The sequence below is a fragment of the Bos grunniens genome, chromosome 2 (genome assembly GCF_055505025.1).
Source record: "Bos grunniens cultivar Pamir isolate PY7600 chromosome 2, Bosgru_T2T1.0, whole genome shotgun sequence".
NCBI lineage: Eukaryota > Metazoa > Chordata > Mammalia > Artiodactyla > Bovidae > Bos > Bos grunniens.
Genome location: NC_141166.1, coordinates 10,956,154 through 11,061,951, shown reverse-complemented (window position 1 = coordinate 11,061,951; position 105,798 = coordinate 10,956,154). Strand labels below are relative to the sequence as shown.

Below are 105,798 nucleotides of genomic sequence, written 5' to 3'. Positions count from 1 at the left end.
CCATCTGGACCCACTTATAGGACTGGCTGGGGGAGGGAAGGATGGCAGAGCTGGAAGCGTCAAGCCGGGAAAGCTTTGAGGGTAAGACACTGCTTGTTTGAAGGGTGAACTCAGGGCACGTCCTCTCTTGGTGTGGGTCAGGACACCCCCTCAATTGGCCCCAGGTAGAAGTCCCCAGAGCTCACATCCTTCCTTCCTTCCCCAGGCCATCTCACTCCTCATTCTGGCATTCAAGGCCCTCATGGTCTGGCCCAACCCTTAACCTTCTTTTTCCACCCTCATCGCTCTCTGTCTCCCTTGGGACTTGCTTGGAGTTAACCTCACTGCGCTGTTTGCCCTTCAGAGAATGAGCCCTGCACTTCATACCTCGTGTCTTTGCTCGAACTGTTCCTTCAGCAGGGTGCCCTTCCCCTGCTCTCCTACACCACTTTCAAGGTTTCCAGCAAATCCTCCCTCTTTGCTCCCAGAGCACGGAGGCTGTTTCTGCCTATTGAATATTCATGTATACTTGCATTAGCATTAGCTGTTTACATGTCTGTCTACCTCAGGAGACTGTGAACTCCTTGAGAAGGGGACTGACTAGATCCATTGGACCTTGGAGTCAGAACGGCAGATAGGAAGCGCTTAGGGATTGTCCCTGGAGCTGTTTGTTGACCATAGATTGGTCTGCTTCAGGGCTCTGACAGAAGAATCACCTCAATCAATAAGCCAGGGAAGCAGAGCTGAGCCTGGGGCAATCTCAGCGCAGGTTGGCGGAGCTGCTAGGGGTGACGCTGTGTGTGTGTGTCCCCTCTCTTCTGCAGCCTTTCTGCCTATGCTCCTTTGGATTCCCTCCATTAAGCCCTAAATGGTCTTCCTGGATGGCTCCAGACCTTTCCGTGGTGGGGAAGGGACCACCGGGGCAGATACAATGCAACAAACCATTTGAGAATACACCCTCTGACCGTTAAGACATTAGAGATTACAAAATGACTTCCTTCTCCATTCCATTTTATAGACGGGTAAACTTCCCTAAGAATATAGAAAGCACAGCCAGGCCCAGCATCTGCTGGGTTCTGCTGCCAGGTGGGCGATAAAGCATGATGGTTGAACATGTGAACGCAGGTGTCAGCCAGCAAGTCCAGTACTGACCCTTAGCTCTGTCAGAGGTTGTCAGACCTTAGGAAAGTAACTGAACCTGTCAGGGCATCAATTTCCTCATCCCTAAAATGGGGGAGGAGAAGGCAATGGCACCCCCCTCCAGTACTCTTGCCTGGAAAATCCCATGGATGGAGGAGCCTGGTAGGCTGCAGTCCATGGGGTCGCTAAGAGTCAGACACGACTGGGCGACTTCACTTTCACTTTTCACTTTCATGCATTGGAGGAGGAAATGGCAACCCACTCCAGTGTTCTTGCCTGGAGAATCCCAGGGACGGTGGAGCCTGGTGGGCTTCCATCTATGGGGTCGCCAGAGTCGGACATGACTGAAGTGACTTAGCAGCAGCAGCAGCAGCAGTAGCAAAATGGGGGGAAAAAAGTTGCAAAGTTCTTGCAAAGCTTATTGGATAAGCTATAGCTGATCAGCTATTGGCCTAATATGAACATTTGGTGTTAACTATTATAGCAATTAAAATCACTCATCACCACTTAACCACTTAAAATGCACTTTGATGTGCATACTCCCCTATGATTTGGTGCCTCCTTACAATGCAGTGAAGTAACCAGAGAGCAGGTATCATGGCATCCATTTTCCCAAAGAGAAAAATAAGCCCAGAAAGGTTCAGGAACTTTTCCAAGGTCTAAACATAAGCCAGGCTTCCCAGGTGGTGCTAGCAGTAAAGAACTCGCCTGCCAATGCAGGTTAGATGTAACAGACAGGGGTGTTACAACCCGAGGGTGGGGAAGATCCCCTGGAGGAAGGCATGGCAACCCACTCCAGTATTCTTGCCTGGAGAATCCCATGGTCAGAGGAGCCTGGCAAGTTGCAGTCCATAGGATCGCACAGTCGGACACAACTGAAGCGACTTAGCATGCATAAACTAGATAGAGTTGGGGTTCTGAACCTCAACCCTGCTTTTTCTCTGCTGGTGACCCCTTTTAGGGCCATTAAAGAGAGAGGAGGAGGAGACCTGAGATTCTGTAAATCATCATAAAATGGTGCAAACTGCAGCCTCACTGGACCAGTGTCACTTAGTTGTGTCCGACTCTTTGCAACCCCATTGACTGTAGCCCACCAGGCTCCTCTGTCCATGGAATTCTCCAGGCAAGAATACTGGAGTGGGTTGGCTGCCATTCCCTTCTCCAGGGTATCTTTCCTGCCCCGGGATCGAACCCCAGTCTTCTGCATTGCAGGCAGATCCTTTACTCTCTGATCCACCAGGGAAACCCTAGGACCTGTTATATGTACAGAAATGGGTCAGATGCAGGAAGCCAACCTGTCCCCATGAATGCCTCACGCCTGCCATCACGTCCATCAGACACACGGCCTACCACTCAGTGGGGAGCTCCATGGCGAAGTCCAACATTCAGGGACAGTGCATGACCCCCGTATTTGCTACCCACGTCTTCCAGATCTTGTGGGGGCTCCAGGAACGCAGGGGCTAACCTGTTGGGTGCATTTTCATTAAGCCAGTGCTGGGCAAATAGGGGCTCAAAAAGTTTCGTGACATTAAATAAGAAAAATGATTCTTAAAGAAGTGGACCAGGAAGCAGAGATTAGTGGTTTTGCCTCTAACTTGGGTTTTAGGCAGCCCATTCCATCTTCCTGCCCCTCTTTGGAACTTGTCTATATCCGTAAATAGGACTCCATAGATGGTCTGGAAATAGGACTAGATTGGTGGTTCTCTGCTCTGGCCCTACATTAGAATGAATCTGGGATGTTTTCAAATAATGGATGGATGCTTGCCTCCCCACCTTCCCCACAGACCAATTAAAACAGAATCTCTGGTTAAAACAGTATCCCAGGTGGTTCTGATGTATAACCAGGGCTGGGAACCTCTGAGCTAGATGATCTCTCATCTCCTTTTCAGTTCTGCAACTACATTTTAGCATGCTCCTTAGCACAGAGACCCACCGCAGGACCCTGGGACCACATCTGCCCACCACAAACACAGGAGTTCCAGTCCTGAAGCCTCTTTTGCTACACATTCACTGTGCACGCTTATCTGACCGAGCCCCAGGCTCCCCATCAGCAGGGTTGAGTAACACATGCGGACGGACGTTAAAAATGGATCACCACGGATCTTTTTACTGTCTCTAGTTTTGCCTTTTCCAGAATGTCATATAGTTGGAATCATATGGTATGGCTTTCAGACTGGCTTCTTTCAAAAGCAATAATGCACTTAAATTTCCTCCCTGGCTTTGGGGCTTGATTGCTCATTTCCATACATTGCACAGCTGTACCTATTTTATCTATTCACATTTTGAAGGACTTGGTTGCTTCCGGTTTTTGGCAATTATTAATGAAGCCGCTGTGAACATTTACATCCACGTTTGTGCATGGACATAACACTTGCAACTCAGGAGAGCAGTTACTGGATCTTACAAAAAGACTATTGAAACTTTGTAAGAAACTGCCAAACTCTTACCATTTTGCATTCTCACCAGCAGTGAATGAGTTCCTGTTGCTTCACATCCTTGTCAGCATTTGATGTTGTCATCCTAATCGGTGTGGTGGGGTATCGCATTGTTGGTTTAATGCGTAATTCCCTCGTGACATAGAAGAACTGTACAAAAAAGATCTTCACGACCCAGATAATCATGATGGTGTGATCACTCACCTAGAGCCAGACATCCTGGAATGTGAAGTCAAGTGGGCCTTAGGAAGCATCACTACGAACAGAGCTGGTGGAGGTGATGGAATTCCAGTTGAGCTATTTCATATCCTAAAAGATGATGTGGTGAAAGTGCTGCACTCAATATGCCAGCAAAGTTGGAAAACTCAGCAGTGGCCTCAGGACTGGAAAAGGTCAGTTTTCATTCCAATCCCAAAGAAAGGCAATGCCAAAGAATGCTCAAACTACCGCACAATTGCACTCATCTCACACGCTAGTAAAGTAATGCTCAAAATTATCCAAGCCAGGCTTCAGCAATATGTGAATTGTGAACTTCCAGATGTCCAAGCTGGTTTTAGAAAAGGCAGAGGAACCAGAGATCAAATTGCCAACATCCGCTGGATCATTGAAAAAGCAAGAGAGTTCCAGAAAAACATCTATTTTTGCTTTATTGACTATGCCAAAGCCTTTGACTGTGTGGATCACAACAAACTGGAAAATTCTGAAAGAGAAGGGCATACCAGACGACCTGACCTGCCTCTTGAGAAATCTGTATGCAGGTCAGGAAGCAACAGTTAGAATTGGACATGGAACAATAGACTGGTCCCAAACAGCAAATGAGGTACGTCAAGGCTGTATATTGTCACCCTGCTTATTTAACTTATATGCGGAGCACATCATGAGAAATGCTGGGCTGGAAGAAGCACAAGCTGGAATCAAGATTGCTGGAAGAAATATCAATAACCTCAGATATGCAGATGATACCACCTTTATGGCAGAAAGTCAAGAAGAACTAAAGAGCCTCTTGATGAAAGTGAAAGTGGAAAGTGAAAAAGTTGGCTTAAAGCTCAACATTCAGAAAACGAAGATCATGGCATCTGGTCCTGTCACTTCATGGCAAATAGGTGGGGAAACAATGGAAAGAGTCTGACTTTATTTTTTAGGGCTCCAAAATTACTGCAGATGGTGACTGCAGCCATGACATTAAAAGACGCTTACTCCTTGGAAGGAAAGTTATGACCAACCTAGATAGCATATTAAAAAGTAGAGACATTATTTTGTCAACAAAGGTCCATCTAGTCAAGGCTATGGTTTTTCCAGTAGTCATGTATGGATGAGAGAGTTGGACTATAAAGAACGCTGAGCCCAGAAGAATTGATGCTTTTGAACTGTGGTGTTGGAGAAGACTCTTGAGAGTCCCTTGGACTGCAAGGAGATCCAACCAGTCCATCCTAAAGGATCAGTCCTGGGTGTTCACTGGAAGGACTGATGTTGAAGCTGAAACTCCAATACTTTGGCCATCTGATGCAAAGAGCTGACTCATTTGAAAAGACCCAGATCCTGGGAAAGGTTGAGGGTGGGAGGAGAAGGGGACGACAGAGGATGAGACAGTTGGATGGCATCACTGACTCAATGGACATGAGTTTGGGTAGACTCTGGGAATTGGTGATGGACAGGGAGGCCTGGCGTGCTGCGGTTCATGGGGTCGCAAAGAGTTGGACACGACTGAGCAACTAAACTGAAGTGACATAACGCTGGACAGCTTTTGTGTGCTTACTAGTCACCTGTATATCCTCCTTGGTGAGGTGTCTATTCAGATATTTTGCCCATTTTTAAATTGGGGTGCTTGTTTCATATTGTTGAGTTGTAAAAATTCGTTTATTTTCTCTTAATTGTTGGCTTGTCTTTTTCATTCTCTTAACAGTGATTTCATAGAACAGGAGTTTTGATGAGGTCCAGTTTATCAATTTTTTCTTTCATGGGTTGTGCTTTCGAGGTTGTGTCTAAATACGTGTTGCCAAACTTAGATTTTCTCCTATGTGTTCTTCTGAGTTTTATTGATATGTTTTACGTTTAGTTCTATGATCAATCTTGAGTTAATTTTTGTGGACAGTGTACTCAGTGCTTAGATCCTTTTTTTGGGGGGTTGGGTGGGGCATGTAGATGTCTGGGCTTCCCAGGTGGCTCTAGTGGTAAAGAACCACCCACCAAAATGCAGGCTACACAAGAGACGTGAGTTTGATCCCTAGGTGGGGGAAGATCCCCTGAGGAGGGCATGGCAACTCACTCCAGTGTTCTTGCCTGGAGAATCCCATGGACAGAGGGCCTGGCGGGCTACAGTCCATGGGGCTGCAGAGTCAGACATGACTGAAGCGACTTAGCATGCACCCACACAAGGAGATACCCAGTTGTTCCAGCACCATTTGTTGAGAAGGTTTCTTTCCTTTCTCCATTGAGTTGATTCTGCTCTTTGGTCAGAGATCAGTTGACTATATTTGTGTGGATCTACTTTTGGGATCCCCAGATCATTCCACTCATTTGTCTTTTCCTTCGCAAATGCCACACTGTCTTGGTTATTGTAGCTTTATGATAAGTCTTGAGGTTGGATAGTGTCAGTCCTCTGACTTTGTTCTTTCTGTTACCTGTGTTGGCTATTCTGGGTCTTTTGTCTCTCCATACAAACATTAGAATAAGCCTGTGGATAGTCATCAACTAATCTGCTGGGATTTTGGTTGAGATTTCACTGCCCAAGTTGGGAAGAAATGACATCTTTATTAATAATAGAGGCTTCCTATGTATGAGCATGGAATATCTCTTCACATATTCTGATTTCCCTTGTTTTCACTCATCATGATTTTGTAGTTTTCCTCATAAATATCTTGTGTATATTTTGCTGGCACATACTTAGTAGGTACTAAGCTGGGAGGGATTGGGGGCAGGAGGAGAAGGGGACGACAGAGGATGAGACGGCTGGATGGCATCACAGACTCGATGGACATGAGTCTGAGTGAACTCCGGGAGTTGGTGATGGACAGGGAGGCCTGGCATGCTGCGATTCATGGGGTCGAGAAGAGTCGGACACGACTGAGCGACTGAACTGAAGCATGTATGTACTTAGTACTTATAGTACTTACTTTTTTTCTTTTTTTTGTGTGTGTGCTGGTAAGGACTGAATAGGTGGAGGGCAGGGGATTTTTATGGCAGTGCAACTGTTTTTCACAGTATGAATACAGGACATTATGTATGTGTCAAAACCCATCAGACTGTACAATACAAAGAGTGAACCTCAATATAAGCTATGGACCTTAGTTATTAATGGTGTATCAACATTGGTTCATTAATTGTAACAAATGTACATTGATGCAAGATGTTAATAAGAGGGGAAATGGAGGCAGGGAGAGAGGGGGGTATATGGGACTTTTGTATTATCTTTTTAATTTTCTGTAAGCTTTAAACTGCTCTAAAAAAAAAAGTCTTTTTTTTTTTTTTAAATGTACCAATTCCAAATGAGATGGAGCTCCTGGTGAAGTCTTCCAATGGCTAATCCCTGCTCGCAGGACCAAGCCTGCAATCCCTGCAGTCAAGCACAGGGAGTCCTCCCCAGTTTGGCTGCCCCTGAAGTCCATGGGTGACTCCATCCTCTACCATGCAGCTGAACTGAGTCACTCAGGCTCCATGAGGGCACCTGGGACTCTGCCCTAGTCCCTCGATCTGGTACATCACCCCTTCCTTGCATAGTCTGGAAACGTGCTAAAGCAGCATCAGTTTGGGAATACAGAGGAATGATAAGCACCTGCTTCATGACATCACCTATTGTGCTTCTGACAGAATCTCTTCCCTGTCTCCTGTACTAAACTGAGTATACCCTGCTGGCCTCAGCCTGGTTCTTTCCAAATGTACAAACAGAATAACCACAAAATCTCACTAGTGAAACTATTGTTCCTACAGTACTGACCCACAGTTCCCAAACTGTGCATAAAGTTACCTTAGGGTGCCACAGTCAAGTCACAGGAGCACAGAAGGATATTTTAAATTTAGAGTTACTTAGCATCTGTTGGCTACTGAGAGAGCTTCAAGCTCAGGGTGGTTCAGTTTTATCCTTAGACTCCACTACATTCCTTTGATTATGCCATCTTTGAGAAGCTGAGTTTTTAGAGGTTGCTGAGATACAAAGTAAATGAAAGTCACTGTGGAACACGAAATGAGGGTGGTGGCGTCCAATCTGATTAGAAAGTCTGACAAGTTTTACAGCACCCAACAAGCACACAGATTCCAGTAGTTACTGTAGTTATTGAGAATGAAATAGAGAGAGGTTCTTCTGATATGGTTTTTTTTTTCAATTTTTTTTTTCTTTTGTGTATTCTTTAATGACTAACTTGGTAGGACAAAATTTTTTTTTTAAGAATATTATTTATTTTTGGTTGCACTGGGTCATCGTTGCTGCATGGGCTTTTTCCAGTTGCAATGCCTGGGGCTACTGCTTAGCCGCAGTGCACGCGTTCCTCATTTTGGTGGCTTCTCTTGCTGTGGAGCACAGGCTTTAGGCACACAGGCTTCAGCAGCTGTGGCTGGCTGCGCTCAGTAGTGGTACACGGGCTTAGCTGCTCTGTGGCATGTGGGATCTTCCCAGAAAAGGGATTGAACCCATGTCCCCTGCTTTGGCAGGCGGATTCCTAACCACCGGACCACCAAGGAAGCCCAGGACATAAATTCTTAAGTGATCTTGGCTTAACTAACATGTTGAAATGTCAGGTATTTCTTTCGGCTTAGGGGGTCCAGGTACAAACTACCGAGGCACTATTGGTTCAGGGAGCTGAGAAAGTTTGGGAACCTCTGGTGTAAGAAAACCCTCTAATCTAGGGCCCATCAAGAAACAACAGATTTTGAAATCAATTTAGTGGGTTATAGACAGCATTTTTTTCCCCTCCTTCATAAAATAGAATGGTAACTAGAACACACTGCATGTAGCAAGGCTTAGTGTTATTATGTAAAACTTATGTTCATTATATGCATACAAATTAGCATGGGTATCTTGGGTCACAATGCAAGATGTGTATTTGTTTGGGTTATGATTTTAAAAGTCTGAAAAACCACTAAGACTTCACCCTCCTTACTTTACAGATGAGAAGACAGCCCACATAATGAAAGCTGATTATTGCAAATCACGGCCATCAGGGCCAGGCTCTGCACTTGGTCCTGCCCTGCTGGTGGCCACGGTCCACAGGGATTCTCCAAGGCGGGCCTCATTCCACCCCTCAGAGGTGTGGTTACTCAAGAGTCACGGAGCTACGGAGATGAAATCCTCTCCCTTTCCCCCAGACCCATGGGCAACCCACAAATGCCACCAGCCACACCTAGAACAAAATGGTTTTAATCAGTTGCGTCACCCTCACTCTCCTGGGAGCGGAGCAACAAAAAGGCTCGGCTCCTGCCCCCAGAGGACAGTAAGGCTTCTGTGTCTCTCCACACGGCAGGGCCCAGGCTGGGCAGGCAGGAGGCAGGGAGGGAGGAAATGGCGGGTGGCTGGAACACAGGAAAGCAAAGGGGCCCCTGCTAGTCCTTGGGCCCCAGGCCCAGCCTCAGCGCTCCGGCTCTCCCCTCCCGGCTGGAGAAAGGTCGTGGAGAAGAGACAGGGGAGCAAGTCCCAGCAGCAGGAGAAGCAGCAGCAGCTGTTTCCTTCACCAATAAATATACTTCATTACCAAGCTAGGAGAGAGGGGTGGGGAGGGTGATGGGGGGGGGGGAGAGGAAGGGGGAGAGGCTGCCACCTGTGTCGCTGGGATTAAAGCAATGACGAGATGGTGCCAGACCCCCCACCACTATCCTTACCACCCCACCCCCACCCCCATCTTCTTAAAACTGTGAAAAAGCTTTTAACATGGCCCTGCTGTCTCCAGGGCTTCTCTGAAGCCTGACTGAGAGGAGGCACCTGGCAGAGACAGGGCGGAGGGAGGGAGCAGGGTGGAGGGAGGCTGCAGCTGGAAGCTGGAGCCCAGGGAGCGCCGAGGGGAGCTGAGAGCCAAGGGGGCCAAGAGCGAGGCCTCGGGGGAGTGGTGGGGTGCTGGGGGAACCGCTGCATCCAGTGTAGAGCTCTGGCTGCTGAGGAGGGGGCCGAGTTAGGGACTTTCCATCCCAGGGCTCAGGAGACCCACCCCCTCCCCCCAGAGCAGCAGGGGACAGAGAAAAGCCATCACTTCTTTGGTCTTTGTGGCGGCTCAGCGTGTGGGGGGTGGGAGGGAGTGCCATCTCAGCGAGAGGAGGCCTGGCTGGGAGCTCTGGCAGAAAGGTCACAGTGAGGCCGAAGAGCGCCCAAGGGAGGAGAGGGGCCCCCCCGAGAGTGCAGAAGGGCTGGCACGGGTGGGCGGGGAATGGTGTGGTGCCCCTGCCCACTGCCAGGGCCCGTGGGAGAGGCTGAGCCCCTAGAGGGCCGGTGAGGGCGTGCGGGCGCAGCAAGGACCCAGCGCCTGTGCTTGGGGGGTCCCGCGGGGGCGGAGGGGGGAGAGGGAAAGGACATCGGGTTGCCAGGAGGAAGTGGCCTGACCGTGCCCACTCCAGGGCTCCCTCCTCACTTCTGTTTCCACCCTGACACAGCGGCTCTGCAGGGATTGGGGGCACCCTGTCCTTTTCTAGAACATTCCCTGAAGACCAGGAGGGAGCCAGCCTCGCCGTCAGGAGCAAGAATGCTAACAGGCCAAGGCCAGCCTGTCCAATTCCACCCCACTCCTGCTGCCAGCTGAAGGGTGGGGCAGTCCCGGGAGACAGCGGCAGCCCTGGCCTCCCCACCTGAGGCAGGCCAGAGCCCTCAGGAACGTGGAGGGGGGAGGTGGTGTTGGGGGAGATGGAGGAGCTTCCCCCCTGCTCTTCTGCTCAGGGCTGGGGCCAGTCAAGGGGCCAGTCAAGGGGCAACTGCCCAAAAGTCCAAAAGCCAGCAAGTTGTAGCAATCCCCACCCACAATGCCAAACTAACAAATGTAACGGGAAAAATGAAAAAAAAAAAAATGGAGGGACAGGGAAGACAAACCAAAACAGAACCCCCTGACCTCCTGCCCAGGGCGGAGGATGCAGCCGATGGCGGGGGCTGGGCCGGGGGCTGGGAGGGCCTAGCTGGGCCGGCACTGCACCTGGCCCTCCGAGCTGTCCTCGTCGTCAGAGGCCCCGGCGCCCCCACTGCTCAGGCCTGTGATCCGGTAGCCCATGTTGAGCAGCATCACCTCCAACGGGTCTGCGTTCATGCGCCGCTGGTTGGCCTGGGAGGCGCCCTCCATGTCCTCCACAACTCGGCCTGTGAGGTCTTCACTCTGCGGGAAGGGAGCCAGGGAAGGCACGCTTACTGCGGGGATCTGTAAGCAGGGCAAGTACACACAGACTGAGCTGTGCGTGTGGAGGGGCATGTACATACCAGGGTGTGTGTGTGGGTGTACCCATGGGTGCCCAGGTGCAGGGGAAATTCGTCCTGGGATGTATGTGGATGGATGGAAGGACAGACAGATGCCAGGATACATGTGAGGGGATGACGCACTACACTGGGGGTGGGGGGCACACGGTCACACAGTGGGATCTATACCAGGGGGTACACACACCAGAGCGTCTTCTGGTGGGCCCCACACTGGAAAGTGAAGAGGACACAGAATATAGCGGGGGGCAGGGTGCATGGACACGGACAAGGGTGGACTTGCCCCAGCATGTGCGGGGCACGCATACCACGCCCTGGGGGGGCACAGATACCACACCCTGGGGGGGCACAGATACCACACCCTGGGGGGGGCACAGATACCACGCCCTGGGGGGGGCACAGATACTACGCCCTGGGGGGGGCACAGATACCACGCCCTGGGGGGGGCACAGATACCATGCCCTGGGGGGGCACAGATACCATGCCCTGGGGGGGGCACGCATACCATGCCCTGGGGGGCACAGATACCATGCCCTGGGGGGGCACGCATACCATGCCCTGGGGGGGCACAGATACCATGCCCTGGGGGCGGGCACAGATACCATATCCTGGGGGGGGGCACAGATACCATACCCTGAGGCGGGGGCACAGATACCATACCCTGGGGGGGGGGTGCAGACACAGCTCCCCCACCCCGTTCTTTTGCTGCCACTCGTCCCTCAAGGAAAGGTCTTAAAATTTATAGGAAATTGCCTCTGGAATTAGATCCACCTCTTGACTTCTGTTTTACCAGCTGGGAAGGGGGAGGAGGTGGGCAGAGAGCTGGGGAGGCCTCAGGCCAGCCCACCTGACTACCCGCACCGTCCCTGTGTCCCCGTGGACCAGACACATCACAGGCATCACTTCTTTAATCCTCAAAGTAGCCTTCTGAGGTGCTGCTGTCATGCCCATTCTGATATACAGATGATAAAAACCTGGGTTGAGTCCCTCAGGCCTAAGTGAAGGGACCAGGATTCAAACTGAGGGCCATCAGACTCCAAAGCCTATGCGCTGCCCGTGTGCCTGAGGCACTGGCCTCTGCAGGGTTTCTGGGGGACATGACGCAGAGGGACACGAGGGACAGGGCACTGAGGGAGGTGCCGATCTGGGAGCTGGTGTTGGGGCGGGGCAGGTGCCCTCCCTGCCCTCCCATACCCGGGCCCAGTTACTGGGCCACTGCCTCCTGGGTGTGAGGCTCACCTTCACACCTGGCTCACGGATATGCCCCTGGACTTGCCTGCTTCATCTGGAGCTTTCAGAACTCGCTGGCTCCCGCCCTGATGCAGCTTGGACCCCTGGGGAGAGAGCTCCTCCCCGGAAGCCCCTTGCTTCCCTGAGGCTGTGACTCCTTTCCCTTCCCGCCCCAGACGAGCTCAGCTGGAGGCCTCGCAGAGCATCCCCCGCTTCTTTCCTCCCGGCTTAGCTGCTGCCACCCTGCCCGCCCCCTCACCTCTGGCCGGGGGTTCCAGAGCCGCACAACAGGGTCGATGCCGCTGGTGGCCAGGAAGCAGTAGCTGGGGTGTGGCTGCAGGCAGTTGACGATGGATTCGTCGCCCTGCAGCACTCGGACCAGGTTGGTGGTCTCCTTTTCCCAGACGAAGAAGGAGCCATCGTCAGAGCCACTGACGATATACTGAGCGTTGCTGGCGGAGGGGCAAAGGGCAGGGAGGTCAGGTGGGGGGATGGCCCGCAGGCTGCATGGCTGAGGGAAAGGGCAGGCAGGGAAGCCTGGAGCCACTCAGCCCCCTGAACTCTGGAGTCTTCACCCGACTCGGAACTCCCACGCACACGAGAATCCTCTCCACACTGGAGAGTTGTGTCACTGTCCAACGGTTCTAAACCTTGGGGTCAAAGACGGCCGAGGTCCCTCTAACTTACTCTCCCTCAAAGTGCGTCATAAGCCTGCTGGGTGCCAGGATCAGATCCTGCCTCTCGGGGGTCTCTGGGAACTCTCCTGCCTCAGCCTTTCCTCAGTAGTCCTAGCCTCTCTGGATCCAGACCCCCAGATCCCACAGCACACCTGCCCCCAACACACTGCTGATATTTAGAAGGGATCTTGCTGGAGATGCTTGATTCATATTTATGGATCTCACCTACCCAAGAAAGTATGTCATCTATAGAGGAGGGCTGGGGGTGATGGTGGCTCACAGAGGTGAAGCCATCTGCCCAAGGGCACAGAGCTGGGATTTGAGACTTCTGAAAGCCTAGGTCCCCATGCCACCCGCAACCTCCTGCCGCGAACCAGGCTAGGCCCTCCCCCTCCTCTTCAGGGCCTCAGACCTGCCAAAGAAATTCGCCTCCTTGATATCCGTGGTGGTGTTGCAGTGGCCACAGTAGCGGAACTGGTAGTCGTAGCTTCGCTCCCGCAGCACCATCTCGTCCTCAGAGATGGAGTCCTTGCGGCTCATGCTGCGGAGGCGGACGGGGCCGCCGCCACCGCCTGCTCCCTTCTTCTCCTCTGGGGCAGAGAACAGGGACCGTGAGAGTCCTGCCCATCTCTCCCTTGGTCCCCGTTTCCTCCCCTTCATCCTGTTCTCCGTCCAAGTAGTAAGCCATGAAGGGTTATCTCTCTCCCACTACCCTGAAAAGCTAGGAACAACTGTGAAAAAGAGGCATCTGTGCATCCTGCCCTTGAGGGTGTTCAAGAGGAGACCGCTGATGCCAGGAGGGCCTTGGCTTAGCTCCCTGAATAATGTCTGGAAGCCCCGAGGATGCACGGCCCCCTAAGGTCTGTTGCTGTGGAGGTGAGCGGCAGGGAGGGGAGGGCAAAGTGCTGCCAAGAGAGCCTTGAGCGGGTGATTTTTCTAGCCCTCCTGCCCTGGAAGACAAGTCAGCCTGGGTCCTGGTGGGCTGCTTACATGCCTCGGTACAGTCACACCAGCTCTCTCAGTGCCTTGTCTCTGCCTGCCTCAGGGCCTTGGCACGTGCTGGCCCCTCTGCCAGACGCTTCACCTCTGGCGACACTCCGTGCCTAGTCACCCCTTCCCCAGCTTCAAGATCTCCGCCTGAACGTCTCCCTCAAGAACCCAAGGCTGCCTTCAAGCCCTCCCCCTGCACTTGCACCCTATCAGGCCCCCGGGGTCTTCTTTGCTTCTCCTTCATCGCTCAGTCCCTTCCCAGGCTATAGATTCATGAAGACAGAAATTCCATCTGACTTGTTCCCAGATGTATTCCCAGGACATAGCACAGTGCCTGGCACTACCCAGACAGATGGATCAATCCGTGGTCCAATACGCTGCACAGCAGAAGAGGAAGCTGCATGTCTGCCCTCAGTGAGCTCCCCTCTCACGTTTACAGACTGCAGTTACTTGGCTCACTCTCCAGCGCTACCCAGAGGAGCAGGGCAGGCCCTTCAACACGCTGTACAAATAAGCCAGCAGGTTCAGAGAGGCTGTGCTCTGCCCAAAGTCTCACGGTTCCACATGGCAGAGCTGAGACTGGAACCGAGGCTCCATACCTGTGCCCGGGGCCTCACCACTGCTCTGTGTGCTGTCTCTTCTGCACCCACGCCATCTGGAGCAAGTGCACTCTAGCCAACTAGCTGGAGCTCAGATCCCAGCAGAACGGCCAAGGCCCTGTCCATGACAGGAGAGGATGGCCTAGCTCAGCCGACTCCTCTCCTGAGGCCGGGGGAACTACACCAGGTGCCTTAAACACGCTATTGCTAATCCTTGTCTCAGAGAGACCAAGTGACTGTCTCAAGGTCACGTGGTTCTCAATCAGCGTGAGCCCAGGCCTCTCCAGTCTCAGAACTTATGTCCTCTCCAGAATGTCACGTAGCATCTCCAACAGACAGAGTGACAGCAACCCCTCCTCAGTGCGCACTCTACTCACCACCATCATTTTTGGAGAAGAGGGCGGCCGTGATGTCACGTCCCAATGCGTCACAGGCACTGCTATGGGCCTGCTCCGGGAACTTCCCTTTGAAATCATCCAGGCACTCTAGGGCCTCAGCCACGTACTTGAGCTCAAAGAGGCATCGGGCCAGGCGGAAGTGTGCCTTCAGGTGGCATGGATTTAAGGAGATGGCCTTGAGGCAGTCCCTCAGGGCGTCGTAGTGGTCACCATCCCTGGGAAGGCAGGGGAGTGTGGTTTGGAGGTGGGGCCCCGTGGCAGGCAGGGAGTCCCCATTCAGTCTCATCGCTTCCTGTGGCCACCCCAGCCCACCTTTGAGCAATCTCAGGGCAAGGGTATTTGGGGATGGAGAGAATCCTGGTTCAGCCCAGGACTTGCTCTCTAGGAGGCAGAGTATGTTTAGGAGGCAAGCCAGGAACCCCGGCGTCTTGGCAGGTAGAGGCTGGGCATGAGGCAAAAACCAGTGTCGGGCTGCCCTCTGCTGGACACAGAGTGCAACTGTGCGCCCGCTCACCCCAGGCACCCGCAGCTCTGCAGCAGAAGGCCTGGCATCTTGCCCGCCTCAGGCTCCCCAGGCCCTCCTTCTCCCTTCCTCCACCCACCTCCTCAGATCCCCCCGGCTGGCCTTCAAAGCCAGGTCTGAGGCAGGGGGCCCTCAAGGACAGTTTCGTGGTCCGGTGAAGCCAGAAGTGTCAGGCTGGGGACTCAGGGTCTGACCGGCAGGCAGCAAGTCCTCAGCCAGGCCCCCCTCTGTCCTGGCTGACTGATCCACAGCAGCTGTGGCCTCTACCTCCAGGGGCTGGAGGATGGGGCCCGACAGTCTGGCAGAGCCACTTCTCTGGAAGCGGATGGCGGGGGTGGGGGTGGGCATAGGCCACAGGAGCTGCAAATCGTCCATGCTAACTTCTCCAAACTCCCGAAGCACGGATGTGGGGAAGTGGGAACGATTTTGGGGGGTGGGGAGGGTCAGAGAAGAAGCCCCTCCTCCTCCCACCCTGTGCAGGAGTATAGAATACACATCTGCCCAGGTCCACAGACAGCCCCACCTCTCAACTGGAGAGCCAGGTGCCCTCACGGGATCCACTTCTCCGTTTTTCCCCTCTGCTGGGGTGAGGCGGGCCTAGGACCCACTTGTGTTAAGAAGCAGGCCCCCCACCCCCCGCCACCTCCCTGGCCCCGAGCTGATGGCCTCCCCACCAAGGCGCAGCTCACAGCCCCTGTGCGAGGGGGCCAGGGCAGGTCCGACACTGGAGCTGTGCTCCTGACCCTCCCTCCTACAGCACCCAGAGGGAGCACCGGTGCTCAGAGCAGCCTGCTCAGACCAGGGACAAGCGGCTTGGCAGTGCGGAGGCGGGCAGGAGACAGAGTGTCCCGACGGCGTGGCTGCGTCAGAACGAGCGGCTGTGACGGAGGAGCAGGCGCGCTTCGGAAACCCAATTACCGCCTGCAAGGTGCCCCTCAGAACTCCCGAGGAGAGCCAGACCAGAAAGCAGCCAGGAGCCAGAGGGCGACAGCTCCCACCGCATCCAGGAGCAGATGGCCGCCCTGGGGAGACTGGCCTGGGACAGAACGTGACATTCTAGGGGTCACTGGCAGGCACGTGGGGATGGGGAGAGAGCAGGCTGGCCCCAGGGCGCACCCATCCGGACTTGCTGCCAGCTCAATCTCCCTGAAAAGACAGCCCTCAACACCTCCCTCTCCTGCTCGAAACTCTTCAGTAGCTGCCCATCATCCACTGAATCGAGGCCAAAACGCCACCGCTCTGCATTCCAAGTCCTTCCCAGGCTGGCCCCAGGCTACCTCACAGACTCATCTCCTGCCAGTCCCTTCCCGAACCCTCTGCTCCAGCCAAATGGATTTGTTGTTCTGCAAACAAGCTCTTCAGTCAGTCCCCCACCCCCACGCCTTTGTTCACACGTTTCATCTCTCTGGGAATGTCCTTCCCCCACAGTCCCCTCCCCCTTCCCTCTCCTGTCTAAGCCTGCCCACACTGAAAGCAGACACTACGTCTTCCCGGTGCTCCCTGATCCCCAGCTACAGTGACCCGACTTTTCCTCTGCCCATGGCACTTCACCTGACCCTGCAAAGACTCACTGCTTCCTGCCTCTTCGGTGATGGACCATGCCCACCTCTTTACCCTCTGTCCAGAGGCTGTGCGCGCCGGAGCACAGGCACTCGGAGGGACAGAACTTTGTGTCTCTAGGTCCCAGTGCACAGTAGGGACTCAAAGAAGACGTTAAGGGTACTGTGGACTGGGAAATCATCAGCCCCTCTCAGCAAAAATGCAGGACAGCGCTCTCAGCCTAGAGCCTGCATGAAGACCACTGCATTCTACCTACCTGCTGGAAGAGGGGCAAAACACCTCAGGAGGGCCCCCCAACTGTCATCTCCTGGGGTTGGCTGCCATCTGAGCCCTTGTTCAACTCCTGATGTCTGAGCTAAGGCCTGTAGGGGCAGCATCTTCCCAAACCCCCATCCACCAGCCTGCTGACTTGGGTGGGTTTCTTAAGCTTCCCTCTCTGGCCTGCCGAGTTGCAGCCAGACGATGGCACACCAGCTGGCCTGTCTGTCTGGGCAGAGCCGACGGATGCCAGACGGAGCAGAAATGGCTGTGGGCCCAGCTTTATCCATCTCCCATCCTGGCCCTGGCTGGGGGATGGGGTCTGCCTGCCTGCTTGCCTGCTGGTGCTGCAGGCGGAAGGGCTGGGGGCCCTGGTGGTCTTCAAAAGTAAAGGGTTCTTCAGGATATGGACCTGCTCCCTTACCACTGGCCACTACCACACAACAAGACCCACAGCCAGCTTCAGATGTCTAGGATCCTACTTGTGCTTGGTCCAAAGGGTCCAAGAGGATAGGACAGCAAACCCCAAGGTCAAGGCACTGCACAATCACTTCAAACAGATAGCAACTGAATTCACCAGGGCCTCATTTCCATCTAGCAAGATTCTACTGCCCCTTTAAGAGTCCGATTCAAGGCCCAATTCTCCAAGGACTGGGATTAACCACTCTCCCAATTCCTACTTCCAGCAACCACAGCACTAACATGCTGAAGCTACTTGTGAACATGTTCCACTTAACTGTGAGCTTTCCTGGTGTTTGAGGCTTCCTGACCAACAGGTCAGGCACCTGCCCACCACCAACCAGGAACTGGTGAGAGGCCTGGGCCTAACACGCCCTGAGGGCCGGCAGGATGCCACTGCTACTGCCCCTGGATGCCTCAGCAACTTGGTTCCATCAGGCCCACTCACCACTTGCGCTTCATGTAGGCAGCAGCTCGGTTCCCGTAGAGCATGGCGTTGTGAGGGGCCCTCTGCACGGCCTTGCTGTAAAGCTGAATGGCCTGGGTCCACTGCTGGCAAGCAAAAGCCTCATTGGCTTGCTGTTTCACCCGCTCCAGATATGGGGGCAGCTCTACCTGGGGGCTACGGGGGAAGCAGAGTGTCAGGCCAACCAAGGAAGGTCAGAGCAGCCCCTCAGGACATCTGTGGCCCTGCCTGGAGGCCTCTCTGGTTTTCTTGGTCCCTGAGATCTGCATTGTCTTCTGAAAGAGGACACCACTCCCACCCTTGGCCTGGGTAACTGTGGCAGGTCAATGGCCACAATTCCAGATGCGTTGTGCCAGTGAAAAAAACAGAGAGGCAGAAATGAAGTTGTCCTAGACAGGTTTAAAGGAATTCTTCATCAAACTAGGTAGGAAAGTAGCTGACACCTCCGGCCTCTATGCTGAGCTGAACTTTGTCACCGTCCAAGTCCCGCCCATGGATCTCTCTATAGAGAGGTTTCTCTCAAGGGCTAGAGGACCTGGGCACCTCTATATCGAAAGCTGAGCTCAGGGCCTGGCAGTGAAAGAGGCGTGAAGATGAATGCAGAAAACACAATGGGGGAGGCCTGTCTGTGCGGGACCCTTTAGGAGGGAGCCCAGGGCTAAAAGCAGCTAGCCCCTGGGTCCTGACCCCAGCTACTGGCACCAAGAGACCAGAGCTTCAGCTGGAGCACGACTGGAGTCCCACCAGGCGGAGGTGGCATGGGGACCACTGCCACATTCCAGAAGCCTCTGTGCCCCAAGTCAGGCTGGCCTTACCTGACATGCCCCCTAGTCTCTGGCAGCCGGAAGCCATTGCTGTGAAGGTGCAGGCCATTGGACACGCCGTTGGACACACCGTTGGTGGACATCTTGCCATTCTGAACTTCTGGCGGGGCGTGGTTAGAAAGGAACAGCAACAACTTAGGAGGCAGTCCTCACTTCTCCTCAGCAGCCCTCCAGCTTCCATCCGGGGATCTGACGGCTCCACGGCAGGGCTATCCCTCCCAGGGTAGATCCACTCCCAGAAAGCAAGTTCTGACAGGCAGATCCACAAGCACATAAAGAAAGCCTATGCGCCCTCTGCTGGCTGGAGAGGGACATAACTTCAACTTGGCATTATCTGGCTGTGGGGATGCCTAAAAGTCGGGGGGTGAGGAGGTGCCTAAATCAACTGCAGGCCCAGGAAGAATCACTGAGGAGACTGGTCTAGGACAGCAGGGGAGGGCACAACTACTTCAGGTCCTCAAGAGCCAAGCCATGGGAAGAACCTGCTTTTTCCGAAAGAAGTGAAAAGGGCTGTGAGGCAAACCCATTTTTACAGAGCTCTCTGACCTGGGGTTCCCTTCCTTCTTACTGTACAGTGCTATTTCAGAGAATCTTCTCCTTCCGGAGGATCACAGCCACAGTGCAAAGTAAGGGGCAGGCTGCCCGGCAGAGGCAGCACACACTCACGATCCCAGCAGAGATGCCCCGAAGGAGCTGGGCAGGGAGAACTTACCCCCTGAGGAGTGGCATTTTCTAGGCAAGAGGAAGGTGTACGGCCGCTGCTTGTAAGTCAGGTCAAACAAATAGACCTAGAGCGCAGGGGTCAAGAGAAGATGGACACTGTGAGGCAAGAACGTGGCCGGGCCAGGAGCGAGGCCTGGGCGGCTGTCAGGAATGCAGCTGAGTGTTGAGCAGGGAACCACCGAGTGACCCAGGATGGGGTGCATCATGGAGCAAACCTCAGGCAGGAAAATCCTCCCAGGGCCTGGCCCTAGGGGTGGACGGCTTGAAATACTGTCATTCCTTAGAATCACATGCGTATTAGGTCAACAAGGGCCTCAGTGATCTTGTGTTATAAATGGGAAAGCTGAAACCTCAGAGAAGAGAAGCAATTTGCCCAAAGTAACATTGCTAGTTACCTCCCTCAGTAAATATTACCTACTATTACTTAACATGTATTGAATCCTTACTTTGCTCCTCTGTTAAGTGTTTTATATGACTTTTCTCATTTCATTTTAGAAATGAGTACCACAAAATGAGTACCATCTTTAGTACCACAAAAAGGTACTATTATCAGCCACCTTTCCAGAAGAAGAAATGTCGGCTCAGAGTTTAATTAATTTATCCAGGGCCATAAAAGTAGCAAGTGGCACAGCCAGCACCTAAAACCAAGTCTATTTGGCTCCGAACCACTCTGCGAGACTGTCTCTCCCACTTATCCTTACACTACCTTTAAGCCAGGGGACGGCTCAGCAATCTGAATCCAGAGGCCTCTTCTGAACTCGGGGGCTCACCCAGTCTCCACATCCCATTTCTCCTGTATCACACCTTGCCTTTAAATGTCATCAATGGTTTGTTTCACTTGCCATGTCTCTCCCGTCAGCCTAGCATGGATCATATTTTGCACCTGTCTCCCTCATGTTTATGATAATGCTACTCCCAGAGTAAGTACTCAGTGAGTGTTTGCAGAGTAATTTATGCAAGGCTTATTAAACAACCTGACTGAGAACAACAGAAGGTTTAGCAACCGACCATTATCAAAGAACACTTCCCAAAACTGGCCCTGAACTGCACCCTGGCTGCAGGCTCTGAGCCGCAGGATTTCCTCCTAGGAAAGCAGCAGATGAGGAAACCAAGGCTCAGGAAAATGAAGAGAGGTGTTCAAAGTTACAGCACACAGCTCATAAATAAAAGGCCAGTGACTAAAGACAGGTCTGTCAGTTCTGAAGCTTACACTCAAGACCAGGGTACTTCTCTGGGAATTCCAACCGTGCCGGGGCATTTCCGTATTTCACGGTAACGTCATTTCCAGTGAGGCTTCTTGTCTGCCTCATGGTAGGGGATGTGGCGGACCCAGCCCTGGCTGCCGGATGTGGGGGCGGGGGGCAGGGGGAGGGGCCACCTCGGGGGGCCAGCCATACCTGCTCTCCCCCCATGTTGACCAGCAGCTCTGTGCCGTTGGGGCTGAAGGCGACATAGGTGGCGACCAGCACCCTCAGACGGTTGTTGTAGTCAGGCAGCTTCACTGGCAGGTGACCTGCAGCGAGCAGAGTTACCCAGGTGGGAGGCTTCCAGTCCCTCCAAAAAGGGGCAAGGAGTTGTGAGAAGTCAGCCTTATCAGTGACCAATCATCTTCCTCAGAAAAGCAGCTCTAAGAGTTGAGCCCTTACTGTATGAACTGGGCCAACGTTAAACACTGTCTCACTGAGTCATCATAATCCCATTTTACAGAAGAGAAACTAAGATTCCTCCAGAGTAAGAAATTTGCCAAAGGTCACGTAAGAGCTGGTGGGTGGTAACCAGGATTAAACCCGGGTCTGTCTGACTCTCAGCACTGCTTCCCTGCACTGCTCTGGAGACAATCAGCACCCCGCCAAGAGTTTAGGGCCAGAGTTGGGGTGAGCCCTACCTGCTACGTAATACTGGGCTGCGCCATCCGGGAGGGGCTTCTGCCGGTCACAGAAGGTGTGCACGCCTGCTGAAGGGCTCTGCTTCATGCTTTTTCTGGTGGCAAGGCAAACGAAATAGGTTATAATACCGATCAGGACTCCTGGCTGGACCACACTTCCTCGGGAAAAAGCCATTTGTGTCAGGAAGAGGTACCTTTCTTCCTTACCTGAGCACCCCCAAAAGTCAACCAACTAGAGAGCTGTGGGCACATCCATCACAGTGGCCCTGCCTACCCGTCTTTGGTTCATGGCCTCCCTGTTACTCCCATTTTATAGATGAGGAAGCTAAAGGTCGTGGCCTACTCTAAGTCATGTAGTGTGTGAAGAGCAACAAGAGTCGCCCAAATCCACAAACGAAAGCAACGCAGGCCAGAAGTCCACACACCTGTCCCAGGAGTCCACTGAAAACCAGACTGGCGGGCCGCGCAGGTCTGGGACTTCTGTGGAGGTTCTGAGTATACTTTTTTTTTTTTAAAAGAATAAAGTAAAATTGTATGTACAAATAAAGGCGTTTACACGTGTAAGATGGTAACTACGTACACTACGTGTGTACAGAAGACATTACACACAGGGATTTCTTTCAGGTAATGGAGTAAAAGTAATTTCTTTAATACACTTCTCATAAAAACAAACACGGATTGAATTATTTAAAAAAAAAATCACAGAATGAAAAAAAAACCACCTCAAAGAGAAGAGGGCCTGGCAACGAGGGTCAGGGTATCAGGCTCCCAGGGACTTGTCGTGTGCTCCTACCTGTGGTTGTGGATCATGCGGATGTCGTAGAGCCTCACAAAGGGCCCGCTGGCCCCCACGGCCAGGCAGTTGTTGTCCTGGGGGTTGACGGTCAGGCACTTGGCCTCCACCAGCTGGCCACAGTACTCTGTCAGGTCGATCAGCACCTCCGAGTGTTTGCTGTTCTCCCGAAGGTCATACTGGCTGTGGGAGAGGACACGGCGGGTTGGGGGTTGCGTCCGTGGGCACAGGGCAGGGGAGAAGCCGAGGCCTGGAGCGCAAGCGAACTGGGAGGGGTTCTGGATCTGTGTGTAAGTAAGAACGTCAAAAACCACTCCCATATCTTGAGTGCCCTGTGTGCCAAGCACCTGTAGCAGGCTTCTCATACATTCTTTTTATTCTAACAGAACTCCCTAAGGCAGATACTACTGAACCCTTTTATTCTTTTAACAGATATCAATATTATTGCCACTAAGTACCATTATTACTGAGTATTAACAGTTCATGAGACATTGCTTGGTGTCCAGTATTGTTCCCAAGTGTTACACAGGTATTATCTAATTAAATTCTCACACTATCCCTAGGTACCACTAGAAGTTCAAAGAAGTTCAATAACTTGCCTGGATGACACCGCAGTTAAGTGCAGTGCTGGGAAGACTGTTTTAACCACTCTGCTCTGCTCCTTGATTCTAATTCTTAATTCTATTCTTTACCTAGTTTATTGTAGGAAACAAAAGAAGTACAGAGGTGACAGAAGGAGAATCTGGAGATCATCTACGAGCTTCCCAGAAACGTCTACTCCCAGAACAAGCCCAAGTCCCATCCAGATGGTAAAGGGAAAGTGAAAGCCGCTCAGTTGTGTCCAACTCTGTGTGACTCCAAGGACTGTAGCCTACCAGGCTCCTCTGTCCATGGAATTCTCCAGGCCAGAATACTGGGGTGGGGAGCCGTTCCCTTCTCCAGGGGATCTTCCTAAAGCAGGGATCGAACCCGGGTCTCCTGCATTGCAGACAGATTCTTCACCATCTGAACCAATGGTAAAGGTGAGGCCAAAACGCCCACCCAGCACAAGCACACTTCTACCGGGACCTGTTTTGCTTCTAGGACGCAGGCACATCCAGAAAACGGCAGGGGCATCACCCCTGCGCTTACCCACCTCCACCTAAACATCTGCCATAATCTCTTTGTCGTTCGCTTATCTTTCTCAGCCATCCTCACCAGACTGCTCTTCCTGAAATGCTGGTTTTGTTACAGATGAGGAAACTGAGGTCTGAGGGTGAAGTGACTTGCCCGGACACGAGTGACAGAGGTAGGACTTGACTTGGTCCGAGTCCTTGTTCCTCCATGACTCAGATACCCCTCGTCCTCTGTGAAAAGGGAGAGGGCACCAAGTCCCGTGGGACCTCAGGGAGGCAGTTAAAGCAGATTGTGGGGATAGGGGGAAAGTTCTCAGGGTATATTTGAAGAAAGGAGTTAGAGAAAGGCAATGAGGCCATGTTAAGAAAAAGGGAAGCAGAGGCAGAGGTGTGATGATGCAGGTCAGCGGAAAGGGGGAGAGGCCACTTAACCATTTCTGGCTGCGATCCCCCTCCCAAGAATATGCCCACTGGCCGACTGTTCAAGGCAAACGGATCATGTGCCTCTATGTGGGGGCACTGTGCTGGGCTCTAGGGACACAACCAAGGGCAGGACAGGCGAAAGTGTTGACAGTTTACTACTCAGTGAGGGGCACAGACAAAAGGGTGAGCCAGCAAATAATAACTCCAGGTGGTGATCAGAGCTATAGAGGATACAGTGAGAGCACAGAGACAAAACACAGTGGTGGAAGGCCTGTGGCAGAGGGTGGCCAGGGAAGATGCTTCCCAGGAGGTGACTCTTTGGCAGTCTCCTTAGGGTGAGAAGAGCTGAGAGAGAGCTGGGGCTGAGAAAACTAGGCAGAGGGGGCAGCAGGGGCAAAAGCCTGAGGAAGCAGACTGTGCGTGCAAGGCGGCGAGAAAGCCAGTGGGCTTGTGTAGCTCAGGAGAGGGCAAGAAGTGAGGAAGGTGAAGAATAGAATCAGCAAGTGTTCCCACTGTATCTGTTCCCTGATAACTGTGCTGGGCAGGCCAATGAGGCTGGACCTCCGTTGGAGGGAAGGAGCCAGGTCTGTGGAAGGAAGCAGGAGGGCAGATGGGAGGGGGGAACCCACATGCAGCGGGAGCAGGGGAGGCCCAGGCCCCGCGCCCCGCCTTAGGGCCTCACCGGATAAGCCCATCCTCAGCAGCGCTCCAGAACGTGTTGGGCCACATGGGTGCCGTGGCGATGCGTTTCACCCGGTTTGTGTGGTCTCCAAACATGTGGATCGTCTCCTTCACTGTCAGGTCGTGGACGTGCACCTTGGAGTCAGCTGCCCCTGTGATCAAGATGCGGTCCCCAGCGTGAGGCAGGAACTGCTTGGGAGAGATTGAAGAAGAGGTTGGCAGGTGGTAGGGGTGGGCCCCGGAAGGAGACTAGCCTGCATCTTAGCATCTTTCCCCCCTCTCCACAGCAGATTAGAAAAGGAGCCCATCCAGGCCAATCAACCAAGAGAACTTTGGATCTTGAGCATCAGCCTGTAGGCCTATCAGTCAAAATCAGGGTGTACACCTTTATTTTCCAGAGTGGTCCTGACCCACGCCAAGCTGGACTATCTAAGGAACTCTCTTCTTCTGATTCTTTCCCAGGCCAAGAGCTGAATGGATGATAATCACAGTTGTTACCATTTATTAAGCATTTACCATGTGCTAGACATTGAGTACGTGATTTATCTTATTAATATAATATAAAAATCTCATTAAAATTGAGGTTTGGCACTAGCATTCAGCAGGACTGGGTTCAAATTCAAGTCTGTCTGACTCCTAGATGCTTCATGATGACTATTTAATAACCTGGGGGTTAAGTAATAAATTAGTCTTAAAACACAAGTCCCTCAGTGTTTTAAGAGAGTGAGTGTTTTACATTGGTTCAAATATTTCTGGAGAACAATCTGGCAACAGGTAACATATAAAAACTATTTCTATCTTTTGACCCAAAGCTACCACTTCTGGGAAGTAATTCTAAAAGAAAAACGGGACCCGTGCAAAGATGCTCCAAGTAGCACTCCTTATAAGGGCAGTGCTGGAAATGGCTCAGAAGTCAGACCTTGGGGAAGGGCTGAGCATCAGAAGGCTCAGCTCTATGTGGCCATCATTCAGAAGGACAACCATCATTCCAATGAAGCTGAGAACAGAACGGTCCAGATCACATATGGCAAGGACAAAACAGCCACAAACATAATTTTGATTAATACTAAAATTTTGTCTAAACATACTAAAGTCCCACCTGGCTTGAGCTAAAAATTCGCTCTTTCCACATCCACTTCTCTAATAGCTCACTAGCATAAGGGCTAGATGAAAGATGGAATTTGATCATTTTTAGGGACAACTAGGGATCTTTAATCCTGTCTGGAAACAACATATACCCCACTCCCAACAGAAACAAGAGCCCTTGGGAAGAGCTTGCGGCTGCTGCCCTACTCGTCCTACATTATAGATGCCACTAGGGGGAGCTCGTGGGTTAAATACATCTGTGGTTTATCACCAGAAGGGAGAGAACCCCTTTTATAATAGAAGAGGAGGCTGAGGGTCTTGCCCAAGGTCTTAGTATTAGGGAATATCAAGGCCACTGCCCAATTCCGGTCTCTGAACTTGGCATTTTGTGTTCTATGATGCCAAAATGATGGCTTAGGTCCCTTCTCCTGATCTGACCCCACAGATTTAAACTAGGCCTAACACTTTTCAGGGGACGAAAGCAGTTTCTGGTCATCGTGCAGGAGGTGAATCAGCATTTTCCTGCCATTAAAAATCACAGAATTAATCTAGGCTTGGTCCTTGGAACAGTAGATGAGAGTCAGAGCTGGGAAAGAAGTTCTGATTAAGGAAATGAGTTGGTTTTGAGCTCTTGAATCTGTCTTCCTCTTCAGGCTTCTTGTAATTGGTCTTGATATTAATCAGGAAAAGATTTCTTGGATGAGTGAGGCTTTCCAAAGGACAGCCTCACTCTCACATACACCATTATAGAATTTCAGGGCTGGAAACATCCTTAAAGGTCATTTCCTTTAAGTTCCCCGTGAGGAATACCTCAGTGCTGGGACACTGATTACATCCTCAGAAGGCCCATTTTGCCTTTTTCAAATACCTCTAAGCATCAGACAGTTCTTTCCTTCATCAGGCCTCCATCTGCTTCTGAAAACTCATAGTCACTAATTCGAGGTCTGTTCTCTGGGACCAAAAGGGACAAGCCTCACGTTACTTCCACATAACAGGCCTCCCGAGGTCTGAAGGGGCCTCACCAGTGGCTCAGACAGTAACGAATCTGCCCGCAAGGTGGAAGACCTGGGTTTGATCCCTAGGTCGGGAAGATCCCCTGGAGATAGGAATGGCTACCCATTCCAGTATCCTTGTTTGGAGAATCCCATGGACAGAAGGGGCTGGTGGACTATACTGTTCACGGGGTTGCAAAGAGTTGGACACTTTCACTTTCAGAGGTCTGAAGGCATTTGTAAGTCCCCTCCCTCCCCTCTCCTCAACCCCCCTCCACCAACAGACTGCAGACTCATTTCCTACAATCACCTGGGCCAGGTGCTTTTTTTAATCAACAATCTCCTTAAACTGTAACATCAACCCTGTGGATTGCTACTTCCCTTTTTAGTTTATTTATTCATGAATCTGAGGGATTGTCCTTAGCTACTTCCTTTTTATAGATGGGTAAACAGGCTCAGAGAGGTCAGGTGATTTGCCCAGCTCACACAGCTTCCAAGAGGCAGATGAGGGAGTCAAATATGGGTCTGCCTGCTATGCTATCAAAGTTCGTACTCAGAACCATACCTTATATCATCACCACTCACATGCGTATACATTCATTTGGAGCTGACCTCTTGGCTCTGAGAGAGGAATTAGCGCATGGAAAAGAGACAGAGAGTTTTAGAAATCACCAGCAGATGCTCAGATCACAAAGAGGTCTGTGACCCCCAGGGTAGGTGGGAGACACACACGCAAACACGACCACACCCGGAGCCCAGTCACACCGTCCGTCTGCTCCGCGGCTCGTCCTGCTCACCTTGACAGAAAAGATGTTTGCAGTGTGTCCTGTGTGCATGGAAAGCAGCTTCTTGTGGTGCAGCGGGTCCCACACAATCGTGTGCTGGTCGTCAGAACCAGAGGCCAGCAAGCTGTAAGCGGAGAGAGGAACAGTTGTGACCTCTCCTCTCCTCAAGTTCCTCTAGCCCATGTTTTCCAGGTGAAAGGACTTAGGCCACACACAACTTTAAGAACAACAGTACGTGTCACAGAATATAAGGTTATCTTGTAAACAGTGACTGAGTCTCATATTTTGTTCTGAGGATTTCTCATTGTTCCTTAAATGCATTAGCTTATCAAAAAAACAGAGTTTGGAAGGTCATCCAACCTTCCATCTATCTGGGATTCATTATTTAACTGTGTGCTGCTGATGAATGAAACTTAAGGACACAGCAGAGAGCAGAGGACCCAACTCCTCTTCTGGGTCCACTCTTTTCCTTCGATCTACAAAGAGGAAGGAAAATCCCCTCCTCCCAACCTCCCCACACCCTCCTCCAGCACCCATAGGTGCCGATTTCATACTTACTCTCCTTTCTCGTTCCACTCCAGGCAGTTGACACATCCTGAGTGACCCTGGGGGACAAGAAGAGAGCCAGTTAGAAGTTCTCCTGGAGAACTCAATGTCAAGAAGTAGAAGTGAACAGATAAAATAGCCTTTCCATCATCAGGGTTTTCTAGGTGTGAGTGAGTGACCAGGACTGAATCAAACCACCATGCAGTTCACAATATATAATACACTTTCATATGCATAATTCCACTTGATACTGAACCCCTCTGAGCCACAAAGGGAAGATTTTATTGACTTTATTTTGCAGAAAAGTAAACCGAAATTCAGGTAATAGTGGAAATGTATCCAAACAAATTTCTGCTCCTACCACCAGAGGGGTATCTATTAACAGTCGCTTCAAGGGACAGCCCCTCAGCCACAGAAAATCTGGACAGAGGAGCCCAACTGACCGAAACGCAGCTAGTTGCCAGAAGCCTGATCTTTCACTCATAGGGCACGTGTTTACCCAGCACGCACTGCACGCCAGGTACTGTTCAGATGCTGGGGGCATAACAAAGTCCCTGGTCTCCTGGAGCTTCGGGTACGTGTAAAGTGAGGTAAATCAAGCACAGGGATGTGAACTGAGAGACATGGAGAAGTGAGGCACTTACTGACGAATGCTGAAGTTGAAAGCATGCACAGAGAGAAGTCATGGCAAAGCCAGAATTACGAGGAAACAGAAACCATGAAAAGCAGAAGGTATGCAGTGGCAGAAACAAGTCTTACACTGGAGAAGAGGAGAACAAGCCACTTCCATTCCTACATTCTGTTCTTTCTTTCCCTCATTCCTAATGGAATCTTGATTTTCATTTCATTATCTGTCCAGCCCAAAATAAGACCATGTATTTCAGGAAGTGTAAGTTCATTGTCCTTTCCACAATGGACATGGCATTCACCCAGACATAGGGACCGGCTCAGAAATGAGCCTGTAACCCCAACTGGATGCAAGGGGGCCAGGAGGTGAGAGCGTGTAGAAAAGAAGTTTTCTCATTTTCAGAAAAGAACCTACAAAAGGGACACCTTTCTTCCTGTGGATGCTGGGTGTCCTGATGTGACTCCTAGAACTGTGACCACGAGGGTAGCCAGCCTGACAGTGAAATAAACATGGAGAGAAAAGCCCAGCCAAAGGAATCACAGAAAGATGGAGCCAGAATGACCAGAGTAACCCACCCTGATGCCTACCCGACTCCTGGGCTCCAGTCAGGAGCCAGTCTGCTCGTTGCTTTAAGGTCACTTGAGCTGGGCTGTTACTTGTGGCTCAGAGCATCCTGATCAACTCACTCTTCAGGTCTCAGTTCGTGGGCACTTTCCTCAAGCAGCTGTTCCCATCCCGTAAACCTGGGAAGGAGGCACACCCTTCCTGTGGGCTCCTATTGTCACGCTGTATCACGGCTCTGCGTTGACACGGCTGTCTGTTCCACCACACTGAGTGGGGAAGGCAGCCCCTGTGACCACGCTCACTGTATCCCCGAGGCCAGGAACAGTGCCTGGCACGTATCTGCTGCACAGTGAACAAGTGGGTCCGGTGGGCCTCGTGGGAAGACTTGAGAGAATGAACAAACCCCTGACTCTCTCGTCAGCAGAGGCTTTTCCTCTGCTTTTTCCTTCCCTCTCACCCATTGTCCTATAAAAATGCTCATGTGGGTTGAACCTCATGTCTTCATAGGTTCTGCACTTCAATACATTATTGACACATTCACTCTGTTTAACTTGCCAGACCACTGGCTCACCTGCGGCCTCTCACTTTCCCATGGCACTGGGTTGAAATCCATACACGATTCTGGTCACTCTTCCTGAATCAGATTCATTTCTTTCCTCACCCCTCTCATTTTCCCTCCAAGCTTTAAATTACTTGCGCCCAGGGGTCACATCTTTAGCGTGCAATTTCCCGGAGTGCTGAGGGCTTTTAATGTTCATCACTTACCAAGGGCTTACAAAGAGCTAGGTGTAGTACCGTGCACCCGTGGTGGGCAGAATAACAGCCCCCTTACAAATGTCCATGTCCTGGTCTTCTGGAACCCATGAACACATTATGGTAGATGGCAAAGGGACTCTGCAGATGTGACTTAAGGCTAAAATCCTTGAGGTAGGGAGATTATCTTTATCCAGGGGAGCCCAATACAATCACAGGAGTCCTTAAAATCAGAGAACCTTTCCTGGCTGCAGACAGTAGAGAGATGTAAGTGTGAAATGGACTTGACCGACGACTGCTAGTTCTGAAGATGGAAGGTTTCTTCTAGCCAAGAAATGCTAGAAACTGGAAAGTGCAAGAAAACGGATTCTGTTCTCCAGCCTCCAGAAGGAACAAAGCCCTGTCAAGACATTAGGCCTGTGAGAGCCAGGTCAGACTTCCGACCTACAGAACTAGAAGATGATCCATTTGTGCTGTTTTAAGCCACTAAGTTTATGGTGATTTGTTACGGCAGCCACAGGAATTTTACAGCATTCCACATCCATTATCTTGTTTTAAGAAACAGGTATCATTACTTATTTCATGGGTAAGAAAAACTTCCCTGGAGGTCCAGTGGTTAAGATTCTGTACTTCCAACACAGGGGGTATGGGTTTGATCCCTGTTCAGGGAACTAAGAATCTGCACGCTGAGCAGTGTGACCGAAAAAAATCAAAACAAAAAGAAACAACTCCCCCCCTCCAAAAAAAAAACCCCAAGAAAACCCAATACTCAGAGAGCTTAGGTAAACTGCTGCAATTCTGTAATTTATATGTATTTATTGTATGTCAGGAAGATATAGTCTTGATATAGTCTGTCTGGCACAGAAGTCCTAAAAACCCTTGGAATTTTCTAAGTAATAAAAGTAATAAAGATGTCGTGATATCCATAACAAACCTCTTTCAACTAACACCTGAGTTTATGTTAATGATGAGATTTTTGGGAAGCACCTAAGGGTGCAGGCTGGTTACCAAGAGAACCAAACATATGATTGGAGGGTTGGAACTTTCATTCCAACCTGACCACCAGGGAGGGGAGAGGGCCTGGCGGCTGAACTGATCACCAATGGACGATGATTTAATCAACCAGCCAAGGTAATGGGATACACAAAAGGACAGGGTTCAGAGAGCTTCTGTGTTGGTACACATGGAGATTTGGGGAGAGTGGCATGCTAGGAGAGGACATGGAAGCTATGCAGCCCATCCCATGTACCTTGCCCTCTTTTATCTGGTTGTTTTCTAAATTATATTGTTTTATAATAAACCAGTAATCTAGTAAGTAAAATGTTTCTCTGAGTTCTGTGAGTCACTTTAGCAAATTAATTGAAACCAAGGAAAAGGGGTTTGGAACTTCTGAAATGTTAGTCGCTCAGTCGTGTCTGACTCTTTGTGACCCTGTGGACTGCCAGGTTCCTCTGTCCACGGAATTCTCTAGGCAAGAATACTGGAGTGGATTGCCATTTCCTTCTCCAAGGGATCTTCCTGACTTAGGGATCGAACCCAGGCCTCCTGCACTGCAGTCAGACTCGTTATTGTCTGAGCCACCAGGGAAGCCCCTTGGAACTTCTAATCTACAATTAGTCGAAAGCACAGGTGACAGCCTGGATTTGCAACTGGTGTCTGAAGTAGCTGCTGGGGCTGAAGGGCAGCAGGGTTGTTTACAGGACTAAGCTTTTGACTTCCTTGGTGGTCTAGTGGTTAAGGACTGAGCTCTTAACCCGAGGGATTTGACACTATCTCCAGGTAGACAGTATCAGAATTGAGTTAAATTGTAGGGAACCAGCTGGTATTGGAGAGTTGCTTGGTGGTATAAACCAAACCAACACATACCCACACGTTGGACATGGCTAATGTAGCACAGCTCGAAGTGGTATCAGGAAGCACTTTTTTTTTTTTTTAATCAGGAAGCATTTTAACTCAAGGGCTCGGGCTCTTAAGCACTGTCTGAAAAGTGCATGAATGCTTCCAGAATTATTATATTTGTCCTCAAATCAGTAGTGCATCCAAAGTACAGAAGACAGGCCACAGAAGACAAACATGTTACTTATGACTCATTTTTACACAGTAAAAAACAGCTCAGAGACAGGTAAGTTGGAGAAAGTGTAGAGAGAAAGTCCAAATCAGATTCTACAAAAATACAAAGTAACTATTGACAAAAGGCATTAATAAAGGGCTCTATAAGTTAGACTATGTGTTTGGGAAGCTAATTTATATAAGGCATGGGGTGTTTAAGAGGATTTGTTTTGGCCTTGATAAATAAGCCTGGCTTAGATGAGGTACGTGATCTAGAATTAAGTTGAAGAATACAACGGAAGAAAATATGCCTATGGCATATCAGAATTAAACAGTGGGTAAAAAAGAAGGGAGAAAACCTCAAACTTTAAAGAAAGAGAGGAGTGGTTGTTTACAGATGGCTCCGAGAGAGGAACAGACCTCTGTGTGGCTGGCTCCCTGGAACCCTGGACACATACCTGCTTATGGTGAGCCTTGCATACCAGGAATAAGGAAGAAACAAACTGCCCAGAGAACGAACCTGCAACAGAAGTCCTAGATCTCACTCAGGTTCCAAATTCCAACCTCTTACTTCCTGCTTAACTTGATTAAAGATTGCTTATAATGACTATTTATTATAAATTCCTATAATTGCTAGGCAGCATAGTATACAGGAGGAAAAGGAGGCAAGGAGAAGCATTTTATCACTGACGCTGCTTCGACCTGCAGGTGCATAATGATGGTAAAAAGCAGACCGACACTTAGGTGGCTTTCTTTTTTTTTTTTTTTTGGTGGTTTTCTTACTGCTTTTAAATTCTTTGCAGACCACACACCCCCTTACAAGCCTGCACTACTGCCCCCAGCTTGGTATGCTGCTGCTGGGTAGAATACTAGATAGTAATATACATGACCTTATTGTCATTCCCTTTTAACAGGTAAGACTAAGTCTCAGAGATATTAAATAAGTCACTCAGACTGTAAACACCAGAGCCCAGATAGGAACCCAGGCCCATATGACTCCAAATATTTCTCTGTGCTGGATTACCTCAAATGCCACCCTTATTCCCACCCGTATTAAAAAGAGATCTCACTGCTACTATCACCTTAGAAAACTGTCAGTTTGATATAAAGTCAAATTCACCTCTACTGTATGACCCAGCAATTCCATTCCTTAGGTATTTACTCAAGGGAAATGAAGACATTTGTCCACCTAAAGACTGGTATAAGAATATCCTTCAGTTCAGTTCAGTTCAGTCCAGTCGCCCAGTCGTGTCCAACTCTTTGCAACCCCATGGACTGCAGCACACCAGGCCTCCCTGTCCATCACCAACTCCCGGAGTTTACTCAAACTCATGTCCATTGAATTGGTGATGCCATCCAACCATCTCATACTCTGTCATCCCCTTCTCCTCCTGCCTTCAATCTTTCCCAGCATCAGGGTCTTTTCCAATGGGTCAGTTCTTTGCATCAGGTGGCCAAAGTTTTGGAGTTTGCTTCAACATTAGTCCTTCCAGTGAACACTCAGGACTGATCTCCTTTAGGATGGAATGGTTGGATCCCCTTGCAGTCCAAGGGACTCTCAAGAGTCTTCTCCAACACCACACTTCAAAAGCATCGTTCTTAGGCCCTCAGCTTTCTTTATAGTTTCATAGCATTCAGTTCAGTTCAGTTCAGTCGCTCAGTCGTGTCCGACTCTTTGCGACCCCATGAATCGCAGCACACCAGGCCTCCCTGTCCATCACCATCTCCCGGAGTTCACTCAAACTCACGCCCATCGAGTCAGTGATGCCATCCAGCTATCTCATCCTCTGTCATCCCCTTCTCCACCTGCCCCCTAGATGCTTTAATTTTCAAAGTCCCACACGAGAAATAACCCAAATGATCATCAACAGAAGAGATACACAAAATGTAGTGTATTCAAACAGTGTAATCCTACTCAGAAATAAAAAGAAACTACCATAGATACATGAAACCACGTGGATGAAACTCAAAACACATGATGCTAAGCAAAAGAAGCCAAACAGAAAAACACGCATACTGTATAATTCCAGTTTCAGAAAGTGTATGAACAGGCAAAACTAACCTATGGGGAGAAATAGAAAACAAACAAACTAATCTACGGAGACAGAAGCCAAAAAGTGGTTGCTCTGAGAGAGGAGTGTTGACTGGAAAGGGCACCATGGGAACTTCTAAGGTGATGGAAGTATTTTCTGTCTTGTCATGAGTAGTAGTTACTTGTCAAAACTCATCCAACCTGAGACCCATGTACTTTATTTTTATGCAAATCATACTTCAATAAAGAGAGGGAAGAAAAAAGGTAATCACAATAATAGTGATAGTAGTAGCTAATATATAGTAAGTGCTATCTCACCATCCTCTAGGGACAACATTATGCCCTTCACTTAATGCTGAGTTAAACTCTACAACTGCCTCATGATGGAAATACCACTACTATTCTCATTTTTTTTAATGAGAAAAAGGTTAATATCCATATTGCATAAACAGTATAGTAAGAATGTGAATCCTTGTCTGACAGACTCCACTGCTTGGCTCTTAACCATGGTGTCATACTGCCTTTTTAAATTCTGGGGTATCTCCCTCAAAACTGAAATGTCTGCTATGTGCCTGTAAGTGCTAAGCTTTCATGTATACGAATTCATTTAAACTTCACAATACATGTTGTTTATTAGCCTTAATGTATTAAGATTACACAGTCACAATATAACAGAATGTAATGAGTCCTGAAGGCAAATAAAACGCAGTTATCCAAACACATGAAAAGATGCTCAACATCACTCATTATCAGAGAAATGCAAATCAAAACCACTATGAGGTACCATTTCACGCCAGTCAGAATGGCTGCGATCCAAAAGTCTACAAGTAATAAATGCTGGAGAGGATGTGGAGAAAAGGGAACCCTCTTACACTGTTGGTGGGAATGCAAACTAGTACAGCCACTATGGAGAACAGTGTGGAGATTCCTTAAAAAACTGGAAATAGCACTGCCTTATGATCCAGCAATCCCACTGCTGGGCATACACACTGAGGAAACCAGAATTCAAAGAGACACATGTACCCCAATGTTCATCGCAGCACTGTTTATTGCAGCCAGGACATGGAAGCAACCTAGATGTCCATCAGCAGATGAATGGATAAGAAAGCTGTGGTACATATACACAATGGAGTATTACTCAGCCATTAAAAAGAATACATTTGAATCAGTTCTAATGAGGTGGATGAAACTGGAGCCTATAATACAGAGTGAAGTAAGCCAGAAAGAAAAACACCAATACAGTATACTAATGCATATATATAGAATTTAGAAAGATGGTAACAATAACCCTATATACGAGACAGCAAAAGAGACACTGATGTATAGAACAGTCTTTTGGACTCTGTGGGAGAGGGAGAGGGTGAGATGATTTGGGAGAATGGCATTGAAATATGTATAATATCATATATGAAACGAGTCGCCAGTCCAGGTTCGATGCACAATACTGGATGCTTGGGGCTGGTGCACTGGGATAACCCAGAGGGATGGTATGGGGAGGGAGGAGGGAGGAGGGTTCAGGATGGGAAACACGTGTATGCCTGTGGCGGATTCATTTCGATATATGGCAGAACCAATACAATATTGTAAAGTTAAAAAAAAAAAAAAAACTCAGTTATCCTAAAGGCAGAATGATGTGAGTAAACAAACATCTTTGTAAAATCCTCTGTTGCTTCTTTAACTGAGTTCAATGCTTTCTCAAATTTTAGTGTGACTGAAAATTGCCTACTAGAGTAGTAAGAGAAACAAGAGTGACCAAAACCCATCATACCACGTGTCAGGCCCTGCCCTAACTGCTTCACATAATTACTCTTCAAAGTTCATTAAACTGTTCATAAAGGACAGTAAATGTGTTTCTGGGTTCACAAGCTGTGTTTCCTTGAGGAAGTCCTATAACTTCTCTGTGTTTCAGGTTTTATATCTCTAAAAAAAACGGTGATAATATACATAACCTCATAGAATTGTTGTGGGGCACAAATCAGTATTTGTAAAACACTGTGATAGCTGAGTAGCAAAATTGGAAATCAAGTCCAAATATGTTCTCTCCCCTGCACCAGGATAATTTAAGACTTACAGTACAGCCTAATGTGAACTATGATTACTGGGGAAGGAAAAATCCTCCTAGAATTTATTAAAAGGAACAATTTAAAACATATTTCTAAAAAAATAAGGTAATATATATTTCAACTGCTATATGTTTAAGCAAAAATCTAAGTATGAATATAGTGGGGTGAGTCAACAACCATATGAGAAACTTTTTCCTTATGCTGACCTATATCTGCTGTCTATCCCAGCAAATTCACTTTATTTGATTGATGGACTGATTTTATTTTTATTTCTTATAAAATAGGCACTCTTACATGTGCAAAAGCTATGGTGGTAAATAAGATAAAGAACTCCAGTGATGAGGGAGACCAAAAAAAAAAAAGCACAGGAATCAGTAAAATGAGCTCTGCTGCTGCTAAGCTGCTTCAGTCATGTCCGACTCTGTGCAACCCCATAGACAGCAGCCCACCAGGCTCTGCCGTCCCTGGGATTCTCCAGGCAAGAACACTGGAGTGGGTTGCCATTTCCTTCTCCATTTCGTGAAAGTGAAAAGTGAAAGTGAAGACGCTCAGTCGCAACTCACTCGTAGCGACCCCATGGAATGCAGCCTACCAGGCTCCTCCATCCATGGGATTTTCTAGGCAAGAGTACTGGAGTGGCTTGCCATTGCCTTCTCCGAAAATGAGCTCAGACAGTGATAAGTGCTATGTAGAAAATAAAACATGGTGGGACTTAGCTGGGGGTGCAATGGATAGGAATCCACCTGCCAACAAAGGGGACACGAGTTCAATCCCAGGTCCAGGAAGATTCCGCATGCCACAGAGCAACTAAGCCCATGTGCCACAGCTATTGAGCCTGTGGGTCACAGCTACTGAGGCTGCAAACTCTCGGGTCTGAGAGCCACAACTACTGAGCCTATGTGCTGCAATTACTGAAGCCCACGTGCCCTAGAACTATATGCCACACCTACTGAGCCCACGTACTGCGACTACTGAAGCCTGTGGGCCTACAGTCTGTGCTCTGCAACATGAGAAGCCACAGCAATAAGAAGCCCAGGCACCACAAAGAGTTAGCTCCCGTTTGCTGCAACTAGAGAAAGCTCCTGCACAGCAATGAAGATCTAGTGCAAACATTCGGGGAGCTGCCCGTGAGAACAGGGTCCTTTATCTAAAGGACACAGCTCTGGGAGCTGCCTCAGTCCTTGAGGGTTTGCTTGCAAACATAGCTCTCTGTCCCGCCACCCCAGAGATTAGACGATTATTTACTGCAGACACCTGGAGTTCTGGACAAACTTCTCACACACAGGGAAATGTTATCTGGTGTAAGAAATAATAACAGGGTGCCATTCCCATGCTCTCAAGATTTTTTGTGACTTTTCGTAAGATGTATAGGTCAGCCAGGAAAAATGTTAACTGTCTTGTTTTTCTCTTGCTCTCCTGTATAAATATAAGATGCTGAATAAAGTCGTGGTCAGACCACTTCCCTTTGTGGAGATGTGTCTGATCCTCTCGACCCCATCTTTGCTGTAGTATTCTTTCTCAGCTGCGTCGTGCACGTTCTTGGGACGTGATTGACTTTGCCAGCTGGCTCCGGCAGGTGGCGCCCGAACAGGGACTGGAGAATTGGAGTGCGACGACGGCTGCTGCCCGTCAGGATTGAGGTTAAGTAACGAGGAATGCCTAATTATTGAAGGGGCAGGGAGTGTTATTGTCGAGAGTAATAAATCATGGGACAAGGCAATAGCAGCCAGTTATTTGTACATATGTTGAAAACTATGTTAAAAGGCAGGGGAATTCATGTAAATAAGTTACAGTTAGAGAAGTTTTTACTTTTTGTAGAAGAAGTTTGTCCTTGGTTCCCAGAGGAAGGAACAGTTAGTCTGGAAACTTGGAAGAAAGTAGGAAAACAATTGCAGACATATTATTCCTTACATGGTCCCAATCGTGTCCCTGTGGATGCTTTTTCTTTGTGGACTCTCATAAGAGACTGTCTGGATCCTGAACATGAGGGACGTAAGATTCAAAAGGCCCTCCGGGATTCCACAGAACCCGAAGTTGCAGAGCCTTCCGCCCCTCCGCCTGAGCCGCTTTATGCCGTGCCTGAGGGAACATCTTGTAAGGCTGGAAGGAATGATGATGTGTTAAGCTCTGATGAACAGGAAGAGTTAAATGAACAAGCGGCTCAGTACCATAGAGAGGATATGCCCTGGGAGGTTTTCAGATAAACATATTATTCCTAATCAAGTTAATTTCTCTTATCATGGAGTGTTTGATCGTTTACCTATTTGTCTGTCTAGATATTTTAATTCAACAGGATGTCTTTTTGTTGGGGAGTCAGGATAGGCTGATTATGACAATGGTTGGAGCCTATATATTCCTGGAGTAACGAAAGAATCTGGAATTCCTCAATGTCGTAATGGAACTGGTCCTTTAGATATCCCTTTCTGTGACCCTGAAGCAAGGAGAAGAGCCACTGCTGCACCATGGAAACTGTGTCGAGATGGAACTGCTATAGTTTATAACATATTTGGGACAAATGAGTCATTGTGGGACTGGTCTCCAGACTCGGCCAGAAACTCCGGAGCACAAGATAATAGAAAGTTTGCATCCCGTATTTGGAACTTGGGCGGCTCTAAAGTGTTCCAAACAGAAATCTGGAAACTAGCTGCCACCCTTGGATGTGAGGGTTCCTACCTTCAGGTGGGATCGAAAGTGAGACACGGTTATTTATGGAATCTCACCATGAGATACCCTCGTGCATGTGTGCCTCACCCTTATGCTTTGCTAGTAGGATCTGTAAATATACAACCTGGGTTACGAAATTATAATGTAACTTGTAACAACTGTACCTTAACTAACTGCGTCAGGGGAATTACTAATCAAACTAGGGTTCTAGTCTTAAGACAGCCTGCTTTTGTTATGATTCCTGTAAAGATTAATGGGTCTTGGTATGATGAAAAAGGACTTGAGCTTTGGAGAGAAGTAGAGGGTGCTTTAATGCGTTATCGCAGGGGAATAGGGTTAATAATTCTGGGATTTGTAGCTTTGGTAACCCTTATTGCCTCCTTGATTACTGCAGCCCTGTCCCTGGCACAATCAGTGCAAACTGCAACTTCTGTTAATAATCTGGCACAAAATGTATCCGTTACCCTGGGGACTCAAGAAGATATTGACAAAAAGCTAGAGGATCGATTGAATGCCCTTTATGATGTTGTAAAATTTTTAGGCAAAGAGGTTCAAGGTATAAAGTTGAGATTACAGGTATAATGTCATGCCGATTTTCGATGGATCTGTGTTACCCCCAAAAAATATAATGGTAGTATAACTGCTTGGGATAAGGTGAAAGCTCATTTAGAAGGTATTTGGCATAATGAAAATATTTCCTTAGATTTACTGTATCTACATCAGGAAACAATGAACATTGAAAATGCGCCCAGACTTGATTTGGATGTTGCAAAAAGAGCTGAGTCTTTTGTTAAAGAACTTTTTTGACATGTACCTACCATCAATAGTATTTGGTACTTGGGAGCAGCCATAGGAGGACTATTCTTAATAATTTTAACTGTTTTATTTCTTGCACCTTGTTTAATTAAAAAACTGATTGATGATCTATGGATGATAAAGGCTTCTATCTATGGAAATTGCGGTTAAAGGAACATAAGCGTGCACCTATATAAAAAGAAAGGAGGAGATGCAGGGAGCTGCCCGTGAGAACGGGGTCCTTTATCTAAAGGACACAGCTCTGGGAGCTGCCTCAGTCCTTGAGGGTTTGCTTGCAAACATAGCTCTCTGTCCCCCCACCCCAGAGATTAGGCGATTATTTACTGCAGACACCTGGAGTTCTGGACAAACTTCTCACACACAGGGAAATGTTATCTTGTGTAAGAAATAATAACAGGGTGCCATTCCCATGCTCTCAAGATTTTTTGTGACTTTTCGTAAGATGTATAGGTCAGCCAGGAAAAATGTTAACTGTCTTGTTTTTCTCTTGCTCTCCTGTATAAATATAAGATGCTGAATAAAGTCGTGGTCAGACCGCTTCCCTTTGTGGAGACGTGTCTGATCCTCTCAACCCCATCTTTGCTGTAGTATTCTTTTGCTGTAGTATTCTTTCTCAGCCGCGTCGTGCACGTTCTCGGGACCTGATTGACTTTGCCGGCTGGCTCCGGCACAAACAGAAAATTAATTAAAGACAAGAAAACATGGTGATGGGTTATACTTTAGATACACTGGCCAGGGAAACCTTATAGATAAGTTTGAGAAGAAATTTGAATGCTGAGAAGGAAAAGCATGCCAGGCATAGAAAAGAACAAGTACAAAGGTAAGAAGAGGCTTGGCATGCTATAGATATAGAATTAAGGCCAGTGGCTAGAATACAGGGATAAAAGGGACAGAGTAAGGCAAGCTAAGTTTCGGAGGTGAGCAGAGGCAAGATCGTACTCTTGCCTGGAGAATCCCAGGGACAGAGGAGCCTGTTGGGCTGCCGTCTACGGGGTCGCACAGAGTCGGACACGACTGACGTGACTTAGCAGCAGCAGCAGCTGATTTCCAACAAGAGTGCCAAGACAATTCAAATGAGAGAAAGAGCAGTCTTTTCAACAGATGCTGCTGTAATAACTGAATGCCACTGCTGCTTAGTCACTTCAGCTGTGTCCAACTCTGTGTGACCCTATGGACAGCAGCCCACCAGGCTCCTCTCTCCATGGGATTCTCTTGGCAAGAGTACCAAAGTGATTTGCCGTGCCCTCCTCCAGGGGATCTTCCCAACCCAGGGATCGAATCCAAGTCTCTTACGTCTACCTGCTGTGGCAGGTGGGTTCTTTACCAATAGCGCCACCTGAGAAGCCCAATAACTGAATGGTGGTAGTGGTTTAGTCGCTAAGTTGTGTCCGACTCCTGCAATCCTGTGGACTGTAGCCCGCCAGGCTCCTCTGTCCATGGGATCCCCCAGGCAAGAATACTGGAGTGGGTTGCCATTTCCTTCTCCAGGAGATCTTCCTGACCCAGGAATCGAACCCAGGTCTCCTGCGTTGTTGGCAGATTCTTTACCAACTGATCTATGAGGGAAGCCCATATACATAACTGAATATGTATATGCAAAAGAATGAAACTGGGCCTCAACATGACACCATATATAAAAATTAACCCAAAATGGATAAAAGACATACACAGAAGACTTAAAACTATAAAACTTTTGGAAGAAAACACAAGTGTATATGTCTTTGTGATCTTGTATTAGGAAATGGCTTCTTAAATGTGACATCAAAAGTGTCACATTTATTATGAAAAAATAAAGAAAATAACTTGGACTTCAAGAAAATTAAAAGTTTTGTGAGTCAAAAGTGCTCTCAAGAAAGTGAAAAAATCCACAGAATGAGAGGAATATTTTCAAATCACATAATCTGATGAAAGTTTATTATCCAGGACATACAAAGAATTCTTATGCCTCAACAATAAATAACAGTTTAAAAATGGTCAAAGTACAAATAGATGGAGAAATATACCGTGTTCATGGATCGGAAGAATATAACAAAAATAAGTATACTACCCAAAGCCATCTATAGATTCAATGCAATCCCTATCAAACTTCCAACGGTATTTTTCAGAGAACTAAAACAAATAATTTTACAATTTGTATGGAAATACAAAAAACCTTGAATAGCCAAAGCAATCTTGAGAAAGAAGAATGGAACTGGAGGAATCAACCTGCCTGACTTCAGATTATACTACAAAGCTACAGTCATCAAGACAGTATGGTACTGGCACAAAGACAGAAATATAGATCAATGGAACAAAACAGAAAGCCCAGAGATAAATTCACGCACCTACGGAGACCTTATTTTTGACAAAGGAGGCAAGAATATACAATGGAGAAAAGACAATCTCTTTAACAAGTGATGCTGGGAAAACTGGTCAACCACTTGTAAAAGAATGAAACTAGAACACTTTCTAACACCATTCACAAAAATAAACTCAAAATGGATTAAAGATCTAAATGTAAGACCAGAAACTATAAAACATAGGCAAGACACTCTCTGACATAAATCACAGCAGGATCCTCTATGACCCACCTCCCAGAGTAATGGAAACAAAAGCAAAAATAAACAAATGGGACCTAATTAAACTTAAAAGCTTTTACACAACGAAGGAAACTATAAGCAAGGTGAAAAGACAGCCTTTAGAATGGGAGAAAATAATAGCAAACGAAGCAACTGACAAAGAATTAATCTCCAAAATATACAAGCAGCTCATGAAGCTCAATTCCAGAAAAATAAACGATTTAATAAAAAATGAGCCAAAGAACTAAACAGACAATTCTCCAAAGAAGGCATACAGATGGCTAATAAACACATGAAAAGATGTTCAACATCACTCATTATCAGAGAAATGTACAACAAAATCACAATGAGGTACCATCTAATGCCAGTCAGAATGGCTGCTATCAAAAAAGTCTACAAACAATAAATGCTGGTGAGGGTGTGGAGAAAAGGGAACCCTCTTACACTGCTGGTGGGAATGCAAACTAGTACAGCCACTATGGAACAGTGTGGAGATTCATTAAAAAACTGGAAATAGAACTGCCATACCACCCAGCAATCCCACTGCTGGGCCTACACACCGAGGAAACCAGAACTGAAAGAGACACACGTACCCCAATGTTCATCACAGCACTGTTTACAATAGCTTGGACATGGAAGCAACCTAGATGTCCACTGGCAGACAAATGGATAAGAAAGCTGTGCTATATAAACACAATGGAATATTACTCAGCTATTACAAAGAATGCATTTGAATCACTTCTAATGAGGTGGATGAAACTGGAGCCTATAATACAGAGTGAAGTAAGTCAGAAAGAAAAACACCAATACAGTATATTAACACATATATATGGAATTTAGAAAGATGGCAATGATGACCTTATATGCGAGACAGTAAGAGACACACAGATGTAAAGAATAGACTTTTGGACTCTGTGGAAGAAGGCAAGGGTAGGATGATTTGAGAGAATAGCACTTAAACATGTTTATTACCATATGTGATATAGATCACCAGTCCCGGTTTGATGCATGAGACAGGGTGCTCAGGGCTGGTGCACTGGGATGACCCTGAGGGATGGAATGGGGAGGGAGGTGGGAGGGGGGGTTCAGGATGGGGGACACATGTGCACCTATGGCTGATTCATATCAATGTATCAAAAAAACCACTACAATATTATAAATAACCTCCAATTAAAATAAATTAATTAAAAAAAAATAAAAATGGTCAAAGGATCTGAATAGACATTCCTCCAAAGAAGAAGACATACAAATGGCCAATAAGCACATGTAAAGAAGTGCAACATCATTAGTCATTAGGGAAGTGCAAATCAAGACCACAATGAAATAGCACATCACCCCCACTAGGAATGACTATAATAAAAAAAAAGACAGTAAGTATTGGGAAGAATATGGAGAAAATGGAACCCTTGTACATTTCTGGTGGACATGTAAAATGGTGGTGCCACTTGGAAAAAAAGTTTGGCAGTTCCTCAAAAAATTAAACATAGAGTTGCCATATGACACAGCAATTCTACTCTTAGGTATATAACTAAAAGAACTGAAAATAAATGTCTGCACAAAATCATCTACACCAATTATTCACAGCAGCATTATTCACAATAGTCAAAAAGTGGAAACAAAACATCCACTAACTGATGACTGGATAAATAAAATGTGGCATATCCATATAATGGAGTGTTGTTTGGGAATAAAAAGGAATGAAGTATGATTCATGCTTCAACATAGATAAATCTTGAAATTATCATATTAAGGAAACGAAAAAGATGTTAGTCACTCAGTCGTGTCTGACTCTTTGCGGCCCCATGGACTATAGCCTGCCAGGCTCCTCGGTCCATGGAATTCTCCAGGAAAGAATACTGGAGTGGGTAGCCATTCCCTTCTCCAGGGGATCTTCCTGACCTAGGGATCAAACTGATGTTTCCCACATTACATTCCCACATTACCTGTCTGAGCCACAAGGGAAGCCCCCATAATGAGGAAGTCAGAAACAAAAAGCTACATAGTATATGATTCCATTCATATGAAGCATCCAGAATAGGAAAATCCATGCTGCTGCTGCTGCTAAGTCACTTCAGTCATGTCCACTCTGTGCAACCCCATAGACAGCAGCCCACCAGGCTCCCCGGTCCCTGGGATTCTCCAGGCAAGAACACTGGAGTGGGCTGCCATTTCCTTCTCCAATGCATGAAAATGAAAAGTGAAAGTGAAGTCGCTCAGTCGTGTTCGACTTTTCGCGACCCCATGGACTGCAGCCCACCAGGCTCCTCTGTCCATGGGATTTTCCAGGCAAGAGTACTGGATTGGGGTGCCATTGCTTTCTCTGAAAATCCATAGAGATAGAAAATAGATGAGTGGTTGCCAGGGGCTGGAGCCAGGGGTAGGGGATGGGGAGTACTATGGGTAAAGAGCTTCTATTTTGGGGTGATAAAATGTATGGAATTAGGTAATGGTGACAGCTGCACAACTTTGTGAATATACTAAAAACAAAACAAAAACCCCACTGAATTGTACACTTACATAAAACACATAAACTTAAAAAAACCCCAAAAACTCAAGTCAACAAAAAGGTGGCAGGCTGGATTTGGCCTGCAAGTAATAATCTGCTGGCTCCTGATATAAAGGACAGTCCTTGAAATCTCTCACAAAGTCAGATCTCTGCTCCATCTCTTTCTTTCAGGGTGACTACTTGATAAAAGTTGTCAAGTTTCCTTCTCTAAACTGATATTGTAAAAAAACTCTGACAAATCTTCATTAGAATCAGGTTACTCTATCAAACTATCCTGGTCTACCATACCAACTATATTCAAAAAGAAAACCTCACTAGTTTGGTATGACTTGTTTCCAGTGAATTTATGCTCAAATTTACAGAAGAAACAAAACAGAAACAAAAAAACATCAAACCAATTGTGAAGTTGGGACATATATAATGTATGCAACTTATAAGGACATTATTAATAAAACTAAAAAGGCAGAAAAATAAATCCACCAAGCTAAGAACTATTTGTTAATAAGGCCTTTAAAAAAGTAGACACATGGGTGAGGTAGGAAAGACTATGAACTTTAAGGCCAGACAGGCCTGATACAAATCTTACTAATCTTATTTCTACCACTCATGTGAACTTGGAAGTGATTTTTTACTCTCATTATTTGTAAAGAGAGGGTACTTTCTTCTCTCTCCCTCTGCCTTTCAGTGTTGATGCCAAACACTGTGGCAAGAAATCCCATGAGTGGAAGGAATAGAATGGATCAAAGTATGATCAGAAGTTTAAGGAAGACCTGGAAAATCCTAGTGATGTTGAAAGCAAACAGCTCCCTGCCTCCACAGTAAGGACTGCAGGTCACAAACTGAAATCCCAGGGTATCTGGCTCCTGTCTGGTTAGGACAAAACTCACTGAGACAAGATGAGCTAGCACATAAAACTAAAGGGGGATGAGGAACGCTCAGCAAAGGTGTTCAAGGAATACAGAGAATTGTTTTAGTCTATATGTAAGAACAACTTACAACTTATCCTAATCAACGTTAAACTTAAATCTTCTAATTTTGACCTCCCTTTGGTCTCTCTTCCTAAGTTGCTGCCACTACAACACTTCTTCATATTTTCTTAATGAGCATTTTAAACTCTGTTTGAAACAATTTCAAACATATAAAAAAGGAACAAGAATAGAACAAAAACACCCACATACATCTTTCCCCTAATTCATAACTGCTAACGTTTGTGTCCCCCTCGCCTCTCTCTCTACACACACACACGTTTTTTTCCCCCTTGAACCATCTGAGAATAAGTTACAGACTTCAGGACCCTTTACATACTTAAATTTCAGTGTCAGGAAATTTGACATGATACTATTATTCAATACAGAGTCTACATTCACATTTCATCAACTGTCCCAATATCACCCCTTTGATTCCGCTGATCCAGGATCCAATCCAGAATCACATGCTGCATTTAGTTGCCATTTTCCTTTTAGTCTCCTTCAGTGTGGAACAGTTCCTCAGTCCTTTATTTTTTCTGACCCTGACATCTCTGAATAATATGTCAGTTGTGCTGGAGAACGTCTCTGGGTTTGGATTTGTCTGATTACCTCCTGAGGATTAGTTTCAGATCACGCATTTTGACAGAACCACCACCCGGGTGATCTTGTGTCCTCAGTGCACACTATCAGGTGGCACCTGATGTTAAGGTGGCATCTACAGGTTGCTCTGGCTTCCCAGCTGGTGCAGTGATAAAGAATCCACCTGCCAATGCGGAAGATGCCCTGGGTCACGAAGATCCCCTGGAGCAGGAAATGGCAACCCATTCCAGTGTTCTTGCCTAGAAAATCCCATGGACAGAGGAGCCTGGCAGCCTACATGCCACAGGGTTGCAAAGAGTTGGACGAGACTGAGTACAGACAGACCAGGGTTTCCACTCCAATATTATTTTCCCTTTTGTTGTCTGCGAGAAAATACTTCTACATTGTGCAAACATCAATTTCCACCCAAAGGTTCGATAACTCACTGATTATTTTTGTCTGAATCAATTACTGATTTGGTATGATGCTTATAAATCTGTGATTTTTCCAACGTTTCATTTCTTCATTTAGGCTTCCCTTGAGGCTCCGCTGGTAAAGAATTCACCTACAATGCGGGAGACCTGGCTTCGATCTCTGGGTTGGGAAGATCCCCTGGAAAAGGGAAAGGCTACCAACTCCAGTATTCTGGCCTGGAGAGTTCCACGGACTGTATAGTCCATGGGGTTGCAAAGAGTCGGACATGACTGAATGACTTTCACTTTGGGCTTCCCTTGTAGCTCAGCTGGTAAACAATCTGCCTACAATGCAAGAGACCTGGGTTTGATTTTTGGATTGGGAGGATCGCCTGGAGAAGGAAATGGCCACCCACTCCAGTATGCTTGCCTGGAGAATCCCATGGACAGAGGAACCTGGCAGATTACAGTCTGTGGGGTCACAAGAGTCAGAAACGACTTAGAGATTAAACCACCACCACAATCTACTAGAATTAAGTGGTTTTTTTCACCCGCTTTCTCTCCTCCCCTTCTCTTTCTCTCTCTCTCACCAGCACAAACTCAGGTATTTTTTATTCAGTGGGTTTTTAATTCAGTATAGTCATTATTCATCCTGATGCTCAAACTACAGCGGGTTTGGCCAGCAGCATGCCTTTCAAGCTGGCTTCCGTGTCCTTATGATAAGCCCCTATCATTTTTACTTCTTCACTTTCTGTTAATGCTCTGCCACAAGATGCTGTAGGCTCACGGCTGTCCCAGACTTGAATCAGTCACTCCTCCAAGAACCCATAGTTCTTTTTAGAAACCAGTAACTCATGGCTATTGAGGTATGATTGCTTCTTGGACCCTCTCAGAAGATAGAGCTAGAAATAATATATAAACGTATGCTAAAATATATGTATTTTTAAACTATGAATTCAGGAATTCCCTGGCAGTCCAGTGGTTAGGATCTGGCGCTTTCACTGCTAGGGCCCACAGTCAATCCCTGGTTGGGGAACTAAGATCCCACAAGCTGTGTGGCCGAAAAAAACCCCAAAACACCTATGAATTCCTACTGATACTAATAATTCCAATTCAATACCTCAGAGTTCTTTTGCCTATTCCATATTTGGAAGGGAATAACACTGATAACATTATATCAATATTATAAATATTATATTTATTATACATTGATAAATTTACCCCAACACCGACATATTTACTAATTTGCTCAGTTCTGCAACATACGCAAAATAGTTACAGAACTGCTGCAGCAATTGCACTACAAATGACAAATTTACTAACTAGAGTTCAATCAAGATTTCTTTAGTTTGTCTTCAAAATATATACAGTCAACTAATATTTATAGTCAAAGTACTATGTCAAAAATTACTTGAGTTAGTTGACATCACTTTCCCCATCTCTGCCAACTTTATTTTACTTTTTGAATGTGTAAAACCTCAATGTGGTTATAAAAGTAAAAATTCTACAAAAAGGTCCAGAAGCATTATTCCCTTTTTTCTACCCCTCCACTCTATGCCTTCTATCCCCTGCTGCTGCTGCTGCTAAGTCGCTTCAGTCGTGTCCGACTCTGTGCGACCCCATAGACGGCAGCCCACCAGGCTCCCCCGTCCCTGGGATTCTCCAGGCAAGAACACTGGAGTGGGTTGCCATTTCCCTCTCCAATGCATGAAAGTGAAAAGTGAAAGTGGAGTCGCTCTGACTCTTAGCAATCCCATGGACTGCAGCCCACCAGGCTCCTCCGTCCATGGGATTTTCCAGGCAAGAGTACTGGAGTGGGGTGCCGTTGCCTTCTCCCTTCTATCCCCTAGAGATGACCAATTGCATTAGTCTCTGCTTATCCAGTCTATACTTATGTTTGTAAAACTATGCAGTTACATATATAAATTCTTACTCTCCTTCATTAAACCAAACTTCGCAAAATTATATTAAAGCAACCCTTGTATGAAAGTGCAAGTCGCTCAGTCATGTCCGACTCTTTGTGACTCCACGGACTAAACAGTCCATGAAATTCTCCAGGCCAGAATACTGGAGTGGGTAGCCATTCCCTTCTCCAGGGGATCTTCCCAACCCAGGGATTGAACCCAGGTCTCCTGCACTGCAGGCGGATTCTTTATCAGCTGAGCCACAAGGGAAGCCCTTACATACATTAAAAAAAAAGATATTCCATTTCACTCTTGTGTGTTAGTCACTTAGTCCTGTCTGACTCTCTAAGACCCCATGGACTATAGCTCTCCAGGCTCCTGTGTCCATGGAATTCTCCAGTAAAGAATATTGGAGTGGGTTGCTAGTCCCTTTTCCAGGGGATCTTCCTGACCCACGGATCCAACCTGGGTCTCCTGTATTGCTGGCAGATTCTTTACCGTTTGATCCACCATGGAAGCCCACTCATAAGAGAAATATAGTCTGAAACTCTATTGAGATATCATGTTTCATCTGCTGCTGCTGCTAAGTCACTTCAGTCGTATCTGACTCTGTGCGACCCCATAGACGGCAGCCCTCCAGGCTCCCCCGTCCCTAGGATTCTCCAGGCAAGAACACTGGAGTGGGTGGCCATTACCTTCTCCAATGCATGAAAGTGAAGTCGCTCAGTTGTGTCTGACTCTTAGCAACCCCATGGACTGCAGCCTACCAGGCTCCTCTGTCCATATGATTTTCCAGGCAAGAGTACTAGAGTGGGTTGCCATTGCCTTCTCCGTGTTTCATCTGCTAGAATGGTAAAATATTCTAAAGCTCAACCCCCCAGTCTGTTGGTAAGTTGTGGAGAAACAGGTGCTGTCATGGCAATAGCTAACAAAACCACATATACATTTACCCTTTGGTCAGCACTCCCACTTCTAGGTTTTTACCCTGAAGATGTATCTCCAGCAATGCTAAAATCCATATACACAAAAAGTTTATTCATTATGGCGTTGTAATTACAAACTATTACAAACAACTGTAAGAGCCCATACATGGGAAATTCACTGACTTAGCCTTGCTTTATCTACATACTATTAATAGACTACCATGCAGCTGTGAAAAAGAGCTCCATGAGGGATTCCCCAGAGGTCTAGTGGCTAGGATTCAGCACTTTCACTGTCATGGGCCTGGCTTTGATCTCTGGTCAGGGAAGTAAGGTTGCACAGATTGCAAGGCGGAGCCAAAAAACAAAAAAAAGAACTCTCTGAACCAACCTGGGTGATTTTCAAGATACATTAGTAAGTGAAAAAAAGAGAATATATATCATTCCTCAATGATTCTTATCCTTAACAAGTCCTCTAAGTCCAATCACTCTATTCTTCCCTCACAAGCTACTCGTATCTTCCCACTTCCCTAAAAATGTATGATTCGTTACCACAATCATTCTCTTCCAACCTTCATCTGACAAAATCCCAACCCTAGATGATCTTTTAACTTTTCTGTATCTTCAACTTTCCCTTTCTCTACTGATTCTTTCCCCTTGGGATTAAGGGTCCTAAAGGTTCTCTAATCTAAAAAGTCCTCCCTTGATGCCAAATTCACATTTAGCTGTGGCCATCCATTTTTCTTCCCCTTCATAACCATACTGAAAGAGCAGTCTATACTGGACATTTTTACTTCCTCATTTTCCAATAATTTCTCAACCCACTTCTATCGATACCACAAAAGTGGCCCTTGCCAAGGTGACCACGAGGCTTCCTCGCCCTAAATCATAGGGACAGTTCTCAGTCCTTATCTTACTGGTCCCTGGCTGTATTTGATGATGCTGACTACACTTCCTTCTCAATGAAACATTCCTCTTTGACCTAGACAGCATATTAAGAAGCAGAGGCATCACTTTGCCAAAAAAGGTCTGTACAGTCAAAGCGATGGTTTTTCCAGTAGTCATGTACAGATGTGAGAGCTGGACCATAAAGAAGGCTGAGCGCTGAAGAACTGATGCTTTCAAATTGTGGTGTTGGAGATGACTCTTGAGAATCCCCTGGACTGCAAGGAGATCAAACCAGTAAATCCTAAAGGAAATCAGTCCTGAATAGTCATTGGAAGGACTGATGCTGAAGTGGAAGTGCCAATACTGTGGCCACCTGATGCAAAGAGCCGACTCACTGGAAAAGACCCTGATGCTGGGAAAGATTGAGGGCAGGGGGAGAAGGGGGCAAGAGAGGATGAGATGGTTTGATGGCATCATTGACTCAACGGACATGAGTTTGAGCAAACTCTGGGAGATAGTAAAGGACAGGGAAGGCTGGAGTGCTGCAGTCCATGGGGTTGCAAAGGGTCAGACACAACTTAGTGGCTGAACAGCAACAATCTAGAAAGCACTAGATGACACATGGCCTATAGCTCCAGAACAGCAATAACCAAGTTATCATCTTTTCCTTCAAAATTATTTCTTCTCCAGTGCTCTTTAACTCTGTGAATGATACTATCATTTACTCTGCTAAAAAGAAATTTAACTTCATCCTTGACTCCTCTCTTTTCCTAACTTTTCACATTTAATCATCAAGAATTCTGTTAATTCTACCTCTTACATGTCTTTCAAATTCACTGACTTCTCTCCACCCAAACTACCATTATCTAGGTTCAAGTAACCAATTACTTCTTCCTGAATCACTACCACTGTCTCTTAAGTGGTCTATTTGTTCACAGTTTAAATGTCAGCAATCTTCATTTTGAAGGCAATTTTAATTAAAAAACAAAAACAACCTTAACTCTGATCATGTTGCTTACATGATACGGACCACTCTATAGCTCTCCACTGCTCTGAGGATAAAATCAACAATCTTCAATACAGCTTACAACACCCTTCATTATGAAACATCATCCACTCACACTCATCTCACCAACCTTATCTATATCCTTTTTCAATTTGTATCTGTAACTATCTGTTCTCGTGAACCAAGTACCCTCTACTCTCTTTTGTATCACTCGAATGCTGTTCTGTCAGTCTAGAACTTTTCTCTTCCTGCTGCTGCTGCTGATGCTAAGTTGCTTCAGTCGTGTCTGACTCTTTGCGACCCCATAGACGGCAGCCCACTAGGCTACCCCGTCCCTGGGATTCTCTAGCCAAGAACACTGGAGTGGGTTGCCATTTCCTTCTCCAATGCATGAAAGTGAAGTTGCTCAGTCTCTTCCTATCTCCCCCAAATCTAGTTAGCTCCTTCCATCCATATTTCAGGTATCAGCCTAGACTACATTTCTCTTAGGAAGCCAACTCTCTGGCCCATTGTATTTCACTTGTATGTGAAATTTCTCAGAATGATGGCTACGTGGGGGAGAAGAGGTTGAGATTGAGAGAACAATTGTTTATTGAATACTATGTTTAAGAGTGAAGAAGTGTGATAAGAGTGTAAATTGATGCTTTGAGTATAAATTGATAAACTGTGCATATTCCATGAAAGGCAATTTTGTTAGTATTTATCAAAATTACAGGTAGATACACTCTCTGGCCTGCTAATTCTATTTGTAGGTATTTATTCTAAAGATAAACACCCACATATGCCAAATGATGTTGCAAGGAATAACACTGTCCATACAAAAGATTGTAAGTAATCTACATCTTCAACAACAGGGACAATTTAAATAATTTATACTACACTCATACAACACAATACTCTGAAGCCATGAAAAATTTAGATATTAGAGACATCTTTATGTACTGATATGGTAAAATCAAGAAAGTATATTTTTAAATTCAAAAGTAAGATACAAAGTAGTAAATACGTTAGGCTAACATTTGTGAGAAAAGGTGAGAATCTACATAAAAATGAATAAAATTTATCTGGAAGGATATTGAAATTGAGTATGCTAGTTGATTCCAGGAGAGTGCATTTGGTGGCTGAGAAAAACAGTGGAAAGGAGATGACCTTTTTAAACTTTTAAGCTAGCTCTAAAATAGAAAAATTTAAAAGCCAATCAAACCAATAGGCTTTTAGTGAACCTCTACTAAATGTTCAGCACTATATCCTAAAAGTTCTCTTGGAATTTCCTTTTGCTTTTTCAAAAAGTATACAAAATAGTAAATTAGCAAATCCAGGAGAAAAAATTCCCCCAGACAGTATGGAAAGCATTATAATCAATAACCACAAAAGGCAGGAGCTTTTACTGTTGATTTTACCTCTTTTATTCCACCCCCAACCCTTATAATATCACCTCTTCTTAATGCCCCAAACCAACTCTGGCTAAATGAAATGGGGTCCATATGTGATAAGGGATTCTGTGGTGGCTTAGATGGTAAAGAATTTGCCTGCAATGCAGGAGACCCGGGTTCAATTCCTGGGTTGGGAAGAGCCCCTGGAGAAGGGAAAGGCTACCCACTCCAGTATTATGGCCTGGAGAATTCCATGGACAGAGGAGCCTGGTGGGCTACAGTCCATGGGGTTGGCAAAGAGTTGGACACAATTGAGCGACCAACACACAAATGTGATAATGGATGGGAAACAAAACAAGGGAAGAAAATGACCAGAAAGCGTTTTTAAAAGTTAGATGCCATCAAATCAGCATCTTAGGAAACTTTAAGAACTTTCTATAAATAACAATAATAATAGCACCTAATATTTGAGTACTATATACGATGAATTTTACAATATACTAAGTGCCATGCTAAATACTTTCTGCTAAGTCACTGCTAAGTCACTTTGGTCGTGTCTGACTCTGTGCGACCCCATAGACAGCAGCCCACCAGGCTCTGCCGTCCCTGGGATTCTCCAGGCAAGAACACTCCAGTTGCCATTTCCTTCTCCAATGCATGAAAGTGAAAAGTGAAAGTGAAGTTGCTCAGTCATGTCCAACTCTTGGCGACCCCATGGACTGCAGCCTACCAGGCTCCTCCATCCATGGGATTTTCCAGGCAAGGAGTGCGGTGCCATTGCCTTCTCCGGCTAAATACTTTACATACACAAATTAACTATTCCTTCTCTTAAACCCAGGAGACAAACAGGATGTTTGCCAGATTATACAGATTATACAGATGAGGAAATGAGCCCTAGAAGTTAAAGGGCTTATCCAAGGTCATATGGCTTATAATAGCATTTTTATTACTATAGTGGGGGGTGAGAGTATCAAAAAACGTTATCCTTTTCAACCTCAAACTAGGAAAGAGGGAAATAGGATAGACTTCTGAGATCAGGATTGTAAGAATCAGTACAGCTGAATATTTTTCCTCCTTGACTTCCAAGATATCATGCTCTTCCACCACTATGCTATTCTTTCTGTCTCCTGTGGGTAGAGAAAGAGAAGAAAGATAGTCTCTAGATGCCGAAAATGCCTTGTTCTTGGTCCTGGGCCTTTATCTGTCTTCTTTCTTTTTTCTCACCAGTGACACAATCCAGTCACTCGGCTTCGTGTCTTTATAGACAACTGGTTTACAAACTTTTTAGTCTCAAGACCTATTGATATAGGTTATCAATATTTACCATATTAGAAATTAAAACTGAAATATTAACTCCATTTAAACTTAACATTATTAATTATAACTTTAATGAAAATAAAGTTATTAATTTCACTTAAAATAGTAATAAATGATAAGTTAACACATTTTAAATAAAAAGTAACTATATTTTCCAAGGCAAAAGAATGTAATGGGAAGAACGGCAGTAGTGCTTTACATTTTGCAAAACTCTTTAATGTCCAGCTTAATGGATTCTCATGTCTGGGTGCTCATATCTACTTTTGTATTTACTTTGGTGCAAGATGCTATTTCAGTTGAAGTATATGAAGAAAATCCAGCCTCATAAAGATAAGTAGTTGGAATAAGGAGCAGTATTTTAATGGCCTTTTCAGATCACTGTAGGTATCCTTCTTTGATACTACACAACAACTGGACAAATAATGGTTTCTTAATGTTACAATGTGGAATCTGAATCCACATAAATGAGCTGTTGGTAACCTGCTACATTAAAAAGTGCTGGTTGATTTTACATTATGCCTGGGTCTTTTACACACGTATGACTTCTGTACATGTATGACTGTTTGGAAAATAGCGACTTATTGAATTTGAAGATCTTCAAATGCTAACATTTATTATACAATAAAATATTGCTGACATTTGTTAAAATCACCACAGATCTCATCAAAAAGTCTTTTAAGAAGTATTAAGAAGGGACTTTCCCGGTGGTCCAGTGGTTATGACTCTGCACTCCCAATGCCGGGGGCCCAGGTTTTATCTCTGGTCAGGAAGCTAGATGCAACACACCACAACTAAGATGCCGCATACCTCAGCTAAGAGCTGGCAGAGCTGAATAATTTTTTTTTTTTAAGTATTGAGAAGCTATCAAGCTCTTGGTGGCAAACACAAGTTTTCCTACATTCTTTTTTTTTTTTCTCTTTAAAGCTAAAATTTTATCCTTGGCAACAAATACTGTCAGTTGTTCTTCTTGAAGTGACAGTTTACTTCATTCATTTTAAAGAAAATGTCTGCCAAATATCCATATTTGAATAACCACAGTTTTCGTCTGCTAGCCATTCTTTCAGATGGTGTTCCATGAAAAAAATGTCCAGTTGAGCTTACAACTCAAAACAACTGAACAAGTGCTTTTCCTCAAGACAACCATCATAATTCAGTATGCAGCAGCAGTACTTCCTACCCCATATACTAAAGAGATCTGTACTTATGAGTTGAAATTTAAAATTAGTAAGTTTTATTGCACTTACATCAAGGGCATTTTAAGTAAGACTGGCTTGTCACTGCAAATGCATAGGGTGAATGATTCAATGAATTTGATGTTACTTGCCTTGATTCACACTAAAATGACAATATTACCACTTTTTCACAAACTTTTAAATGAATTAGTTTAGTTTTGCAAACAATGTCTTAGTATTACTATGAAAGTAGTTTTGACCTCATGGATTCCCTTGAAGAGGTCATGGGGATCCCAGGGGTCTGCACGCCACACTTTGAGAACTGCTACTGTACAGACTATTACAATGATGTTCTGGTTTTTATCCCAGTCTACGCTTCCCTGGTGGCTCAGCGGGTAAACAATCCACGGGCAAGGGGCCACAGCAGATTTGGGTTTGATCGTTGGGTCGGGAAGATCCCCTGGAGACCCACTCCAGGATTTTTGCCTGGAGAATTCAATGGACAGAGGACCCTGGGGGGCTACTCTCCATGGGGTCGCCAAGAGTAGGAAAAGACTGAGCGACTAACACTTTCACTTTTCATGCTTCTTTTGGCCCCAGACCCACCAGACCTTGTAACAATGATAGAAATGTCTTTGCACTTATCAAAGGCTGAGCCCTCTGCTTCAACTCTGAATCCTAAACCCTCCAATCTTCCTTAGGACTTTGCTCCTTCAGTCATTCTGTCCTAATCCTGTATCCTCAATCCCTTTCTCTCTTATCAACATACAAACAAGCTCTAGTATTTCTTCCCATTCTTACAAATCCCTCCTTTGATCCCATATGCCCCTCCATCTACCGTCCCATTTGGTAAACAAAGTCCTTCAAGAATTGTCTACACAGCTCAATAGAGCTGGAAAACAAATACAAAAACAAAAGTGACTTTGAAGGGTGGAAATGAAGGGAAAACAAAACAGATGTCTTCTTCCTCCAATCTCCTGAAAGACTCCCCACTGGTTAAAGTCAAATAGAAGAGAGCAGGACAAGAGAGATTCACATCTGTGAAAGTCAGCTATCCAGGCAGTGAGCTAAGAAAAAACGGTGAAGAGGAGGTGTAGAGACAAGAGAAGGTTATCTTTTACAATTTTGTTAGGGGCACCACTTATCAAAACCTCCCACCACGGCCAGGCACAACACTAAGAGTTTTCTTACAACAGGAGGTCCTGGTGAACAAAATGGAACTAACAAGGTACCACCAGCTGGAAGGGTTTGGGAAAAGTCAGGAGAGAGGGGGCACCAGGCCGTATGTCCCATCAAGTTCTAAAAACCCTTCTCATGGAATTCATCCTGGCTGAGTGATGAGTGTGCCAGCGGGAAGGACCCTGGGTCAGAATGACTGGCCAGGGACAACCCAGGAACTAATCCTATCACCATAAAACCTGAGACTGTAAGCCACGGGGCAGAGCAGCTCTCTTGGGTTCCTTGACCCTGCTGTTCTCTGCCCGGGTGCCCCTTCCCAATGAAGTCTCTTGCTTTGTCAGCGTGTGTGTCTCCTCGGACAATTCGTTTCTGAGTGTTAGACAAGAGCCCACTTTCCGGCCCTGGAAGGGGTCCCCCTTCCTGCCACTGTTTACCCTTTTTACTGCTTACATCCTATCTTTCCTTTCATCTAGGGGAAAAGTTTGTAATAACTAAATAAACAGATAAGTAAAATTTAATCACCCTCTTTAAAATTTTGTGCAGTTGTGGGATCTTAGCTCCTCAACGAGAGGATGAACCCAGGCCCACTGCAGTGAAAGCACCGAGTCTTAACCATGGGACTATGAGAGAATTTCCTAAAAAATTTTTTTTAAAATACAGAGTTGTCTACTTGCTACGGGCTTCCCTTGTAGCTCAGTCGGTAAAGAATCTGCCTGCAATGTAGGAGACCTGGGTTTGATTCCTGGGTTGGGAAGATTCCCTGGAGAAGGAAATGGTAATCCACTCCAGAATTCTTGCCTGGAGAATCCCATGGACAGAGGAGCTTGGCAAACTACAGTCCATGGGGTCGTAAGAGCTGGACAGGACTTAAGTGGCAAAACCACTACCATTACTTGCTTCTGCACTCCTTCATGTCCAACTTACTCCTTCCGTCTAGTGTCTATTCTCACCACTCCAATATAACTGCTTTAGTTTAGGCCACAGTCATTGTTTTGCCCCCACTTACTCAAACTTTCCGAAGCACTGAGTAAAACTGACCACTCCTTTCTTGAAATGCTCTCCTTACACTCTTCTGGTTTTGTTTCTGTTCTACTTCATGGACTCTCTTTGGTGGTTAACTTTTCAATCTCCTTAGGTTGTAATCAATTCTGACAGCTGGAGTATCTCTTAAGAGTTAGAGAGATTTAGGCTTATTCTTTAAGCCTAAATGGATGCTGAAGTCTCTGAATTTCTCCCTATGGTCCATAGCTCTCCCCCAGTTAGCACCATCAACTGCCTACCTGACATCTCCACAAAGCTATCCAAAAGGCTTCCCAACTTTACAGGTCCAACCCCCTGATTCTCTCATAAGTCTATTTTTTCTCCCAGTGTTCTCTCCATCTGCTCTGACTTCTCTAAGCCTCACAAGTGCAAAGCTGGGATGTTTGCTTTACCATCTAAACCTGTGTGCATTCCTTCATATTGTGCACTGCTGCTACAGGTCCCCAACAAGGCTGCCTTCAGCCAGGTGTAAATTCAAACAATTCATCCACCTTAACATATTTTTGTATTTGAGTGCCAAATCTTTGGGAATCATAGAATTCTGTTTTGTGTTCTTGAAGTTTCCAAGTCTATTGTGGACAAAGTTATCAAACTAGGAAGAGATAGTAGAGACAATACAGGTTGGGTGGAGGCACAGTTAAAAGGAGAAGCCCAGCCAGCTAGTGGGAACTGTCTACTCAGCATCCCCCGCCTCCTGAGCGGGGTTTCTCAGCCTTGGCATTATTGGCACTGGGCGCTGCATAATCCTCTGCTGTACTCTGACTGTAGGATGTTTAGCGGCATCCCTACACTCTATTCACTATATGCCCGGAGAGCTCTTCTAGTTTTCACAGCCAAAATTGTTTCTGGACATTACCAATGTCTCCTCGGAGGTAAAACTTTCCATGCACCACGCCCAACTGCACTAAACAGATGCACTTTATATTCTAAAGGAAACACGGAAAGAAACAAACAAAGGACAAATAGTACAATGCATTTACAAACTCATGTGTTCAGAGGCTTTTTAGAGATATGTGCGTTGTGTGCTAAGTCGCTCCAGTCGTGTCTGACTCTGCAACCCTGTGGACTTTAGCCCACCAGGGTCTTCCGTCCATGGGATATGGGGAAATAAAAGTATAAAAGAGTGTAACAAACTGTGTAAATAGTATAAGACCAATTAAGTAGAAAAAAATTTATATAAGCATTAAAAAAACTGGAAGACTTAATAATAATAATTGTTATTTACTGAACTACCTTACTATGATCCAGGTATTGTATTAATCACTTTACAAAATCACCTCATTTAATCATCACCACAGTTCTCAGCTATTGTTCCTTTTCATAGATCAGGAAATGAGGGGTAGCTTGTACATACAGCTGGAGAGAAGATAGATCTTGAAACTAAATTTATCCAACTCTAATGCCCATCTCTTAATGAGCATTCTGCTTCATAATACACAAAAGTAATATTCCAAACAGCAACAATGTTTATCTCTGGATGGAAGAATTAAAAGTGATTTTTGTTTTCTTCTCTATATATTTCTGTCAATTCCATATTTTCTACTATGATATTTACCACTTCTATAATCAGAAAAAAATTTTCAGTGAAAGCTGTGAGGACTACTTGGTAATACAGAGAGAAGGATTATTATAGAAAAAAATATCAAATCAAAGTGTGATTACGATTATGTGAAAATATGCAAGAGATAAAGTATATAAAATGCTAATAGTAACTACATTAGGGAGGTGGGAATAAGATGTAATTTCTAGTTCTCTTTTCCATATTACTATTAATGTAGTCATATTTTATAAGGGATAAAAGTTTATAATGAAAAGAAAACAATAACAATCATCTATAATTTCATTACCTCCAGATAACACTGTTAGTATTCAATAATTTCCTTTCTAATCTTTTTCTAAGATCAACACAATCACTTATAAACACTAATGTGAAGGAACCAAGAATGACACTAAGTTGGACAGGACAGCTAAAAGCTGGATTCAGAACATGATCTTGTGGAAGAAAAGGGAATGAAACTAATATTATGGACTGTTTTTATGTCTGACACAACGAAAAAACTCAACTTCTGGACTCTAGACCTGACTCTCCATGGACTGGACAGGACAACACAACACTGGACAAGGTGCTGAGTTTTTCTAAATCGCTTTTTCAAAAAAATATGTATCTATTTCCTATCTACCTCCCACAGCATTTCTCTGAAGATAAAATGAGAAAACATGTGTGTGTGCGTGTGTGAGCGAGAGAAAACACTTTGTAAATTCTAAATTCATATACAAAGGTAAGAATCTTAACTGTCTAAGCCAATAGTAAAAACAGCAGTATGAAAGAAATTCAATAGTCTTTTTCCAAGCACCAAGGAAATAGTATGACAAAAAACAACTCCTGTGTGACCGTGTCAATCACTAACCTTGATTCAGATTTCTGTGCCTAATAAAGCTGCTATAAACGAGAGGTAACCTTCAGGTATGACCTACAGAGAAAAACTGTTTATGCCTTGAACAGTGCCAAGAAGATTCTCGGCAGGCAGAGAGTGGAGAACCAGTCATCTGCATCTAGGGTGCAAACTGGAGCTCTTACCTGCAGCTCTGCTTCCAGGCCCAGCCGTCTGATAAAGGGATCAGTGACATGGTAGCGCCGCTCAAAGCTCAGGGCTCCCCGCTCCTGCAGACAGAAACAAACTCATGGGTTCAACTGATTGAAATGTAACATGATTTACTACGTTCCTATTACATATACAGCAATGTGCTGGGCTAGAGCTAGAAAAAGAGAACAAGAAACTGGCCTGCAGGAGCTTACACTATACTTCAGCAGGGATTAGAGAATAGAAGAGAGTATGTAATTAAGCACTAAGTCCTAATTGTTAGGTTCAAAAAAACAAACAAACCTGAAACAACAAATAGAATGTTTCCATATTTAGGTTAAAGAAGGTGGGCATCATCTTCAGGACACATATTCCGGGATATATACAAAGGAGAAAAATAACTTGCACAGTCCTCCAATTATGTGACTCTGTGCCTCTAGGAATTAGTCCTGGCCCTTGAGGGCCACCCAGTCTAATGAAATCAAACCAAGAAAATGCCCTGACAAGTGAACAAAGCTGCAAAAGGATGCAGAGCAGAACACATGACACACAGACTGACGCGCACCAAGTGCATGGCTCATGGGGAGGCTGTGCTTGGTCCTTCTAGATGGCAACCACACCTGATGCTGCAGGCCACTTAAGTTTTTAAAGATTTTTGTCACCAAACCTTTACAAAGAACTTTCTCAGGGTCTTTTAGATTTCATCCTCAAGATTAGCCTGCAGGCAGACAGACATTATTATCGTTTAACAGTTGAAAACCGCAGCACAAGGAGGTGAAATGACTAAAGTCATACAGGTAGTTAATTAGGGCAGTGAGATTATAAGCTCCTGACCCCAGCCTGGGGTTCTTATTTCAGAAGCACAACTTGTCTTGGTTGAATCTCCTCCATTACACCCGTGTTCCTTTGCTGAGGGCCTCCCTGACAAAGTTCGGGCTACATAGCTAAATGAGTGTGAATGCCCAGTCATCTATTCATCTCACAGTACTAGAGAGTCTTCCATGTACAAACCGCAGAGAAGAGGTGCAGGCTTTGGTACAGGAGACTCTCGAAGAAGAGAAGAGCAAGCTTAAGCTAAAGTGGGATTAGGACTCTCCCAGGTTCAGCTGAGCAGCCAGAGCAACATGAAGAAGCTCTCCTTACATCTGCTGTACCCCCACCCTCAGAGATGTCCACACTCGTGCTCCCCTCCCTCCCCAGACTCCACCAATCTCAGGAGCCCAGGTACACGTGCTTGGACAGAGGAATCCCCATGCATCCCACGTTCTTGGGTAAAAGAAGATCAGAGTCAAGAGACCTCGGCTCCAGTCCTGGGTCTGTCACTGATTAAATTAGTTGTACGACTTCGGGCAAGTCAGAGACTCTAGTCCTCAGTTTATTCAGCTATAAAAGAAACCTGTGGGGAAAAAAGGACCTCATGTTCTGGATCATGGGCCTGGGTTGCTTACCTTTATCTGCCTACGGATGAGGTCTCTAGTTATGTTGACTTTTGCCATCTTCTCTTAATGGGTTCAACAGAAGGACGCTATAGAAGGATCTTCAGGACCCTTGAGCATTCCAGCCAAGCCCAGGTCCACAAGACACACATTTAATTACCTGGGGGAAGAAAAATCATCAAACCTTGAGGGATGGGGAAAGGTGGCTTTGGAGCCCTGATTCCACCCCTAAAATACCCCACCAGCCCACCCAGTAAACTGGCTATCTCCTGTGATTTACGACATGGTGTGCTGGCCCTGCTCCATAGTGTTGAAGAACCTCTGGAGGGTCAAGGGGGCAGGGGAGAAACAGTGATTCACAGCCACAGGAAACACTGGAACAAACACTGAAGGAGCCATGTATGCTTCTCCAGAAAATGGGTGTGTGTGTGTGTGTGCATGTGTGTGTGTGACTGAGTATGAAGGAAGATGGAAACACATCCTGAAAGGAAGAACAAGGCATACAGCGAGAAAGATGTCAAGTTTTACTTGCTCAGTATGCATCTGTGGCCACCAGTCTGTAACTTTTAATTATGCTTCAAAATCCTTGACCTTCAGCTTGGCTCTCCCCCAAACAAAATCAGTAACACAGACAGAACATTCAACTGTCTGACAGATTCACAGAGTCAAAGAGTGGAAAGGAAATGTAATGGTGACCATGTCCAACTTTAAGAAAACCTTCTTCAGTATCCTGATAGGTAGATTTTCATACTCAGAACCTCTTGAAGCAAACTATTTCTTTGTTATACAACTCTGACAGAGAAACCGTTTCTGATAATTTATCATTAAGAAAGCACAAAATATGAGAAATAAAAAAGTTCCAAACTGAAGCACACTCATCACAGACTTTGGAAGAGCAAAATAAATAAATAAAGCCACCCAAGTTTCCAATGATAGAGGAACAGCTAAATAATGGATAGCCATATGATATAATGCAGCATTAGAAAGGCTACTTGTGAAAGAAAAATGCTTATATCAGATTGCCTGTATTTTCTTTTGCAATAAACACTATCATCACAGCTATGTTTAAAAAAGGAAATATAAAAAATAACAATTGCCATCTTTAGATAATAAATAGTATGACTGAATTTTTCCTTCTACTTTTTGATGTTTTCAATTTTTTTCTATATAACCACATTAATTTTACAATCAGAAAAAAAAAAACAGCTAGAGAAAATAAACCCACAAAATTTTAAAATAAAGTTCTGTCTGTTGTTATGCCCACTTTTTGGTCCTGTTTCTACCTCTGGAGTCACACAGGAGGTCCGGTCTTTCTTCTCCATGATGGCCCTATGACAATGCCTTGGGGACCCATCAGGCCTCTCTGCTAACCCTCCTGAGTCAGCAGGACCCCCTGAAGCCACTTCTGGATCTCCTGGCCCAGGCTTTCCTCCTGCTGGCCTCCTGCAGATCCCTTGTATACCCTCCTAAAACCAAACATTCCCCACCTGAGCTGTGAGCAGACTCCTTCCCTTCCTTTTGACATTTAACCACAAAAGGAGACTCCATTTACAAACACTATGTTATTGGAGATTGCTTTTTTCCCTTTAGTGCTAGGCACATAGTAGGACAAAAAAACAAAACAAAACTTGCTGCCTGATTAGATGCTCCCATTCGGCTTGAATGCTTTGGGGCTTATGTCTCCATGATCTATTTTGGGATTACAAGCTCTTAAAAGGGCAAAAACCTTCCCTTAGAATGTGGAAGCCAACCAGCACTGCATCTCAGTGAGCATTACTAGGGATATATGGAAGTCATGGGCACTACCTAGGATCACAAGACCTACAAGCACCAAGAACATCCAGGGATGCCATCGTAAGAACTACAATTCTGTGATGGCTTTTCCAGGGGCCCCTGGCTATCAAATTAAAATTATAAATTTGAACAAACTGACATTAAGCACTGGCCTGCAATTGTGTTTATGACTCTGATTTGTGTTATAACAGTCAAAGCCAAAACATTAACAGTAATTGCCCCCACAATCACCATGAATATGAGATGGGGCTTATCACAATGGAAAACACCAAAGTCAGTGAGTATATCTGATATAAAGTAAGACCAGCCATGTGGCCTTGGTCAAGTCTCTTAATCTAAGTAGGCACTCATTCCTGTGACTCACAGGCACAGGAAGCATTGCAGCAAACAGTGACGGGGCCATGCACGCTTCACCAGAAGAAGGCTCACTTTTTCCTCCCAACACCCTTTTCCTTAGAAGGTTACTGGGAAGGTCAAAAAAAATAATGTAAGTATAAAGCCCTTTCCCTAATTTTATTTTGAAAGGAACATAAATACTTGTATCTGCTAAGAAATAGTAAGTTGCCAAATATTATGTACTTACTATGTGCCAAGAATTATGCTAAGTGCTTTATATTTATTCACCCATTCATTTATTCACTCAACAAGTAAGCACAAGAAGCTTCTACTATATGCCAGGTACTATTCCAGACCTAGGAGACATAGCAGTGAACAGACAGATAAATTCCTTATTCTCAGGGTACCTATATTCTAGCAAGAGGGGATAGATAACAAATAATAATACAAATAAAATAAGACTATATCCAGTAGTGAAAAGTGCTATGATGAAAATAAAACAAGCTGATCAGAGAGTGACTGATGAGCTACTTTTAGACTTGAGGTTAAAAAAGATATAGTGCATTTTGGAGTTTGTCTGGCTGCTCAGCATGTGAACTTCCTTCCTGCATTTTGGGAATTTCCCATCTCATGAGTCTGGTGGGAAGTAGAGAGCCCTCTCACTATGAAGTGAGAATGGTGGAGACAAGATTCTCTTTCTGAGGCTCTCCTATACCTAGTGTGCGTGCATATGGCCCAGGCTATGTCAACAGACACATGAGCCCCAGACCTTAATTGAGATATGCTGTCAAAGAATCAGAGGACCATGGAGAGTCCATGCTGGCAGGAAGGGGTGCTACAGTTGCCATTAGGGTCCAGTCAGCTGGTGGGGTAAGCTACGTAAGTGGCAGCAGTGACCTCACGGACTGGTTCTGTGAATAATTTTGGCTGTGGGTCCTGGCTGCTAACTAATTTCCCTTGTTCCAGCCCATTCTTCAAGTCTGGCTTTGTGGCCTTCCTTGATATTTTGTTGAGTTTCCTTAATATCCTTTTAGGAATCATCTAGAATTGGTTTCTGTTGCTGACAACTACAAATCCAGTCTGATACAGAGGAGTTCTCTGAGAAAATGACATTTAAGCTGAAATGTGAATGGCAAGAAGTCACAAAGATCTAGGGGGATACAATTCTGAGAAGGGAGACAACCAGTGCTAAGATCAGCTCAAAAGCTTGTATGGTAGTGCTGGTTTTATCTTCACTGTACACACGAGGAGACAGTCATAGGTATGAAACAATTCCCACAACGTCACATAGCTGATAAACTGGAGACACAGCAGGGACCCAAACCCAAAACTGTACGTACGCTCTTAACCACTATGTATACATAAATAAACTGCTCCAGTATGCAATTTCCTAGAGTAATGATCACCACAAGAATCCCCAAGTGAAAGTCGCTCAGTCGTGCCCGACTCTTTGCGACCCCGTGGACTATGCAGTCCATGGAATTCTCCAGACCAGAATACTGGAGTAGGAAGTCTTTCCCTTCTCCAGGGGATCTTCCCAACCCAGGGATCAAACCCAGGTCTCCTGCATTGCAGGCAGATTCTCTACCAGCTGAGCCACAAAGGAAGCCCAAGAATACTGAAGTGGGTAGTTTATCCCTTCTCCAGCAGATCTTCGGAGAAGGCAATGGCAAGCCACTCCAGTACTCTTGCCTAGAAAATCCCATGGATGGAGGAGCCTGGTAGGCTGCAGTCCATGAGTTCGCTAAGAGTCAGACACGACTGGGCGACTTCACTTTCACTTTTCACTTTCACACAATGAAGAAGGCAATGGCAACCCACTCCAGTGTTCTTGCCTGGAGAATCCCAGGGACAGCCGAGCCTGGTGGGCTGCCGTCTATGGAGTCGCACAGAGTCGGACACGACTGAAGCGACTTAGCAGCAGCCAGCGGATCTTCCCGGTCCAGGAATAGAACCGGGGTCTCCTGCATTGCAGGCAGATTCTTTACCAACTGAACTATCAGGGAATCCCCAAAAGAGCCAAATAAATTGTCATTATTCATTCACTAATTTTCTTAAAACATAAACTGAATTTTTACCAAGCACCCAGCACTGTGCTAGTCATGAGGGAATAGTGAAGGTGAAAAGATACAGTACCTATGCTAAGATGCAAAGAATCAAAGGCAAGGGATTTAGGGAACTTCCTGGTGGTCCAGCAGTTAGGACTCTGTGTTTTTCACTGCCAAGGGCATGCATTCAGTCCCTGGTGGGGGAACTAAAATCCCACAAGCCACAAGGAACTCTAGCTAATATTGGTGTGTGGCTTGGAAATACTAAAAGGAATAAGAAGAGTAAAAGCAGAGAAACCAGGCAAGCAAAAATCACTGCTATTCAGGTAAATGGTAAAATGGAAACTGGGATTTAAAACAGTATCAGACTGGTAGGCAGAGGTTTAAGACCCAAAATGTCAAATTTAACACAACTACTGCTCAGGTGGTATTTTGGTAAACAGTTCCATTCCCATCCTAAGAAGAAATGATAGCACACTGGCAAATAGCTCATTTTGTAACACAGCCCACCCTCTCCTCTCTTAAGGAAACAGTGCCTCTTCACAAACTTTAAGAGGCAGACAAGCATAACTGGAAACACTTCTAAGTAGAGATCATTTAAAAGGCTCAGCTCAGGAGAGAAATATACTCAAATGTACAGAGGGCATAACTAGTTTCATACTTCTCAAATACATAAATAATCAGAGCAGTAAATAAAAGTTATATGAATGTGAGATTCAATCATGGTCAAATTTTAAAAGCATTATTTTAAGGAAGGTTCAGAAATAGTCAATTCTACAGAGTAAAGAACTCATAGACATGAAATGATATGAATGAAATATTGAAATTGGCAAAAGGAGGTTACATATGCGTGTGTGTGTGTGTGTGTGTGATTAAACACTAGAAAAGTGTTTAATTCAAGAGAATTTCTATCTCTGGTGCAGTATGCGAATTACATAATATTCAGTTCTGTTGAGGGGTAAAAAGACCAAACTAAGTGACTTCAAGAACCCATAAAGTAACAAATTCAGTGTCTACTTTGCCAGGGACTGTGACAGACTAAGAGCACACAATGTAGGCATAGTTACTGGAGCATCAAAGGCACCCAGGCCATAATCGGAGCTCCAAGGAGAGACTGAAGAAGGCTGACTTTAACTTAGATGATCAAAATGAATAGCTAGGACAGTAAATTCAGAAGGAACAACATGGAATAATAAATTAAATCTTATTTATACTCATTTATTCACACATCTAAACATGTAACAGTAGAGCTAGGCAGACTCCTGGGAAATCACTAATGAAGAATGAAGAGTTTAACAATTGACAAGCAACTTTTTTGGGGGCTGCACCACACGGCTTGTGGGAACTTAGCTTCCCAACCAGGGACTGAACTGAGGCCATCACAGTGAAAGGGCTGAGTCCTAACCACCAGGGAACTCCCAGACAACAAGAAACTTTTAATGTATCTTCTTCATCCTAAGGATAGCACAGTTAATAAATAAACTCTGATTTTCACACTTAAAGCTCTCATAACATTGAGGGCTAATTTGCTAGCAGAATATGAAAGTTCAAGAAAACGTTCTCCAGCTAGAATACAAAGGTTTAGGAATGGTATTTACTTGTAATTTAAGATACTACAGGCAAACTCCAGCTGATATTCAATGGAAAAGAGGAAGAAAGAAGCCAGTTTTTGTGAATCAGGAATATGAGAAATACAGAAACACCTAAGGCACAGAGGAAAACATATGACTTAATGTTATAAAGAAAACATGAGCTGCTATGTAGATGTTGTATCTTCCAAAGGGTATTCTGTTCCTGGAGCTCTAAAACACCTAGAACTTAACACCATCACTTCCACAGACTTCTAACTTAGGCTACTGGGAAACTTTCTTCAATGGGCCTATATCTGTTACAGTTAAAGGAAGCTAATAAAATTCAGTTTGGAGGACTTCAACTCATACTTCACAATGCAAGTGTTAGTCACTCAGTCATGTTGGACTCTGTGCAACCCGACTGACTGTAGCCCACCAGGCTCCTCTGTCCATGGGATTCTCCAGGCAAGAATGCTGGAGTGGGCTACCATTTCCTTCTCCAGGGTCATAATGCAAAGGGTACCAGTAATATAACAGCTTAAGGTTAACAAACCTAGAACAAAGTACACCTGGAGAAGATTACTCATCTGGAACCAAGGATTAAATGGCAATATGCAAACATGAGGAACCGCCCATTTTAGGTGTGCCACAGTCCTTGTTTGGGCTCTGGTTAATGTAGCAGAAAGAGGAGCAGACTTAAAATACGTAGGCACCTGGGCCTGAATTTCAGCCTCTGGTTGGGCAAGTTACTTAATCTTTCTGAGTTTCAATTTGCTCACGTGTAAAAGAAGGATGCTAACCTCCTTCAATGGAGCATTGTGAGGAATAAATGGTAAAGTATGTATAAAAGTGCAAAATACATACCTGGATCATAGTAGGGGCTTAATAGATTGTTAATTGAAGGCTTAGTTGGACACGACTCAAGTGACTTAGCAACAGCAGTAGTAGTGAAGTGAAAGTCGCTCAGCTGTGTCCGACTCTGTGACCCCATGGACATTCTTCAGGCTAGAATACTGGAGTGGGTAGCTGTTCCCTTTTCCAGGGGATCTTCCCAAGCCAGGGATCAAACCCAGGTCTCCCACATTGCAGGAAGATTCTTTACCAGCTGAGCCACAAGGGAAGCCCAAGAATACTGGAGTGTGTAGCCTACCCCTTCTCCAGAGGATCTTCCCCACCCAGGAATCGAACCGGGCTCTCCTGCATTGCAGGCAGATTCTTTACCAACTGAGCTATGAGGGAATATATGGTAGCCAAACCTAAATTCTAAGACCGGATAACTCCTGTTATCTATGCTCAGTGGCATGGTTACAACATTTCTTCCACATTTCCTTCCCTACCAGAGAGACAAAGCTGACATTGAGGATTCCATTGTGCGTGGTATGGTGGGGCATAGAGAACAGGATGTCTTTATCACCTCTGCTAGCTTTGAAATACAAGATCAGGAGGAAAAAAGTGACTTTGTTGAAAACAAAGAAATTCTATACAAAACTCGTATAAGAATGCATATAGTAACATTATTCACAATAGCTAAAGACAGAAACAACCAAAATGTCCATCAACTGATGAATGGATAAACAAAATGTGGCTTATTCATACAACGGAATGTTATTTGGTCATAAAAAGGAATGAAGTATTGATTCACACTGTAACATGGATGAAAACTTGAAGACATTATGCTAAGGGAAAGAAGCCAGTCCCAAAATGCCACATATTGTGTGAATTCATTTATGTGAAATCTCAAGAATAGAAAAAGCTAGAGAGACAGAAAGTAGATTAGTGGTTGTCTAGGGTTGAGAGAGAAGATGGGGTGATTGGGGGTGGGCAGTGATAGCTAAATGGTATGGTTTTCTTTGGGGGGGGGGTGACGAAAATGTTCCAGAATTAGATGGTTATAGAACTGTGACTATATCAAAAAGTGAAGAACTGCACACATTAAAAGCATGGGTTTTATGGTAAGTAAATTATATCTCAGCTATAAAGGAGGAAAAGTCCCCAAACCCTTTCTTCGGTTCTCTACCTCAAAATCACAATTTAAGAAAATTTAGTTCTCACCCTTTCCTTCATTTGTCTCCTAACTTGAATAGCAGTTATTTATGTGGCTTCTTTTTCTTAACAGACTGAAAACATCCTGAGGGCCAACTCTATCTATCTGATTCATCTGCTGACCCCTCCTGGGTCTCCCAAGGAGTGATGTGGGCTTAGCAGGAACCAATATATTAAAACTTGCTGAATGAACAACAGCATGACTGCCTTGCATACAAACAGTGTTTCATACCTATCACAATGCTTCTGTTCATGCTTTTATTTGAACTTCACAATAACCTTGAGAAGAAGCTGGAAAGTTCCTACGATCCCCTTTTAACAAGGGGGAACTGAAGCCCACTGCTACGCGGTACTGAGGGAGAGGCACGGAACTGGGATTAGGGTCTTGTGCTCCAAGCCAAGACCTGCCTCTAACTGGCGGCGTGACTCTGAGTATGGCATTTCATTCCCTCAGCCTACTTACCCATCTGTAAAACGAGAGGTAGACTGAGATGCACTGCAAAATTCGTTCCAATACCATTATCCCAGGACACACTGCTAGGAAGCAGTAGAGTGGAGATTGAATCCACATCATCTGTATTCTCTTTCCTCTGGACTTGCTGCCTCCCACTACAGGGAAGTGCCCCCGGCTGAGTGACAACTGACTGACCTCCCTGTCAACATCCTGAATTACGCAAAAGATATATGCAAGTTTCCTCTCTGTTTGCAATGGTTTTCCTACCGGAGCAATCCTATGGGGGAAAAAAATGCACTTCCAATGCATAAAGGTAATTTGAACTAAAATAATAAAATAAAGTTGGCTGCAGAGTCCAACAGACCTCAGGTTCAAATTCCAGTTCTGCCACCTACTTTCTCTGTGAAAGTTATTTCTAAACCTCAGTTTCCTAATCTATAAAACAGGGATTATAAAGCCCACCTTCACAGAGTGATGAGGAATGGGAGGAAATGCCTGATACTGAGCCTAGCAAATAGTATTTATTGGACATTCTAAGCAGTTTACAAGTACTGTCTGACAGACCCCTCCTCATAACAGCCCTGAGACAGGTACTACTATTATTCTCATTTTATTGATGAAGGACTGAGGCATGGAGAAGTTAACTTCCCAAAGTTACAGTAATTAAATGAAGAGTCAAACTCGATAGTTTATCTCCAGAACCCAGGCTGTTGACCACTAAAAAAGAATTCCTACTATCTTTATTTAGACCACATCCAAGCACTCTTTGCCAAAAGAAACTATGTCTCTTATTTCTTAGGGTTAGGCTAAGGCATCAAAATCACCTTGACTTTGCTGGTCTCAAACACAAACTTAAAGCTTGCATTTCAGGGTCATGGACTAAGTTGGCACAAGAACATCTGAGAAAGGTGTGGATGGCAGGACAAGCCCATCAGCCAAGCACCACTGGAAAAGTTCTTTGCCATCTTTGAGGCTCCTGGCTTAAATGATTCCGTATGGGGCTGACTGAAGCATTCTCTGTGAAAGGCCATTTAAGAAATGCTCCACTCTGGGAGCTCTGGATGAAAACTCACCTTGATGTCTTCTCTGTCTGTAGAGTTCTCTATTGCCATCTGAAGTTTTGTAAAAGATTTTCCTGTTCTCAGAACTTTGCTTTTCAGTGACCATACTAATTTATCTGCAGTGTCATAGGGCCACAATTATCTTAAGGTAGTGGAAGGGAACAGAAACAGAAATGGGAGAATATTCTGATAACATTATCCTTTCTCATTGAATTCAAGAGCATCTGGTCTTGCATTTCACCTTTAACTTGGATCACCCCAAATCCTGCCACAACTCAACGTACCTCTCATAGGGAAGCCCTTAAGTTTCACCCTCTAATTTCACTCCTAGTAGAAAGGTCAAGGAAAACTAAGTCAATCAATTTGGAAATGTTTCCTTTTTGATTCAACTGCAGTTGTGTTACATCCAGATGTCTAGCTCAAGAGGGAACCGGAAGAGCCACTGGCACCCAAACACTTAGGCCTCAACTGATGAAGCTCCCTGACCAGAAACGCCTGACTCCCATTCTGAGAAAGGCTCTCTAAAAGGTTCACGAATAAGCACAGTTTTATGCTTTCCGAAAATAAAATCTGGAGGTTATGAACAAGGACATAATTTTACCAAGGTCCTGATCCTAACACTGCCTCCAAAGAACCTGTAGATAGCTACCTGGGCAAGGACAGATCCTCCTCTGCCCCCTTCCCCAAGAAAATGGGGTTAATACCTCCCCAGATGGCTACAGGGAGGATTAAGGGTTATTATTCTTTGCATCCAGCTCTGTCACAGCTCTAGCAGTTATGACCTTGTTCATTCTAAAAGAAGACATTAAATATAAAGATGCAGCACTGATCCCTGAAGCAGACTCTACAACAGGGTGAGAATTTCCATTCCACACAGCCTCCAACACTGCCTCCTATACCCCAACCTGTTGGCTGAATCCTCCTCTTATTCAGGCCTCAAGTTTTTAGGGTATTAGTCACTAATGCCACAAAGCCCTTTGTGGAGTCAGCAGCTATTACTAATAGCACCAAGAATGAACCCCAGAACTACTCTCAGGGTTTCTGGCAGGCCTGAATTCACCCTGAAGAAACCAAAGTCCCTTCACCCCCAAACCCAGGCCCTTGATGGGCCATAGACGAGATCTAATGAAAAGCAAATATTACATCAGTGAGTCCTCACAAACCCACTGTAGAGTAGGTGGTCATTTCACAGATCAGAAAAGCATAGCTCAGAGAGAACATTTGATTTACTCCAGGACACGCATCTAAGAAGGTGCACACGCAGGATCAAGTATCAGCCCTACTATTACTCCCTGTGTAACCTCCAGCGTATCTGTCAACTTTCTGGATCCTCAGCTTCCTCATCTGTAGAGTGGGAATAGTGATAATACTTATCACTAGGACTAAATGAAATCTTGGAAGAAAAGTGTCCAGCAAGTACCAGACACAAAATATTCAATACATATTAGTTATTTACGGATCAAAACAATAGGAATTTTATATAATTTTCACATATTAACAGTTTACTAAAAAAAAAAAAAAAACTTGTCCAATTAACTACATAAGTATGAACTCCTCTACCATATCTTTGATAAAAAGTGGCAAAGCCTCTGCTTGAATACTTCCAATGATGGCTAACTCACTCCTTCACAGGGCAGCCCATTTTGTTTTTAGAAAGCCAAATTCTCTCCTGTCACGCCAACATCTACCCTCTTGGGATTTTCATCCTCTGATCCTAATGCTGCATTCCAGAATCACACAGAGAAAAGTCCAGGTCCCTTTCCAAGGACAGTTCTTCAAGTATATGTCCCCCAGGCTCTTAGCTCTGGTCCCTTCAGCTCCTGATCAAGTGTCACGATTCCCGAGGAGACAGACCTGGGTCTGAGTTCTGATCCTTTCACTTACTAGTTGTGTGGCCTTAAGCAAGTTATTTTACCTCTCTGAACCAGTATCTTCATATGTATATTAGGAAAAATGATTTTCGCCTCACTGGGTAGTCATGAAGGTTAAATTAGATAAAGTAAAAACACTACTGAGCATAGAGTCTGACATATACCAGGCCTTCAATAAATGTCAGTCACTTTTTAGGATGTATTCCAATTAGCAAATATCCCTCACAGTAAATGAGCCAGAATTAAATGTAACACAAGGGACTGGTTTCTGATGGGAACTATCGAGGCTTGGGTTTTTGAAGAGCTTTCTTATTATACAGCTGAGAAGAAAGCACAGCCCAAGAGTTATATGGGTTTGGCAGCCCAAAGATGTGGTGGAGAATCTGGAAAGGTGACAATGAAAGAAGAAAGGAAACAGAATGGATCATTAAACCAGTCGCCCAAAAGAAAAGGTAAGTATCACCACACTACGTGTTGTCTATGACTCCCTCTCTGAGACCCAGGACTGCACATACAGGCTATATTCCTTAATTCAAAAAAGAGAGAAGAAAAATAATTAAAGAATAATTAAAGTCACAGTCCTGGATCATTCCATGCTGGGATGATCTGGAGAGGGATCTGTAGCCTCTCCAGAGCTACAGATGTTTAGCAGGGGGCTTCTTCAGTTGTAATCTGCCAGATTCTAAGCCCAGGTGTGTGAAAATATCCTTCACAGGATGTCTCATGAGTTCTTGCCAGCTAGGAAAGCTGTTTGACTACTTTAAAACTCAAAACTGGCAAATCGTCAATGAGATCATCACCACAAGCATTACACATATTCTCTTTCCTTCAGTGACCCCAAGGGAAGGAGTCCCAGGCACAAATATGAATTGTTGTTCAGTTATTCCTCAAAGTTGACCCAAAGCACTGCTTCTACAAACAGGGATGTGACTTGAACACAAGTGCCCCCAAGCAGATTAAAAGAGGGAAGGATCGCTGGACTCCAGAACTGAAGCAGTGTGATGACAAACTACGGCAGAAAAGGTTGTTTTCCCACCTACTAATGAAACACAACAGCTTGCAAGGAAGAAATTCATTGTCAGTCTTTAGACTCGGCCCAAGGAAGCCCTTCTAGTTACTCCTTGGCATGTGAGAGAGGAATCTAGTTAGTACTATACTCAACAGCCAACAACCTCTTTAAAAACAGAAGAATTACAAAGAAGAAACCAGAATTCAAACCAAAATAGCCTTAAGTAGTTCCTTCAACTTAGGAACAAAGACTAGCCAGTCAAGAAGGACTGCAAGATACAGAAAAGTTTAGTGAGGCCACTGGGCATACCTGTGCCCTAGGTGGGGATTTCATAATGCCTTTGAGTCAGGAGGTGACCTCAGAATAGTCTTCTCAAAACTGTTTCAGGCTTTATTAAAAGTGGTGACTTAACTGCCACTTGGCCCTGATCACCTACCCATCTTTAGAAAGAATGGGGAAGCTACAGCCACCCTACCAGGCTTTTAAACTCACTAACTTGAGAAGAAAACTTTAAGTTGCTCTACCAGTTAAAGAAAGTCGTAGAAAAAAAGGCCTTTGGGCGAAATAGTCAAATTAGGTTGTTAGACATGAGTCGTAAGTCCCCGATATCTCTTTTCTAGAGACCCCGGTAGCACACCTGCAGAGGAGAGACAGAGGGCACTGGGCAAATTCAACCTGACTGGCAAGGGGGCGTCTCTGCAGCTTTCAGCAACGAGAATTGGAACCTGCTGGGTCGCAGTCTCTCTCTTACTCCACACTTCCTATTTGCCCTTTGAAGTGGGTACTGAATAGCCAGTTCCCAAGTAAAGGCCCTTTTGTACGGGCGCTACAGTCGCCTGGTGGAAACACCTCGGCAGAGTTCAGTTTGGTGCCAGGATGGGCCACTGAAGGCATCTGCGGCTGCCAGAAGCCTGGACTGGACACGGGGACGGACAGAGAGAGAGAGAGAGAGAGAAACTAAGAGAGAGCAGGAGGTCAGGTCAACGTAGCCCTCTCGGCACTTCCACCTGCCCCCTTCTTCCTGAGACCCGGGCCATATCAGATGTCAAACAAAAACTCCGCAAGAAAGTCCCGTGATGGGACGACTTCCACCTCTCCCTCTGCTGAGGCTCCCCGAACTCCCAGAGCCTTCCCCACCACTTCCCAGCCAGCCCTCCGTCCCCACCTCGACCCCGGCCCACTCTGCCCTCCGCCCCGGCGAGGCCTGCCCCTTCTTGGGACACCCCGGGCCCCCCTCCCCGAGGCGGACGGGCTCAGGCCCCCGGGCCGGCAGGGCTGGGGCCGGCCCAGAGCAGAGGCGGCCCGTGCGCCCAAGGCTGCCGGAGCCGGTCCTCGCCTGGGCGCCCGCGAAGAGCAGGGGGCGGCGGCTACCCGTACCTGTCAGGCCTCTTCCTAGGACCGGTGGCGGCGCAACTTCAGGAGCCCATGTCCGTCCGGGGGGCCCGGCCCCTCTCCCCGGAGGGGGGGCGCGGATCCCGGGGAGGGGGCTGGGGGGCCCGGGCTGCTCTAGCCCCTTCCCATGCTCCCCGCCCGGCGCCTGGCCGGGGCCGGACAGCGCCTCCGCCCGCCCCTGCGCACCGCCTCACACCCGCGCTCCCACACACACTCACACTCCCTCGCGCGCTCTCACACACGCACTCCCCTCCCTCCTCCTGCTCTGTTTATCTCCTCCAGCTGTCTGGGGACCCAGGAGAAGCCCAGCACCGCGCCTGCGCCACGCAGTCTCCGCCCCAGCCCCGCGCCTCACAGCCAGGGGCTACGCTACGGAGACAGCGCCCGGCAGTTTCCAGAATGGCGATCAGGGCCCCCTCCAACACCCTCCACTCCCCGCGCCCGGTCAACGTCTGCTGCCGGCGGCGCCCACTAACCTGCTAGTGGGGGAGCCCCGCACAGCCGCGGCCAATCCGCTTCGCCGCTCGCCAGACCGGCAGCCAGTGGGCGGGCGGAAAAGCTGGGCTAGGCCCTGAGGCATCCTGGGAGTCGTAGTTTTTCTCCGTCGAAGAGCTCCCGCAGCGCGGGCTTACCCCGCCCAGTTGCCATTAGTTACCCGGACGCGCCTTCTATCCTATATCCACGTAAAATGCTCCCTGCTGTCACTTTTGGGACACTCCCCTCACCCACTGCCCCCAGAGGCCGACACAGTCTCTCAAGAGCCTTCTCAAGACTTCCTCAGAGCCCCTTAATTGCGGGACCCCTCAAGGCTGGGGCCCCAGGTCCTCCCCTAGAGCCAAGTCTCAGCTCACTCCATCCTATTCTTGGGGGCTGCTGCAGCGGCACATTCCTCACCGTTGTCTCCCCGCCTGAAGGAGGAGGATAAAAGGTAATCAGCCTACACTGGGTGGCCTGGAGGGGAGCCAGCCATACACACACTCTTGGAAACCCTCAGTCTGTTGGAAGAGACAAGATGCATCTGAGATCGGTGCAAGTACTGCTGTTCCCACCTCTGAGAGGCGGTTCCAGCCTTGTGGAGTCCCAAGTCTGATGGAGGAGTCACTTCCTCTCTAAAGAAGTTCCCAAGGTCACAAGGGAGTCATTTTGCCTAACTTCTGAAGGTAGAGACTGGGCCCCACCCACGAGGAGCCTCCAGTCAGAAAAAGAAGACAAGGTCATCTTCCAAGAATGGAAACTTATCGCTCACCCATAGGGTGCCCTCTATCAGACAATAACAATAATGTGCTTTTGCTGAGCATTTGCTTACTATGTCAGCACTGTACTGAGTACAGTTCCTTGAAAAGTGAAAGTTAGTCTCACAGTTGTGTCCAACTCTTTGGGATCCCATGGACTGTGGCCCGCCAGGTCCCCTGTCCATGGAATTCCTCAGACAAGAGTACTGGAGTGGGTTGCCATTTCCTTCTCCAGGGGATCTTCCTCACCCAGGGATAGAACCTCAGTCTCCTACATTGCAGGATATTCTTTACCAACTGAGCTACTAAGGAAGATGCTATTCCTTAGATGGTACTATTACTGTATCTGTTTTGCAGTAGAGGAAACTGAGGCATAAAAAAGTTAAAAGCAATTTGCCCAGGGTCACATGGATGATAAGGAACCAATCTGAGAGTCTGAACTTTTGAATAGTACCTGTCCCTCCAGTGAGAACCAGGCAGCATTTGTCCTCAGGAAGAACTATATATAGGTATTTAGCATTTAGAGTGTTTGCCCCGTGTTTATTACTCCATGAGTTGCTTGTTTTGTCCTGCTTCTGCTCATATCAAGAGCTGAATTAGTCTGTGAGCTCCCTAAGTGCGATTTCTCCCCATTTGGAGGCGTTAAAGCCTACCCTTGTCAATTCAGCTTTGTGCAATGCCTTTATCCTAAAAATGTTGTGGATCATTCCTCCTGATCTCTCTCTTACAGATAGATGTTTCACCAAATTTAAAAAAGTATCAAGATGGGGAACACATGTATACCTGTGGCAGATTCACTTTGATATATGGCAAAACCAATACAATATTGTAAAGTTAAATAAAATAAAATTAAAGAAAAAGTATAGGGGACTTCCAGTGGTTATGACTCTGTGCTTCCAATGCAAGGGGCATGGGTTCAGTCCCTGGTTGGGGAGCTAAGATCCTGCATGCTGGATGGTGTGACCAAGATAATATAAAAATAAATAAATAATTTAAATAAAAAATTATAAACTTCGAGACTGGGAGAAAGCTTTGAGATCACCTATGTATAGCTCCCAAGCTGCAGGCTAAACCACTGGGTCAATTCAAATGAATAATAGCTAACATTTATTGAACATTTACCATGGGAGATAAGTACTTATCAGTGAATTAAGCAATACTGTCATGAATCATATAGCTAGTTGGAATTAAGACCCAGCTTATTTGAGTCCAGAACCCCCATTTTAAACCCTGTTCTATGCTGGCAATATCAGAGGATCTTAGAAATATTGATAGAGAAGTATGGTTGATGTTTCTGTGACTCTTAGCACAATATTTTGCAGAGAGCAGACATTCAGTAAATATTTGTTGTCAAGTTGTTGATAGGGAGTGGATGATAGCAAGAAGAATGTTAATAATAGCTACATCTATTATTTATTATTTTCTATCAGGAGCTCACTTGTTCTCTCATGCACTCTTTTTCTTTTCTACATCTATGAATATATATGTATATATGACAGGTTTATATATTGCATATATATACATATATACATACATGTATCCATGTCCACATATACATGTGTACACATTTATAGATAAATATATACACATATACATATGTATACATATATATATATACACATGTATACATACATATATACATGTATCTTTGTTTACACACATTATACATTCACACACACCCTAACTCATTTGATCTTCACAACAACATTATGAGGTAGGTATTATTCTTACTCTCATTTTACATAGAAGAAACAGAGACTCACAGGGGAGTTCAGTTCAGAATAAGACCCCTCCCAGCCATAGGTGTTTTCAGATCAATTTAAGAGAGAACTTTCTAACCACTAGAGTTGGGCTACTTTGGGAGGTTTGGAGCTCTCTGTCTTTGGTGGGATTCATGTATAGGATATATTATATAGTCATCTGTCCAGGATACTCTAGAAAGAATTACTTTATTGTATGCTGCTGCTGCTGCTGCTAAGTCGCTTCAGTCGTTTCCCACTCTGTGCGACCCCATAGACGGCAGCCCACCAGGCTCCGCTGTCCCTGGGATTCTCCAGGCAAGAACACTGGAGTGGGTTGCCATTTCCTTCTCCAATGATGAAAGTGAAAAGTGAAAGTGAAGTCGCTCAGTCATGTCCAACTCTTAGCAACCCCATGGACTGCAGCCTACCAGGCTCTCTGTCCATGGGATTTTCCAGGGAAGAGTACTGACTGGAGTGGGTTGCCATTGCCTTCTCTGACTTTATTGTATAGATATTTAATTATATGACCAATTCTAATATTTTCTGATTTGACTTTTGGAAGTAGACAAAGATTACTCAAATATGGCTTGTAGTAGTGAATGCAGCGATGATGCCCCAGCTGATCAGCTCTATAGAGGTAGTCACTGACACCACTATTTTCATGTCCTGATTGGACTCTGGGACAAAAGGGGATATAGTCAACCTGAAATTAAAGATGCTCATTAAAGCATTTAAGATGCTCATATTTTACAACCCAGCAATGCAACTTCTGATATTTTTTTTTACAAATTTAAAAAGAACACAACCTTTCCCCCTGCAACTCAAGACATGTTGGATCTGACCAGGGATTGAAACTGCATCCCCTGCATTGGAAACACGGGGTCTTAACCACTGGTGACTGTGCGTTTACTTGCACTGGCTCTTTGCAACCCTATAGACTGTAGCCCACCAGGCTCCTCTGTCTGTAGGATTTTCCAGACAAGAATACTTGAGTGGGTTGCCATTTCCTCTTCCAGGGGATCTTCCAGACCCAGGGGTCAAACCTCTGTCTCCAACATTGCAGGTGGATTCTTTAATGCTGAGCCATCAGGGGCTTCCCAGGTGTGTCAGTGGTAAAGAATCTGCCTGCCAATGCAGGATAAGCAAGTTCAATCCCTGATCATGAAGTACTACACAACCAATTCAATGATTCACATGCTGTCAAGATAGAGAAATCTTAAAAGCATAATAATGAGTGGAAAAAAGAAAGTTGAAAAAGATCCATTCAGTATGATATTGATGTAAAACGTAACACAAAAATACCACATATTATAGATGCTTACATATGAAATAAAAGTACAAAAAGTTAAATGGGAAAAACACATAGAAATTTGGGGAAAGTGGGTACCTCTGAGGAAAAGGAAGAAAACCAAGATGAACAATGGGGTTTGGTTATGCATGCCACGTCATTTCAGTTGTGTCTGACTCTGCGACCCTATGGATTATAGCCTGCCAGGCTCCTCTGTCCATGGGATTCTCTAGGCAAGAGTATTCCAGTGGGTTGCCATTCCCTCCCTCCTTCAGGAGCACAGGGGATCAAACCTGAGTCTCTTCAGATCAGATCAGTCGCTCAGTTGTGTCCAACTCTTTGCGACCCCATGAATCGCAGCACGCCAGGCCTCCCTGTCCATCACCAGCTCCCGGAGTTCACTGAGACTCACGTCCATTGAGTCAGTGATGCCATCCAGCCATCTCATCCTCTGTCGTCCCCTTCTCCTCTTGCCCCCAATCCCTCCCAGGATCAGAGTCTTTTCCAATGAGTCAACTCTTCACATGAGGTGGCCAAAGTATTGGAGTTTCAGCTTCAGCATCATTCCCTCCAAAGAAATCCCAGGGCTGATCTCCTTCAGAATGGACTGGTTGGATCTCCTTGCAGTCCAAGGGACTCTCAAGAGTCTTCTCCAACATCACAGTTCAAAAGCATCAATTCTTCGGTGCTCAGCTTTCTTCACAGTCCAACTCTCACATCCATACATGACCACAGGAAAAACCATAGCCTTGACTAGACGAACCTTTGTTGGCAAAGTAATGTCTCTGCTTTTGAATATGCTATCTAGGTTGGTCATAACTTTCCTTCCAAGGAGTAAGCATCTTTTAATTTCATGGTTGCAGTCACCATCTGCAGTGATTTTGGAGCCCAGAAAAATAAAGTCTGACACTGTTTCCACTGTTTCCCCATCTATTTGCCATGAAGTGATGGGGCCGGATGCCATGATCTTTGTTTTCTGAATGTTGAGCTTTAAGCCAACTTTTTCACTCTCCACTTTCACTTTCATCAAGAGGCTTTTGAGTTCCTCTTCACTTTCTGCCATAAGGGTGGTGTCATCTGCATATCTGAGGTTATTGATATTTCTCCTGGCAATCTTGATTCCAGCTTGTGTTTCTTCCAGCCCAGCGTTTCTCATGATGTACTCTGCATAGAAGTTAAATAAACAAGGTGACAATATACAGCCTTGATGAACTCCTTTTCCTATTTGGAACCAGTCTGTTGTTCCATGTCCAGTTCTAACTGTTGCTTCCTGACCTGCATACAAATTTCTCAAGAGGCAGATCAGGTGGTCTGGTATTCTATGCCTCCTGTATTGGCAGGTGGGTTGTTTACCACTTTTGTGACCTGGGAAACTGGGTTTTGCTATAGTGCTAACTTATTTCTTAAAAAAGAGGTCAATAGTAAACATAGCAAAATATTAAACATCACTTTTATCTTAGTGGTTATATTATTATCTATATTTTTCTGTATGTTTGAAATAGTTTATAATTGAATATTTTTTTTAAAAAAATGTACTCATCAGGGGCTTCCCTGGCGGCTCAGACGGTAAAAAAATCTGCCTGCAATGCAGGAGACTCGGGTTCGATCCCTGGGTCGGGAAGATCCCCTGGATAAGGAAATGGCAACCCACTCCAGTATTCTTGCCTGGAGAATTTCATAGACAGGGGAGCCTGGGGGCTACAGTTCATGGGGTCACAAAGAGTTGAACATGACTGAGCGACTAACACATTCCCTCCTAGTATTTTCTTTAGGACTTGTGTTTGCAAAGCCTTTGGGAGTGCCCTCTAGGTCGCTGTGAGAAAACTTCAGACTCACTGATTTCGGTTAGTCCTTTCATTTTACGGAAGAGAAAATTGATCTAAAACAGTCTGGTGATTTGCTTAAAGTCACAGACCCTCAAGGGCCCAAACTGTCCACTCCAGTCCAACTGGTCCATCAAGAGTATCCCAACTCATCTTGAGGACACTGCACCTTTGTTCAAGTTATTCACTCCACTTGGAAGCTTCCTCCTGCTCCCATTTATCTTACTGATCTTCTGTTCCTTCTCTAAAATCCTGCTTAGCGAAACTAAGAAAGAATTAGCCAATCTCACGCCCCAGACTTGGGTCTGAATTTTAGCATCAACTGAGCCCTAATCTGCTTTCCTGCTTGGCATCCTCAGCTTTCTGCTCAGCCCTTTCCAGGTGAGCAATTCTTCCTGTCATGGGGCAGCACATTTCCTTGTTTGCGTTATTCTGATCACTAGAAAGTTCTTCTTTGTAATGAAGTTCTTACTTCCACTTATTTGTCTCAACTCTGTTCTCTGTGGCAACATAGATTTTGTGTATTAAGTGAAGTGATATTTACATAAACTGTAAAGTCTTGTGTCAATTTGATTAGGAGTGATAGTCAAAATGATCCCTTTTTCTCTTAAAAAACCTTTAGGGACTTCCCTGATGGTCCAATGACTAAGACGCCTGATTCCAATGCAGGGAGCCTGGGTTTGATCCCTGATTTGGGAATTAGGTCCCACACGCCACAACTCTAAAGGTCCCATATGCCCCAGTGAAGATCAAAGATCCCATGAGCAGCAAATAAGAACTGGTCCAGGCAATTAAATATCTTTTTAAAAAAAGCTTTAGATAATGAATATGACTCTCGTGTCCCCACTGAGTCTTCTCTTTCCTAAATGAATTATCTTCATTTTTTTTTTAATCCAGCCAAAGAAGGGGCAGAGATCGCCACTGATGGGAACATTCAAGAAAATGTCTCAAAGAATTCTATGGTAGGAATTCCCTAATGGCCCGGTGGTTAGGACTTCATGATTTTACTGCTGAGGGCCTGTGCAAGCTGAGTGGCACAATGAAAAAAAAGAATCCTAGATCATTTCCAAAAGAAGCATTCCAGAAATGTCTACCCAAGATGGCCCCACTAGAATAGTTGGCAGATTAACTAAGACTGTTAGAAGATTAATTGAGATGGTTTTCAGTGGCAAGTAATAAATAACCTGACCAGCAGTGGCTTTAACACTTGAGATTGTTTTCACGCTTAACAAGAAGTCCTGAGGTAGGTGATGGTTGTAATTAGTCCAACTGTTCAACATAATTTGTTTCTATTTTTTCTGCTCCAACACTCAGTTTTAATTGTTCAGTATAATAAAATGTCTGCTGCAGCACCAAACATCATATCTATGTTCAAAGCAAGAAGAACAGGGGAAAAGAAAACAGCTAGCTGTCTTTTATTAGAAAGCAAAAGTTTTTTAGAAGCCCTCAACAGATTTCTGCTTATATCTCACTTGTTGGAACTATGTCTTAGAACTACATACAAGGTAGGTTTGGAAAAGTCCAGTAAGCAATTACTTGGCATCCCAAGAGGAGGCAAAGGAACAGAGATTAATAAATGGATTTGGGAGCTACCCAGCCAGGAGTATCAACTGTAGAATCTTTCAAGGTGATAGATTTGGGCAGAACTCAAGAGTCCAGAACTCAGAGACAAGCCCAGTTCTCTACAGTTAGACTCTCGGTGGTATCAGGATTCCTGGTATCAATCAAGATTAGGGCAATGACTTTTGCTAATCAAACTCACAAAAGATAGATCAAAGAGAATTCCAGTGTTTTCAGGGCTTCCCTGGTGGTCCAGTAGTTAAGAATCCACCTGCCAATGCAGGAGACCTGGGTTTGATCCTGCATCCTGGAAGATCCCACATGCCACAGAGCAACTAAGCCCATGTGCCCCAACTACTAAGTCTGTGCTCTAGAGCATGGGAGCCACAACTACTGAGCCCAAGTGCTGCAAGTACTGAAGCCTGAGAGCCCCAGAGCCTGTGCTCTGCGACAAGAGAAACCACCACAATTAGAAGCCTGTACCTCACCACTAGAGAGTAGCCCCTAATCTCCGCAACTAGAGAAAAGCCGGAGCAGCAGTGAAGACCCAGTACAACCCAAAATAAATAAATAAAAGACCTGCTTGCCAATGCAGGGGACACAGGTTTGATCCTTATGCCTCGAGACAACTAAGCCCAGGCTCCACAACTACTGAGTCTGTGCTCTAGAGCCTGCAAGCCTCAACTACTGAAGCCTGCACACCCAGAGTCCATTGCTCTGCAGCAAGAGAGGCCACCTCAATGAGAAGCCCTCGAACCACAACTAGAGAAAGCCCTTGAACAGCAATGAAGACCCAGCGCAGCCAAAACTAAACTTTTTTAAAAAGAGTGGGGGACTTCCCTGGTGGTCTAGTGGCTAAGACTCTGTGTGCCCAATGCAGGGGGCCTGGGTTCGATCCCTGGTTGGGGAACTAGATCTCGCATGTCACAAATAAGACCTGGTGGAACTAAATAAATATTAAAAAAAAAAAAAAAAGGAATTCCAGTGTTTTCATATGTAATGAGAAGTAGTTGTTAACCTTGCAGACATAGAACCCAGAAATAGATCTTCACAAATATAGTTAACTGGCCATTGATTGACAAAGGGGTAAAGATTATTCAATGGAGTAAAAGTAATCTTTTCAATAAATACTTCTTGAATTATTGGACATCCACATACAAAAAAAAATAGAGAATCTAGATACTGCTGTTACATCTTTCATAAATATTAACTTATAATGGAAATATTAACTTAAGTGTGAAACTATAAAACTTCTAGAAAATAAAAAAAGAGAAAAGTTAAATGGCCCTGAGTTGGGTGATGTTTTTCAGGTTAATGAAAGAAAAAACTGGTAACCCAGACTTCATTCAAATTAAAACAATCTTCTCTACAAAAGACACTTAAGAGGTTAAAAAAGATAAACCACAGAATGGGGGGAAATATTTGCAAAAACACCTGTCATGTAATGGACTTGTATTCAAAGCATACAAAGATCTCTTAAAAATCAACAATAAGAAAACAACCCAATTTAAAAATGGACAAAGTTCTGGATATCTCACCAAAGAAGATACATAGGTATCAAATAAGCATATAAAACATGCTCAACATCAGATGCCATTTGATAAATGCAACTTACCTAATCAGATCAGATCAGATCAGGTCAGTCGCTCAGTCATGTCCGACTCATTTCGACCCCATGAATCGCAGCACGCCAGGCCTCCCTGTCCGTCACCAACTCTTGGAGTTCACTCAGACTCACGTCCATCGAGTCAGTGATGCCATCCAGTCATCCCATCCTCTGTCGTCCCCTTCTCCTCCTGCCCCCAATCCCTCCCAGCATCAGAGTCTTTTCCAATGATAGAATGGCTAAAATTTAAAAAAACTAACAATACCAAATGCTGGTAAGGATGTGGATGGAGCAACAGTAAATTTCATTCATTGTTGATGGGAATATAAAATGGCACAGCCACTTCGGAAGACAGTCTGGTGGTTTCCTACAAAGCCAGACTGAGTCTTGCATGCATGTGTGCTAAGTCAATTCAGTCGTGTCCTGCCCTTTGCGACCCTGTATAGTCTGCCAGACACCTCTGTTCGTGGGATTCTCTAGGCAAGAACATTAGAGTGGGTGGCCAAGCCCTCCTCCAGGGGATCTTTCTGACCCAGGGATCAAACCAGTGTCTCTTAAGTCCCCGGCACTGGCAGGTGGGTTCTTTACCAGTAGTGCCACCTGGGAAGCCCCAGACTTAGTCTTAGCACCTAGTTATTCACCCAAATGGGCTTCCCTGGTGGCTCAGATGGTAAAGAATCTGCCTTCAATGCAAGAGACCCGAGTTTAATCCCTGGTTTGGGAAGATCCCCTGGAGAAGGGAATGATTAACCACTCCAGTGTTCTTGCATGGAGAATTCCATGGACAGAGGAACCTGGAGAGCTAGTCTATGGGGTCACCAAAAGTCGGACATGACTGAGCAACTAACACACACACATACATTCACCCAAAATGAGTTGAAAACTGATGTCCACACAAAAACCTGCACACAGATATTTACAGAAATTTAATTCATAATTGCCAAGAGCTGGAAGTAACCAAGATGTCCTTCTAAAGGTGAGTGTATAAAAAGCTGTGGTAAATCCATACAATGGAATAATAATCAGTGATAAAGGAAATGAACTATTAAGTCACAAAAAGACATGAAGGAAACTTAAATGCATACTACTGAGTGCGAGAAGCCAGGCTACTTGTATGATTCCAACTATATGATATGCTAGAAGAGGCAAAACTACAGCAACAGTAAAAAGAGCAGTGGTTAGCAGGGGATTTAAAGTGGAAGGAAGAAGGGAGGGAGGAAATAGGACATTAAGAGCAGTGAAACTGTAAAAGTGGATAAATGACATTACGTATTTATCAAAGTGCTTATTGCTATACAACACAAAAAAATGAAGCTTATGTAAAAACTATGGGCTGTAAAAAAAACAACTCTGCACTATATTTAATGTATCAATATTGCCTCAATTATAACAAATATGCTACACTAAAGAAGGGTATTAATATTAAGGAACTGGAGGCGATGGAAAGGGGGTCTGTGGGCCTTTCTACTATCTGCTCAATTTTCTATAAACCTAAAACTGCTCTAAAAAATAAATAATACTTATTAAAAAGTAATAACAATGAGGAAGTTCCCTGGTGGTCCAGTGGTCAAGAATCTGCCTTGCAATGCAGAGGACATGCTCAGGAGCCCGTGCCACAGCTAGAGAGTCCTTAGGCTACAGTGAAAGATCCTGTAAGATGCAACTAAGATCCAGCGCAGCTAAATAAATAATAAAATATTTTAAAACTATGATAGCAATGAAATACCTTTGGGCAAAATTTTCTGTTTTTTTTTCCAAATTCCATTTTGATGCTAACAAAGATGGGGAAGGATGGGCAAACTCACATATCACCCAAATTAAGCAGCAGTCTACAAAGCAGGAGAAGATATTTACAATATATACAAATGAGAAAGGTTTGTGTTCTGAATATATAAAGAATTACTATAAACCAATTAGAAAAGGACAGACCACCTTTACAATAAAAGGTAAGATAAACATAGACAAAATGCCTGAAAAGACACATACTGAGAAAAAAACTCACATGACTATTAAATGAGAAGTTGCTAAACCTCAAGTATCAGGGAAATGCAAATTAAAACTTCATGAGCTTGATTCCTCTTAAATCCTGTTGGGATAAATTCCTGAACTAGCCCCTATTCAGAATCAGCCAGGGGCAGGAGGACATGGAGACAGAGCTGTGGTTGGACCATGCCTGAAAAGTTCAACTTCCCCTTGCAATTTTACATAGAAGAGGCCCAGGAGGAGCTCATGTTCGTCTGCCTGGAAGCCAACCTGCACCGCATTGCACAGGCGGACCACCCCATCCAGCTGGAGAGGGGCGTCGCCACCACAGGCCTCACACACACCCTTGTCATCAAGTCGTTTGAGTTGAGGCAGTGGCTGTTACATGGAACTGGAGCACTGAGAGCTGGGACCCCCAAAGCTGGCCCGAGACATCGAGATCCTGTGGCTGGTGCAGAGCCAGCCCTTGACCGCTCCCAACCTGGCCACCCCTGGTCATCGTGCTGGACCCACTGGGCTGGTTTTTGTCCACCTCTCTTAGGCTTGTCCCTACCGAATGTTTGGCTTTAGATGTCTTTAGACTTTGCTTTATCAGGAAGAAGATTTTGCTCTCCCCTGGGCAGTTAAGAGGTGAGGGGAAGTTTTGGCTTATGCATTGGTGAGAAGGGCATTGATACAAGGTTGAATTTGTGGTCCAGTCTTGGCCCTCCCTGTGGCCCAGCTGGTAAAGAATCTGTCTGCAATGCGGGAGACCTGGGTTCGATTCCTGGGTTGGGAAGATCCCCTGGAGAAGGGAAGGGCTACCCACTCCAGTATTCTAGCCTGGAGAATTCCATGGACTATAGTCCATGGGATCTCGAAGAGTCAGACACGACTGAGAGACTTATACTTTCACTTGTCCCTCAAAAGCCTTCTAGGCACATGTCTGAGAGACATGTAAGTCTCCTGGGTGTAAGAAAGTGGTCTACCAGCAAAGATCCTATAAAATAAATGACCCCCCAAATCCCCAAAACCAAAAAAACTTCATCAGATCTCACTATTCACCCTTAAAATGGTTAATTTAAATTACTGATGTTAGCAAGTTTTTGTTGGTTTTTTTTTTTTTTGGCCAAGCCAAGGCTCACAGGATCTTAGTTCCTGACTGGAGATCCCAAAACAGGGATCAAACCCTTGCTGCCTGCAGTGCAAGTGTAAGGTTCTCAGGGAATTCTTGATGTTACCAAGTTTTGGTGACAGTGTGAATCAACTGGAAAGCTTATTCATTATTGGTACAAATGTAAAATGGTACAACCATTTTGGAAATTGACTTTGAAAATATCAATTAAAGCTGAATGTATACTCATATCCTCCACTCTACGTGGATCATGAACATATAAGCATAATTTATGCACAAGAATATTTATAGCAGAAGACAGAATCATAACCGAAAAATGGAAACAACTCAAATGGTCATCAATAGTAAAATGGATGTATTCATACAGTAGAATACTATTGATATATAGCAAGGAGAAGGAGCAAGCCACTGTCACAAGCAACAACCTAGATGAATCTCATGAACATAACACTGTAGAAAGAAGCCCAGCATGCAGTAAAATTCCATTTAAAATTCATTCAGGTTAATATATCTAGATCTAGCTCATTTAATAGCTATATAGTTTGCCACTAAAGAAACTATATTATTGTTTAACCATTCCTATATTGGTAGAAATTTAGGATACTTTCAGTATTTTTATTGCTTTTTAAAAATGTTTTACTTTATATGGGCCTATGGTTGATTATCAGCGTTGTATTATTTTCAGGTGTACAGCAAAGTGATTCAATTATACATACACATATATCTATTCTTTTTCAAATTCTTTTCTCACGTTTATTACAGAATATTGAGCAGAGTTCTCTGTGCTATACAGTAGGTTCTTGTTGGTTATCAGTTTTTAACGTAGTAATGTTTATGTCAATCCCAAAGTCCCGATTTATCCCTCCCCTCACTTTTCCCCCTTGTTAACCATAAGTTTGTTTTCTATGTTTGTGAGTCTTTCTGTTTTGTAAATAAGTTCATTTGTATCATTTTTTGATTCCACATATAAGCAATATCATATAATTGTCTTTGCCTGACTTACTTTACTTAGCATGATAATCTCCAAGTCCATCCATGTGGCTGCAAATGGCATTAATTCATTCTATTTAGGGGCTAAGTATTCCATTGTATATACGTATCACATCTTTCTATCCATTTGTTTAAATTGCTTCCATGCCTTGGCTATTGTAAACAGTGCTACATTGAATTTTGGGCTACATATATCCTTTCAAAACATGTCCCCCTGCCCCCAGGAGTGGGATTCTTTTGCTATTTTAAAACAATGCTGCAGTGGATTGATATCATGCAACTTTCCAAACTAGATAATTTCTTGTGAGAAATATTAAACACTTACATATTGATAAGTAAACAGATACATTTCTTGTTTCTAAGAAACATACATTTGATTTCAGAATTTCAGCTGATGGTCAACAGCACAGAAAAAGGCCTGGCATTTGGACAGAGTTTGGCAGACTGGCTTTAATTAGGAGACTATCTTGGCTACAGCAAAATTTCCCAGGGCATCAGTTTAGATAGGGAAGTTGAGGTAAAATGGGGAAAATTGGAAATTCCATATGAGTGTAGACTGAACCCTCACAGACACTGGAGAGTCTTTGAAAATTCTTGATCAAGGGAAATACACTCTGTCTTCAGAGACTCTCGGAACACTCATACTGCATTAAGCATTGAACTGGATAGACACTAGGCTTACAAAAGCAAAAGGCATTGCCCTATTCACTCAAAATACAGTGAGAAACGATAAATGTGTCTATGTTCAAAGCGATACATTTGGTAAACTTGTAGAGGCTTATGCAGAGTTTGCCAATAGGAAGGAGCAACCAATTCTGTTTTGTTGGGGGAGAGCCAAGGAGGGGTTCAAGGTGAGCCTGGAGTTTGACAGACAGAAAAATTAAGAAATGACATGAAAAACTTTTGAGGGCTGATATTTGAGACATGGCTACCTCTAAGGTGAGGGACAGGATGCTCTGGGACAGAGAAGGGAAGATTTACTTTTCATTTTATATCTGGTAGTACTTCTGAATTTTGCATATACGTGAGTAACTTGTCCAGAGCTCTATAGCAAGGTCATGTAACTGCAACTTAATGCTCTTAATCATTACAGCACCTCCCAAATAATAATTCCAGGTCCACTTGGAAGACAGAAGAGAGGTAGATGTCTGACGGATGAAGAAAACAGGACTCAGACAGAATCCTTAGAGAATTCCTTGGCAGTCCAGTGGTTAGAACTCTGCGCTTTCACTGCCAAGGGACTGAGTTTGAAGCATGGCAAACAAACAAAAAAAAAACAAATAAACACAAAACCAGAATTCTTAGTTTGAAACCTGGATCACTGAAGGAGAGTAGTGCCAATGACTAAACAGGCATTCTGGGAAAGTCTATTGATTAAATAATGAGTGTGTTTTGGAAAGAGTGAGTTAGAAATTTGGCAGAAACATTTAAACAGATATCCTGTAGACCATTTCCCACGAACCTTTCAGAGGGTCTGTACATTCAAAACAATATCCATAAGAGTGCAAAAAAGCTACCTGCTGGACTACCCTGGTGGTACAGTGGATAAGAATTTACCTGCCAGTGCAGGGAACACGGGTTCGATCCCTGGTCCAGAAAGATTCCACATGCCACAGAGCAACTGAACCTGTGCGCCACAACTACAGACCCCAAGTTTTAGGGCCCGTGACCCGAAACCACGGAGCCATCTTGTCACAACTGCTGAAGCCGGTGTGTCTACAGCCCGTCTTCTGCAACAAGAGAAGCCATCGCAGTGAGAAGCCTGCGCACAGCATCAAAGAGTAGCCCCCGCTTGCCCCGAGGGAAAGGCCATGTACACCAAGGAAGACCCAGCTCAGTAAAAAAAATGTTACCTGCCTTTTCCACCGTATATTCCTGTGATCTAAATTTTTCTCAGTATTTTATTTTCTAACATGGTAAATATCAATAGATAAAACCTATAAAACAAGAATTTTTCTAAGGTTCTCAATAATTTTTAAGCATCACCGACTCAACGAACATGAGTTTGAGCGAACTCCAGGATATAGTGAAGGATAGGGAAGCCTGGCATGCTGCAGTCCACGGGGTCGCAAGGAGTCAGACACAACTTAGTGACTGAACAACGAAGGAGTCCTAGGATCAAAAACTTTGAGATCCTCTGTTGGTCAATGGCTTTGAAACTTTTTCAACAGTCTTTCAGAGGAAACTCCATTTTTCATCATGATCTGTATCAACATATATATATGCAGCTGTGTAATTAAATGAGAGTTTCACAAATTCTGGCTCACTATTTGGGATGCACTCAGTGTTTTCTGTCTCATTTTAAAAATTAAAATGCTGGTAACAGTTCACGAAATTGATCTCATGACCCACTAACAGGTAATGATCTGCAACTTGAAAAGCATGTCTCGTCATTGTGAGTAGAGAAGAAAGCTGGAGCATTAGGAGGAGTCCCTCTCAACACAAAGTAGTGTACACTTAATATTTGTTGAGGAAATGAATAGAGCAAATGTATTATTCTTCAAGCTTCCGGTTCTCCTATTTTGTATCATTTGTATAGGGCAAAGTGTATCAGATAAGGAGGATTCCTTATTTCTTATTGCGAGGCTCAAATAAGAAAATTGTAGGTGAATTCTCTTTGTATATTGCAAAATACTACAGAGATAGGAGGGTTTGTTGTTATAAAAACTGATTGAAGGGTACAAAGACCAGTTGATTGAAGTGTACCAGTAGTTTTTAAAATCAGAAAACATAGATGTAACTCCCAGCTCCATCATTATCAACTCTGTGACATGGGTATTACTAATAGTAACTAATATTTATTGAGTGCTTACTTTATGACTGGTATAGTGCTAAGCTTTATTAAATGTTTATATCATTTAAAACTTACCATGACTTTACTCTATGGGAGCTTTTTTTTGGCTGCACCACCTTGAGGTTTGCAGGATCTTAGTTCCCTGACCAGGGATTGAACTCAGGCTGGTGACTGAAAGCAGTCCTAACCACTGGACTGCCAGGGAATTCCCAGTGGGCACTGTCTCATATTGTACTCATTTGACATAAACACATGGACACTGAGGCCTGGCGACTCTAGATAATTTACAAACTTACTTAATATAGAAGACTTTTTCTGTTTGCCCTTCCAGTGCTGTGTGCTTCGTTGTTCAGTCGTGTCCCACTCTGTGCGACCCCATGGACTGTAGCCCACCAGGCTCCTCTGTCCATGGGGATGCTCCAGACAAGAACACTGGAGTGGATTGCCATGCCCTCCTTCAGGGGATTTTTCCCAACCCAGGGATTGAATCCAGGTCTCCCGCATTGCAGGTGGAATCTTTACCATCTGAGCCACCAGGGAAGCCCTTCCCGTATCTAATGCTTTTTCTTCTTCGAAGAACACTGGATATTCCTCTGAGAACCGCCCCTCCTGCATATTTGGTCCAAGGTTTTGCGGAAACTCACTCCACCTCTTGGAGTCAGGGTTACATTTGTAACTAAACTGACCCAAGTAGTCCTCCCTATGGGCCACAATGATTGGTTGAGGTGTGGTCATGTGACCTAAGCAGGCCCAATAAGAACGAATAAAGCGGCTTTTCCTACAGCCGTGCAAAGGAGGTGTCTCTTCCTTTTGGCGTGGGAGCTGTGAACTCTGTCAGGTTCCTCTAACCCAGGAGCTGCTGTGGTCACCTTGCCAACAGTGGTTGAGAGGTCACCTGGGGATGAGTCAACGCAGGGTAGAGCTGAGATGTGGAGCGAGAGGGAGGAGTCAGGGAGGGAAGGAGAAAGAGAGAGAGACAGAAGTAATGGTACACTTTGAGCCTCTGGATCCAGACTGAAGACAGACAAACATCAATGAACTTTTCAGTTACACAAACCAATACATTCCCTTTTATGCTTAAGTAAGTTGATTTAATTTAGTTGTTTAATAAATACTTATATAGTACTTACTAAGTGCCAGGAATTCTTCTGCACACTTTACCAATATTCACTGATTTACTTTTCATAGGGAAGTAATATGATTATTTTCATTTTTAAAATGAGAAAACTGAGGCAGAAGGGAGTTAAATAACTTGCCAGGCTCTCTCTTCACACCTTTTTTTTTTTTTTGCCCCTGGAACTGATCAGGATTTGATCCGACTCCAGACATATCCAACACATTTACTCCTCTGCCGGTATTTCTCACGCTCTCCTCATTTACCTCTCATCTTTATCATTATTACAATATTTACACACCTTTTATATTAAAAGTTTCCCTGGTGGTCCAGTGGTTAAGAATCTCCCTGCTAATGCAGGGGACATTGGTTTGATTCCTGGTCTGGGAAGATTCCATGTTCCTTGGGGCAACTAAGCCCATGAGCCACAACTACCGAGCCTGTGTTTAGAGCCCGTGCTCTGCAACAAGAGAAACCCCTGCAATGAGAAGCCTGAACACAGCAACTAGAGAGTATCCCCCATTTGCTGCAACTAGGGAAAGGCTTCACACAGCAAAAAAGACCCAGCATAGTCAAAAATAAATAAATTTTTAAAAATTAAAAAAATAAAACTTTCCCTTAAGTCAACTTTAAATCAATTTGCTTCTTTGATTTGTCCAAGCTATAATATCAATGAGATGATGCGTTTGATGTCTTAGACATATTTCTCTATGAAAAAAAGATGTTAACTATTAACACTAACATGTAAAATGTTTATCCGTGTGTCAACTAAAATCACTGAGTCTGCCCCTCCTGTATCACCTTCCACTTCACCTCATTGATGCTTAGCTTCTTCATCTGTACAATAGGACTAATAATACATCCCTCACAAGGTGGTTGTTTGAAACAAATGAAATCGCTGAGGTGCTGCTTTGTTGATGGTAAAGCACTGAGCAGAAGGGAGGCACCACGGCCATTAAGATGACAAACTCATCAAGGGTAAGGATGAGGACTCTGGTTTTTGACTTCTTAGATCTCATGCTAGTCTCCTTTTCTTGGCTGCCTGCCAGCCTCTTTTTTTGTCCTCAGGTGGACTCTGCCTTCTCCCATTGGAAGATTTTTGTTTAAGGATTGTCTCAACTGAAATATTCTTCCCACTGGGGCAATCTGTGGGATTTTTTTTTCAAAACTGGCCACAGCAGTATTTCTTGTCCCACATGCTCTTCTAGAACTTTGCTGTCCCCCGTAAAGAGATGGGAGTCTATTTCTTCTTCCCTTGACGTGGAGTGGAATTTTTTCGACTGCCTCAGCAAGTGGAAAAATAGTAGAAGTGATGTTGAGTGACTTCTGAAGTTGAGTCAGAAAAGATGGTTTTGGGACTTCCTTGGTGGTCCAGTGGTTAAGAATCTGTCCTGCAATGCAAGGGACATGGGTTCAATCCCTGGTCAGGGAACTAAGATCCTACATGCCACAGGGCACCAAAGCCTGCATGTCATAATAATAGAAGTTCCCGCAATTAGAGAAGTCCCCTTGAACCACCAGTGAAGACCCAACATAGCCAAAAGAAAAATTGGTGTTGCTTCCACCTAGCTCTCTTTCTTGGGATGTTTGCCCTTGGAACCTGAGGAAGCCCAGACTGATCCATGCGGAGAGAACATTCAGAGAAGCCCATGTAGAGGGGAGCTGAGGCCACTAGCTTGCATAAACCGCCAGATAAGTGAGTAATTAAACTTTTAGATGATTCCAGGCCTCAAGCCTTTAAGTCTTCCAATTGAGGCCCCAGACACTGGTGTAGAAACAAGCCATCCCATAATGCCTTGTCTGAATTCCTGACACAGGGAACTTGTGATCATAAAATAAATGCCAATAAGACTGGGGGGAATTTGATACATACCCACACTTAAGTAGAATACCTCCTCTCTCCACTTGGCTAGCTTCTTCTGAACCTCCAGCTCTCATCTGAAATGCTTCCCTGGACAGGACTAGGTTAGATCACTCGTCGTGATGTCCCATAGCATCCTCTATTTCCTCTTTTGGGGCACTAACCACACTTGCCATGATTTTTTTCAGTATCTACTTTCACTATATTGTGAACCCTATGAAGGCCAGGACCATGCCTGTCGGCACAGTCTCCAGCAGGTAGCCTGGGGGATACCCTTCCACGGGATGCTCTCAGTAAGTACTTACTGAGTGAATGAATGGATAATTTGCCCCACAGTGCCTGACACACACTCTGGAGCAGCAAAGGTGGGCCCAACCTAGAGGGATGGGGAATTACTTTTGGCAACATTCCTGTTTGGGGCACTGCCTTGTCACCAGAGTAGTCTTGACTTACTACGCCAATCCTTTACTGTTGCCAGTGCTGTTCAGTAACAAAATGTACGTTTCAAGAAATTTCCTAGGCTTTTACTTCCACTTCAGATGAAGAAAGTGGTAAAAATACCACTCCCAACTCAATAAGGAGAAAAAGGCAAGTAGTCTACAATGTCATGATTTTTCTTCAACCCATCGGAGAAGAATGAAGTCAACTGAATTCCAAAGAGTGAGAATCTTCTCAAAGGTGAGATGGGATACACACACATGTCACCTTCATTAAACACAAGAGAAAGTGGCGGCTGCCAGAGAAGCTGGTGAGAAGAAATTAGCTAAAATTTTGACAAATTTCTAAAAACCATGCATGGGCTAGCATATCAGTGTGGTATGGACTGGGGCTCTGACACAAGAGGAGTTTTCACTCCAAGTTCTCTTCCACAGGCCTCCAGTGGCAGCTCACTAGAAAGACTGAAAGCAGAGCAGGAGACCAGAGAACACCCACATGGGATAGGTGTGCAGCAGGTTACTGGCTCCTGCTGAAGGATGCAAGTGAAAGTCGCACAGTCGCGTCTGACTCTTTGTGATCCCGTGGGCTGTAGCCCACCAGGTCCTCTGTTCATGGAACTCCCCAGACAAGAGTACTGGAATGTGTTGCCCTATCCTTCTCCAGGGGACCTTCCCAACCCAGGGATTGAACCTGGGTCTCCTGCATTGCAGGCAGATTCTTTACCAACGGAGCTACTACAAAGTCCCTTACAGTTTTCCAGATGCTTCCTTCTTTTCAACAAAGCAAAATTTTAAGCCTTTGGGGGAGGGGAAGCAGACCCTCACACCTGGGTTCCTCCCAGCAAAGATCTATTGTTTGTGCAGGAGGAATAGCAGCAACACCCTTTTGCTTGGACTGGTGGGTGTGTAGAGAACACTTTCACTCCAAGACACAAGCAAGGCTCCACTGCAGGCAGGGGGTGAGTAGAAGCAGAAACCCTCCACCTTTCGCAAAGGGGCTGGAAACTTGTTCAGGCTCAAAACCCTACAGCAATACCAATCTGAGATCTGGTATAGGTCTGGGAACATTATAGACCAACCAAAAACTCCAGGTGGAATTTGGTGCCACAAGGAGGAGGGGCAGGGATGCTGAGAAGGCTCCTGCCTGAGGCCCAGACGCATAGATCCTGCCTAAGACTGAGGCTGGGTCAGGACAATGGAGAAACCCACCTTAGGTCTTACCATCGTGACCTGCATATCATCATGTAAGAGGCAACTGCAGGCTGCCCCAAGGAGAGCAGGGAGAGCATGGAGAAGAACCCCTGCTGGGTTGCAGGGGTGCAGGGGTGGCTGAAAGCTGAGGGGACAACGGACAAAAGCTGGGGACATCCACTGTCAGTAGACCTAACAATAAGAAAATGTAATGGAAGTTCTTCCGGGAAGAAGGAATATGATACCTGAGGGAACTTGGATATGTATAAAGAACTGAGAAGTATTGAAAATGGTAAAAAAATAATAATAATAAAATAAATAGAAAAGACACTTTCAATCTATTTAAAAAATAATTGGCTGACTAGGACATCCCTGGTGGTCCAATGGTTAAGAGCCTGCCTGCCAATGCAGGGGACACAGGTTCAATCCCTGGTCCAGGAAGATCCCGCATACTGCGGGGCAGCTAAACCCGTGCACCACAACTGCTGGAGCCTGCATTCTAGAGCCTGAGTGCTGCAACTGCTGAAGCCTGCGTGCCCTAGAGCCTGTGCCCTTCAACAAGAGAAACTACTGCAATAAGAAGCCCGCACACCACAACCAGAGAAAGCCCAAACACAGCAACAAAGACCCACCACAAAAATAAAAAGAAATAAAAAATTTAAAAATAGCTTATTTAAAAAAAGGAATTGTCCAACTAAACCAAAATAGGCAATAATGTATTGCATGGCATTTATAACATATTTAAAAGTAAAATGCATGATGATAATAGTATAAAATGTGCTCAGAAGGAACTGGAAGTTTACTGCTGTAAACTTACTGCATACGTTTATTGTTGCAAACACTGTATCAGAGAAATGGTAGAATATTATCTGAAGGTAAACTGTGACAAGAGCTTCCCTGGTGGTTCAGCTGGTAAAGAATCCGCCTGCAATGCAGGAGACCCAGGTTCGATCCCTGGGTGGGGAAGGTCCCCTGGAAAAGGGAATGGCTACCCACTCCAGTATTCTTACCTGGGAAATCCCATGGAAAGAGGAACCTGATTGGCTAGAGTCCATGGCTAAACCACCAGCAGAGAAGTCCCTCTACTTTGTACTTGAGCTTCCCTGGTGGCTCAGATGGTAAAAGAATATGCCTGCAATGCAGGAAACCTGGGTTTGATCCCTGGGTTTGGAAGATCACTTGAAGAAGGGAATGGCAACCCATTCCAGTGTTCTTGCCTGGAGAATTCCCTGGACAGAGAAGCCCGGCAGGCTACAGGCAGTCCATGGGATCGCTAAGAGTTGGACATGACTGAAGTGACTGAGCATGCACTAAATTGTTATTTTTCTTATTGCATTAATGTGAAATTATTTTCATATGGATTAAAAATTATGCTCCAGAGACTATGGATTGAAATAGTATATAATGGTCTAATATCCTACATCTGGATTTCCTAATGATATTTATTTTGCAAAAATTATGCAGGGTAGCATTATTGGGGTTCTAACACAGGGAGAGTTGGGTAGAGAAAGAAAGAATCGAGATAATAAAGGCAATTAAGAAGAAGTATTTGTCAGTAGCCACTAACAGTCTCCAAGGGACTATTTACATAGTAACCTCAAACTACCCCTCCACAGGTCCTGGGGCACAAAGCTGTGGTTTTTAGATTCAGTATCTTAGGCTCATTAGAATGTCAACTCCATTAAGGGAGGATTTTTATTCATCTTATTCTCTCTGTATTCCTTGTATGTGGTTAAAAACTCAGGCTGAGAGCTGGAAAACCTTATGCATTTAATCCTATACCCTCCATCACTCTCACAGAGGATCTCTAGGATGCTAAAAGCTGGAAGGACCTTAAATACCAACCAATGCTATTAGAGGAGAAGGCAATGGCACCCCACTCCAGTACTTTTGCCTAGAAAATCCTATGGATGGAGGAGCCTGGTAGGCTGCAGTCCATGGGGTCGCTAGAGTCGGACACGGCTGAGCAACTTCACTTTCACTTTTCACTTTCATGCATTGGAGAAGGAAATGGCAACCCACTCCAGTGTTCTTGCCTGGAGAATCCCAGGGACGGGAAGCCTGGTGGGCTGCCGTCTCAGGGGTCGCACAGAGTCGGACACGATTGAAGCAACTTAGCAGCAGCAGCAATGGTATTAGAACTATCTGCAATAATGGAAATAATCTATATTTATGCTGTCCAATATGATAACCACTATTCACAATTGTCTATTGAGCACTTGAAATGTGGTTATTGTGATTAAGAACTGAATTTTAACTTTTAGTTTTAATTATGCTTTCCTGGTGGCTCAGATGGTAAAGAATCTGCCTGCAGTGCAGGAGACCCAAGTTCAATTCCTGGGTCAGGAAGATCCCCTGGAGAAAGGCATGGCAACCCAATCCAGTATTCTTCCCTGGAGAATCCCATGGACAGAGGAACCTGGTGGCCTACAGTCCACAGGGTCACAAAGAGTCAGACATGACTGAGCAACTAACACTACTACTACGATTAACTTAGATAGCCATGTGGCTAGTGGCTACCATATTGACATCATGGATCTAGACTAATTCACTATTCTCTGCACAGAGGACATGAATGACTTGAGTAAGATCACACCATGAATAGATGGACATTTTGATGGGATTTGATGAGCATTAAAGATGAAGTGTAGTGAACTTAGAAGCAGGCCGAATTTGGCCTCTAGTACCTAGACAGCATATTAAAAAGCAGAGTCATTACTTTACCAACAAAGGTCCGTCTAGTCAAGGCTATGGTTTTTCCAGTGGTCATGTATGGATGTGAGAGTTGGAATATAAAGAAAGCTGAGCACTGAAGAATTGATGCTTTTGAACTGTGGTGTTGGAGAACACTCTTGAGAGTCCCTTGGACTGCAAGGAGACCCAACCAGTCCATCTTAAAGGAAATCAGTCCTGAATATTCATTGGAAGGATTGATGCTGAAGCTGAAACTCCAATACTTTGGCCACCTGATGCGAAGAACTGACTCATTTGAAAAAATCATGCTGGGAAAGATTGAGGGCAGGAGGAGAAGGGGACGACAGAAGATGAGATGGTTGGATGGCATCACCGACGCAATGGACGTGAATTAGAGTAAACTCTGGGAGTCGGTGATAGAGAAGCCTGGAGTGCTGCAGTCCATGGGATCGCAAAGAGTCGGACTTGACTGAGCGACTGAACTGAACTGGTTCAGCCACAAAACTAGGAAACTTGGTTAACTTCTCTGGGTCTCACATGTCTTCTATAAAAGGAGACATTTACTTTATGGCTTACTTAATCTAAAATCTCTTCTGATTCTTGTGAAAGGTTCTGATCGCATAATTTGTGCGCCCTCTCTGTGCACAGCGCCACCTAGTGGTAGACTGTGAACTCCACGTTTCCTCCTCCTGGATCAAGTTCCTGGACAAGGAAAATGGAAGCGGTGGCTCAGACAGTAAAGCGTCTGACTACAACGAGGGAGACCCGGTTTCGATTAGGGAAGATCCCCTGGAGAAGGAAATGGCAACCTACTCCAGTACTCTTGCCTGGAAAATCCCATGGACAGAGGAGTTTACAGCTCTCTGTTTGGACAGAGGCTACAGTCCATGGGGTCGCAAAGAGTGGGACACGACTGAGCGACTTCACGTTCACTGTGAGCTGATCACCCTCTTGCTGTGAGTGACTTTGCCATCAGAGCACACTTCTCTCTACGCTCCTCATGTAGGTGTGGGCAGCTATTCAGTGCTGACACTTTCAGATGCCCCAGGGCTTTTGCTGACCACTTCTCACCCACTGCATCCCCAAGACCAAGGCTTTGTGACTCCCTTTGGTGGAGCCATACCTAACTTACTTGCCAAAAGTCTCCTGCCCCTGTGTCTGGTCCATGACATGGCAGCCACCTCCTCTGATCAGCCTATGGTTTGATTTTTTTTTTTTTCCTTTTTCTCCAACACAGCTCAGCTGTGGCAGAAGAAGACTGAATAGGTGGAAAGCCACCAGCCCCTTAACATACATCTGGGGATAGTGCCACAAAGACTCTCAGGGCCTCTGTCCCTATGGCCCTAACAGCTCTGTGACCTTGGACAAGTTATTTAATTTATCTGACCCTTAGTTTGCATAGTGGAAATAAAAATACCTATCTCTCAGGTAGTTCTGAGAAACAGTATATGCTGAGTGCTTAATAAGCAATCAATAAACGGTACTGTGTTACAATCACAGTAATAAAACACACCTTCTGTTAGCTCAGCGCTGATCTCTGAATTCTAGGGGATGCAGAAGGGCTGTAAGAGATGCAATCCCAGTTGGCTTCCGCGCTGGGGTAAACAGTAGGCTACCACACAGGAACAAGAGCAGATGGTTGGAGGCAGGGTATAATTAAGTGCAGAATGGTAGGGCATGACCTGTGAGTCCTGCAGGAGCACAGTGCCCAGAAAGACGATAATCATCCTCATGTCTACACAACACTTCAGTGTTTACACTGCTTTTTAACATCTATAATTTGACTTGTAACAACCATGAGGTAGATAGTAATGTTATCATCTGTGTTTTTTAGAGGGAACTGAGGCTCTCAGGGGCAAAATGGCATGCCCACAGTCACACTAGGAAGTGGCAATGGGGAGACTAGAGACATCCTAACTCATAGGCAGCCTTCTTTTCCCTCTCTGGAAATTTTTCTAGATGAATCTAAACTTGAGATGGGTCTTGAAAGGTGAAAGCGTTGGAGAAGTAATGGAGGCTGTTCAAGCAGTGACACCCAGAGGGACGCAATGGAAGAGGGTGGGAAATTGGACCAGGTGATCACGGAGATCATTCAGGGTAGGCAAAATGCCTTGATTCTACACACTTAGGATTCCTAACCCAGCCTGGTGGGGAGGAAAAGGCTGGGGAGGGCTTCCTGGAGACAGTGACGTTCAGGCTAAGATCTGAATGACAGTCAGGAGTTGGCCAGAGTTCCCAGGCGAAAGAAATGTCATGGACACGTTTGGGGAAACGAAAAGTGTTTCAATCAGACAGGAGCAGAGTGTGGTTGAAAGTAAGGCTATGCACACAGGGCAGAGACTTATATTCCTCATTAAGATCTTGGACTTTATTTCAAGTCTCTGAGGACTCAATGGGATGCTTACCCAGGCGATTTGAGTTTTAGGCTAATCATTGTGATTACAACATGCAGACTGAATGGCAAGGGCCTAACCGGAGGCAGAGGAGGCTGATGCAGCAACCTAGGCAAAGTAGGAGAGCTGCCTGGAGGAGGGAGCATAGCAGGGACTGGGAGACTTGGCATATCTGGGGGACAGGTAAAGAGATAAAATGGGCTGGAGTTGGTGATTGATTGGAAACTGGGGGTAGTGGTACAGGGCAGATAGAAAGAAAGGAGGAGTTGAAGAGACTTCTGGTTTCTGGTTGGAACAACTAACTGGGTGGCTGTATCAGTCCCTAGGCTAGAAAAGGTGAGAGAGAAGCAGTCCCTAATGGGAAAGTGAAGGAGTAAGGCTTTGAAGTGGGGAGAGAATTCAGCAGCTGATGGGGAATAGGAGCCAAGTACTCAGTGGAAGAAAGCAGAATTTCTTCATCCAACACATTATGGGTCTACTATATCAGACACTAGGAGTACAGCAGTGAATCAAACAGACCAGGTCCTGATCTTGTGGAGTTTATATTCTCTTGGATGGATACAGACAAGCAAAGAAATAAGTACAGAAATATGTCAGGAGGCAGTAGGTACTATGATGACACCTGAGCATGTGTAAGGGGATGTGGATGGTGACTGAAGTCATGAAATTAAAAGACTCTTGCTCCTTGGAAGAAAAACTATGACAAACCCAGACAGTGTATTAAAAAGGAGAGACATTACTTTGCTGACAAATGTCCGTTTAGTCAAAGCTATGGTTTTTCCAGTAGTCATATATGGATGTGAGAGCTGCACCACAAAGAAGGCTGAGCACTGAAAAACTGATGCTTTTGAACTGTGGTGTTGGAGAAGACTCTTGAGAGTCCCTTGGACTGCAAGGAGATCAAACCAGTCAATCTTAAAGGAAATCAGTCCTAAATATTCATTGGGAGCTGAAGCTCCAATACTCTGGCCACCTGATGTGAAGATCCAACTCATTGGAAAAGACCCTGATGCTGGGAAAGATTAAGGGCAGGAGAAGGGGGTGACAGAGAATGAGATGATTGGATGGCATCATCGACTCAATGGGCATGAGTTTGAGCAAGCTCCAGGAGACGGCGAAGGACAAGGAAGCCTGGCGTGCTGCAGTCCATAGGGTCGCAAAGAGTGACTGAAGGGGATGTGGGCTCTGCATGGGGTGAACAAGGATGGTGGCTCTGATTTTTAGCCCCAGACCTGAATGAACAATTTGGAGGGACACCTTTAGAAAGAAGGACAAGGCTTTAAGAATTTCTCTAAATGCTGTGGCTACTTCAGACATTATAGGGGTGAGGTCAGAAGTGGAGGCTAGATACCCTGTAAGAAATTTGGATTTTACCATAAAACCATTCCCTTCCTCTACCCTGAAAGGTAAAATTCCCTAAGATCCTTTTCAAGCCCATGCTTCTAAAGACTTGAACTGGCTTTGCTGTCTTCCTGCTCTGCTACCTCTCAGCTGCATAACCTTGGGCATGTCACTTACCTTCTCTGAGCCTCAGCTTTCTATCTGTAAAATGTGTATACTGACAGAGTTGTTATGAGGACCGAACGAAGTTATGCATAGTGCCTAGCACAGAACAGATTGCTCAGTAAAGTTAAAGTTTTGTATTCTCTTCCACAGAGGGAAAAGATACAGGATTAAAGATACAGGATGAGAAAACTGGCATGACTGAGGTGTGGAAATTGATAAATTCTAACACATAGCTACCACTGCTGGCAGGAGAAGTCCTCCTTCAGTGTCCTTGGGGGATTGGTTCCAGGACCTCCTGCCAATACCAAAATGTGTGGATGCTGAAGTCCTTCATACCTGTAAAATAGCATGCTGTGTGCTTAACTGCTCAGTCGTGTCCGACTCTCTGCGACTCCATGGACTGCAGCCCACCAGGCTCCTCTGTCCACAGGGATTCTCCAGGCAAGAATATGGAGTGGGCTGTCATACCCTCCTCCAGGGGATCTTCCCAACCCAGGGATCAAACCCAGGTCTCATGCATTGCAGGCAGATTCTTTACCTTCTGAGCCACCAGGAAAGCCCAAGAATACTGGAGTGAGTTGCCTATCCCTTTTCCAGCGGATCTTCCCGACCCAGGAATCAAACTGGGGTCTCCGGCATTGCAGGCGGATTCTTACAAAGAGAAGCCTGCGAGCTGCAACTAGAGAAAAGCCCACATGCTGGAACAAAGACCCAGCATAGCCCAAAATATCAATCAATCTCTAGGTTACTTATAATACCTGATTCAATGTAAATGTTGCATAAATAGTTGTCAATAACATTGTAAATACAATGTAAATCATTGCCTGCTGCTGCTGCTGCTAAGTCACTTCAGTCGTGTCTGACTCTGTGCGACCCCATAGACGGCAGCCCACCAGGCTCCGCTGTCCCTGGGATTCTCCAGGCAAGAACACTGGAGTGGGTTGCCATTTCCTTCTCCAATGCATGAAAGTGAAAAGTGAAAGTGAAGTCGCTCAGTCATGTCCAACTCTTGGCGACCCCATGGACTGCAGCCTACCAGGCTCCTCCGTCCATGGGATTTTCCAGGCAAGAGTACTAGACTGGGGTGCCATAATCATTGCCAGTGATCAACAAATTCAAGTTTTGCTTTTTGAAATTTTCTGGAAATGTCTTTTTCTGAATATTTTCTATCTGCAGTTAGTTGAATCCACGGATATGGAGAGCAAACTATAGAGTTACCTTTTCTCTCCCATTTTCTCCCTCATCCCTGCCCCCAGCTTCTGACCTGGACATATTTGTGTTTCCAAGCAGGTCATCGAAGAAAGGCTGATAACAATCTTCCTGGTGGCAGTCTAGAAGTTTCCATCTTGAAGCTGCCTTCTGCTTCCCTCTCCAATGGACTGCTTTCCTTTCACCAGAGGAAGAGAGGAGAGAGAGGGGACAGAGTGTGGTGGAAATGACTCCACTAAGAGCTTACAGGATTTCTACATGAGTCCCCATCCTGCACCTCCCTGCCCAGGGGTCTCTGCTGGGTGGGTTGAAAGGTGGCTCTGGCCCTTAGCAGGTGTGGCAATGCTGAGCCTCTAAAGACCACTGAACCAGGATAGGGTGGGGGTGGGAGGGTGAGCAGTGGAGGAGATCTCTCTGTGCTAATGACTCAGATTCCAGCCAGAGTTTGGCCTCTATAGGCAAAGAATAAAGAGCTCATGGAAAGAAGGGACCTTGGGTAGGGGAGGGTAGAAAGGGGCCTGGGTAAGCTGAACAGGATGACTTTGGCTGAGTCATTCTGAAATCAGCCATACCCTTGAAGTCAGGCTACACTCAGTAACCTTCAATGGTTCCCCCACTACCATGAGATAAAGTCCCAAAGGCTTAACCCTGACCTGACCAAGAGTCTCCACTGGGTCTGCTATTCCACTTCACCCCTTCCCCATGCTCCCAGAAATGCAGCCTCCTCCAAGGTTTCTGCTTCTAGTAGGCAAGACCTTTCTTTCTTCCTTCCTTTCTTTTTTGATGTCTTTCTCCCCTAGCTTTGAGGGGTTCCCAGGTTGCTCGGTAAAAAGAATCCGCCGCCAATGCAGAAGCCACCGGAGACTCGGGTTCGATCCCTGGGTCAGGAAGATCCCATGGAGGAGGAAATGGCAACCTGCTTCAGTATTCTTGCCCGGAAAATCCCAAACTCCAGACTTTAATCAGATTTCACCAATTTTCTTTTTCTGTTCCAGAATCCCAGCCAGGACACCACCCTGCATTTAGTTCCCCTGTCTCCTTAGTCTGCTCTGGCCGGCGACAACTTACTAGTCTTTCCTTATTCCTATGACCTTGAAAACCTTGAGGAACACTGGTTAGGTATTTTGCAGAATGTCCCTTAATTTGGACTTACTTGCTATTTGCCTCATAACTAGACTGAGGTTATGGGTTCTGGAGAACAAATAGCCACAGAGATGAAGAGCCCTTCTCATCACACCCTATCATGGGCCACATGCTACCCACAGGGCTTATTACTGGTTATGTTACCTTCCACCACTTGCTGATTCTACCACTCCCACTCCATAACCACCACCCCTGCCCCCACACCTTTCCACAGTCTGTTCTTTAGCAAGTCACTAGATCAGCTGACACTCAAGGGTTAGGGAATGGGATTAAATTCTGCCTCCTGGAGGGGGAAGCATCTACATAAACTATTTGGGATTCTTCTTTAAAGAAGATTTGTCTCTTCTCCCCCATTTATTTACTTATTTATTCAGTTATTTATTTTTATTAACAGGGACTCATGTAATATTTATTTGACACTTTGGGTTATAATCCAACACTACGTTATTTCTTCTGTAGCTCAAATTGTCCCAGCTTTGCCCATCGCTTGCTCTTTCAGGTTATCGGGTTTTGGTTTTTTAATCCTGTCTTACTTTCTGGCACTGCAAGACGTTCTGAGCTCATCTTGTCTATTCTCTGGAAATTGGAAATTTTTAGTCACTCAGTCCTGAGACCCCATGGACTTTAGCCTGCCAGGCTCCTCTATCCATGGAATTTTCCAGGCAAGAATACTGGAGTGGATTGCCATGTCCTTCTCCAGGGGATCATCTTCTCGACACAGAGATTGAACTCTGGTTTTCCTGCACTGCGGGCAGGTTCTTTACCATCTGAGCCACCAGAGAAGCCTTTTCTTTTCTCTACCCACCATAAAATCATCTACTTCTCCAAAGATCCCTGGTTTCTTCTTTTGAAGATGATTTTTAGAAGCCAAAATCTGGACACTGGATCATTGCTCATTGCTACTGGGAAGAAAACTTACATTTTTAAATTGTGAAATATATCATATACAGAGGAGTACACCAAACATATAAGTATGGTTTAGAGAATAATTACAAGCTGAATATAATAAAATCTCTTTTAAGCATTAATTATACCCATTCCTGTGTATCTTCCTCCTGAAAACTTCTCTGACCTGCAAGGCCAGGATGAGGCACCCCTAACATGAGAAACCATAGCACCTGGTGGTTATTCCTATCCTAATTCTATATTAATACATGTCGATAGCAAACAAGTCGAAGACGCAAGTGTT

The 105,798-nt window shown here is 45.2% G+C and overlaps 1 protein-coding gene across 14 annotated transcripts; it reads right to left on the bottom strand.

Annotated features, from left to right (window-relative positions):
• Positions 1 to 8,888: 8,888 nt before the first annotated feature.
• WDTC1 (WD and tetratricopeptide repeats 1) lies at positions 8,889 to 75,610 on the bottom strand. Of its 14 annotated transcripts, XM_086330550.1 has the most exons (17): positions 74,915 to 75,308; positions 61,363 to 61,510; positions 59,911 to 59,994; positions 27,952 to 27,998; positions 27,406 to 27,517; positions 24,532 to 24,722; positions 22,312 to 22,494; positions 21,519 to 21,613; positions 21,031 to 21,146; positions 19,623 to 19,698; positions 18,902 to 19,010; positions 18,069 to 18,242; positions 14,800 to 15,035; positions 13,246 to 13,423; positions 12,416 to 12,608; positions 10,655 to 10,831; positions 8,889 to 9,239 (listed from the first exon to the last, which is right to left on the bottom strand). In XM_086330550.1, the coding sequence occupies exons 2-17, from the start codon at positions 61,408 to 61,410 to the stop codon at positions 9,087 to 9,089; spliced, it is 2,172 nt and encodes a 723-aa protein (XP_086186676.1). In that variant the 5' UTR covers positions 61,411 to 61,510; positions 74,915 to 75,308; the 3' UTR covers positions 8,889 to 9,086. The 14 variants fall into 14 exon arrangements, with proteins under 14 accessions (XP_086186676.1, XP_086186578.1, XP_086186650.1 ...); XM_086330452.1 differs by lacking the exon at positions 74,915 to 75,308 and adding an exon at positions 75,406 to 75,610 and having other exon boundaries at positions 8,889 to 10,831; positions 24,532 to 24,719; XM_086330524.1 differs by lacking the exon at positions 74,915 to 75,308 and adding an exon at positions 75,406 to 75,576 and having other exon boundaries at positions 8,889 to 10,831; positions 12,416 to 12,550; positions 24,532 to 24,719.
• Positions 75,611 to 105,798: the final 30,188 nt, after the last annotated feature.

Excerpts from the sequence above, each read along its gene's own strand:
- WDTC1 (XM_086330550.1), bottom strand. The coding sequence starts at position 61,410 with ATGGCAAAAGTCAACATAACTAGAGACCTCATCCGTAGGCAGATAAAG. Across the intron at positions 21,614-22,311 it reads CGCATGATCCACAACCACAG|AAAAAGCATGAAGCAGAGCC; the intron begins GTAGGAGCACAC and ends CCTTGCCACCAG. Across the intron at positions 18,243-18,901 it reads GAGACTAGGGGGCATGTCAG|CCCCCAGGTAGAGCTGCCCC; the intron begins GTAAGGCCAGCC and ends CTTCCCCCGTAG.